Source organism: Phoenix dactylifera, unplaced genomic scaffold, assembly GCF_009389715.1.
Source record: "Phoenix dactylifera cultivar Barhee BC4 unplaced genomic scaffold, palm_55x_up_171113_PBpolish2nd_filt_p 000723F, whole genome shotgun sequence".
Lineage (NCBI taxonomy): Eukaryota > Viridiplantae > Streptophyta > Magnoliopsida > Arecales > Arecaceae > Phoenix > Phoenix dactylifera.
Window position 1 is genome coordinate 109,490 of NW_024068101.1, and position 141,467 is coordinate 250,956.

The following is a 141,467-nucleotide window of genomic DNA, read 5'->3' on the forward strand; positions in this document are numbered from 1 at the left end:
TACCTCGAAGTTTTTTCCACCAGATGGGCCTTGCAGAGTTGCAGTGGGACCAAGCACAAAGAATAAGGCCCTAGCCAACTATTAGCTCATAAGGATGACTGCTTTACAACAAGTGCAGCTACTCTTGATTGACCCCTTTCATTGTTCATCTGATAAAATGATGTTTTTCAAATTCAAATATCCAGCTATTTGTTTAATGAAAATTTTAGATCTTCATATCAGTTCAAAGGAGTAATATATTATTAAGTGATGAGATCATATTACATCATATTTTACCACATGGCCTATCGTTCCTGTCAAATGATGTTTTCCAAATCCAAATATCCACATTTTTCTATTTCACCACACTGCACCGTAACAGGTAGTGTTTGCCCAAAAGAAAATTCAACCAAACGCTAAATTGGGAAAACAACAAGAACAAGTATATGCAATATAATAAAAATTAGCAGATTGTTGGGGTCATTAATATTGGCTCTCAGCACTTTTTATGGGACACTCTTAGTTGTGTCTTGGCCAATGAAAAACAGATGCATTCTAAGGCATTAGCTAATAATGCCATTCAGAATTTTATAGCATCTTAATAGGAGTTTTTTATGACTAAATTTAAAAATCAATGCATCATACAATAATCATGCTTCTAATAGCCAACAACCGAATATCTGGGGTCCCTTTTTATGAACATACCATCAGGCGGCCTCAAAATTTTGGCGAACCCGAGGTAAATGATTTCTACATCAGTAGCTTTCAAAGCAGCCCATGTTTCCATAATGATATGGATCAGTACTTTAGAGATTTAATGCATCCATACCTCTTCAACTTTGTAACATTTTGTTCTCAAATGTCCATGATCCCACATTTTTTTCATATTGATTACTTTTTCATGATTTTTTAAATTTTAGTATATACTTTCCAGGCATTGACAATATATCCATATTGTCTTCAAATTCCAAATTTGAGCCCTTGGCCAAGTTACTCTTGCTTACCTAAATCACATCTAATAAGTAAGAATTCATTATGCTTGCAAACAAATGGTCCAGGTCTATGGATGATAACCAGCACTGCATCGATTATAATAAAATAATCATGTTAAAACTTCAAAAATTCAGGAAAATGTGAGAAACTACGTTATCAAAAACAACTATATACCTTTTTCTTCTTTTTTTTTTGATAAAAACGGCATTTCATATAGCTCTAACGTGAGTACATCCAGCCATATCGGAAGCAAAAAAAGAGTACAGAGTAGGGGGTATCCCTCCTACCGATGTCCAAAGGATCTCTCCGGAGTGTCGGGCTACATAGAAGGCCACCCAATCAGCTGCACTGTTTGTCTCCCGAAAAACGTGTAGAGCCTGAAAATCGCTCAACTCCTGAGCCAACCTACGAATATCACGGATAAGAGGATGGCCATCACCATATCTATCCAATCCTCGAGCCCAGTCAATCACCACAGAGGAGTCCCCCTCAAGGCATAGCCGCTCAGCACCCAGTATCTGCCTGGCAAAGGATATCCCTTCCCAAGCTGCCCGCAACTCCGTCCCAACAGCAGTAGGTCCGGGCGTACGACGACCACCAGCGGATATCATCCTCCCGAGATGATCCCTGATCACAAAACCGACGCCTCCGGCCACTCCATCCACCGACATACTACCATCGAAATTCACTTTGAGATAACCAGGGGGTGGGGGTACCCAAGAAATAAGGACGAACCTGGGCGCTGTGACAGCGGAAGAAGTACCCGAGATGTCCCCGGCCATCCCAGAAGAGAACTCGCGGTAGCTGTGGTGATCTCCCTCGCATGACGAATCGCTCTGTCCACCACCATCCTCGGCGGTAATCTCCTACCTTCAAACAAGCCAGAATTTCTGTCCAACCAAATATGATAAGCCAAGTATGCCCAACGAATCCCCGCATCAACAGTACTAGGCCTCCGCATGGAAACCCTCAACCAATGAATCAAATCCTGTACCGACTCAACTGAGTGGGGCAATAGGTCCGGTGACCTCCTCCAAATCTCCCTGGCTCTGGGATACTGCAATAAAACATGATCAATAGTCTCCTCCGTATCTATGCACACCTCGCACCCCTGAGTGATCCTCATCCCACGCCGTGCTAATAAACTCCTGGTCGGTAAGCAGCCCCATGCCACCTTCCAGATAAAAAGCGCCACCCGCGGATGAGTCCGCATCCTCCAAATCCATCCCCCCTCTATCTGCCGGCCTGGCTCACTGCTCATCAGCTGATGAATATCCCTGGCACGCACCTGCGACCTCCCTGTCGGCACCCAGACTAGTCTGTCTGGCCTCTCCCTGGCAGGAACTGGTAGGGCCAGGACCATCTCTGCCAGCTGCGCCCCAAACACCTCCTGAATCAACTCCTCGCTCCATCGACCACCCTCCAGCTCCATCAGGTCTCTGACCCTGAGACCAGCTATCCTCGTCGTGTCCACCATCACCGACAACCTACTAATCGGCTGCTCTGTCACCCAGCTGTCCTCCAGCACATCTATGGACCGCCCATCCCCAATGGCCCACCTGATCGCCGGTAGCACCATCCCTGCTCTAGCACAAATCTCCCTCCATATCGGTGAATGGCGGCGGCCGCCACGAATCCCAGGCGCTAGAGCACCGTACTTGGCCCTCATCAAGGCAGACCACATACCATCCGGCTCTAGCACTACTCTAGCAGCCTGTCGTGCCAGCAAGACCTCCCGTCTCATCACTAGGGACTGAACCCCTAACCCTCCACACCTGGTCGGCTGACATACAACCTCCCACGCCATCAGATGAATACCCCCTCTACCTCCATTCCTTCCCCAGATAAAATTCCTGAAGATCCGCTCAAGATTCCGCACAGTCGCTACTGGGATGAGGGAATTGGATAGTAAGTAAATAGGGATCGAAGAGAGAACTGACCGCACCAAGGTAACCCTGCCCATCATGGATAGTGAATGTATCTGCCAACCCTCCAATCTGTGCCTAATACTGAGCTCGAGAAAGGAACAATCCCTGCTGCGTAACCGCTGACCAGAGAGTGGCACACCCAAGTACCTCAGCATGCCCTCCTGCTCCCCCACTCCCAAAATCTCCAATATAGAAGTCTTCGTCGCCACTCTGATCTTCGGGCTAAAGCATATTGCTGATTTGGATAAGTTGACCCGTTGACCAGATACAGAACAATAGTCCCGGAGAATCCTCTGAATGACCCGTGCATCCTGCCTCGTAGCCCGGGCTAGAAGTAGACAATCATCGGCAAAAAGCAAATGGGAAGTCGGTGAAGCGTCTGGCATGGGCCTATAAACATCCAGCTCCTGGGTGCTCACTGCCTGCCTAAGAGCTCTAGAGAGAGCATCTGCACATATAATAAAGAGTAAAGGAGATAGAGGACAACCCTGACGTAATCCCCCGGAAGACTCGAAAAATCGGAAAGGCGTCCCATTCACCAATATGGCAAAGGAAGGAGCTCTGACACACCCCATCACCCATCTAATCCATGTCTCATGAAAGCCAAATTCCTGCAAAGACTGCTGTACAAAGTCCCATCTCATCCTATCATAGGCCCTCTCCATATCAAGTTTGATCCCCATCAAACTCCTCCTACTCGATGCCCTACGAAGATCAAACATAAACTCCTGAGCAATAAGCACATTATCAGAAATGCTCCGTCCTCCCACAAACGCCTCCTGCTCCGGGCTGATAATCCTCGGAAGAATGTCCCTCAGTCTGACTGCTAGTAACTTCGCCGTCACCTTGTACATGATAGTACATAAGCTGATCGGGCGAAAGTGACTAGGCTCAAAAGCATCCTGTCGTTTCGGTATAAGAGTGATCAAGGTCCTCTGCCAATCTATAGACATAACAGCGGTGCTAAAATACTGCTGTATGGCTGCCGTCACATCCTATCCTACTATCATCCAGTACCTCCGAAAAAACAACGGTAGAAAACCATCCGGCCCAGCGCCTTGTCCCCTCTAGAGACCACACAACCTCCCGAACCTCCCTCTCCGATACCGGCCTGATCAGTGCCGCAGTGTCCTCCTCTGCCACACGTGCCGAGGGCGGCATAAAACCCTCCTCTCCCACAACTATATATCTTCAATTAGAAAGTTTTAAGGCACTTTGGTCATCTTCTATTGCTTAAGGCAATTATTTTGCTATCGCAGTAAAATGCCCAGAGTTCAAAATATGAACAGGGTTGGTGATATATCACTACCATTTTGGATTATAGTTTTTAACCAGTTTATAATCCAAGAATTACAATGCCACCAATCGAAAGCAGAGCAGAAAAGTTGGCAAATCCTCTTTTTTTGGGGTGAAGGCAAAACTTGTAGCATTTAACCAACGTCCCAAGAGACAGACACCCTATAATGTATGCACAAGCTTTTGTACATAAGTTAACGATTTTTGAAAAGCAAAACCTTTTCTCAGTCCTCACCTCCTTGAGTTCGATCTGAACCTGCAGAATAAAGGCCAAAAAAAATGGTTTAAGTGGAGATGCACGAGCAGGAAAACACCTTGCTTACCAGCAATGCAATGCGAGTTAAAAAATCACTCATATTGAACCTCGAGGTGCGCCTCCTTGTGACCCGGGCTGCGGTGAAAACATCTCCATCATAGACCTCAACACATCTGATACCTGTTCTGGTGAATCTCCGACATCCAGGTTGATATTTGCATCGAGTCTTATACCAGGTTCATTTGAGCCCTCTACATTTCCATTGGGCATTCTCTCATGAACCTGGTGACCCTGGGTAGCTGCGGCTATGTTCCCTATTATGTTAGCAAATTCGGGAGGAATGTTGACAGGGAAAGACGTGAATGGGACACTGCTGTTGGCTGAGCCTGCAGATTGCGAAGTTGATTGTTGGCCATGACCTGATGTCATGTTCCTCAAAATGTTAGCCACAAGATCTGGAGAGGCACCAACTGGAAATGACGGGAATGAAAAGCTGCTGTTTGTTGACCCTGAATGTGAAGAAGATTCCTGGCCATGACTTGATCGTGTGTTCTGAAGAAACAAAGCACAAAATAACAAAATCATAATTAATCAAAATGTGGAGGCAGGTTTGCTAAAAGAGCATCAAACCATTTTGCATATACACGGTCTGAGAGCATATGTAATACGGATGAAACCACAATAGAACTAAAGGACCACAAGTGGTTTCTAGGAAATTGTCTCTACTCCAGGATACATTGCCTGATAGATTTAACACCTGAAGGCCTGCAAAACCCTTCAGGTGGAATTATGAAATTTTGCGAATTATGAAATCTGTTCACCCTCCTTTATCCAAATTGATAAAGGTTTAATAGAGATTTAATGCCTTTTACAATCGAAATTGGTCTTTATGATACAAATCAATCCTCCGCAATTGACATAGTTTTATAAAGTACATCAGCAAACATTTATAGGACACAACATTAGCAAACGATCATTCCGCATGCTTTACCAGCAACAACTACTGATTAGGAAACGATAATGCTGCGCAAACAACGAGGAAGAATTGCAGAAAAAGTATTGTGATGCTGGTTATAGAATAGCTTCAATTCAATATAATTGTGACCAGAAGGCATTCTAATTTCAAGAGTTATGGCCACAAAGATTAAAGCAAGGAAATTAAGTCTACAGCTATGTAAATTTACGTATGGCACAATTTCTTATTGCATGGTGAACTGAAATTACCTGATCTGGATCTGCCTGTGCACGTTGTTCCATCAATTTCTGTACTGTTACCTGAGATTTTTTTATGCATATATTATAAATAGTACAAGAAATTTACGCTGAGAAAAGATCTTGCAAAGAAAATCATCCAAGTGTTATGAAATTTTTACATATAAAAGCATACCTGAATATTCTCTCGAACAGTGTTGTTACCTGGATCCAACTGCAGGGCTGCATGTGTGAAAACAGGCAAAAGGTTGGATCAATGCATTAAGGATTTCAAATATTGCACAAGTTGATGCTCGCAGGAAAGCGCTTGGCTCCATCAGAGCAGACTGAGTTTTTACATATAATTTAGAACTAGTGCTGCATAAGTTCTTCAATATAGAAATACATGAAGTGCATAAAACTCATTGACTACATTTAATTTAGAACTTGGAAACACCAATTATACATAGATTCCAACATATAAATTGTTTCCAACTAGAGGGCGATTTAACACTAAACTATAGTTCTAGGAATATCATGATAAGAATTTTAAATACGACACAGAAGTAGGGGGTACCGAACTAACTGATGAATACATATGCTAGAGTAATAATTTATACAACAGAATGGTTTCAAGAAGTCTTCTGCAGTTAGAGAGATACATACAGGTTATTGCTACCACACATTAGCATGGGACTTCAGCAATTAGTTAACATCCTACGAGACATGATTGAAATTTTAGCATCCACATGATTTCACTAATCATCATAAGTAGAAATGTAGAAGCATCTAAAGTATTGACTTCCATTTTCCTGCTTATGTAATTCAAAAGGCAAATGAAACATTAGCATATTGCCAAAGAATTGTAGGCCAATTTAAGCAGGATGTGCTGTATTGCTGATCATCATCTCAAGATGCTGAGTAGACTGCAATGAGGTCATAATATTGTAGATGTTAGAATGTCAATAAGAAGATGCAAACACATAAAATGAGCATCGTGAAGCAAGGATGTTGAAGTGAATGCATGATTAAGTTTCAGGAGAAATTTGGGAGGTGTACAAAAAGAACGGGAAAGGAAAAATTAATAAAGATGGCATGGTTTGTCGGACAAAAGACTAGATGGTGCTTCATCGAGGAATAAGGTTTCTTTTTGCATGAACAGGTTTAAAGGAGGTGGATACAATAACAAAATCATATATTTTTTAAAAAAAATAAACAGAGTAAGAAAGGATTTAGGAAGACTTGCTTTGACAGGGAACTTAAAATGGAGGTGTGGATGACCAAATATAACCAATACCAATCCTGTAATAATTAGATAGTGCTTCTGAGCTAGCAGTCTGTTCACATTGATGACGGTCATTCAGGAAACCCAAGGGTGACAATCATTGGTTAAATTACATTACACGCTAAGAATGATAAACTATTTCATCACGTTACGTGACTGAACGCATTGGAGATGAAGGTAGAAGATATGGGAGGTAGATATGGGGTAAAAATTAGGTGAACATAATATATATATATATATATATATATATATTAAAAAAAGAAAAACTCGAGACTCTCTACAAAAGGAGAATAAGGATCCAGAGAATCAGTTAATGGAACATTAAATGCAACATAAGCCCCACAATTAGTCCTGTTTTATGCTGTAAAATTTGTATGGAACAGTCTAAAATAAGATTTGAGTTATAAAAACCTGAACAGGGGACATGCAAAAGGATTTCAAAAAAGGTATGTTTACACAGCATATGGCCCCTATTTTACATAAAAAGAATGAATAAAAAGATTGAACCCAAACAACTAGAATGAAACATGTTTGCGACAGCTATTGTCTATAAATAGAAAATAAAAAAATAAATTGAAATAAAAGACAAAAGTATCTGAAATTAAATTTTAAAAATAAAATTAATACATAGCTATTTTTGATATAATTATGATAGCAATGGACAGTAACTGATGGTAAATGGAGACATAAGCATCAAGAAATGCATGCATAAATTCAGCAACTTAAAGCAACATATGGCACCAATGCAGCCCATCATCAGTTCAATTATCAGCAGTTCAATATCCATGGATGGGAGACATTTTTAATCCTTGCAGTTTACAGTGTTTCTAATTAAATGAAGAATGTTTAGGGTTTACTCAAAGAGATCAATAATATTCTATGTTTCGATTCCTTTAGTGATATTGACAGTTCAAATTTCAAGAGGTCCCCCTTATGAAGGGCTATAAAGGAGTTTCAAACATACCAAAGATATTCTAATTATAGAGAGTTTTATATGGACATTAAGATTGATGGTGCATTGTTGCTAAGAGTAAGACTAGGTGAAGTGGATATTCACTTAAATAACAGTCACGATAGATATAGACCATGTTGGGAGTACCCACTTAAATAAGAAAATAAATGAATATTCAGAAGCTTTATTATTTGTTTTAAACTTCCATATTGTAGGTTTCATTTGACCAAATGTTTTAGCAGTGTTATATTTTTCTGCTGCTTTCATCTTCAAATGTGATCAAGCACTTCAATGAGAAAGTTGAGACCTTTCAGTTCAGCGCAAAGCCCAACCAGGGGAATAAACACTCACGTAATATAATTAAGCTAACATGAAACCAATAAAGCATCTAAACAACAAATAGCCTGATGTCTTGGAAGACTGGTAAAATTTTTTGGCCAGCCACTGACAAAATAAAAAATAAAGAAGTACATAAAAGGGTCCTAAGAATATAGTAGGTGTAGAATGACAAACCTCGGATTAAAAACATGGTACAGTAATGACAAAATGTTAATAGTTTTGCTTTGTATTGAAGAAGTTTCTGAGCTTACAAACAATCATATAAAAGATGGAAAAATAGAAAGAGGGAGAGTGATACACTCAGGAAAAAACAAATATACAATGCATGAAGAACCACGATGCAACTGCAGACATTAAGAGTTTTGCAATAGTCTGGAGTTCACATGATAAATCTTACTTTGCAAATATAAATCATCATAACAAAATTTGATCTGGAGGTCACAAAATAAGTCTGACTTTGCATATGCAATCCATGATGTCAAACTCTTAATTTTTCATTTAACCCCACAAATTCAAGTTCCTGCAGCAACAGAAACATAGTTACCTTTCAAGTAACCCTTATTTAAAGCATCATTGTAATTCCCTTTAGCAAAATAAGCTGATCCAAGACGGCTATATGCTTTGCTGTAATTAGGATCAATTTCAATGCACTTTAAGCAGTCTTCAATTGCTTCATCATATCCATGAATCTGAGTGTAAGCAGCAGCCCTGCAAGTATATATTGCATGTTAACTTCTTAATAGGTTACCTGCGTGATCAAAAATTTTACCAGTACACTGTACAATTATAGTTCAGAACACTGAAAAAAAACGACAAGAAAAAATAAATGATCTATTCTGAGTTGGAGTAAAAGCTTGAAGCTGCCACTATTCTTGTCAACAGAAAGCTTTGCTTCAATTCTATCCAATGTATCTTTTCTTAAAAACCTTCACAGTTCTTTGATGATAAGATAAAACTTTTCAACAATCAGATAGAGAAAAAGGGAGCAAAGTTGATTACAGACATTTGATCCAGATGAATTCCATCAAGAAAATTGAGCTCTCAAACTAAAACTGAAAAATCTATTTTTTACTTCACATTCTATATGTCATATCTTTTCTTTTATCCATTCCATTCTTCAACAAGACTGGATCACTTGTCCAAATTCATAGAAAAGAAAGAAAGGAGGAATATGAAGATTTTTTATGAAAAAGTATATTAAAACATTAAAGTACTTAGTTGCTGTTTCTTTACTCTCTCTTTTTCTTAAGTGATTATTCACTGTTCTTGTTAACTAAAATCCCCACTCCAGTTTCTTCACCTACCTATTATATCTTTTCATTACACCTTCCCATTTCTTCAACAACAAGATATCACCTTTCAACACTCTTCAGCTAGAAAGAGAGGGTACAACTATGACTAAGAACATTTTCTATGATAACACATGCTGAAAATTTAAATTATTTAACAATTATTTCTTTAATATTCTCTCTATCAGGGTAGTTTTGATCTCGTGCATTCTTTCAAAATTCCTCGGTTGAAGTTTACCATTGGTGGAATTGTTTATTAGACTCTATATATTTGCATTTTATTAAAAAAAGGGTAGAAATCAGTGGTATGCATATTCTTGCTAAATGAGTAACTTGAGGAAAATTCTAAGGATATAAGAAAGTTCTTCCTAGGAGAGACATCCTTATGAATGGAAAACTCAATACAACATATCCCAAAAATTTTAAACTAACATTTACAAAAGATAATCCAATCCCACATATAACTGCTAAAAAATTCCAAACCACTTTTTACCAAATATTCAAAAGTAAAAGAGCACTAGAACCAAGAGGAAACTTTTCTCTTTTTTTTTAAGGAAAGCATTAGAGCAATGTTAGTTATTAGATATCTCAATAAGATAATCCTGACACAATGTTGACCACATAAAAGAAGCTCATTTCACTATTTAGCAACATTATCAGCACATCAAAGGAAATAAATAGGATTCAGTCCTCCACTCCTAATATTTTGTTCACGATTTTTTTATTGATTGGTAGTTTTAAGAATACATCAAAAACCTGTGCAATATTTAGGAGTAATTTACAATTAATTTAAATGGAACAGTAACCTCCTCTGACTTCTACAGGAACATGTGCTAGTAAGGATCAGCAGAAGGCTTGCAAGACATTCAAAACTGTACACAAGCCAGAAAAGAAACAGATGAAAAAAAGAAGAGGCACAGGGAATTCTTCCATCTACAAAATACTAAATCTTTAGAGATCCTAATAAATGTATCAACATTACTATAACCATCAAGGCCTGCCCCAACTATTCAGGCTCTGCTCCCAATGAATGCATCCAAAAAATATACAGATTGGCATGTGCATATACAAATACTCAACAGCATGTAAGACATGATGGTTCATTTATAACTCAGTTGACGTTTGCCAAGTACATGCACAGAGCAATCGAAATGTACTATATTACGCTTGAGCGAAATTTCATTACTCTCAGATGCTTAGTTATGAAATGGAACACGAGAAGTTGTTCTTATTGTGATGAGGGTTCTCAACACAAAATGGTATGGCAAGTAGTTGTTGATCTCTATTGAATAGAGTACATCATGATGCCCCCACAGCTTATGCACGGATCTACGATAATAATCAGTAATTAAAAGTTGAGGATAGATAGAGGATCCTAAACAATGTCTCTTATCTCTATGAATTTATAAGACTAGAAAGTTGTTTGATCTCTAAATTAAGCCTAGGAATTTATTATTTTGTGACTGGTAAAATGTCACCTTGTTTCAGGTAATACAATCTCTTATAGTTTCATTCTTGGATACATAGCGTGGGCTTGCAGTCAGATTTTTGTAAGGCTACTACAGCTATATTTAAGAATTAAATCCCATCTAGTCACCGGTGGCATGGTTTTGTGTAAGCTCAAAAACCCAATAATACACTCCAGATATTACATGACAGTAACTCACTTTACCATCCATCATTGTTGCTTTCTCCAGTTCAGGGTGTTTTTAAATTCAATAGGGAAAATGTAGTTTCAACTATCTAATTCTCCCCAAAATCAAAGAAATTATTGGCTTCTCAAACTAAATGGCATAACCAATACAACTGAGAGTACAATTAGCCTAGCAAAGTTAGCATATCCATAGGATAAATGTTGACGGTGTATGATTTCAACAGAAATACTGAGAAAAGAGTGTACTATTAGCATTTCTTAAGGTATAGACTTCAACAAATTGTAATAAAAATTGAATTGTAATCAAAATCTGAAATAAAGTTGGAAGCACCAACCAAAGAAACACAATTATGGGCATATTGGCAACAGCTTGGAGCATATAGAAGAATGAAATTTGAACATGCATATTAAACAAATTCGGGCACCAATTCTATGAGAACAGATCTAGGAATAATAAGAGGGCCCCACAAATCAGCATTCCAGAACATTTAGTGCATATATACAAAAATACTAACAGAGTTGTATAGATGTCCAATTAGTTTATCCCATGACAACACTCGCAGGAGAAGGAATTGGCCAAAAACGAGATGGAGAGGGAGAGAGAATTATGCAGCTTTGAGAGATGGAGAAGAAGTAGGGAGATCTAGAAGATCGATAGAAATTGTAATCCCAAGATTCAGCGGCACCAAATCCACCTAAAATGGTGATATTCTGCATCCTGAGAATCTCTGGGAGTCTAGGATCCATCATCATCCCTAATACTTCCCAATATGCTGCCCTATGCCCCTATGTACTCAGGGAGATATCAAGAAGATAGGCAGCAGGCTCCCAAACAGGTCTTGATAGATAGTTTCCAACATAGGATACATCAGAAATATCAGTATAAGCAGGTTTTGATTGTCAATTAAATTATACTGACTTGATTAGCATAATGGTTCCACACCTGTTACAATAGTAAACAGCGTTCTTCTCACAGAGTGCTATGGCACAGGTATATAGTTCAATAGCTTCAGAGTATAACTTCAACTGCATGGATTGATTACCTGATGACCATAATAAATTAGTGAAAAAAATTTAATCTATTGTCCATAAAAGATTTTTGCTGTATGAGTACCTTTTGACTTAAAGGCTTCAGCAAGGCTGCCCAAGTTCATTATTTGTCCCTGAGAATTCCCAATTTCCTGCCAATATTTAGACGCTTTTCAATATTTTTGAAAATCAAAACAGCCAAATATCAACAAAATCTTTCACATGAACCCCAAAATGGAAGATGAGCTCAAGTGCATTGCTCCAGTGCATGTAAGGTTCCCTTGATGCAATTGGCTAAAGAGTTAACTTTTTAAAGTATGGCAGTGGCACCACCAAGGACCAAAGTGGTATGAGGAAGTTATCAGAACAAGAGATACATTAGGTATTGCTTTCCTCATGCTGAATAAAATAACTGTCAGCAGATATTAGATGGCAGTTTTACTGTTGAAAAGGAAGTAACTTGGTCATGGGCGCTACCCATTCTTTGGCGTTGTTAATGCCAAGGCTTCCAAAATCCCCAAATAATCATGCCATGCCAAGGATTGACAACATTTATATATGCAAGCTTCTCAAAAGATAACTGTCAGCAGATATTAGATGGCAGTTTTACTGTTGAAAAGGAAGTAACTTGGTCATGGGCGCTACTCATTCTTGGCATGGTTAATGCCAAGGCTTCCAAAATCACCAAATAATCATACCATGCCAAGAATTCACAACATTTATATATACAAGCTTCTCACAAGATACATCTGTGAAATCTCTCTCTTTTTAATCAACATTTTTCTAGAGTTAATCACCAAAGAAAAAAAGGCATGTACTAAATATCGAAACCACAACTTTCACTGGTTAAGACATCTTAAATCTAAACACATTATACTTACATAAGCTGAAAATAAACTAAAAATACTGTATTCCTGTGATGCTTGCTACCACAAAATACATAAGAAAGTTGATAAATAAACCATTTCTTAGAGAGAGTCAAGCTGCACTGACACTATAGGTAATCAAATTTTGTATTAAACAAATCACGATAATGAATGCTACCCTCCAGATCTAAAATCTCATTGAACGATGGTGACATGGCAATAAATTCTATTAATATTTTATTAGTTTATAGTGTTAGAAGGGATCAGTAAACCAATAGATCTGAAAATCTTCTTGTGTCATGCCTAACTCTGTTTATAGCATTAGCATTCTTGCACCAGAACTACACATGCTCTGTGCCTAATAACCCTTGTCCATACTTTCCATGGTCTCTTGGAAAATGCTCTATGCCATATTGTCATCCTCCTGAATGGAAACAGGATGAGCTTGGCTTATTTTCGCATGTAGCCAATAACAATTTGTAGTGCAACATGCTCGATCACCAACTCAGATACACAAAGCTTCCTTTCAAACATGAGCAAAGAAATTTCATGCACTCCAGACGTGCCATCCACACTAACCCTACTGTCCGATTAATTGATGTGTGGTGCTCTTCTGCGCATTACTTTATTTTCAGTTGAGACATCGTAGGCACAAGAACTGGGGGCAGCTTCAAAACTAGGGGTGGCAATCAAGTCAGGATGAACCAGGTACGGGTCGGATTGCATACATGTTATGTCAGAAAACCTGTCAACCCGAACCTGACCCGTTTACTAAACAGGTCAAAAATCCAGACTAGAACCTTACCATTTTATTAAACAGGTAACTCAAATTACGGGTTGAATCAACCTACAAATTACGGGTTGAATCAAGTTAAACAGGTTAAGCATTGTCACCCCTATTGAAAAGGGCAACACAAACAGCAGGTTCAGATCTTGGTAGCTGGAATCTTCTACCTTATAACACACCCACTTTGGAATCTTCCTGGATTCTTGAACCTGCACCAGCTTCATAAGCACTTCATTACTAAAAGTGTTTCTAAGATATCCGCTTTTCACGCCTGCACCTGCTCCCAATCTCAGCAACTAAGGTTCGGATCCTATACAGAAATTTCTGGACAATTGCCTGAAAAATAGCATTATCCTCCATAGTTACCTGGACATGTGATACGGGTGTGAAGTGTCCAAGTGTCCATAAGCATCAGATACAGGAACTTTCAAATATCCGGCATGAGGACATGCCTATATTATATAGATGTATCCTTAGATATGTAAAACTATATGTATATGATAAATGGTGTATTGGATTAATTGCTTTGTTTTTACATAGAATTCATAAAGTCTTTGCTAAATGTTTTGTTAGACTTTCAGTTCCATACATACCTGTCAATACTGATACCATACCATTCCAATGGAAAACTAGTACGGGGTTCAATATCGATATTTAAACTTGTTTTGAAGTGTTCAGGTAATATGTATTCCTCTCTTTAGAACTAGTCTTTGCTATTAGTAAAATATCTCCTTTAGAACCACATTGAGTTTCTCGAGACATGCCTTAGTGTTCCCGCCACTCGTGCAAGGTGCGCCTCATGTAGGTACCTTAAGCAAAATTTGAATTATACCTATTTATCCAAAGGCTCCAAACTTGAAAGTGAAAACATACTATCATAAAGGATCACCAAACCAGCAACCACTAAAGGACAAAAGTACTATATATCTACTCAGACAAATACCAAAAGTTACAGAAGAACAAACGACCAGACGCAATAGTGCAATACAAATTGAAACTGTAAACTTTATATGGGCACTTACATATACCGGATATAGTAATATGTGGTTGAAAAAACACAAGTAAATAGAAAAACTGAACAGAGTTACCAAAATTTTATTTTTTTTCACATATTGATCTTGTTTAAGATGATCATTTTTTTTATAAAAAAAAGTCTGCATATAAATCTACTCAGTGCGACTTTTTTTCCCCAAAAGTGACTTCTTATTTGTTGCATTTCTGAAAAAAGTAATAAAATATTCCAAAAATAATGATAACCCCCCTGCAAAGGACGACACCTCATATCTAATGAAATGAGATCATCACAACCATAATATAAAGATATAATTTCACTTTTTGGGAATATTAGTATGACATGCCCTATAACCAAGCTTGGAATAGCATCTCAAAGTCTTCACTGCACCACTTTCTCACAGATATTATTGTGATTATGCAGGCAATATGGGATCTTGCACAGGACCATGCTCCAGAAGTGTGTGTGAGGTGCATGTGTGTGTGTTTCTTGTTGCAGAAGAAACAGATCATTTTCCCATGACCAGTTCAGTTCATTATTAGCCAGTAAAACAAAGTCAGACACTAACGGAATATCAAGCAAGCAAAAAAGTTTACAACATACATAAAAGATATAGTATTCAAGCTATTCACGCATGTGTAATACAAATGTGTAACGAGACAAAAAATGAGAAAATGATCATACTGCTACAGCTTCATTAAAGAACCGTGTTGCTTTGGCAATTTGATCAGGGTCTTCAACTGCACCAGGTGAGCTCATAAAAAAATTGATTTTGTCAAGTGCAGCATAGAATCTTCCAAATAGTTCATCTCTTGGCATGCCTCCTGTGACATGAAATAAATTACAAATATAACATAAATTAAGCAGCCTGACATGCATATCAAACATGGACGATCAAAGACACATTCATTGAGAGAAACCTAAGAATCAAAACAAAAAAGTATAATAAGCATGCAAAGACATAAGAAATTTTTTCTATAACAATAATTAAATGTCTACATACTTCAAACAGGGAGAATCATGTCAACACTGATTAAAATCTGTTTTCAATTCCGTCGAACAAAAGTCTATGAAGGAACATTCTTTTGAAAAAAGTCATCAGTAAAAACAAATTTCAGACAGATATATGATGCAATCAAATTTTGAACAGATACTATGGAACAACTTGATTCCATTAGGTACCCTGATGGTGCAATCTACTTCACAAGATAGGGTTCATAAGTCTTCCGGACGGCATGTGAAAGGTACAAGAGCAACAACTGCTATAAAAGAGAAATTAGCCATAACCATGGAAAAGGGAAGAGCCACATACAGGCTGGGGGGTGCAGGGCCCCAAACCCCGATTTTGTAAATTTAATGTCGTACATATATGCCTTTCTGATTTTTTGATTTCATCATGCATGCCCGCCCCTACAACCCTTGATTTTTTTCCTTGTTTGTGCGTGGCCCCTTCCCCCACCAGAGTGGTTTTGCATGCAATATATATATAGAGAGAGAGAAGGGGGGGGAGGGAGGGAGTCGGAATTAAGGGGTGTGGGCATGTAATAAAAAAAATAAAGAGGGTATATAAGGTAGTTAAAGATGGGAGCTATTTAGAAATTTGGATAAAGGAAAAGGTTGGACGTAGGAAGATTTCTCTCTCTCCAAATTTTTTCCAATGTTTCCATTAAAAAATGCCAAAAATGCCTGTCATTGCCTTCTTAATAATGAAAGATTGTAGGTAAATAGTTGTTGAAATTTTAACACCAACAATTAATCAGGAATGCTTCTTAAACATCTGCAGTTCTTTTATTGCATTTTTTCAAGAAAACGGTGCACAAAAGCAGTATTATCTCACTAAGATTTTTTAAAAAAATTGGGTTGTTTCTGTTTAGACTTTAACTTTTGTTTCTGAAAAACATTGTTTCTTTTATCATTTTAGATTTCTTTTCTATTGGTCCTCTTTCCTGTTCAAAAGTTTTCTTTGATAAATTTTCTATTCATATGTATCTTGGTAAGGTACTTAAGAAATACTTGTATACTTAATAATTTTTTATATTTTCAGCAGTAAGTTCTTTTAGTTTTATACCATATGTTCTAACTTAATACATTCTTTTGTATAAGCATTGATATAAGAAATTAGAAAATAAAGAAAAATAAACAAATAAATGACAACTCATTGACATGGCTTGCTCATTGTTTGGTTCTATTTGTAGTTCACCCTAAGACATTTTTTTCTCTTCATTGGTAAAAACAAGCAAAAATCTAAGGGTTGAGGTCACATGGTGCAGGTCCAACATACAGCACATGCAACAAGCCCCTGGCACAGCACAGACTGGCACGCCATGGCGCGGACTGGCTGGCATTCAATCCTAGCGATGATCTTATCAGTTTCAGCAGCAAAATGATCGATCAACTATCCTGATTCAATCCACATGTCAAATGTTCATCTGCAACAGACAAATGGAAAGATCGTATATATACACAAGAAATTTGCAAAACTAAGAATTTAGAAGGTAGTTCATGCAAAAAAGTTAGCCCCTTTCAGTAATCCATAGACATTTACTAGTTCTAGAACCAAGAAGAAACAGATAAGATGTCCTTATTAGTCCAAAAAGTATCTAGAATAGTCATGAGTTTGGACTAAACTTGTGACCCAGGCACTATCAAATTTGTATTCCATTTATAGTTCATAAACATTTGACAATTTATAGTTCCAGACCACATTTCAACCTAGGAACCGTTAAAGCTGTATTTTCTTTAGACATCACACCACATATGAGCTACTTGGTTTGGAAATTAGTCATAATATGTTTCAAACAAGGGACAGTCAATTTTTATTCTGTTACTATCCCGTACGATATATGGATTACAAGAAAATTTGAACCAGTGCAATATCCAACTTTCAAAGCTAGGTACCATTAAAATCAATTACACAGGAAAGGACAATTTGTTATCGCCCATTCACATGGTACAATAAAACCTGGAGCATACTCTTTAATCTGATGTCCACCATTAAAGTGCACACCACCAAAATCAAATAGGAGGAAAAGAAAAGGCAATATATGTTAAGCAATCTATCTATAAAGTAAGCATGAATTACCCAGCTTTAAAGAAACTATCTTTTCATTGGTGTCACATTCATAAGAAAAGCTATAATAGGGGCTAACCTACAGAATATGGAAAACAGGGCCATCAAGGTAAGAGGCATTGCCATTATCATTTTGCCATTTCTTCTTGTACAGTAAGCAAGGACACTTCAAATTGCATGTTATGTCTGTATCCACTAGGTACCAAAAAAGACTCTTGAAACGTTCATACAGCCAAGATACTTTAAATACTTTTGACAATGAGGGAGGGTCCTTTCTTCTTTCTTTAATGAATGCTGCCCTTTTAAAAATGGATGTAAATTTAGAGTGTGTGATTTTGATGTTATTGTGGAGTATAGATTGTGGTCGACAGATTTGAATGATGATTAAATGGTAGAGTTTTCTGATGTTGATGGTAGTATGGTACTATTTAGACTATGGGCTACGTGTTGTCATAATCTACTATGTTCTATGGATGTTTCTTTATATTACGTAAAGAATATACTTATTTATTTAATTTCCAGATCACAGCCGTATAATATCCTTTTTTTCATATCGGCAAATTCGTATCTTGTGATATACATACTATATCCACTAATCAAATATCCATGTCCATGCTCCATAGCTCTCATATAATTATGAGTTTGCTTGATTGAGGCACGCATATTGCCTGTCTTGTAATGCCATATGATACTTGACACGATCAACAAAATCACAAAAGGAAAGAGAGTAAGCCAATATAAATGATTATTAGGAACAACAGCCCGCTAATATCCTAAAACTATAAAGTAATCAGAATCATATACATACCTAAGTCTTCGGAATCTCTAGCACAATCTTCTCTCTGATTAAGAAAGTAGAGATGTAAGGAAATGAAGTTACTAAGTTAATAGCATAAAGTAGAGGAGAATGTTCATTATGTAACTCAGAATCTCAAATTCATACAAATGGAAGCATATCAGCAATGAACAAGCAGAAACCTCAAAAAGTGTGTATATTCTACAATTTATATGTCCCTCGTGAAATGCAAGAAACTGGAAAGTAGAAAGGTTATATAAATTTCAATGTAGTCTATTAGCAAACTGATGATTCATTTCAACTTGAGCAACAGACTTCATTATTCTCCACAGTTGAATGTTAAGAACATATACGGCATCCCAAATTTAGAAGGTTTCAGACATTCATGTACACTAGGTAATGCTAAAACATATTTATCAGGCTAGTGTTCAAAAAATCAAAAAATGAGGTCACAAAAATACTTCACAACTAGACATGATCCCCATGTCACAAAACCATTATTTACAGTTATAACAAATATAATGGCTATTATTTGCAAAGTCTAGCCTTGGACTAGGTTTATTTTGGACCAGATTAATTGCTGTTATAGTGGCTAGTTGGCTATCATTAGTGATAGCCGTAAAACAGCAGCTTTACACTATTTACAAAATAAAAAACTGTTTTTGTATTGATATAAAAATTAGAATTTATATATATGTCTTACTGACAGTAATTATGTCCGGATAACAGCTAAATTATAGTGATTAATTAAATACCCATGATATATAGGTAATAACATAACAACTATTTCAATGTGCTCCTCAGGGATGGACAAGTAATTCAAGGTTAACATCAATATAAAAGTGCAGGTTTTGGAGAGATGCCAAGTCTTTCAACTTATGACTCACCTTAGGATGAAATATCATTCTTAAGGTATGAAATTATCGATATGAAATATAGAATGATAGAAAAAGAAATACAGAAAAGGATAAATAAATACTCATTTAAAAAAGGGCGGCCAAATGCACGAGACTCCCACCACTGTGGAGTCTGGGAAGGTTTAAAAGTACACAGCCTTACTCCTGAGTGCGGAGAGGCTATTTCCGTATATTGAACCCATAACACCCAAGTCACAACTAAGCAACTATACCATTGTACCAATGCTCCCATCTATAAATAAGTAGCCATTTATATAGTGAAAAACAAGTATTACAACTTCTAGTTGAGTATTAGGATTCAAACTCATTTAAGAACATGAAACACCATCTATAAATAAGCAGTCATTTATATAGTGAAAAACAAGTATTACAACTTCTAGTTGAGTATTAGGATTCAAACTCATTTAAGAACATGAAACACAAAGATTACTATTGTGACGTTCACCTTCATACTTTAAAGCATCTCTATCTCTCTATTCCTTCCTCCTAGCTATAGTAATATGGACCTCTAGAGGCAAATGATGGTAATATGGACCTCTAGAGGCAAATGGTTCACCTTCATACTTTTGAACATCTTTGTCTCTCTATCTCTTCCTCCTAGCTATAGTAATATGGACCACTATTGACCCGTCCAGCTTATTCACAATCATTCTATCAAGAAAGTGTATTCTTTGGATTGTTTACCCCCTTATGCCTGACTTATATGATGAACACCTAGGACAAATTTCCACCTAAAGCACCTAAAGCATTGGGGGCCTCCAATACCCTTATAATGGTTTCTATGTTATCAAGTGCTTCCTAAACAATGTAGTTAAAAATCTGATTTAACTTGTATCCCAAACAAGTGGGAAAGTGAGTCTAAAATGGGCATCCTAGTGCATGAGGCTCCTGCTATTGCAGGGTCTTTGGAGGGTTAGACGTATGCAGCCTTACCCCTGCATGTATAGAGGCTATTTCAATGTCTCCAACTCGTGACACCCAGGTCACAATGGAACAACCTTAATGCGCCAAGGCCCGCCCTCAAACTTGAGTCTGGAAGCTGAAAATAAAATGTGCATGCACAACCTGGAAAGAGCTGGAAAATGTTTTTGACTATAGCAATATTAATTGCTTAACGACGCCAGAGGAAGTAGGTGCAGTAGTTACAACCTTGACTACATATAATAGCAGTTCCATGTCTAGTGTTGTTCCCCTTTTTTTCTTCTTTTTGTGAATATAAAATATAAATGGTCCTGTGCAGGATCACCCTATATGGTGTCTGGCCAATTGGGCATATTGATAACTCAAAAATGTCGCTAATTCAAATAACAGCACTCAAAAGATATGTAATATCTTCTTGCTTGCAGTGTAGCAGAAAGACCAGGGTGAGAAGACGAGAAATTTTTAAATGTCAAACTTGTAACTGAAAAATAATAGGTTTTTAAATTTGTACAGTTTCTTTCTACAAAAGAGAGCTCAAAATGCAGATTTTCATGGTTCCTAGATAGAATTTTCTACAGCTGCATCTATTTTGCTTATCTTTTTAGATAAAAATTGTTATTGTAATCCCTTTCTTGGTAAGCTTAATTACGTTTCATCGCCTTGCCAAAAAGGCAAGCTTTTCTTCTCTTCACCACTCCTATTTACGTCTTCTTATACTATACCAATACCCAAAAAAGATAGAGAAAAATGTATAACTTATTATAAACCACAGTCAATGAATATATTTAACTTTCAAAATAAAGTCAGTAGATAAGGTAAGCAGCACTTTAAACTTATATTAATATCAAACGGTAAAGAGGAAACAAGTTAGTGACAAAAGTAACAAAACATAAAATAGGTAAAAAAATAACTTATAATTAACTGATAACAAGACATACTTTAGCATATATTCATCAAAGATATGCAGGAGATGGTGAAGGAGAGTAGAAAACTGACATTTGAGGCCTTTAAAGTTTTGGAATCTTCAACTCTTTGGGAAGATGAGGTGGCATTGGATTTTGCAAGAGAGTCCCAATCTGGTGTCAGACTACACTGTTCACCAGCTCCCTGTGAAGCGAATAGGTCCAATAATAAACCAGGCTGTATCCCATCAGCAGGGGTCGATGAATTGAGCTTAAACACTTCTTGCAAACACTCTTTAACAACATCAAGTGCTTCAGAATCAGCTCCAGGAGCCAGTTCGACTGTCTCGGAGAAACATTTCACTGTTAGAACAAGTAAAGGAAGACAACTGCAGGATCGAATTCAAAAAAAAGGCATTATGAGCTCCTTTTTCAAATTTCAAGTCATAAAAATTTGATGAATTTAAATCAATTAGTCATCAAGGTCATTACAAATGTTGCAAGAACATACACTGCCAGAACCAGATTGAGAAATGTATCCAAGTTTCTGAGTAAGTGGAAGGATAGAAAAAGGGCACACGCAGACACAAACAAATATTTTTTATACAATATTCTGTGAAGATGTTTCAGTATAGATGTTCATTATCCAAACTGCAAAAGAAGCTCATGGGTAAAAAAACATGATATTTCAAACATTCATTATAGTGCTTACATACTCAGTCAAGACTCTGAAAATTAAAAAAGAAATCATGATGTCACTATGGTGGGTCAAACTTATTGTCAGAAAGGTCAACCCTTCGCCGATCTCTAAAATCTGCAAACAAACTTCCATCCAAGGTACGCCGTACTAGCCCAAACCGAGCAGTGCGGAGCGTACTGTACCATACCATGCCGGTTTGGTATCAGTAACCGATATGGATGGCCAAAAAAACTCTATACTGTATCGTATGGACATTGTGCTGGTGTGGCACCAGTACGAGGTCCGGTACCGAGACGGCGAACCTTGCGCTTCCATCAGTACGTATTATTCTAAAGTGTATCCAACTCACAAGTACATATCCTACATGGATTCTTGAATTGGATGCAGATGTCGAGGAAACACAGAGAAGTTAGTGGAAAAGAAAGTTACGAAATTGAAAGGATAATTTTTTTGTTCCAGTGTTTCCAATGTAATCAACAGAATTTATAGTGTAGCTGCTTTTGGAACAAATTTTTGACTCATAAGTGATATCCAATTGAAATGATATATGAACTTCTAGGCATCATACAAACACATCTACTAGAAACTTTTAATAGCGTCGATGCTTAAAAATAGCGTGATAGAATTACTTATCTCATCAATTTCTTAATGGCTATAACAATCCTATTCAGCTTCAGATTCCTATTCATGTCTAAGTTTTTAAAAATGTAAGGTGTCCGGAGATTATCTTTTATCTCCGACTCGGTCTTCTTTGGTCCCACCCGTCATGATATATTCAAGAAATCCTTGCGCTGTTCACTAGAGACATCCTTCCCAATTTCTCATTCCTTAAAGCATAGATGCAAGGTAACAAAGAAACTTTTTTCAAGTACAACTTCAGAACTCCCACATTCCTATTATAGTTGCAATCTAGGTGCTAATTTGCACTCACTTAATATTAACCCTTTCCTAGTCTTAAAAACAACAAACTAACAACTGCAAATAGCATTCACTGGGGGTAATTTTTTAAGCTATTAGCTGTCAACGCATCTAAAACAAGCATAAATATGTAGAGGCTTAAAGCTAACCCAAGAGAAAGCCTGTAATCATTTGGAACTTTCTGTTCTCACGAATGTAGTTTCTTTTGCATGCATGTTATTAACATTTCTAATCTATCTGACCTTTCTTTCTCATCACCCACCAAATAACTCCTCCATCAAATTTGCTGAAATCATTTCCCAATCAATAATAATCATGCAAAGTATCTTTTCTTTTGATCAAAAATGTTTTCCAGTCATTACCTATTTAAGAAGATCATCTTAATGTTGACCCAATGAGATGTAGTTATGTTGTTTTTCAGACTGACAGATCCACTCATATTGCTCCATGGAATAACTCATAATTTAACTCGAGAATGATCTTTATGTCTATATATCTTCAGAGCCAGCATTTTGTGTTTATTTAGCATTTTCCTAAAGTTCAAGGTCCCAACTTTGTTCAATTGTTAACATGCTTCTGTGGGTATCCAATTTCATTCAAATTCTGGCATCCTTTATCTTTGATAAAGCATCCTCTATTCATTAATCAAATTATGCAGAATCTCAAAATTTAACACATGGACACATTTATTTCCAACTTACCCAGCATTACTAACATTATCTTCACCAATTTTTCAAGATACCCTCCTCTCGATCTTTAAATTTGTTTTCATCCACAAGTATGCTGACATACTCGACAAAGCGCATCCAGTATGATCTATCTTGCCCTTTCTATTGTTTAGCTTGTTGTAGTTACCACTTAAAGCCACATATCACTAGATTTCATCCTCCCTTTTGGAATTATTCTACCATTCAAATTCTCTTGGTCTTTAACATTTGTCATAATTGCACAATCCTCTGACATAAATTGCATCATGGGCCCCATTTTTAAAATTTTTGATACTCCAACAGCTTCTCATCACAATCTTAGAAACTTGAAAATATGTGCCAAAACTAAATCTGGTAATTCGTTCAGATTCCACTTTAATGGCAACCAACTGATGATCAATGAAGATCTAACTGCTTCACTAGTCTTCATGTTGTTATGATGACCTAGCCACTAACTCAGTTACTTGGTCAAATTCTTTCATCTCATTACTTAACGCTCCTTTTATTTTTGTCAGTTGTTCCTTACCTCCTTCAAAAAACTAAGAAATCTGATTATGAACTTATCATTCTCATAAAGTTTGTGACTCTTCTTCTTCATCATCTCTCTCTCTCTCTCTCTCTCTCTCTCTCTCTCTCTCTCTTGTGTTACTTGGTCAAATTCTTTCATCTAATTACTTAACACTCCTTGTATTTTTCAGTTGCTCCTTACCTTCTTCAAAAAACTAAGAAATGTATTGACTAGGAACTTATCATTCTTGTTAAGCTTGTGCCTCCTCTTCTTCTTCTTCAGATCTCTCTATCTCTTTTGCGCATGAGTTTCTTTTTGGGGGGAATGGGAAGTTCTACTCATGCACAACTACATTTGTGTCACTCATCTCACTCCTAACTCTGAAGCCACTAATATATTCCTATGTGTCCATTTAATCGCCAAGAAAAAACATTTCCTCCAAGAAATATTCTGTGACGAACATGTCCATCTCTTTTTTTTCTTGTGTGTGGCAAACATCCATTTTATTTGAAGAATACTTTTTTTAGTTATTTTTTTCTCCATGGTGCCAATATATGGCACCTAATAGCTAATCATTCTCATCCGGCATTTGCTAGCCTATCAAACCCTAAATGCCAGTACGATCTTATTAGCTTTTTTTTTTATGCTACTCTACAGCGTTTATCTAACATTTCATTATCTAACAGGAGACTACTGAACATAAAACATGTCAATGTGACTATCCAAAATTTCTTATTTCCACAAATATGGGTTGCTTCATGACACACTTGAAATTGCTTATCAAAAAGGATAGCAAGATGGTTCATAAGGCGGCACTTGCCATCCCAAACTCTTGTTCAAATGCATCAAGAAGTGATTTCCTTGGGGCTAGTGATGATTTCCCCTTCAGCCCTTTCAGCGATCAAGTTTAGCAACAAGAATTAGGGTGAGGCATGCATTATTTCGTTTAACAGAAGAAAGAGAATTTGGTCTTATTAATTTAAGTTTATGCATTATGTATGTAACTAAAGCAAGGATTAGGGACCGTCATGAAACTTCAATAAACTTCAATGAACCATACTTCGATCCATGAAGCAGACATTGCAGAAGAGATAAAATCTTGTAACATGAGGTTAAGGTTAGACATTTAAGAATGAAGGTCAAAAGATATCTAATATCAAATGATCAGTCCAATTTAAAGAAAACTTTATCATCATGGTAGCAAGAATCAAGAAATCATCTCCTCTTCTTAGTAGGTTCTTGTCTTAGAAATTAAGTTGCTTCATATCCAATCAAGCTACTGACATTCGGACTGAGGTCTCAAACATTAGATGCTCTATGAGTGACTAGAAAACCTATTATCAAAATATGCCTCATAAGAAGTCATTTCTAGAATCATGCAACAGGATCCTTATAATGTCTGCGCAAGAATTTGACCTGCCAATTTGTCCTAACAAGGTCACAAGATATCTGATATCAAATGATCAGTCCCATTTAAAGAAAATTTATTGTCATGGCAGCAAGAATCAAGAAACCATCCCCTCTTCCTAGCAGGTTCTTGTAATATGAATTAAGTTGTGTCATACCAAATCAATCTTCTGACATTCCGTCTGACTGAGGTCTCAAGATTAGATGCTCTATGAGTGGACAGAAAGCCTATTATCAAAATATGCCTCATAAAGAAGTCATTTCTAGAATCAAACAAGAGGGTCCTTATAATGTCTGTGCAAGAATTTGACCTGCCAATTTGTCCTAATAAGGTCAAAAGATATCTGATATCAAATGATCACTCCAATTTAAATAAAACTTTATCGTCATGGTAGCAACAATCAAGAAACCATCCCCTCTTCTTAGCAGGTTCTTGTCATAGAAGTTGTGTCGTATCCAATCAAACTACTGACATTCCATTTGACTAAGGTCTCAAGATTAGATGCTCTATGAGTGGACAGAAAACCTATTATCAGAAATATGCCTCATAAAGAAATCATTTCTACAATGCCCTTATAATGTCTGTGCAAGAATTTGACCTGCCAATTTGTCCTAATAAGGTCAAAAGATATCTGATGTCAAATGATCAATCCTATTTAAATAAAACTTTATTGTCGCGGTAGCAAGAATCAAGAAACCATCCCTTCTTCTTAGTAGGTTCTTGTCTTAGAAATTAAGTTGTGTCATATCCAATCAAGCTACTGGCATTCCGTCTGACCGACGTCTCAAGATTAAATGCCCTATGAGTGAACAGAAAACCTATTATCAAAATATGCCTCATAAAGAAGTCATTTCTAGAATCAAGCAAGATGATCGTAATAATGTCTGCAAGATTTTGACCTACCACCAGTTCAGGACAGCAGAAGGGAAGTACCATATGCCTTCCAATAGTGTTTCTTGGATTATTAGGAGTTCTAACCAATAGATAGGTAGGAATTTTACAAACCCTAACAAAACCACCATGGCATACTGAGAGATCCAAGATTAAAACTTGAAAGAAAGAAATCAATTGCCCTTCCTCTACTATAATGTACCCAAAAAAAAAAAGATAAAGAAGAACAATAAGGGACAAACAAAAGAAAACCGATTGGGGAACAAATTCAGGAGATCGAGCAAGAGAAAGCGCACCGGAATTGAGGAAATCCAAGAATGCGAGAACGATTCGACGGGCGGCGGGAGAGTCGGACCTCAGGTTCCCCATCTTCGCCCCCTTCGTCTTAGCTCTTCGTCTTCTTCCCTATCGAGTGGGAAGAGGAGAGGGAGAAGGCGTGCTCGCTTGGCGCCGCGATTCGTTTCGTCTTCGCAAAGGGAAGGGACGGGAGCCGCCGGTCCAAGAAGGGGGCAGAAGAGCCAGGAATCAAGGGAGCGCACCGGTCAAGCGCCAGACATGCTCACAGCTCAAACCAGTTCGGGCTGTTGAGGGAAAATATTGCAGATATACCCCTCTTTTGTGGAGCAACCCGGGTGGCGTTTAAACGTGGCCGCGTCCAATAGGACACGATGGCACGCTGGAGGCACGTGTCTCGGATGCTGGGAGGAAGCCCTAAGAAGCGTGAACATTGTCGGTAGGGTGTCATGCAAGAGATGTGCCAAAAGTTATTATTCATAATAATTTCAAAATATATTTTTTATTTTTAAATATGTTCAAAAATTATGAACTTCAAATGTATTTATAAAAATTAACACAATCTAGTATTTAATAAATTAAATAATTAATATGAACTTTTCATGTGTTTTTTCGATCAACTTGGTAAATCTTGCATATTGCTTCTTTTCCTAAGTTATTTTTTTTTTTATTGAGAGAAAGGAATTTGTTCTGCGGTAGAAAAAAAAGAGATTGCCTCCCAATTTTATAATAGAAAGGAGTATAATAGGTTCACTCGGCTAAGAAATAGGAGTTAGAAGACTTTAATGATTCACGTATAAGAATGCTATGACTTTCTTTGATGTGTAACGTAGAGTATGTGATGAAATAATGAAGAATTGGTATAATTGAAGAAAACTCTAGTGAAAACTCTAGGAATCAAGAAGTAAACATGGGCAACCGATCCAAGAGTCTGTGATCTATAGGTTATATGTCCATCAATCACTAATCTCACACGATGGATATGAATATATTTCCATATTTTCTTGGACCACTAAAATATCTAATAAAAATTTGGAGCATCTCATGAGAAAACAAAAATCTTATATCCACATCAATTTAAATTTCTTGATATATAGGAATAAGTGGCAAGTTAGAAAGGGAGATCGAGCTCCTGTTGATATAAAAGATAGTCCATGTATTAAGCTCCTCATCGTTCTCTATTATGTATTTAGTCTATGTAGTACTTAGTAGAAGAATTAGTTTAAAGTACATACTTTAAAAGTCAAGCATGGGATTTAAGAGAATCCTCATATATTGAGCTATTTTAACACGGCGATAGAAACATCACATGGCTTCATATATGATTTTTTTTCTAGGATTTTTATATGAACTTTATGGTTTTCTATGAACCTCTGTATAATATCTGCAATGTAAAAATATTGGCCCCTATAATTTTGGCCAAGATAAATCAATGAAGTTTGAGACATCGACTGGTAGGCCAATATTTATGTCAACAAATATTTTTTACTATTAATTTTTTGCTTCCGAAATTGCATCATTAATAAATCTCAAAATCAATATTGAATATAGTTTCAGTCTAATGGTTGGCTAAGTCTCGAGAGAATCTTGGTTCACTCAAAAGTTCTTTATTAATGATATTAACTAAGATAAACTAAGATCTTGGTTCAACTCGATCTCGACAACCACTGAGATAACTAATATATCAAGATTAAAAAACCTTGTGTAATTAGGACTGCAAACCTGCTGGCCTAACCTAAGTCCAACCCAAAGTTATGAATGTAGGTCACACGTTAGACAAGCGGACAAACAAACAAACAAATAGAAGATGGAAATAAAATTATATAAAAAATAATGAAAATATCCACTTTACATGTTGGGTCACTACTCACTATAAGCAGTAGTGCTTTTGTCTATAGAGCTTTTAGCAGTAAAGCTTTCACTTTTAATAAAAATTTATTTGCTATTTGATAACTACATTTCCAAAATTCTATAAAACTTTAATATCTATTTGATGACCAAATTGAGAAAGTACTTCTAGTATCATATAATAATTAATGATATTGCATTGTGCTTTCAATTATCAAACCATTTAAAATATTAATACCCATTATTAGAAAGCATTATTAATTTATAAATTACTTGTTTTGATATTTTAATCTAAATAATATAATAGATGATGTAATTATTTTCTTTAAAACTTCAAATTCACAGCAGCAATGGTGGTAGCGAGCTCTTAGCGGATAGAGAGAATGTGAAGGTGCTCGCCAAACTTGGCCTTCCTCTTTTTACAGCAGAGACGATATGATCAAAACCTCCATGTAATTAACCTTCACGAATTGATTGACAGCCATCGGCCAAGTTAGCACCGCCTAAACTCGAGGGTGCCTCGAATCATTCTGATGGTGGTTTGGGTAGACCCTTTTTGGGATGGTTATGGTGTTGAAGACGAATCCCCAGCTCATTGTGTTATTTAAAAATCCCTCCTTTATGAACATAGAGATTGGTTCTCATTCTTTATGGTTCTTGTAAAGCCAGGAGAGCTAACACAAAGGGGAACAAGGGAATTGGGTTTTCTCAGGAAGGAGATGCGGTGGTTAGGGTCATCAAGAATGGATCTTTGGAGCATTCAAGGCTGGAGGAAATGGACAATGACAATGATGATGGCTTTGGCGAGGGAGAAGATGAGGTGGAGATGCCCATCTCAATAGTGAGGTCGATAATCTAGCTAATGAAGATGTTAGATATTTACGTGCCCACGATCTCTTTAGGTTTAGGATATTGCCTTGGCTCATCGGCAGAGATTTACTTCTTCGGAGACATTTTCAGGCTGATTGCAGCAGGAGGACGGCGTACCTTTGATGAGTCCGTCCCAGTAGCGGAGTTGCGAGCGGCATGGGAGGGTTTCATTTAGATCAGAGTGCACCTAGATACTCGGCGGGTCCTACTTAAGGGAGACTGGACTATAGTGGTCGACTTGATTTGGAGCGGGTGTGTCAGGCTAGATTCGCACTCTCTTGTCTATGATATCTGCCATCTTATGGGAGAGCTGGATTCCTTCCGAGCTACGCATGTCTTTTGAAGGGCGAATAGTGCGGCGGCCTGGGTTGCTTCATTCGTAGCATACCACTCTAGAGCCATCCTATGGGAAGTTTAGAGCGAGTGCCGATGGCACTAGAGCGTGTTTTGCTTTGTGGTTTTTTTAGGTGTACTCATAGGACGCCGATGCATAAAAAATAAAAAGAATAAATAATAAATAAATATATAATAATAATAATAATAATAAAGATGTCAGAAATAATAGTGGAGGGTGGAGTGTAGAGAAGAGGGTCTGGGAGTCCGACAAGGGCATGGATTGGGGGGGGGGGGCGAAGAAGGCGAGGCCCATAAAGAGGGCACGGTAGTCAAAGAAGGGGAGGACAATCGCAAGTACTTATGCATCTTCAAGTCTTCCAACTCTATCTATATGGAATTTTTTTATGAGCATTTTCATTTATCCAGATTTTCATCAAGATAAAAATATTTTTATTTTGTCGAGTAAAAAATCGGCTCAAAAGCTTCAAATTTTTTTAGTTTTTCCATGATATCTTTCTATGTGGAAAAATGGAAAAAATCTTATACCTATCATTAGCTCTTCTTGCATCTTTCTTATTTAATAGTTATGCTATAAAAAAGCATCAATTTTCATTTAACTTTTCATTGTTCTCCATAATAAAGTAATGTTTTTTAAATAATATTCAAAAAATATCACAATAATTCAATAAATTGAATTTTTAGTAAATATCCAGTAGCATATATTACACTGCAGTAACAAAAGTTTAAATTTTTTTGTTATTGGTTATTTTGTCTAAAATTTCATTAATCAATGAATAATAATTTCCAGAATGAGTTAATTTTTTAGGGACATTTGACATCTATTAATAGTTTTGTACCTTGAAGAAATTTTGGGAGATCTTTTCTGCTAATATAAATATCAATTGAAATTTATTTAAGCCTTCATTATCCTCCATATCGAAATACTAGTTTTCAAATAATATTTGAAAAATAGTTTTTAATTCTAACTTATAACAAATTGTTGCAGCTTAATTAGGCTTGGCCTAATAGGGATTAAATATATTCTTTCACACACATGCTTGCGCGCGCGCGCGTATATATATATATATATGTGTGTGTGTGTGTGTGTGTGTGTGTGTGTGTGTGTGTTTTTTGATGTATGGCTGGATCAAGGCATTAATTTTCTTCTTTGAAGAAAGGATTAAGGCATTAATCAATGTATTTCATTTATTTTTAGAGCCAACTAACTTAATTACTTGAAACAAGTTTGAAATCAAGCTTGAATTAAGTTATAATTTAAGCTTGAATCAAGATTCAAGTTTGTATTATTTTTATTCCAATTTAGGATTCTCAAATTGATTAATTGGGTTCATATTCAACATGGTTTGAAATTAAGCACGATTCTAGCTTGAAATAATGATAAACAAATTAGCATGGTTTGAAATTAAGCTCGATTTGAGCTTGAAATAGGGATGAACAAATCAGGCTCGGTCTCATAGTTTAAGATCAAAATTAGTTTGTACCTATTATTGACTAGATCGAAACTTGACTTAGCTCGATAATGGAAAAAATATTGGACACCTCGACCTCGGAACGGACCGACCTTTCCAATCTCGGTATAAACGGAGGTGGACAACTTTGGACCTACCGAGGAACCATTCAACACATGTTGACGAAGACTGAAAGTATCTTGAACCGGATGACTTCGGCTTTAGTTGAGGAGCCAACCAGCCGAAGAGCTATTTGTCACGTTCCAAAAACAACCGACAGTTCCAGCAGCCTATAGTTGTGGCAGCACTGCAATTGGTGCGCGATCAAGGCCATACGCTGCCCATACGGAGCGACGCCCATGCCATAGATGTATATCTGACCACTAGTACACGTCACATTATATTAGGTAACTACAAAAATAAACTCTCCTATATAAAGGGGCAGTCCGAAGGACCTCAAGTATGTAATATTATTCATAGAGAACTAAATTCTTTTGAAATTTCATTATTCCACTATTATTTCTCTATTCTGATTTAGGCATCGAGGGTGCTCCGTCGGAAACTCTCCAACAAGTAGAATTCTTACAGGTCGTCTCCACAGAAGATTAGGGCCCCGTTTGAGGGAGCTTTTGGAGGGCCAAAAAGCACTATCTGGCCCTCCAAAAGTACTTTTGGATGAAAAAAGGTATTTAGTAAAAATTTTGAAAGGTTATTTTAACTTTCCCAGAAAGCTAAAAATAGCTTTTTGGGAGAAGCTCCATTATGTAGCATTCTAAAAAAGCTGTTTGAGCTTTGTCGCAAAGTTATTTTTTTACCAATATACTCATAATAAAATATAACAATTACATACTTTGTTCATTTATAAATCTAAAAATCCGCTGGAGTCCTAACAAAGAACCCTAGCCGTGGATTAGGCTCCCTTCCGTGCAAGAAAAGATATTTTTGTTTCCTATTATTGTATTATACTACAAATATAATACCATATTACATTATATTATAATACATTAATATATTATGTTAAATAATTTAATATTATATTATATTATGGAAAATTAACGTATGCTAATAATTATAGTATTTTGTACCTTTATTATTGTATTATACTATATATAATATTATATTACATTATATCATAATACATTGACATGTTATGTTAAATAATTTAATATTATATTAAATTATTATGCTATAGTATACAATGCTATATTACTATATTATAATAATATTATATTATATTACAGTAATATTATATTATATTATATATTTATGTATTAATATACATTATACTATATTATAATAATATTATATTATATTACAGTAATATTATATTATATTATATATTTATGTATTAATATACATTATATTTTATTATGCTCTATTGTATAATACTATGTAATATCCTTAATGCTAATTTTGCCATACAAAAGTATTTTCTCAGTTTGTTTACCAAACACATGTTAAAGTGTCACAGCACTTTAAAAATGTAACTAAACAGTAAATATTTTTTTATAAAAACTTTACTTCAGAAGGCTCTACTTCCAACAGTTCTACTTCTAAAAGCTCTATTGCCAAGAACTCCTTCAAACAAGGCCTAGTTATCCCATCTCAGCGAGTCGGTCCAGCTTGATTTCTATCAACCTCCAAGTCATCTAAGTTGGGCTTCAATTTCGATTTGGATTCAGGAACAATACTCATCACGATTAGACACCTCATAGTTCAAAATTAATTTCGGCGAATATCAGCCATCGCCAGAAGGAAAAATTTCGCCGGCAAAATCCGTCGAAAAGCCCCACGTTCTCTCGCGTCGCGCTCGGCTCCCCTCTCACGTGCCACTTCACTTCGTCACGTGCCCCGGAGTCCTAGCAAAGGCGGGAGAGCCCGCCTGCCGAAACTCGCACGAATCCAGTGTCCCACCATACGCATTTAGAAAATCCTAATCCATCCTCCGCGGCATCTTATTATTATCACAAGGAAATCTCTTTCCGCCCAAATGATGCCGCTTAACCGGTTCCCAGTATACAGCTTAAAACCTACCTACATAAAGTTTGGGAAGGGCTTCTCGTCGCCGGAGATCCGAGCTCGAGAGGTCCCAAAACCCTAATCCTGAGTCTCCGATCCATTTCACGCGCCATCGTTCGCCCCTATGGGGATCTAGGGCTCCACTTAGAGCCATCGTCATGGCCATTCCTCCAGAGAGAGCCATCGCGGAGGTCGGCAAGCGCCTCTCCCAGCCTCGCCTTAACAAGGACGCTCTCGTAAAGCTCCTTAAGGTACGCATCGACTTCCCGAACTCTAGACTCAAGAAAAACCTAGCCATTTCTATAGTTCGATGCTCTTTTCTTGTTTTGTTTGGATATTTGTCTAATACTAATGTTCGTTTTCTTGATCGCTTTTATGATTTGTTTTGAAGTGAAATGAATTTATTCCAGTGCTTTATACGCTATTCTGGAGACACTCAATGGGGTTGGATTTAGAATGAAAACTTAGTATTAATTGGACTGGGCGTGAGGGAATTGGGTGGTGATTTGTTGATAGAATAGAGGAAATATAGTGAGAGAACGACCATCAGGTGTATGCGCGATAAGCTGTAATGTAAGTGGGTAAGAGTAACTGGATTTCGCTCCAATATCCGTTATTTCTTCATTTTGCTGTAATGTGAAGTGAATTGGCGAAGAAAGGCAAGTAGTTTCAAAACAGTATGGTCCATAACATAAAGTGGTAGCAAGATGTGCTATGCCTCATTATGAACGGTAGCTGGTGTTGCTGGGAGATAATAATGAGGAAGATAGCTTATCTCGTGGTAAGGAATCCAGAAGACTGAAGCACAGTAAAGGCATTCTTGATGCCATGTTTGTTTCCAAGAAAGAATGACAAAAATCATTTAGATTATTGAATGCCTGACAAATGCATGACCAAAGAATCGATGACAGTGCTTGGGTTTCGTGATGATTTATGGTCCCAGAGACAGCTGGTGGAGTTAAGTTCTCCAAACATGAGGAGTGAGAGTAGGCCGAGTAGTATCACAACCTGGGTTTCTAACAAGGAAGCTAGATGAAGAAAATACCAAGATCAGATATACGGAATTGATGCATAATGTAGGAGACCTATCTAGTACTACTGCTTTGTATTTATTGTTTTCCTTTAAATCTTAGTCAAATCAAGCCATGCTAGTTAGTAGGGCACCTTTGCCTTCTGTAATAATATTTGCATTTTTTCTAGTGTTATATTTGGACTTCTTTTGAAAAATAAGGTGGGGATGCCAGCACCAGTTTTTGAAACTTGGACCTCGCCTCAGTGGAGAGGGATTCCGTCGAGCTGAGCTAAGGCTGGCTGGCTTGCGAATTTTGATTATCTGTATAATTTCCTGTATAAATTAGTGATAATGGGTGCTTATGTTAGTTATTAGTTATTGCTTGAAGTTTTTGAAGTAATGTTTCACCAGGACAGGTCTAACATTCCTCATTTTCCTAAATCTTTTTTATGCAGCAAGCTGAAAGCGCACTATCAGAGTTAAGCCAGTCTGCTTCTCTACAGATTGCTTTGGAGCCCATAATTAATTCTGTAGTTCAAAACAACTTGCTTCAACATAAAGATAAAGATGTCAGACTATTGGTTGTGGCTTGCCTTACCGAAGTTATCCGGGTCCTGGCACCTGATCCACCTTTCAGCGATGAAATATTTAAGGTGAAAAATCCTTCTGCTAATGGTCCTACTGCCAACAATTTATATTGTTTTCTTCACTTTACTTTTACATATAAGGTCTCCCTTTAGTATGGCCTATGATGGCTATCATGCAAAATTTGTGTCTCGTCCATGATACAATGCTCTGAAAACTAGAACCAGCAGTTGTCTGGATGGATTGTTTTATCTAACTTTCTCTTGCTGCACCTAATTTGCAGGATATTTTTAGACTTATTATTAGTACATTTGTGGATCTAGCTGATACCTCCAGTCCATATTTTACGAGGAGGCTAAAGATATTGGAGACTGTTGCTGCCCTCAAATGCTGTGTTATAATGCTGGAGATCGGTTGCGATGATTTAGTCCTGGATTTGTTCGAAGTTTTTTTCTCTGCTGTGAAGTAAGGTTTCTAAATTACTGAACTTTTCTTGATATAGCATCTATTCATTTTTTTTCCTTTAAACTAATTTTTTAGTTTTTGGTTTTGCATTTTATTCCCTGGAATTACAACTTAAAATGCAAAATGTCCTGGTAATGATTTGTAAAAGTCAATCCAAGTTTGTTTGGTGCGCCTTTTGCATGCCAAGGACTTGAGAGCTATGTGCTATTATGGAGCAGGCCTGCAGATTTTAGCTCTTCAAACAAAAAGTTCCCCGACCGAATTCCTAGTGGGAAACATCTTTTTCTTGTGGAACTAGAATTTCAGAAAAAATGTTTTAGCCTTTTAGGTTTCTTTTCTTAGGACATAATAAGAATAACTTAAGGATCGGGCATTGCAAATTTGATGCTCTTAAGAAGTATCTCAGGAAACATGAAAAATTAAGAAAAACTATGGTTTGGTTCTTAGTCTTTATCTTGGTGCCAAAATAGTTGTTGGCTGCTAGAGGTGCCTTCTGAAGAAGGCTCATTCAGGTTAACAGCCTCTGCCTGTATTATTTTAGGAAGGCTCGTAATTATCCCCATTAAACCTTACATTTGTTTCTGCATATTTTACCAGATAAAGTCACAATGTCATAACATTCATCATCCCAGTAACTTTTGTTTGGTTTCTAACTGAGGTCATTTTTTGTTTAGACTGATTTTCCATGAAAATGGAGAAAAACTACTTGATTTACTTTTCTCCTTGTGGACATTTCTAAAGCAAGTTCTTAAAAAACTCTAGGGCCCCGTGATCTAGCTTCTTTCAAATTCTCACTTTTCTGGATTGAAATTTTCCTCTTAATCAAAAGATAAGGTAACAGCTGTTTCTTTCTTCTTCAATACAAATCTGTGTCTCTCATCTCTTTTATATGTTTTCTTGCTAATAGTCAAATGTTACATGCATATTTAATAAGCGTTTCATCCTCAGTGGCTTACTGATACATGATTTGGTTGTTCAGAGATGGTCACCATCAAAGCTTATTTCAGGCTATGCTGTCCATTATGACAGTTATTCTAGAGGAAAAAGCTTCTCAACCTCTTCTTGATGTGATCCTGCAAAACTTGTTAAAGGAAGAAAAGGTAAAGATCTCTAATGGTGCAGAATTACCGCATGAAGAATCTTCGGACATGTTCTGTTCTCTTCATAGCAAACTAATTAATTAGAAATTGTTAAATTTGCTTTTATGATGGAGATGCTGGATGCTAAGCCCTACATCAACAGAAAGTGTGGTGTCTGGACTTGATGCTGGAATATACATGTATTCATGTATATTTGAAACTGTACTAGATCAATAATTTTTCTGTTTTCTTCTTTCTTATCTAATGTAATAAGTACTTATGTCTCTTTATATGCTGTTTTATGTAAATGAAATGATATTTGCGTTGATTTGGATATGGATGTGTGGGAAGCAAGTATACTATACATTGATTTTCCAGAGAAGAACTTCATTTACTTTCTTTCACTTTATTTGTGATTCAAAGCTTAAAGAGTGCTCATATGAGTTGAGTAATAAATTGTAAGTGGCCGAGTTGAAGAGGGCAATAGTGATAATTATGAAATATAAAACTAGTGCTAAGAACTTAAAAAATCTATTTGATTTTAATTCCCTTTGCTTTTGTTTTGTGTATGTGGCTAAGCATCACTCACATGAGGTTATGACGAAAAAAGAACTATTGCCTTTCAATCTCAATCCTTTAGGTAGTTCTAAGGTCTCTCATCTGTCAGATCAAATTATTATTATTTTGGTTTTTCTCTAGTATCAAAAACTTGGATGATTCTCATATGATAAGTACTACTGTGTTTTATTGATTGGCAATTCAACATTCTACTCCTTTAATGCAAGGATGCAAAATATGTGAAAAAATATAATATCTTAGAAGGCTAATTATAGGAATATCTCCAAAAATGCCCTTTGAGTAAATATTGCCTTGTGTACTTCTGTTAATATGCTAAATAAACATCTCTTTAGCATTTCTGTCCTTTGAGCAAATCTGGCCTTATGTACCTCTGCTTGTTCTAGGCAAATCTGGCCTTATGTACCTCTGCTTGTTCTAGGCCAATTGAACATCGCTTTAGCACTTGGGGTGCATGAATGAAAATGATGCCTCCATATCCAGCCCTATCTCTGACAGGTTGCTTATTTTCTTTTTTAATTTTAAATAAGACATTGTCAAGTCAAATAACACCAAATTGTTTATGCTCAATGTGAGAATAGTTACCCAGTTTATTTTGAGCATGTATATTAGGAACATACATCTCCATTAACTTCTATAAACCTTGTATTTGTTCATGCCTTTGCTTGCATGCTTTGAATTGGCTTTAGCAGGGAGAAGGATGCACCAACAATGATCATCAATTCCTCAATCTTCACATTGATTAGCAAATACCTTGTCATGTCTACTTGCAAGCAAGCTTATGTGTCAATATATTATTTATCATATGGGCTCTCAAACTTAGGTCAGCGGTCTGTAGCTAGGTGCCTAATTACCATATAGAGTAGCTTTGAGCGAGTGAGAGCCTTCATCATGTACTGTTTAGAGTTTTCAGATTCATTTAAAGGCTATAGATCTTGATGGGTCACTCCCTAGTTTCATGAGATTAGAAATCTATGCTCATAGCTAGACATTATTCACCACTAAATGATGCGAAAGAGCTGTATTTGAGGCTAATCCTGAAAATTAACCTGATTATTGTATATATCACTTAGTTTCTTTATTTTGTGTCTATTATGTTTCTTCTTTTTTCCCTGGGATGATTCGGTATCAAATGGTGGTAGCTGCCAGTCTATCAGTTGGAAATGAAATTCTTTCATATTTATCAAGCTCACATCTCAAAGATTAATAAATTAAGAAGTCTTAACCCATCACTATGGGTCAGTTTCATGGGTAATTCATTGCAAGAATCAGAGAGACATGAGAAAATTCTAAATGGGATGGGATTCAGTTACACAACTTTAACCCTCCAATATTTTCATGCTCAGAAATTTTAGCTGAAACGTTTGGTTGCTTTAATCATCTGATATCAAATGCGACACCGAAACCCTTTTTTAGGCTTAATTTGTTTGTCCGAAATGTTTGGTTGCTTTAATCGTCTGATATCAAATGCGGCACCGTAACCCTGTTTTCGGCTTATTTTTTTTGTCCTGGTCAAACTATTTATCTAAAATGCAATGATTATGGGAAAGCAAAAGTAAGGGTGAATTTGGTGTCGCTTAAAGGGAGTCCTTTTGTGACTTTTTAAATTAAGTGCTTTCTAAAACGTAAATGTTTGGTAAACATCATCTAAGAAGTGCTTTTCAAATAAGGACAAGCCAAAACTGGCTTTTAAGAGAAGCTAGAAAATTAGCTGCTAGCTTCTGCTCTTGCAAGCTTGTTCCTTATGTTTCATATATGGTAAATTTAATTCTATATTCTATGATTGTGAAACACTAAATATATAAAAACAAACATTTTATTTGAGAACTTAAATGAAGTATTTTTTTGAGAATGACTTTTTGAAAACCTAAAAGCAATGCCAAACATGTCCTAAAACTAAAATCTTACAGTTAACATGGTGAAATCAGAATAAAAAAAAAGTTTTTATTTTCTTCACCAAAAATCAAGCATTGGTTGTGTTAGGTAACTTATATTAAAGCTGGATGAAGAAACAAATATGCACGCATTAAGTTTTAGGCTAGGCATATAACAAAATAAAAGAGTTTAAATTTCTATGGCAATTGTACTATTCACAATTTGATTCGCCTTTCATTCCCTCCTGCCTCGAGAAAAGAAAGGGAACTGCTTGCTGCCAATGGAGATTTAATTGTTTGTCTGGCCCAGCATGAGAACTCCAGGCTGAGGACAAAGCATAGCCAAAGGCAATGATGGATCTGCTGAAATGGAAGTTGGAGGTCCGGCCTTGAACCAAGTGAGAGCAAGAGCGGGATTGTCATATTCTTTCATAGGACCCTTTTTTTTTTGAGGTCCAATTTGGTTCGTGAATAAACAGGACCAAACCAGAATAGTGTCCTTGTAATTCACTTTATCAGCCAAACTACTCTTTTGACCCCACTAATAAAGCAGGAATATAGTATGGATGTGCTGATCCCAAATTTACTACTTGGCTTGGCTTGTTTGCACCCCTAATGGTAGGCTTGGTAGCTCCGGAAAGGTATGACCAGACTTTTCATATCAAAGTCATGAAACTTTTGAAAACACAATGAGCTAATCAGATCCATGTGTTACATATTTTTCTTAGGGTTTTGCTATAGCATTTTTTTAATATTTTTTTTTAATTTTTTACAATGTGTTGCTCTTCTAATTTTTTAACATTCTATGATCAACTTCATATTGGTTAAAGTGTAAATTGCATTTTTACCCTTAAGTTTAAGAGCATGAATTGTTATGTTATTTAAAATTTAAAATCCTTATATTTCACAAAGGAAAGGCGGTTTGTTGCATATCTGGGAAAAACTGCTTAAATGAACTGTTTATTTACACTGATTGCTTATTTGCAGGGAATGTCCTTCAGGCTTGCTGTTTCTATCATTCAGAATTGTGCTGGGAAGTTGGAGCCCTTGATTCGGTGTTTTTTAACATCATCTATTTTGAACAGGGATGCTTCGACATATGAGCTTAATAAATACTACCATAAAATTATATTGGAAATATTCCAGTGTGCTCCCCAGATTCTTATTGCTGTCATCCCGAACTTGACTCAGGAACTAATAGTATGTAATCCACTTACTAAACTTGAACCAGAAATTGTTCTCATTTGTGGGTTGCATCTTGGAAGCAAGTCCTTCGTTCTAGTCTCTTCCCTCAAATCCTAATATAATCTGTGTTTTTGGCAGACTGATCAGGTGGATGTCCGCCTAGAGGCTGTTCATTTGATTGGGAAACTTCTTGTCCTCTCAAATCTTCATTTTGGTAACGAATACCGGTCAGTTTTCGTAGAATTCTTGAAAAGATTTTCTGACAAATCTGCAGAAATTAGAATTGCAGCTATAGAGTGTGCTAAAACATGCTATATGGCTGATACATCTAGGAGTGAAGCACGTGATATTCTCAGTGAGTATTTGGCTGTTGATTTTTCACTTTAAATGCTGTCTTACAATGTTTTTAAATCTGTTTTGCAACCATTGGCAGCCGCACTTGAGGGAAGGCTATTAGATTTTGATGATAAAGTGAGAACACAAGCTGTAGTTGCAGTCTGTGATCTGGCTAAAGCTAACTTAACTTGCTTTCCATCTGAACTATTATTGAAAGCCCTAGAACGACTTCGTGACAAGAAGGTGACTATACATTCAAATAATTCAGTTATCATTTCTTTACAAGGAACTAACTTTTATGGTGCCTGTCCAAATATTTCTCACAGGTTTCTGTTAGAAAGAGTGTGATGCAAAAGCTATTGGAGTTGTATCGGGCTTACTGTATTAAGTGTTCCAAGGGGCATCTCATGCTTAATGATAAGTATGAACAAATTCCATGCAAAATATTACTTCTCTGCTTCGACAAAGATTGTAAGGAGTTCAGGTCTGGTGGCTATTTCCTTTCTAATTTTAACCTCTATCCGGTTTGCATTGCCCTAACGTGAGATGTACAATGTTACAGGCCACAAAACATCGAGATCATATTTGCAGAGGATTTATTCCCATCATCACTTCCTATAAAGGATAGGACAGAACATTGGATTGCTTTTTCCTCACTCTTCAAGCTGCCTCATATCAAGGCTTTAAACTCCATTCTATATCAAAAACGAAGGTATTTATACCTGTGTGCTGTTCAACCTCAATGCTATTATTATTTATCTATTTATTTTTGACAAAGCATGACTGCCATCAGGTTGCAGATGGAATTGCAAGAATATTTGTCTCTTCGAGAGAAGAAGAAGGTGCACTGAAATCTCTTCATGGGAATAAGATGCAAATGATTGAATGCATTGAGATAACACTAACCCACATTCTTATATATTATTCTTTCTTTTCTCTTTCGATTTGATGTTATGACTTGTATAAGCACTTAAATTAGTTTCTTTGTTCTTTTGTACTGTTGTTATGTTTAATCATGTACACCTCACTATTGTATTTATTAATATATCTGGCAAAAATTTAAAATTTGTTCTTTGATTCTTAAGTATATGTTTCAGGCTATCATTCTCATCTTACATACTAAAGCACATTGCCTTAGCTCCTTTGGCCCTGTATCTCAAAATACATGTTATTGTTGAATGTAAATTGGCATTTCCTTTTTTTCCTGCTTCTGCTTTTGAGTTTGAAGCACATCTTAGTATTAAGTTATTCATCCTCTTCTCTTTTATTGTTGTTGTATTCGACTAATTTTTAGCCTCGCTTGATTAGATTCATGTATGTTTCTGCTAGCCTTCTTTTCACTGACCTAGTGATGTGTTCTTTGTTAGTGTTTAGCACAAGGGCTAGCAAAATCTTTTTCTTTGTCTTAGGCATCTTAGAATCAGTCCTAATCTGATATGCTTTAATCTGACCTATAAATTATTTTAGTCCATGAGATGTGATATTCATGTCTATCCCTAGAAATCTAGAACAATGTAAACGATGTCTTTGCATAAGAACTGTCATGACTCACTTCTTGTTGACTTCATGATGTTTTCAGTTCTGTTCTTTGTTCTCTTCAAACTGCCACTAACTAATGAAAGTGGATTCTTGTTGCTGCTTTAATTCTTTATTACTCCTTTTAGTTCTTTCTTGCTGCCATCCAATTTATATTACATCCACATTTAAAGTGCCCTGTTGCACCATCTTGCTCTATATGCACTGTTCTTATAGATACTGCCAAAGTAGAAGCTTTATGAGCTAAGTTCTGGTGTTTGAAATTATTTTACCTTGGCTCATCTAGTGGTGTATTTGTCTAGTACAGATAGGAGTGCATGGCACACAACTAAACCAGCTGAGCCTTTTTTTTTAATTTTTTGAATCACAAAAGTTGGTTTCCACTTTTCTTCTCCCTAGAAACCTTAATAACATATTTATTTATTTGAGCTTGCATATTGCAACCAGAGGCAGAAAATAGCTTGAATGAAGGACCATTCCATTATTTGAAGAGTTGAGAAAGAGTTTGCTCTTTTCCTTACTTGATTCCATCATGTAAAAACTCATTTTGCTCGCAAAATTTTTTATGATTTGTTTTTACAATGAATGATAGATAAATGAATTCTATCATAGTTTTTTTTTTATCCATGAATTAATTAGAGCAACTGAGCAAGTGTAAGTGCATTGTAATTGATATACCGTCAAATGAGGGACAAAGTAGGCTCTTCTACTAAGTAAATTGTTATTTTTGGAAAAATATAGAATTTTATTTTATTTTGAATTTTTATTCTGATGATGATGCTTTTTTACAAACACTCACTACTTACTAAGACTCGCATATTGTTTAGATGCAAAAAATGGCATTGGCTAGCAGATGGTTTCAGGTGCTAAGCAAGCATTGTGTTGGGCTAGTATCAACACCCGATATGGGTCGGCACCAATCTGTCAAATCTTTTGCAAAAATTTTATGGTTAAAAAGGAATTTCTAATGTTTTTTCATTTTTCTCTTTTTGCTTGTCATGGAAAAACAAATTTCTTGGCATGGCACAACTTGATAGGGCAATGTCCAGCATGCCTCATGGCACTAGCACTTCAATCCTTGGTCTAGCGACTCTTAGCATTGTTGTTATGCATGAAAATGGAATGCATGTATCTTGCTGTATTGGTGCAAGTCGAGTGTAGTTATATATGGTAGACGAAACATGTTTGATTTTGATCATCTCTAATACTATAATGCAAACTACTTTAGTCATCATGCATATTCTCCAGGCCTTGTCCATGCTGAAGTGCTGGCATTTTTTTTCTTCTAGGCATTTTATATGTTTTTACTTTAATAATAGTATACTCCCATTCAAGGTTTGCTGGATTGTATAGGGCTCGTACTAGCTGGTGATCGGTTCGGTATGGTACGGGTCTGTATCTTATCGTGCAAGTATACCAAAATAGAGAAAGGGAGGGGGAGAGGAAAAAAAGAGGGAGGAAGAGAGAGAGAGGGAGGGAGGCAGGAAGATAGAGGGACTCGCCTGGCTGGGATGCTGTCAGATGTTCGGATCCAGAGGCCTTCGAGAGAGAGAGAGGGCTTTAAAGCGGCTTTCAGGGCTTCGTGACAAGGGAGAGAGGCTAGATTAAGTGACAAGAGCTTCGAGCAAACCCTGAGAGAGAGAGAGACTGGAGGAGTTGGGAGGGGGAGAGAGAGGGGAGGCGATTGTTCGAAGTGTCAGGAGAGCCAGAGGGGAGGGGGTTATCGTCTTGTTCGTGCCATTGAATCATGCCGGTAACTGACTGGTTTGGTTCAGTACGCATCGAATGCCTCGATAAAAATGGGAGTGCATTATCAATGTTTCATCAAATGACCATGACCATCTGCGTTTACCTTTTTGTGCATTGCATGTGCTCAATACTAGTGAGCCCGTAAGCATGATTATGTTGTTGGTAGCTTGGTTCGCCGTACAGGGCCGAACCGGACGATACACCCCATATTGTATTGTACCAATACCCGGTATGGAAGGCCTATCGACTCTCAGTATACTGAAAAGATCTCGTATCATACTGTATCAACATAGTTGCAGTGTGGCACCGATACGGGGTCTGGTACTGAGACGGCGAACCTCGGTTGGTAGGAGGTAATCATTGAGAACTGTATTGCCCTCTAGTTCTATCACACATGGATATTGCACTTGTTCAACTTGCAAAACTTCTTATTTGTTTTAATGGACAATTATTCTTCATTTATCGTGAAGACTTTTATAGTCCAGTTAAATTGCTGAAAGAATGTATAAGTAGCTCATACCTATATTCTTAATGTTTGATAGTACAATATCAATGCAATTGTGGATCATGGTCAACAAAATTCAGAATACATAGAAAGAAAATATAATGGGCTTAAGAGGTCTTTTACAATTGTAACTAGACAACATGTACATTTCCAATAGAACAATGTGTTAAAATAATTTTAGGCCATCAAGGTATGCTAAACCAACCTGAATTCGGGGTGCACGGACCCAAACAAGTGCAATATCAGGTTGGTAAGGGGTCAAAACCGGCCCGAACTGAATGGAACTACCTAGTTCTACTTGCTTCGAAGTGGTTTGTTGTGGTTAGGCGATCTGGCCTAATTCTGCTCGCTTTGGAGCGGTTTGTGGCGTTGAGCCACCCTAATGCCAATATTAGAGAAGAAGGCCATCTTCGGGCCTTCTTTTTTTTCTTGAAATAGTGAGTGGTTTTTACGAGGAAAATTCAAGGAAGAGAAAACATCTTCTTATTTTGAGCCTAAATCCAAGGCAAATCTAGTATAATCCCATTCCTTTTTTCATTATTCTTTTCTTTTCTTTTTTTGTTTCAATGCCCATAATAGGCTGAGCATTGGTAAATAAGGAAAAATCATGCCAAAATTTTACAGCACCCATAAGTAGGGTTCTACATTAATCAGAATTAAAATTTAGGTTTTTTTAATAACTTGGAATGTATATTTAAGACATGACCCCTAACTTTGGTATTAGACCTAGTATAAAATCATACTAGAAATATGACCGAATAATAAAGAAACATGTTAGAAGTATTCAAGTACAAATTATAGAACTAGGCTAAAATTTGATATTGTCTTCAATAGAAAATTTTGGAAATAAACTTCTGAATCCACTGGTTGAAATCTTCACCTTGAATTTGCTGGTTTGTTGAGACCAATGCCTGTCTAGTTGATGTTGATTGTAAATCGAGTAGCAACAATTAGAGAGACAGAGATATAGAGAGGTGCAGCCATAACTCTTGGAGTAGGACAATAACTTGACCTTTGGGTGTCATGTTCACCTATATATCGAGATAATGTAGCCTATGTAAATTTATAAAATGAAGGCAAAAACAATTTAGTTAAAAGTATGGGGTGGGTGACAAAAATCAAAACCAAAAGTTCAAGAAGAAGGTAATGATTGAAAGAAAGACACAGATAACAAAAATTAGGACATACAATGATATGCATAGGCACGCTGAATTTCACGTCTATATTTAATGATTACAATTGTATCCATTAAGCAATCTTACAATATTTGGGATCAATATGAAATAAAATAACATTAAAACACACTTAAAATCTTAATTTAGAGATATAGAATCTTAAAATAATCATCAAAATCAAAAAACAATGAAAAGAGGTAAAAAAAAAAAAGACTGAACCGGTACCGAATATATGTGCATATCGAGTGTCTATACAATTCATTTTGGTACCGTACTGGGATAATACCCGGTACGAAGATTACGGACCTTGTAGGCCATATTACTTGCGAATCAAGATCATCGATTTTGATATATAAAAACAAAACTTTGAGAGTTTGGATGTGTCTATCACCAAACACTATATCATGTTGAACCATCCTAGGATTACTTCATAGAAATGAGATGTTCAGGAACATTTGTTTTCTAGGCATTTTGGATGTAGAATCATATTTGAAGGTGTGACATGCAATTTAGATATTCCATCATGATTTTGAGCACACTATCTTATCTAACTCCACCGCCCCCTCTCATGCATGCATGTGCACATGCATGTGTCTGCAGGTGCATGCGTTTTTGAACTTTGAGTTTATACCAGTGCCTCATCTGTAGTACCTTGATTCAGCTCTTTAGTAAATTTTATTTGTAAAATGAAATTTAAAGATCTTTTATTAGATTAAAATTCTCTATTTTAATTTCATCTTTTTTTTTTGTTTAAATTATATGATCATGGATTTGCTGACCTTTCTAGTATTTACTAACATTAATGTATGATCATCAGAATGTTGGCGTCCCAAATTTTTCATCATAAGATTGTTGACACAAGTATTTGCTGATCTTCAGAGGAACTACTTTACAAACAAGTCAGAATACTATCAGTCTATCACTAAACCTAAGCTTTAATTTTTATCAATATAATCACGAGCTAAGAACGTTCATCCTTCAAGGTTAAAGTAATAAGCAAAATCTAGCTTTGACATATTGTGGTCACTTTTTAGTTCACTAAAATTATCTCCATTCTTAGCATTCTTTTCTCATTTTTCAGCTCATTGCATAATGGCATAATTGAAGATGTTATGTGTCTAACATACATTTATGTTTTAGCATGGCCTCCTGAAAATTTACTTGAATCCATAATGCAGGAGAATGCTTCGGAAGAAATGCACAAGAGAATCCAAGCATCTTTTATGAAGATGTGCACCGCTTTCATAGACTCGTCTAAAGCCGCGGAGTGTTTTCAAAAATTGCACCAAATGAAAGATAAAAATATTTTTAAAGCATTGCTTGAATTGGTTGATGAACAAACTACTCTTGCAACTGCTCAATCCATCCGGGCAAGTACATGATGCTTTTCCAGTATTTGGAGTTGATATTTCCCTTATTCGTTGTTTCTTGAGTCATTATATATTGGAAGGCTTTTTGTCTTGACTATTGTTATTAGAGATAGTTGGTTATATATTTCATTCAAGGCTTATTATCAAGTTAGGAAGTAATATTGGCTTCTCAGGGAGAAAACCAAAAACATGCTTACTATCAAGTCGGAAGTTTTGGCCAAACCAAGCTTAAAATGACACCTGAAACTTGGTTTTGAGCATTATCAGCAGTTTTGATCAATTTTTGTGGCTTTCAACCGGTTTTGAATGAAACTTTAGGCCAAACCAAAATTTTTAAACAACTGGAGTTCATCAATACATATAGTAGCGTACTTTATGAATTTCACTTATTTGCAATATTAACTTCATATACAGGACCTATGTGAAACAAAAAAAATAATGTGCAATAATACCTTTTATTGACTTCTTTTCTTTTGTTTTGTTTTCTTTCTTTCTTTCTTTAATTAAATCTTTCCTGATATTTCGATGAGAACTTTGAAACTTGGAGTCTAGCTGCTAAAACTGCTGAAACTGAGGCTCCATATGCTCTACCAAAATTGAAACCCTAAACAATTTTCCTGGTGCTTATCATCAAAAAAACTGTGAGCTAGATATTGGGCTTTTTTTGAAATGTAAAAATCTAAGGATATATAGTCATTTCAAATATATATTGGAAACAGAAACAATCACGGAGATTACTACTACTATTATTATTATTCTCAAGATCTGCAGTATTAGAACCGATGCTCATGCCGATTGGCCAGTGTTACAGTACGGTATGGTACTGTGCTGCACTGTTTCGGCATGTACTGACAAAGGAGAACCAGCATGGGAGAGGGAGAGGGAGGGGAAGAGGAAAAAGAGAGAGGGAGAGGGAGGGAGGGAGAGAGAGGGAGAGGTGGAGGGAGGGAGGGAGAGGAGAGGTGGAGGGAGAGTTGAAGGCAGGAAGGAGAGGGCTTTCGAAGCCCCCTCTCCTCCATGGCATCGGAACAAGGGTGGAGCCTCTGTTTCGAAATGAAACAGGGGCTTCAGCCCCATTTTGTGATTATTTTTAGAGTGAAGTCGGCCCCCTCTGTTGATATTCTGTGATGTAACTTAAAGTAATGTGACATTTATTAACATAAAAAAAGATACAGTGTTTAAATCAGAAATGCTTGCATGCAATAGCAAATAAAATTTAAGCATAGATCTGGTCCTAGCAAATATTAAGTGCATTCGGACTAACCTTTGAATAATGTAACTAGTGTCTTTCAAACTGATACAATTATGTACGAGCCAAAACCATCTTTACATACAATATGTTCCTATAAAATGTATGGTGTTGTTATTACCTCAAGTAAAAATTTTGGGTTATCAAAAAACAACTGACTGATCACTTGTTGATGTAGTAGGAGGATATGTGCTTTGAGATGGCTACTAGGGTGTCAAAGGAGAAAGATATTGCTCATTTACTAATGAGGCAGTCATGTAGGTAAGTTCAAATGAAATTTCTAGGATTTTTGTTGGGGTTTGGTGGGCAGTATGGTTTATGGAGTGACCCTTCAGGAGTTGTTAAGGGTTTCCCAATGATGGTTGGGACAATAATGAGATCTGTGCTGGTCTAATCAGCTAGCTAAATCTACATCAGTAAAAGAATGGAATAGAGTGGAAGGGATGAAGAAATAGAAAAAAAATGAGGGAGAGAAGATTAGAGATCATAAAGGGAGATCAGCTGTGGAAGGCCTTTTCTTTTTTTTTTCTTCTTCATGCTCCAAATTCCACCATGCTTGAAGGGAAGGATGGACGTGCGGGCATCCAGTGTCATGCTAAACCATGTACATGCCTTGGAATGTGCTATGCTAGCTGATGACTGGCATTAGCACCTAAATATTTGGTCGAAGGAGGCTGGTACATTCCAAGGAGGCAGGTTAAAGGGTACTTGAACGGAATTCGCAGTATGTTGAGGATAAATGCATCATGATTTCAAGCTATATGACTAAGCACTTCTTTTGGTAGATTGCTTGATATACAAGGGTAGTTAAAGGGTTGTTACAAATATTTGTGGCCAGCATTGTGTCATTTTAGTTGCCTCCTACCTTGGTTTCCCCACCACTCAGCAAATCTGTTCCTAATTTTGGATGCTTGAACTTTTTATTGCTCGTACTACTATCTGCTAAAACTTAGAAATATGTCTCATGGGTACTTTTAAATTACTAACTTCATTCTTCCCACTTTTCGAATCTAGATAATGATAATCAGTTAACAGGTCATTAGGTTATCTTTAGATCTTTTTCTAGCTTACTGCATGATCTACATGGATCTGTAGCTGAAAAACCATTTGCATTCAATGTTTGCCCCATAGATACCTTTATTTTCATCCAAGATTCCATTGAGTGGCAGTAGGGTCCATATGACAAAGGGTATGTGACAGGCTGTGTGTAGGTTCAGCATTATTCTTTATCTGAAAGCTCCGTAAGCCATGGATTGTTACTATCATTTTCTATATCCCTGGCCTCCCTGCTTCCTCTCCCAGATCTGCTCCCGTTCCCTCTCATCCCACAATTTTAATGGTAAACCATCAATCTGATGAGATATGGCAGATTCAGTTGTCAGGAGTCAGTCTATCCAATCAGCATTAAGTGGTTGGACTGTAAGAGAGCTTTTCTATTGCCATTTCTCTTTGGTAAAATGTCATGTGTACTACTGAAATGCTACATTTTCTTTTTAGAATTTTTGGCATTATTTCGTTGGCAGCTTGTCTTGTTCATTGTCAATTTACCTAACTCTTTAGGAACATATCCACCATCTGGGCCTTTGTATCGGTCGTATACCTTTTTAAAGGTAGAATAACTCATCTGAACAGATAGCAAGGTATAGTAAGTCAGTCATTCCATCTTGATTGGACTTGCTACTGGAATGATGGCAAGTGAAATTTCTCGGACTTAATATTTTCATGGTAATGTGAACCTTCATTAGTGCTATTTTCTTCTGTTGCTTATCATACTGATATACCTGAAAATAATCAGTTAACTTTTCATAATTATATTCATGGACAAACATGTACATTCACATATTATCGGAAAAATTGTATGGTCCATATCTATTATGCTGTATGCTTATTTCTGTTTCTACTTCATTGTAGTGGGACATAGTATTTAAAAATAGCTAAATTTTATTGTAATTAATATCTCTATTTTTATCATCTCAGTCAAACTCATTCCTGATGTTGAATTCATCTAACATTTTTGCTGCTTACTGAATTCTTTATGTTCCTCTTTTAGCTTGTATTTTCTCTGATTGTATTCTGGTCATGTTTTCAGGATTCATTTCTTAAGAGGATTGGGGAGAAAAATTCAAATTACGATTTTTTTAAGACACTCTCCTCAAAATGTTCATATTTAATATTCAATGCAGAGCACGTTCGTTATATTTTGGAGTATGTTATATCCAGGAAAAATGGTGGAAATAAATATGTGCAGCATTGCATTGATCTTCTGCTTGTAAGTACTTATTTTCAATAATCACTTGTAGCAAGTTAACAGACTGTGGTGATGTATGTTTCTAATTTATCACTACTCAGGGCATGTTCATTTGATTCCCTAGTTTGGTCGAGCTGTCTTGTTTTTTCGATTTTTGGAGCAAAGAAAAGAGTTTGGGTCCCACATGAATTAAGTGCAATTCAAAAGCTCTATGTGAGTCTTTGGTTGCTCCCGATGTATCAAGAGCATGCCTTGAATACTTACACCTTTCATTGATCCCTCTAATTACTATCGTTATCTAGCTTGAGTGAAAGGTTTCATTTTTTCCCTTTCATGCTGCAACCTTAACTCATATCTTGTCCTTGTAATATCATTTTCATATGGTTGACTCTTGGCCTTTGTAATTCTTATTCTTACTTGCAGTCCTCAATACTGAACAATTACCTCAATCTTCTAAAAAAACACTTAACAGTAGGGTAGCAATCCACTGTAAATATGAAATTTCAAGTCCATTAATAGATCCACGCTTGGCAGGATCTATTAAATATTGGCGGGATCTATTAAATATCTATCAAGTTCATTAATAGTCCAATGAAAAAGGTTAATGGCGGGGAACCACTAAATTTGTCTTATTTAGTTGCTTAAGGGTATGACATCGATAAATATTGCTTATAAGTGAATGACGAATTGGATATTAATATATTTATATCTGCAATTTGGATTTGTTTTATGAATATGCATATATACCTGGATTTAATTTGGATGCTAAAATTTGTATGCATATTTGATTTAAATAGCAACAGATTCAAATCAGATGTTAACAGTACAGATATAAATTCGGATCAAGATCAGGTAGTATAAATGAGGATATTATTCCAATATGTTTTATTGACTTGAATTAAATATAGAAGCCCCTCCAACTTTCTTTTATTATCTTCCTAAAATAAACAAATGATTGTACAAAAAACAAGAAAGAAATAACTGCAGTTGCTTACTTCGAGTAGGTCCTAGTAACTCTACAGCGTTGCACACTTGGTTAAAGACCAATTGTTAAGGATTCGATCCACCAAAGTAAAAATGCTACATTTTGGAAAGAAAATTAAATTGAAAATTTATTGATGTTATCACTTTTTTGCCTTTGATATCCTTGAGGTCTATATGATACTTAATATGGCTGAAAATGGTTTCAGATATGAGTTAAATATTTGTGTATCCATGTCCATATTCTTTGACTGATGCAAATACAAATACCGATATTTGTTGGATGCTATAATTTTCCATATATATGTTTGCCCAGTGCAGAAAATGAATCCAGACAGATATTAACTGATCTATTTTCACCCCAAAAAAATGAGCATATATTTGAACTCAAGGGGAAGATGATCATTGCTTCATGCTTTGATAAGGCTATGAAACATAACATATCCTTATGATTTCTTCTGCTTTAAGGAAGTGAAGTTGCACACTTTTATGACTCAGGTGATATTTTATGGTTGGCCTCTATTTTCTTTAAGGTGGTCTATAGGTAATGGCATTAGAGCCTTTTAGTTTGTCTTCTTCGTCAACTGCTATCATCTCAGATAGGCTTTCAAGTTTCATGTGTTATTATAGACTATAAATTTATTGAGAGCTGTCATGCTTCTGCCCTCTCCATAATGCTCTATGAGACAATGATGGCATCATTAAATCTTCTGCTCTTTGTCAATGGCATAATGATTTCTGGTGGTGATGTTTTGATCAATGACCATTTCTCATGCAAGGCAACCTTTCATGTGTCAAGTCAGATAGAGATCAGGCCCCTTCACTACTTACATGACCACAGATTGCCCTCTCCATCAAGTTACTTATTACTTACTGCAACTGAAGTTTACCTTCAGCTTGATTAATAATTTGTTTTTGTAAAATGTGCAACTTTGGTTTTTGAAGCTTATCCAATGATGATGAGCCTTTCAATGATCCTTCTTAGTTTATTAGCTTGTGATGATTTTCTCTGCAATACTATTTCCTGGTCTTAAATGGTGAATGCAGTTTACTTAAAGCCATTTTGTTGGTGCATCTTGCTCTATCTATTACGCCCTGTTTTTGTATTCTTCACTATATTAAAATGGAGTGAAGGAAGATGAATCAGTTCCTTTTGATCTCTTTCAGTGAAATGCTTGGGCTGAAAGCTAATGTTGGCGCGACAATCATGCCAATCAACCATTTGCTACCAAAATTTATTTCTATTTTTGAAACTAAGGTCTAGTAATGAAGAAGCCATTATTCATCTAACATTGACTTGCTTGTTTCCTTCACTGACACAAGTTCCAACTTCTAAGACCACCACCACATGATCCCTTGAATCTTGCCTATGGCCCAGCTCCTTTTGTGAATATAATGGCTAGATCTAGCTTGGCCTCATTAAGTTACGCCTTTCTTGTGTTACTTCATCAAATGCTGATTCCTCCTCTATTATCTATTGTACAGAATTTTGAGCTCCTGTCTTTATCAGACCTTTGCTTTATTACTCATAATTATACCAAGTTGCTTTTCTTTTCTTTTACTCTGTAGGTCACATATTTGAAAATATCGCTGTTTCAGATTTTAGTATTCCTAGTTCAATATATATGCATGATATGTTTCTGAATTAACTGCATGGTTAAATAGTTATGCATGTGAAGCTTGTGAAGTTTTCTATAGGAAATGAACTTGCACAATAAGGTAAAAACTTGGCACCTCATACATGACAAGGAATGTACTATGAAAAAGCAAAAAAAATGTTTGGATTTGCTCTTGCAGATTTAGAACGTGTAATATCAATATATACTAGTAAATCCTGTCGAAACATATTAATATAGTCTACAGTTTGTTTTCAACTGAACATGTGGCTCTATCTTTCTGGGGAGTTGATGTAAAGAGATGATCTTTTGATTGAAACTTACAATGTTCTCTCTTGTCATCAGATATGGTGAGCTTGTTTGGTATCTAGGTTTCATTCCAATTTCCAAATAATCTTAATTTTGGCTTGTGTTTTTCATGTTGTGCATTGTTTCGGTATATGTTTACACAACACTGGTATCTCATGTATGTATTTTCAATGGTAAATCTTTCTTATTTTAATGTTTTTACTTGTTCTGATTTAGATTATTATAACAATATTCCCGTCACTGCTAAGGGGATCCGAAGAATACTTGCTGAAGTTGTTCTCGGAGGGGGCCACCTTATCAAGTGAAAAAAGTCTTCAGATTTTAGCCAGGGCTGGTCGTTATGTTCTCCTAAACCTCAGGTAAAAGGTATTAGAGGATTTGCACTACACAAATGTTGGTTTCGTTATTTATCCCAAATGATCTGCTAACTATTTCCCATCTCACATTTATACCCAAATTTAGTGAAAGTTATTGATATTAATGACATCAATGTGAAAATAAAACTCCTAGAATTATGGAGAAGTGAAGATTTGGAGAAGCCGCCATTATTACTTCTTCATTTTATTTTTTTTCCTTTATAGGTGTGTATAAGCTCTGACACTTGCAAAAATGTTCTTCCAGAGAATTTTCATTTTTAAATGCAAGCAACGTTCTAAAAAATAGCTGCTTGAGCGAATGTTCTTTATACCATGATGTTGTGTCTGCTTCTTCTATCTGCTGTCTGCACACAGATGAAAATTATTGTTAAAGTGCATCAACTATGTCAACATGTATGTTTCCTTTTATTTAGTTGTAACGTGCATGTGATGTCTGTCCTCTCATCTTACATTATTTCTTTGCACTTTGTGCTCGTCTTCAATGTCTAAGGCAGCATTTTTCTTGCTGGGCAGAAAAAAGTGGGTTAGCTATTTATATTCGTCAGTATTCTTCCAAGATTCTGTTTTTCCTGTGCTGTTTGGTTCGAGGTTTGTCATTCCTGTCCCCACTGCGGGATAGTTGGAAATGCTGAAGGGTAAAATGGGGATTAAGTGATAAAAAAGGGTAAAGGTGAAAGAAGAACTCCAACATGAGTCCCTGGGTTAAATCTATTTGACCTTCCCAGTGAAATATCTTGAAGCCAGTTAAGTGAGTCAAGAACTTTAACTTGTCAAAAGCTTAGGTTGTTTGGTTGCATAACAAGACAACCACCCTTTCGGGGGTTGTCCTGCAATCAGATGCTGCCTAAGTATGTGCCATTTCTATCTGTGAATGCTATTTGCTTGTAGAGATACACACCTATCATTCCTAATCTTTCTAATGTTGTTTCTTAAATACAAATGAAATTTAATGTGCTTTTCTTCTTCTTAACGACTATTTTCAATGAGTATGAATAAGGTGACATTCATTTTTTGCCAATTATTTTTCATTATGTTCTCTGTTTATGCTCTATAATAGTACTGCCTTATGGATGCCATTTGATAAAATTATCATAGTAAGTTTGATATTGACCATATAGATTTTAAAATTGGGAATGTCTATCTGAAAATTTTGTTATATGCTTGCATATTTCTTCTTAGATATATTTATCGGACAAATTCCTGTCCTGATTTCGTAATAATATCATTCTGATAGTTTGTTTGATTTCTTTTTTTTTTTCAGTGATATATACCCATTCTTAGAGAAAAGATGTCTTGAAGGAACTCGTGTTGAATCCAAATATGCTGTTTCTGCAATTGCTTCGCTATTCCATGCTTCTATTGATCCTATCTTTTCCACTTTATGCGAGGTATCTTGCCATTTTAAGCCAACTGCATCTTTGCTACTAATTGCCATATAGATGTTTATGTTGTACATATGCAATTATTGTCTCATATTTTCAAGTTCAGTTTGCAGTTTGGCAAGCTATTCTTTAATACTGATATTGGTTTAATGATAAGTGATGTGAAAGATAGGTTTATAGTTGCTATGATTTCATTCATTGTTAAAGCAAATTTTTAAAGTAATTGTTATGTTTTTTCTGTACTCATTAGACAATCCAAAGATTCCAAACACAAAAAGTTAATTTATTTCTTGTTACTTATGGTCTTGGCTGACAATCAATAGAAAATTGGTCAGGGAAAGTTTTCGGGAATGAAAAAAAGACCTTCACTGATCTGCAACATTTGGTTATAGTTCGTTAAACCATCATGAAGCACTTTATGGTTTTCAATTTCACCTTACAGTGGTAATATGACTGTATTTAATAAACTTATCCTTTTTTTATCTTTACGATGGTTGTCTATCAAATTATTTATTAGAATGGCTTTTCTGTCAACAAACTTACAGAACTTCAAAAGCATGAATTTCCCTAGTTTTGTATATTTAACTGAAAAAAGGCCACTATTGAAAAAATATTGAACCATGATTGTGTAGTTCTTGCTTGTATATGCTTGTTGAAGCGAATATGCAGTCAATGCTGTGCACTATCTTGGTCAAGATATTTAAAATGGCAGAATATCTTTTGCTATGTGGAATTTAGCATAGTTGCATTAGTATCTCCATCATAGAGTTTTGTTGGGATAGTGGAAACTCTGATGATGGAGAATTGGAGATACTAATGCAAGGTAAGGTAGATTTTTTTTTTTTGTTGCAGTTGCAGGACATTGGCCTTTCTCTATGTTCTTACTTCATTGTTGATGCCTGAGAAACTTTTTGATTTCTTACCTTGTTCCTTGGTGAGATTAACTTTCTTTTGATATTGACATGCAAACAACACTTAAAATTCTTCTTGGGATGCAAATCTGTGTATTTTAATTCTACTATTTGCATGCAGAAAGTCATGAAATCTCTGCATGATGGTCGCAATATCTCGACTCTGTTGCAGTCTTTGGGCTGTATTTCACAATATTCTTCATCAACTTATGAGTTATATGAAGAACAAATTATGTATTTCATTGTTCATGATATTCTTTGCTCCTCGGAGGTAAGCTGTGTCTCAATCTGTACGATATTCTTAGGCAACATTTTATTTAAGAATGGCAGTAGGATCATTATTCTTGTTCAACCACCTGAATCCTTGAAAAATGTTTGAGATTTTACCATTTGTTACTTGTGTAGGTGTTTTCATCATCTATGCAGATATCCAACAACAGTGATTCTGTTTGCAGCTCATTGTGCAAATTGAAGGTGAGTGTTAGATAAGTTATGTCATCTTTATTCATTACTAGCATTTGGCATGTGCGATGCACATGGATAACTTATGGATGACTAATTCTATCATATGCATGAAATGAAAGAGCATTTCATGGACACTTCCGATTCCATGATTTACCATCATATGAACAAATCGGCAAATGAGTCCATGGATGATTGTTTTTCTGTCAATGCTTTGGACATGGTACTTTAAATTAGGCTAATGTTCGAGATTTGATACATAGTGGGTTTTAATCTTATGATTCAATTAGACACATTTAGTTAGATTCTCATCAAACCATGATTTGGAGAGACAGACTAGAGTCTAGAGAAAATAATTAGTGTTTCTATTAGTCTCCACATTTAAATTGTTTAAGATTGAGAAAATAAAGGACCTAAGGATAAATTTGGAAGAGGAAAAGCAGAGCATGCTTGTCATAGTGGAGTCCAAGAGCCAAAGAGGTGCACAGAACTTCCCCTTTCATATTTACTATACGTTGAAGAATTATTGTGCTTGCTTTTGGTAGTGTTTTGGAGTGCGTACAAGTTCAACGTGCTTCTCATATGTAATTTTTCATCTCTGTATTATTGTACCCAGGGTTGGCAGAATCGCTTGCCCAGCGGGACGAGTCGGTACAGGCCCATGTCGTATCGTGCTGAGCTTGTACCGACATAGTAGAAGAGGCAGGGAAGGGGGAGAACAAGAGAAGAAAAAAGAGAGAAAGGGAAGGCCGACAGAGGGCCGGGGAGCTGCTGCGCAGAGGAAGCGGAGGCCGGAGAGCCGCTGCGTGGAGGAGGCCGGAGAGCCTCTAGGAAGCCGTGGAAGAAGGGCTTCCTCTGGTCCTTTGTTTCGTTCGAAACAGGGACCAGAGGGGGCCCTTTGATTTTTGAGATTTTTAAGTAAAAGTCGGCAAACCAATTGCCGACTTCACTTTTTTTTTATTTAGAAAAAATTAAGTGAAGTCGGCAATGGGTTTGCCGATTTTTACTTAAAATCTCCAAAAATAAAAGGGGCCTCTCCGACCCTTGTTTCGAACGAAAGAGGGGACCAGAGCGAGCCCCTCTTCTGCGGCTCCTCCTTCGTGCGGTGGCTCCCCAGCCTCCGTCGGCCGGCCTCGACCTTCCTCTCTCTTCCTTCCTCTCCCTCTTCCTCCCTCCCTCGCTCTCTCTTTTCCTCTTTTTCCTTCGTCTTCTCCCCATTCGGCGTTGGTCTCGTTTTTGTCACCGGAACTGTCTCGTTCCGCGGCCAGTACGGCTCGGGATGCTCCGAACCGGACGGTTTGAGACGGTCTTGCCGACCTTGACTGTGCCTTTCTCTTATGTTTAGCGTTTAGTAATTTCATATTTTTGATCTAGACTGCTTGAGCTCAAAATGACCATTTGAGGCTATTTTGAAAACCATGGGACTTACAATTTGAGATCCGTCAATCTATTGCCTATCTGGTTGATGGTTCACTTCTTACCGTTGAGACATCACCATTAGAAGATGCTTTGCTGTCTGGTCAACCAAAAGTTTTTCAGAATTGTATGGGAACAAACAATAAAATTTCTTGTCATATATGGTGCATCAAGGTCTAATTATTTGCCAATCATGGTTTATAATGTCTTGAAAGGTGAAAAATCCGGCAGCAATTTATACTTTGCCTACGAACTTTCCGAATTTTTCTGTATTTGCTTATTTATTCATCATTGTCTTGTGTTTCTTGTTGCATGATGGTGTTTTCTCTCTTTTTTCTATATTTATTTACTTTTTAGTTAAAAACCTTTAATAAGCTTAGTGTTCTTAATGCATTTTTGATCCATGATTCAAACATTCCAAAATTTATGCCATTTTTTTAATTTAAATCTGAAGTGGTATCTTATCGCTTGTTCTCTGTCACATCTTTCTTGAGTTGCAACCAACCATCTGTTTTAATAATAAAAAAATACTGGGGTGTACCAGAAACTTTTTTTTTTAAGAAAAATTTCTTTTGTCACTCATTAGCTCAATGTCTGCAAAGCATGTTGTTTTCAAATTTTATTGTTGACCTGGAAAGCCTTTGCATGTGCCAGATGATTTTTTCTTGAGTCCACGAATTTAGTAATTCTTTCCTACTGTTCTTCATTAGCTGCTCTTTTGTTTGATATATATCTAAATATTTGACATGTTGTACCTTAATTCTCTAAGTAGTGATCTATTTTGCATCTTTCTAGACTTGACCGTATAGTTACAGCATTTGGTTTGACCTTGTATGATTTACTCCAGATTTATGGACTGAAGGCATTGGTCAGAAGTTTATTGCCACATCAAGTAACACATGTGCGGCATCAGATAAAGGGATTCTTAAATATCTTATCAGACATAATTCTCAGAAATGGCATCATGAGTGGTATCATCTTAAAGTATGTTGACAATCTGTATGATCGATGTATATGTTGTCAGATTACTTATCATGCTTATCACAAGTTTTAAAGTTTCATGTGCTGTGTGGCACTAGCTGTGGGCACTTTGCTATTTCTTTTTGCATGCATAGGTATAAAAAAGATACACATTTTCTTGTATTCACTTTTAATCAAAAAAATTTTAAATTTCTATGCTGCTAAGTGAAAAAAATGAAAAAATGATTTGGATCAACAAATAGTATCCTATGTCAAAGATCAAGATATGCGTGTGATTAGTGGTAATATGACGTGTGTATCATGTTTTCAGCTTATATTATAATGTTTTGAATGCAATGCATAAACAAATTTTCTTTTTCCTAAGTAAACACAATTTCCTAATTTAGTTATTATTTGTAGTGATAATTAAAAATCTTAATGTAAAATTGAGTTTATGCTACAAAGACCGGTAGATAAACCACTCCTCAAACAAATGAAAAAAGTGAAGGAAAGAAAGGAGGAAAGGTGTTTGAGGGGTCTTCATCCCAGGCGGATACTAGTTTGAGCATTTCATATGAACCCTCATGATATTATACAAGCTAACATGGTTTCCGACCTATTTACTCCTTACCAGGGTACTTCGTACTGGTTCTGGTAGGCGTACCAGTTGCTTACCGGATCCGTACGGTTTCGGTTTGGGTCGGTTTAAACTAGTACTGAACCGGAAGAGAGGTAAAAGCATGCACAGATTTTGTCCGTGCACACGTTCCACGTTAAATGCCACAAAGTGGCATTAACTACCACTCTATGGCATTAAATATCCTCCCGCGCTAACTCGTGCGTGCCTGCGTGGGTGCGGGGAACCGCGCGGGCGCCCTGCCTCGCGCGAGGACCGGTTCGCACCGGTATGCAGTGGCAACCGCTCGATTTCAGCTCCATAGGGGCCGGAACTGTTTTCTACGGCCGAACCGGACTGGTCCGGTATGAACTAAACTAACAGGTATGGGCCGATTCAATATACCATGCTCTTTACCTCCGCAATCACCTGTTCCTTGCGTTGCCCTTGCCTTGGCATGATGGATGATGTATAACATGCACCGGCAAGGGTTTACATGCCAGTCCTTGGTTTACACACTGCAAGTCTTGATTGACTTATGTTCTTAATCTTGTTGGTACAATTTTTGTATTCTTATATATCTGCTGTTGGTATAGACTTACTCACATTCCCTGTGGCTTATGTTCTTGGAACCTTCAATTTAGGCTAAAATACCCACACTAGATGCTTAAACATGGACATTGGTATGACACGTGAGAACAGCTCTGTAAGAATAAATTCTTAGATGTTGAGTGGATCCAACACTTAGTGCGTGCACACACACACACACACCAGAGAAAAGAAAAGAACATTCGGCGTATTCACTATTAACTTATATTCTTTTATTTATAATCAAGGCATCTTGTTTTGCCATAACTTTTGAATGGGGCATTACTTTAGTTGCCTTGTCATCGTAGTATTGTTTGTTCTCAAATTTTCTCTATATGGTACATGTATCAGTGGAATAATACCAGGGGAACTGACATTGATTTATTTCATTCTGACAGCATAATAAACTGGTACCATGCCTTAATCAATTTTATGTTGGACACCCTGTCAGCATCATAATCTAAACTTAATCTTATGATTATCGATTCTATAGAGCTTCCCAGATGACTGAAAGTTATATTTGTACCACTCTCCATTTCACCTTTTCGGAGACAAACTCTCAGATGGATTATGCTTCTTCACTTTTCTGATCGATATTCTATTTGGTACAGTGAAAATGACGAGGCTCAACTGAGATTGGCTGCTGCAAAATCTGTTCTTCGGCTTGCAACAAGATGGGATTTGCACATTTCACCAAACAATTTTCATTCAACAATTTTGAGGGCTAAGGTATGGATGGATGATTTTACAAACTATGTTTTTTTGTTACTGATTAATAAATAGGGATCACTATAACATTCATGTTAGACAAGAATTCTAGTACGTGCCATACTTTATGCTTAATATTTAGCATCATAGTTACATGTTGTTTCTTACTCGATCTTTCCTAGTTTTATCACGAATCCAATTGAACCTCTCATTCTAGCTACACTCAACTTATTTTTTCAGGCCCTTTTATTGTCCAACATTTTAGATTATTTTGTACCCAAGGCTGCAAACGAATCCTTTTACTCATAAATATCTAGTCCTAGCTCAGTAATAGGCTTATTTGAGCTTGAGTTGGCTAAGAAATGAGCCAACCTAACCATATAGACTTTGGTGCTATGTTTTGCTCGTCTATGCGAAATATCTTTAGGAAATGATAGGCAACAATGTCTGGTTTGTGCAGTCAAAATAGTTTCCCACTTCTTTCAAAAAATGTTTTTCAAATACTTTTAAAACTTGGGCTGAGCTTCAACACCTTAGGCTTGCAAAAAACAAATAGGAGCTTGGTTTGGCTTGATAAGGAGCTTGTTTACGCTTGAATCAAATGATAAATGACCCACGCTTGAATGCTGATTATGAAGCTTGGTTCAAGTTCGATTTCTTCATTTATATAATGACCCAACCCTAAGCAACTTTCCACTTTACTGGCTTCTTGAACTAGGAGTTTTATTCATATGCAGTATATCTGCATCAAGGTTTCAAAAACTAGAACAGACCTGCTGGAGGATCGATTAAACTATCAACGAAGTCTCTGGTTCGAACACATACATAAAAACCAAGGTCTGCGTACCATACCGTACCGACCCATACTACCTAGTTTTGGATGGTATCATGATAAAAAGTGAGAAAAAAAGTGTTGGAAGCTGCCTCGGTTTGAGGTGCATACTGTACCGACCGTGCTGTATTGAATCGGTGAAATATCAGTACAATATATGGTATTGAGGTTGTGAAGTATCCTTTCTTGCTTGAAGCTTATTTTATTGAAGTTATAAAAATTGCTGGTTAAGCTGGCAATTAGTTCGAACCATCGGGGTTTAGACTATATGATAAGTACATCAAATTAAGCGATGGAGCAGGCATTAGGGATCGCTTCCTCAATTTGATCCTAATCCATCTCCACAATCTCTTCCTCCTTGATTCTAGCAACGAACAATGGATGGTAGCAGTGAGTGGTTGTTGGGAGGTGGCGAATGATGGGATTGCGTACATCCATCTTTTCTCTGTCTCTCTTTTTATCAGCCATTCTTATGTTGTATTAGCAGTTGACATCTCTCTCTCTCTCTCTCTCGCTCTCTCTTAACTTTTAATCGCAGCTAGTCGTGCCCATCTTTAACTCTCAATCGCGGCTAGTCGTGCCCATAAAGATGATGTTATTACCACCAGAACCGTCCCCCCCCCCTCTCCTTGTCATGGTGCACCTTAACCATTCTCCCAAATTTTCTCTCTTCCCTTCCCCAGATTGAAAACAATGAAGCCGCACCCTTGACCTCTAACAGTGGGAAGCATACTTTCTCCCTCCCCTCCTCTAGTTCAATGGTTTGAGCTTTTTGACAATTCGTAATTCCTCCCCTCTATTTCCTTGGTTTTGATGCCACCTGATAATGAGGTGCTAAAGTGTTAATGAATTTCCAACTATTATCTTTTTTAAGTTATATCTGAAATTTCAAACTAATTTGTTAATATAATTAACTAGTAACTGATTCTGGTCAATCCAATGGTTGAATACCTGACATATGACCCCAGTCCTTATTTTAGTTAGGTCAATGGTCTCAGTTTTAAAACATAGTTTTGCATTTAGTTATTGGATTGTAGTTGCATTATGCTAATTTAGCAGTTATTTTCATCTCGTTTTATTTTGTCTAAGTAGATTTATTATATTTTTGCAGAGTACCATTTATATGGAGCAATTGTCAGGTTGGAATTTTTTATGCCCATTGTTTTAGAATTCATGTTTTAAAAGGATTTTTAAGGCTCACACGAACTAGGGATTCTAATTTAGCGCATGACTTGATAAAGCCCTTGGGTTAGATATGCACAACCGAGGATTCAGATGCCCTTTGGATGGAAACTATTAAGGTTTCCAGTGAAATTCAGAGTGCTGCCCTGATTTTTCAATGAGCGGTAAAGCTGAATTTGTATACTGAAATTGCTAGATTATGAGTTTGCAGGTTTTAATAGTACACAATCATAATGGAAAGATGGATTAACACCATTTTCCACAACTTCCAGCATGAACATAATTTGACTTAACATGCAATACATCTTAAATAAAGCCTCAGTTATGTATTATCCATCAAAAGATAGCAAACTTGGCCTAGAAAAGGAGAAATTTTAAGATTTGAATGCCAATTAATAGCAGCACATCAGATTTAAAGGAAATTTCAGCAAGTTTCACTGAAAAACAGGATATAATATAGAATGCGAAAGAAACATGGTAGAAGGGAAAGAAAGAGGGGCGGAGAAGAGAAAAGTGGAGGGCACTGGGCTACTAGCAAGGTGGAAAAAAGCCTTTTCTTTTTATAAACCTTTTCTTTTGGTAGAAGATTTTTATCAACCTTTTATTTTTATCAACCTTCAAAATTCTCTATTTAACGAAAAGAAGCTAATTAAACTTTCTTACTCGCTAAAGTACCCTCCACAATGCAGCAATTACTGTAACACGAATTGTTCCATAAGCAGTAATCACTACCACTTTTCTCACCAACTTATTAATGGTTTATGTGGCTTTCAATATTAAGGTAGCTTCATGCCACATCATAACCTAACCATCTAGTATGGCTTGGTGAACATTTAATCTTAGCTATTCACTCATAGAGACCCACTAAAGCTAAATTAAACAAAAATGGAAAAAGATATGAATGTTGGAAACTAAAAGCTAAATTAAACAAAATTGAAAAAAAGGATATGAAAGTTGAAAACTAAACTAAAACTAGATGTGCTTTTGTAATCGACAATCCACAACTCTTCATTGCATCATGAATGGGTGTATATGAAGTTCTTGTGTATCATGTAGATAAATTCATGCTAAGTGCTTTATTTTTCGACTAGCTTACAACTTTTATGGAAATTATACACACTATAATTTGACTCCTTCCACAATCATTTGAAGAGATAAATGTTTATTCTAGCAATATTTTGCGTTTGCACAAATGTCAAGGCTTAACATGATTGTATATTTTGATGCCAGCAAACATTAAAATTCTGTGCACATTCGACATTGGAATTCGCGATCCTTAGCAAAAGTTGTACTATAATTATGATAATAACCATCAAGTGTTATGGCATCTGTTGGGTTCTGCTTTATGGATCCTCATTTGCCCAGAATTCCTATTTAGGGCCATCTCTATTGTTATTTCAATTTTTTTTTCATTTTTTCACAACCTCCATTCATGTTAACTTAGGCCTTTTTCTCCTCCATCTTTTTTTCACAATCTCTTGTTTTCATGTGATTCTTCTTATATTACTAAATCTTTCAGAAGAATTCATGAGGTTTATCCTTTATTTCTCATGCTTATATCTTGCCTTCAAGAGACTTTGAATGACTTGCCTTACAGTTCCGCTTTTCCTAATGTAGTTTAGTGCATCTAATAAGCCAAACATCATTAATGTTTGCTCACTTGTTTGTTGGCAAGAAAGGGTTCTTTCATAACATAAATGAGTTAATTGCTATGTTGTTTTGGTCATTTGATAAACAGGATTAATCAAGTTTGTGTTTTTTTTTTTTTTAATATAAGAATGCAGAACCTGTTAGCCATCTGACTTATCTGGGAAATTATTCTTTTCTTCTAAATGAACTTCACTTCCTCAGAAACACTCTTCCTATGCTTTTGCATATCATTTATTTTCTTAAGGTTCTGTGTCTTTGATGGTCTCCAGGATCCTTCACCTGCAGTTCGCAAGTCATTCCTGTTCAAAATACATAATCTTTTAAAGGAACATGCAATCCCAAATAGATATGCTTGTGCTTTTGCATTGGCTTCAACGGATTGTGTTGGAGAGATCCGAACTGATGTAGGTTTCTTCTTTTAGATAAAATCCAATTTTTATTCATTGTTTTGCTGACTTTGTCAGTGAGAGCTTTATGGCTTATCTTCTGTTAATCCTTGTAGTCCCTGAAATACCTCACTGAATTTCTAAAAAACAATGGTGGAAAACTTCGGAAGCATCAGAAAATCTTAAAAAAGGATACAGCTGGAGGAACAATGACAAGCTATCCAGAATATATTGTGGTTTTCTTAATCCACATTCTTGCTCATGATCATGACTTTCCTTCAGAAAATTGTCATGATGAAGATGCTTATGCTGAGTTTTGCAGGTAAGATATTGTTCTGTATCTTTGTTCTGTGGAGGAATAGTTTGCCAAATGCGAAGTTGGAGACTTTAAGTGCTGGATCTCTGATGATGTTAAATTTCTTATCTATTTCTTCTTTTCTTGGCAGTCCTTTGATTGTTATTTTGCGAATGTTGGTTAATTTAGACTTTGCCAACGGCAATAAGAATGATGCCTGTGAAATCATATCAAATTTGCTGGCCATTTTTCGTGCCATTCAGAATGCTGAGGATGCTGTTGATGCTCAAACTACTTCAGTAACGTCTCCCATCTTTCTTCCAGAAATTCGCTTAACTTTTATGTTTACCTTTATTTTGATAAGTAACTTGAATTTGTTCCCTGTCACAGAAATTGCATATCATTTCTAAAATTGGTCTAGTCACAGTAAAAGCACTTGGTCGACGTTGCAAGGTTTCATCAGGTACACCATGTCAAGTTTTGCTTCCATCATCATATTACAGAAAAACTTGTAGAGAGGTAAGCAGTAAACATATTTTTTTTCTGCATATTTAAACTTCTGTTTATATTATTTCTAAGTCTCTTTTTTCTTTTTTTTTTCTTTTTCATTTTGTTTGTAATGTGCCATTTAGGTGTCTTCTCCTACTGACGAATTTATCAATGAAGGTTTTGTGAGGAGGATCCTTGATACTGTTGAGTCTTATATTACTCAGGTAGCATTTTAGTACTGTTACATGTTTCTTTTATATCTTATTAAATTGATGAACCAAAGATTCCAAGCTTCTGACCGATGTGTTTTTTGCCACATTACAGCTTCCTAGTTCTGATTTTAAGCAATGTAGATCTCAGGAAGATGCTCGGCATTTGGATATTAAGAAGTGCTTCTCAAATGATATACCTCGGGAAAGGAAATTTGATTCTTTACCAAGTAAATTAAATGAGGAGACTGGAAATGTTTATGCTACTGGAAAAGGACTTAAGAATATAGTCCCACCGAAAGTTTGCTCTAAAGCAAAACACAAGAATTTGCTCTCAGCTACTTCTTTAATATCAACAGAGTTGCTTCATGAGAATTCTGCTATTTATGAGAGCACAAGTTTATCTCCTGAATTTGCTAATCCTGCCGGGGGAAATGAGCAATTGTCTTCATGTGATTCTGTTAGCACGAAACCATCATTTCCAGATTCACAAATTTTGTCCGGTGAAGATGAGCTTAGAGATTGCAACCCTCTCCTGACAAACCAGAGAGATAATACCAATATAAGAATTTCCACCGAGCCAACTGAAGCTTCAAAAACAAATGTAGAATGCTGTATGGATTCAATGGTATGACATTTGCTCTTTGCATATGTCCAGAGCTCAATAGTTTATCTTGTTGTTCGTGTCCTGATTTTATGATGCTGTAAAGGAAATTGGCGGTTCAAGGGAAATGCTTGTTGGACACCGGATCAGAGTATGGTCTCCAATTGATATGTGGTGAGAATATAAAATAACTGAAAATAAATGAATTCCACATTAAATTCATGCATATTTAATCAACCTCCTAACATCTCTAACATCACTTCCTGCAGTTATAATTCTGGAATGATTGATTCATATGATTCTCAAAACAGTAACCACAAGGTAATGAGTGAACTGAATTTGCACTTTCTAATTTGCACAGTACATTGCTGTATTCACTAGTGATCATGCTTTAGTCTACCAAATATAGGGATCTAGTTCTAGGATTGTAGTGAAAGTGACAGCCAGGTAGTGTTTTCTAATTTTTTTTTTTTGGTTTTTCTATATGTTCTCCCTGCTAACTATTTGATTTACCAGGAGAAAACGCTTGCATCTCATTCTGCTTACCTCCATATTTGCGCTAACTTGAGGCATCAAAATATTCCAAATTTAGTTTAGAGTCTTTAGACTAATTTGCTTTCATTCTTCTTGGAATTTTGTGTTGGTAAAAATGGGCTCAGATGAAAATTTATCCTCCTCAAGCCTTAAAACATCTTTATATATGATATCTTTGTAGATTATATGCAATGTTATAATCTGACAGTACAGAAGACATCAACCATTTATTAGCAGGGCAAGAAGTCCTGCATTTGTGTATGGCAAGAAGTCCTGCATTGATGAGTTGCTGAAAAGGGGCTAGGAAGGCAGTATTATGTAGGCTGTCTCTTGGCAGATCTGTTATGAACTGTGTGAAGCATTTTATTGCCAAAATTGAAATGTTGATTCTGTAATAATTTACTTCTTATAGTTGAGCTTTGTTATTGGGCCTTGCATTGTAAGTGATAGGAGGAGACTAGGTTTTTCCAGTTGGTCACTTAGACCTCAATAGACTATGCAACTTCTCTTTAAATGTCCATTAGTTTATTGATCAAAATTTCACTGTGCTTCAGTGTTGCAGCTGACTACATGGCTTCTCGTTCCCCCCAATGATATTGATTTGGCCTCTCTCAAATGAAGGACATGTAATTTGTTGGATTAGATTGTCCAGTCTAGCCATCTCTGTATGCCTGTAGAAATCTAAATGGCCGTGACTTGTAAGATAATTTCACTTAGATCTAGGCCTGCTTCTCTTGTGACAACTGATGCAACTTTATTTATTTCTGGATTTTACTCTTGTATATCAGTCTTAATGAAGTTCAATTCATTTCACTTATTTTGTCATGTCTTGTTATAGACTTGCATTTTCAATGTTTATGTAGCAAAAGTTGTGGGTTTTGTCCACCATTATTTGGAGGAAGGAACTTAAAGTAACATTGTTATTGCTTGCATAAATCTGATGGAATTGCCGTGGTCTTTAAGATTTTAATTACTGAATAGCCACATCATCAAAGAATTACACTTTCTCCTTGATTTACAATTTATTCTATTTCTTAAGAAAATATTGATATGTTAAGGTACGGTTAATTTTAAGTAAATGTTTAACTCATTTATAAAGTAATCCTGTATGAGCTGATCTGGTGTACACAATGTCTTATGCTTTCAAGATCACCTATGATAACGGGGATGTGGAACTCGTGCACTTGGAAGATGAGAGGTGGGAAGCCATTGATGATGCAACTTTGCTAGAGAAGGTCTGCCTGGAATTGTCTGCATGTTGATTTTTCTATTTGTAGCAGTTGGCTAATATGAGTCCATTGGGTTATGCAGGATACATGCAACTTTCAGCCTAGAGATTGGTGAGCAAATATAGCTCCTTTTTCCTGTATGACTATTGTTTCATATATTTCTTTTTTGTTGTTGTGTTTTTTAAGGATTTTGTCAGAGAATGAGCAGTCTTACATACCTTATGGAATGCTTGACATGTTTTTTCCTAGTTTAGGATAGTACAATTTGTTATGTACTTATCTTTGTTTAAAAGTTGATTTTGATTGTTGCTAACTAATTGTTTGAGTGACTAATGCATCCAAGCAGATACACATATAATAGTTGTCCCTGTGTAGACAAACTGGTAATAGCAGTAGTGCATCATCTTTATTTACCATTGCTATTGCCACTCCTTTCAGTAGCTTCATTGCCTGACAACTGGCCTTAGAAATTTTTTGGCATAAACTGTTGGTCCATTAACTCAGGATAATGTGAGATGTTAATTCTTTCTTAATATTCTCTAGGGCCACCTTCATTTAATTCATGTTTTTTAGCCAACCCCATCTTTAATGGATGATGCTTGCGGTGGTGGATGTATTACATCTTCATCAATGGTACTTTCTTGAATAACCTTTCAGCATCTGCATCGAAAATTTGAAATCAAGATGTCATGTTCCAGATAATTAGGGTTAATCTTCTTGGTGGCATACCCAGTTAATACCCTATAGTTGTAGCCTCCAGCTTGTACAGCTAGCGGTTGGATTTAAAAGATAACGTTCTGTCTAATTGACAATATGGATGCATTATAAAGCACGGATTGAATTGCCTCTATTCAGCAGCCTAAGGTATGGATCAACCTAGTGGAAAAATTTAATATCATCTTTACTGCAGTATTTGCATCTCACTTAATTTTAGATCTTAATTTCCATCAAAGTTGGCAGTTTGATTTGTCATTCTGTAGTGTTTTTTTTAGGAAAGGTCATAAAAAAAAAGTCATCTGATGTTGGTAAGCCTGCACCATTTCTACGAGCAACACTTTTGACTGTTTCTGTTTAATAAAGTTGTGTCTTATTTTCTATTGTAACTTTATTGATCACCTTATCTTTTTTTTTTTTTTTAATTTCAAATGTTTATAGGTCTGGTTTGTCTAGCAGTAGCCTTGAGGATGTGACTTGTGTTATTCGAGATGATGCTAATGAAGAAAGACCAACCACTCAGGGTGAAAGAACAGGAAATTCAGACAGAATAGCCTCCTCTTCTACTGGTAATGCACCATTTAGCTTATCTTGTTAGTTCATTTATTAAAAAGGTTTCCAACAGTAAATGGTACATTTTTCATGTGAGGTTGATGGACCTATATTTTAAGCACATTTTTTGTTCATTCCTTTGGTAAAAGTTAGCTTATTCATCTTAACTAGATTGATGATTAGGGTGATATTTGACCAGGAATGAGGTTTGCCTAGGAGACAAGATTTTACAAAGTCAAAATTATTTTGACTTTTGAGAAATATATCCATTTCAAAGTTTCCATAGTTACTGTCTGCCTGCCTGTCTGTCCATCTTCATTTGTTTTTATATTTTATGCAATGATTCCTACGGTCGCAAAGGCCTCCACAAGGAAGGCCTATGGGGGAAAGACTGCTTGTCTGTCTGTTTCTGTTTTCTTTTGTTTTTTATTTTTTATGAGATGACTCCTATAGTCACTAGGGCTTCTGTGAAGAAGGTCCATGGGCAAAAGAAATAGTGCTTATGTGGTTCATGCCCCACTTGGAATTGAAGGCTTTGTTGAACTGGTGGAGAATAGGGTATTTGCTTGCTAGAAGCAATTTAAGAGACAACCTTAGCTCATCATGTGCCCTATGTGCAGGGAGGATGGTAAATACAGTGAATCTTTGGTTTTACAATATGAGGAGAGCCTATGAATATCTGAAATTACTTTTTTGATTTGGTGTATTTATTTTGGTTTCCTGACGCATGTAATTTAGAATATCTTTGTTAGTATAAAAGGTCGTGAGGGTAAAGAGTTGAGATGGAAAAAGTAGTGGTAGATGCTGTTTGCCTATTTGGAGAAAATGATGTCAAAGTTTTGAAGAAATATGTTTTATTTAAACTGCTAATTTGATATAAAAAAATCAGCCTACTGAAAGAGTATCATGTAGAGCATACTGTCACAATTCAGGACCTCATCCAAAAAGGCTAGCCGGAAGGTATTATTTTGATTCCTTAGTCCTGTATAAGTACCTAAGATCTTCTCGACGAATAACTGATGTGGGACTAAACACACGCCCGCACTGAGTCCTTACACATACTCACAAATAGGCACTTAATCCTCCTCTGAAATTGAGTACTTGCAGGGGTTGGCAAAGGGAAGAGCAAAAGACCAGTGCCAGCAGTTGCAGTAAAGAAGAACGCTGTATCAGATGTTGTGGATGAAAGCATTTGCATTGTAAGTCTTGTAGACTGGTACCTTCCATGGATTACCTTTTCTCCAGTCTGTCCCTCTTATAGGTTGATGCTGAACTTTCTCTACTCGCAGGCCCGGAGGACTCGAGCACGAAGAGCAGTCATGCAATAGTTTGTTTTTCTTGTAAGTGGTGATAGAATATTCACCGTTCCAATGTATGTAATTCATTCTCTTTGGACTGGTATATGCATGTATCTCAGTGCATAACTTTTGATGCATAGCGTGAAAGCATTCGCCAGTTCTCTTGGCTTGCATAGTCTGTTTGTTGTAGATAAAATTTATCAGTTGCCAGGGAAATCATGTGCAAACATGATCAAAGATTTTTCTGGGATACCTGAAAGCATTTTGCATGCTTTTCCATTTGATATATAGAATTGCAAGAAAAATTCCTGTTTGGATATATGATATCTCAAGTTGGTGACTTCTGGGCTTTCAAGTACGACCATGTAACTCCTCATGGTCCTTTAGCCAGTCACCACAGCCCCATAATATCCCACCATTAATCAGTTTAGTGCTGCTGTTGGCTAGAGTTTCTTATTCCTTAAAGGCAATGGTATATGACGACATGGATGATACTACTCATAAAGTTCTTTCATATCGCAAAATCTATTCAAACTTATCCGAGGAACAACCCTTGTTGGTAATTTGAATAGCAGGGAAGATACGCTTTGTGCTGCTGTGCCAAATGCCTCAGCTACGGTGTACTAGTTGGGACGGTAAAACAATCTGGCTGCTTGCGTATGAAATATCGTTGTAATGTGTAGAATCTTCAGCGGACTAGAAGAGGTTTAAGTTCCATTTGTGCAAGGATGGTCAGCTCATCCACAAAGAGGGCATGCATCAGCTGTTCCTAGGATATTTTTCTTGTGGATTATTGGAAGATCCAAAGCATTTTCCTGGAACTTATTGCATCAATCCAAACAAAATCGTTCTTATTAAGTTTCATTTCCGTAAGATACATATGCGATGTGGTCTCCTACTCTCGTTGGTTGGTATTTATTTTAAACAAATAGAAGGGAAAATGAACCGAGGAGTTCATTCTTCTGAGGACGGCAGAGAGAGCTATTTCCTCCACAGCTTGAGCTCGCTCAGCAATGGCTAGTCTATCTTTCTTCGGTTAAAAATACGGCCCAAGCTACTGCGAGACAACTTTGAACATATTTTGCGAAGCTTGGCTGGGCCTCAACAACCAACCTTTCGACATAACGGGGTAAGGTTGGGTCACCTCCACTAGTAGGCTTGGCTTGGCTCCTCTGCACCTGCAGTTGCTAATTTTCTGTATTTTGGATTAAATTGTTTCATCCTTTGGGGTAGGATATTTTACCCTATAACAAAAGGAAAACTTGGTCCTCTTTACACTTTTTAAATGCCTATTTTGCTTTTGGATTAGAATTAATTTTCCAGAGTCTTGAGCAAGAGTAGCTAAAGCAGGCAGGCTAAAGAGGTTGCTTGACTTGCTGTTTTGACTGATATATGATGTCAAAGATTGAATCTCCATGGGTTCTCCTTACAATCTCAAGGTGATCAGCGGATGATTCCTTAGAGGATGATTGGCTTGCTGACTAGTTGATCGGCAAACGGAGGAATGAGAAAGATGTTATGAAATATAATATGATTCTACTTCTGCTGCCCCAATAAATAATCAAATTTATGTGAAAACAAGAAATGAATTTATATATGTCAAAAATCTTATATTTACAATTTATAGAAAAGAAGAATAATTCTCTTGACATAAAAAAAAACATAGAAACCATACTCTATTCATGATGTAAAATTGCATTGTGTTACATAATCATTATACATCATATACAGACAATTTTATTTTGGACCAGATCTCAAATAGTATTAAGGAATGTAATGTATCTACACTAGTCATAGTAATATGTGGAAACGAATATAACGCATGCATGGTCATTGAGTTTTTAGATGTGGAAAAAATATCTTGAAATATAGCCCGCACCATATTAGTTGAAATCTTGATTTGATTTGGATATTGATCGTAGGCATCATCACATGATGGAGTGCATGGATGTACAGAACTACATGCACCGAAATCTCGGGCAAAGATAAACATCAAGTTTTTTAATGAAACAAGATGAAACCTGATCCAGGTTACATAAATTATTGTGAATTTATACAATACGAATCGATTTGTAACACATTACTGTATAATTCAAAAGTTTAATTATAATTACAAGGCCAGCTTATTGATGCATTCCTCTTGTTTTACATTAAGAAGTATGTTAAATTCCATCTTTACCATTGTAACACCAATTACAGGTCATCATCAATATGTTTGCTCCATTTTTGCTAGAACATTTTTTTTATTTGTTCAAAAACATTTAAGATACGAACTTAATTTTTTTTAAAAAAGAGGGCACACATCTGACTCACCGATCAAATACATCCATCATATTATCAATCACCCCATATTCCACATGCCAAATTGCCAAGCTAGCAATCACACACTGGACGGTCCTGATTATTCAACTCCCGGAGATGATGTAACGGTAGCACTTACAAAAGTGGCGGGTTCCTGCAAAATTCGTCCAGAGGCCCCAAACTACCCCCGCCTAAACAAGCTAATCCCATCTCTCTATAGCCTACTCGCCCGCGCCTCCTGGGGGTAATTTCGTAATTCATTACATCGAGAGGAGGTCGGCGAAACCGCATTCTTCTCTTTTATTCGAAGTTGGGCGCCACCGCTGCCTACTTCATTTCCCTCCTCTCCTCGCTTCGGGTCGCCTTCTTCGACGAATCTCCAGCGAATTAAGGTTTCGCAATCCTAATTTTGGGCTTTGGAATCGTACTACCGAGCTCTTCGATCCGAGATCTGAAGGTTTAGAGCTCGTTTTCGGGGTGATTTCCAATGTCGGCAGCTAAAGTTAGCGGCAAGAGAAGGGGATCGGGCTCCGAATCGCTTAGATCCAAGAAGAAAAACGAGCTAGAAGACGTTGATTTCGACCAAGATCTCGATCTCTCCAGGTCCGATCTCGTACTTCTCATGCTTATTTTTTTCTTCTTTTTTTGTTTTTTTCAACTATAGAGCTGAATCCTTGGAGGGTTGTGATAGCAATCGTTTTGGTTTATTTATGACTTCAGTGATATCAAAGAGATTCTCACGGCATTGCAGCAGATCAGAGAGAAAGCCCAGAAGGATGGGCAGAAGAAGAACGAGGAGACGATTGGGAGGTAACCATTGCTGTCTTGATGAGATCTGAGGCTTTTCATTGTATTTCAATGAAAAAATTGTGTTATTGTCAGATTTTATTTCTGAAATTACGTATTTATTCGTGATCATTTCTATTTTAAATGTTTACTTGGGATCTGAGTGCAGAGCTATCTGGGTCATGTGATTTGCATCTTATTGGGCAGCTATACCTTGGCATTAGTAAAATTTGCTGAATATAGTGAAAACTATTAGATTTTGGTTCACTTCATTGGATTCAGTTTGAAGTTTTCGTCAGTTCTGTTTAATTACATAAAGATGGCTGGAGATTGTAATGCTAGATTATCTGAATAATTACGTGCAATAATATAGACTGACTACACGATAAATGTATATACCTTGTTGGACTAGGAAGACAAGAAAAGGTGGCACTTAGCATTATCTTTTACCTCTTTTTGATGGTAAAGTCAGAAAGTGGTTGGATGTGCTGTTAGCTACCGGGTTAAAAAGAAGCTGCAGAGTCTATGCTAGCCAAACAAAATAGACAATTCTGGTTAACTTTGATTTCTTTTGCTTGATTTATCTATTATGTGTGCCCAAAAACTAGATATTTGAGTGATGTGTTGAAAGAAATAGTTAAAACTGCTTACATCTTGAGCTATTAAATTAGATTGCAGGAAAAGAAACTGGTTGCATCTGAACTGCAATTTAGTGATTTTATGGCTTAATTCTGTATGTCAATAATAACTATTTCTAATCATTTACATGTCACTAATATTTCTTTTCAAACAGTGTAGCTTCGGAGATTCGATCTATCATTGATGATGAAAAGATGAAAATTGAGAAGGACAGGTAAGAAAGAAGCACTTTACACATATTCTTTAGCGTTACTTTTGAAAATTATTAGTTTTACGATGTCTTTTGTCCGGATAACTGTAGATCAATGATAATGCGATTCTTGAAGTATGCCGAAGTGTGCTGTTATGGGCATGTTAGTATAGTTTTTGGTGCATGCCTTATTTACTTGATAATGACTCTTTGCTTAACTGCTATAATATGCACAAGTTACACATTTTGATCGTACTGATTTGCTTTTTCCATGAGAGCAGGCATGGTATTCTGAAGGCTCTTTCAAAGATTTCTAAAGAGGTGCTTAAACAATAGTTTGATCAACTATAACATGGATATTAGAAGATTATTTTCAGGAATGATGCCGTTAAGCTTTAGTTAGCAATGATCTACTAACATGCAAGAAATGCAGTGTGAGAGCTCTCTGAAGAATGAATATGCCAAGTTTCAAGCAGCTTATGAGAACTTTTGCAAGGAAAAAGTGGCACATATGCAGAATTTGAAAGGCAAGTACAAATTCTTCCGTTCAAATATGCATAACTTCTATGTTTGCTATCAGCACTTTATCACTTTGTCTTGAACACTCCCAGCAAATGAAATGCTCATGCGACCTTTCATTGTCTGTCTATTATGCCAAATATTTTAACCACCAAATATGCAGTAGTCTGCATTTATCAGGAGGTAAGAAAAGTGGTGACATCAAAAGCATTACAAGGCATAAAGTCAAAGCATCTGATACAACGCTTGTCATTTTCTGCTAAATGACTCTGCCAATGCAGTCGAATCCCCTCATTGATGAGGCACTTGAACCTCTTTCATTGTGATGTGGATTATTAGATTAACTATATTTGGAGTGTGTGCAACATTATTCTCTGGCCAACTGTGTCTGGATCTGCTGGTTGGCACCCCTCTCCTCAGCAGACGCAGTGGGGAGAGGTCCCAGTTTCAAATCTGAATGGTGGCATTCTCACTGTATTTCTCCCAAAAAGAAAAAAAAAATCTGAAAGCTTCCATTGAACACTTTTGGAAGTTCTATGCAAACTTCAATATTCTCGTTAGCAAATGAACAACTATTACGATGTTGTCCTTTTCAAAGTTTTGTCTCTTGCAAAAGAGTAGAAAGTGTTCCATGGAAAAAGTGTTCTGTAAACCCAAGGAGAAGCTTTTGGCAGAGAACGATTGGCTTTTTGCTGTCTCCTTTGTTTTCATTATCAGAATTTTGCTTTTGGATCCTGTAGCTTCCCTGACCTTCATTTGGAGGCACTGTTGTCTCTCTTTCAGTAAATGGTGGCCTCTGCCCTCCTTTCCCTCAAAAAAAAAAAAAAAGAAAAAAGAAAAAATAATGGGAACACCTATAGTTCTAAATCCATTAGACTATAAAATTGCCTATTAACTTTGAAGATAAAATTCTTTTAAAGTTAAAACCTTATAGCTTAATAAACGTACCTTTTGTAAGCCCCAGAGCTCTCCGAGGACATATTTGTCTGTCCCATAATAGGACACATATCACTCTCATCTATGTTAATCTTCTACAATTACTTTAATCTGTTTTTTGAATTTTCATGCATCTTTGGGGATCCATGCAGTCCTCAAGTATTGAATCAAAATGACATCAGTAAAATGATATGCTTGCCTTCAAAATGAGTTGGTATTTGTCTCCTGATCCTGTTTTCTGTAAGAGGCAGTACCTTTCTTGACAGAAATCTAGCAACAAAGTTAAGATATTATATTGTGGTGCCTGGAATTATTATTATTATCATTATTATTTTAGCAATGCATTATCTACCATCTGATGTGTTGGTTAAGATTTCTCTCTCTCCCTGATCATTCAATAAAACTCAAGTTACATACCTGTCTTCTATTTCAAAGTCTTATTAGTTTGGTGTATTCTGCAGAATTATTTTCCAAATATGAAGATGAAAAGGATAAACTATATGCCCGTTACGAACAACAGCGTGAGTAAAACAGTGTTTGTTTCCAGTTACTTGGAATCCATCCATTCCTACTTTCAGCAGATGTTCAATGCTTTATATTTCTTCTCGAGTTTTCAGGGAAGAAGGAAAAAGCTAATCTGTCAGAACTTGAGAAGGCCTGTGCTCAGAAGATTGCCAGAGCAGAAGAATCTCTAAAAAGGAAGAAGCAGGTATATGAATGAGGGATGTTTAAGTTAGCAGACTGTCATTTATGATTTTTAACTGTTCTCTAATTGTTTTATCTGCTTTTATTTGCAAAATTATCTTGATGTATTATAATTTTCATCCTAAGAGTGAGCCATGGTGCAATAGTAAGGTTGTTTTATTATGACCTGGAGTTTGTAACATAGCCTTTCTACATGTAGGAGTAAGGCTGCAATACATTTGACCCCTCCCAGACCCTGTAATGGCCGGAGTCTCGTGCATTGCGCCGTTGTTTTTATCATAACTTTTGCCCCAAGATCTGCATTGTTATACCACTTTTTTTATACATTATGCCTAGGTGTTTAACAGTCACTTGTGCATGCTATACAAGATATATGAATGTGGTTTCTATATAAAGCTTGTGTATAAAGATATATCAATTTGAAAGAGAAAAAAAAATGCGAAAAGATTTAACTGTACATTTTTAATCTAATATATTATTTTCAGAAAGAATCTGCCCAATATATTTGATTTTCTATTTTGGAAATATAGACGAATTGAAATGATTTCATATTCTTTTCCCTAGTGATGTAATTTCAAAGTTTATGCATGTATTCCACTTTCCCACAATCTACTTTCCAATGATGCTACTTTATGTCAATGTGATCCAGGATGACAAATCTTTCAGCATATTGCGCAAGTCTCTTGGCTCATTTCTGGAAGGCGCATCTGATGATGATTTTGGGCCTGATGAATGAGCCTTGATTACCGGTAACTGCTCTTGGATATGGGGAAGCATAAAATTCTGTATATAAACCTTATTCCCTTTGACATCATCTATCTTCTTTAACTGAAGATTTTGCCCAATTATTGGACAGTGAATTGGGATTAAAATTTGTCAATGGTTCCTAGGCCCTAGAATCTGTTTTGTTAATATAAGAAATGGGGTATCTACAGTAATCATCACATTGCCTGTTTCTAGTTTTCCAGGACCTGGACTACTGAAACACTGTTGGTAAAGCAGATGATGTTAAATCTTTTGACAAGGAGATACCGGGAATTGCACCAACCATTGACTTGTGTGAACCACAAGACATTGCACTTATCTTCAATATCTTACATGAATGATTTCATCATCTCAAGCAAAATTATTCCTGTTACCAGAAGATTATACATGTTCTCAAAGAGGTTTTCTATCATCAGTTGGCGATACATTATGGACTACTCCATTGGCTAGAACAAAGGTAATTGAATGTCAATGACTGGATAATATCTCTCATAGTTTTAAGATTTAGAGGATATGGTTTCTCAGAACAAGGTTTTAGATTTTTAAGGAAGATTTAAGTGCCAAATTAGTACTCTTTTCACTACAACTTTAATATTTTCTTTACAGAACGTGATCTTATGGTACTGTTTCTCTCTGACCAAAATATTCAACTATGCTTCTCTTGCATTTGGCTTCTGTAATGGCATGTATGTTTTCTTGAAAGTTATGCAGTGTACCTTTCTGTTGCTCACCACTGTGTTGGGCTGCATTAATCAGAGTTCACATGGTATCGTAGTTTCAGAATTATCTAAATTTTTATTTATGATTTGAGTAAATAAAAGCAAGACACTATCAGCTTTTCAAATCAACTGAACTTCAAAGAGCTCACTGAAGAAAAATCACTGGATTTAATCAAGCTTGAGAGGCCTAATGATCTGTAATAAGATACCAAGAGCTCAGATCCTATTGTGAATTGGGGTTGCCTAAGTAGTCACACCTGTCAATTTAGCTTAGAGGTTCGGGCTTCAAGTCTTGGGTGGTGCATCAGCATCTTCAAGTATTTGAACTTGGATGATCGTAATGTGTGCAGCCTTTCTTCCTTTCTCTTATAAGAAGGGCAAATTCTAATTTATCTGTCATCAGTCAGGTGAATAGTGATGCTCATAAACGACATAAATACAAATATTTGAAAAAGAAACTTTACATTCTTCCGGGATGGAGCGTCATCTAGATCGTTAGCAGTCTGAACTCCAAACCACACAGCATGGTGCACTTACATCTAAATCTAACGTGCACAACAAAATTTCAACATAATGATTTGGCTGGCTAAGAGCCCCCTAAATGACCCATTATTGATCGAGGGCTTATCAATCTGCACCATCTTTCATGCCTCACATTGCCCACATGGGAGAGGCTCAGGTTTGAAAGCTCATCGGACGAGCAGCTGGTCCGATACAGAAGGGACAGTTGGATCACCATCGTGATCCATGATCGGCGAGCTTTGAGATTGCTGATATCAGGGAGCCCCAGATACAGCTTCAAAGCACATGCCAGTTACGTATCACGATGGTAATCCAATGGTCGATAAAAGTGCTGCATCGGACCCCCAACAGACCTAAACCACTCCCATTAATCTAAAAGCATTCCACTGACTCGCTTGTATTAGGACCATCCAGTCGCGTGACATCTCAAATTTTACCAGCATGCTCCACAGAGAACATGCACCAGTAAAACTTCATCATAAGAAACAGTAAGTGTACCTGTATTGACGATAGATAGATTACAACCTGATCATGGCATGCAACATATTACGGAAATAACAAAACGAATGCCTGACATATAACTACAAAAATATCTTAAAGTTTCTGTTGCTCAAGTTCCTGCCGCAATGGACGGCTTGGCTTGTTTGATCGGCCATTTGCTGAACTCGAACCCAGTGGAGGAAAATCATCTGAACCCAATTTAAAGGGGCTGCTAGAAGCCAGCCCAGCAATTTCTACTTGCTCCTGGGCCTTCGAATTATGGCTCCAGTGGCAGTGCATATGTTTACCCAGAACTTGAGCTTCTGGAGTAATTTGCTGCTGATTTGGAGAAAGTGTGTTAGCTACTTGTTGCACTGGGGATTTTATTGGTGGATATGCAAGAGGATGAAGATTCTGCAGAGCCGGGTCAGGTGAGAACTTGTAAGGAAGCTTACTGTCATCCATCTTTCTGAACGTAATAGAAATCCTGTGCAATAGGTAATGTGATAGAAGCGGTTAGAATGGCAGTAAGTTGCAGATATAATAACTCAATCACATGAATAAACTGCATGGAAGAAACTTCAAGTATAGACACTACCTTTCAGTGGGGACAGCTGGCACACAATGCTTTGCCACATCAGCACCATTGCCATTTAAGACAAGCACAGAACTGCGAAGTGAAAAAAGATATGAAAAAAAAGCAAAATCCTATTTTAAACTGTTTAGAACCTATTATAGTTAAGCTTGTCCAGAGGTATGTGTACTACCAATAGCAGTTAACATAAGTAGCATCATAGTGATAAACAAAGGAGATAATAAGCATACCCAACAGGTAGAGGTATTGCGGTAGATCCTGAGAATTCCCCTGGTCCCATTATTTTAAGTTCTCTGCCAAATAAAATATTACACTTCGATAGCAAGGAGACAGTGCAAAAAGGCCGGAGGAAGTCATGATGATCTATGTGAGGAGGAATGCAGTCATCTTTATCATATATGTTGATGATGCAACTATCAGGGACACAAGTGGGAGGAAGGACATGCCATGCAACCATTCTCTTGATCATTGTTTTTAATAAGGGCGGCATAGGATCTACTTCCTCATCCTGTATTATGCCTGGAGGATTCCCATAATTGTCCTGCAAAGTACATAACTTGTGGTAAGAATCACATCGGCCAACATAGCTATAAAGGTGGAAATGCTGCGAGTTATGGCAAGCAATACACATACCACTGCATAGTTGTAGCAGCATCCAAATTGTATCGTTACACGCCCCTTCCCACGCATCCATTTTCGTGGTTCCGAATATGTGCGTCCTAGGGCCAAAAAATCAAAGTTTAAATAAGAGAATCAAAAGTTAATTACCCATGCAATTTTACATTAAAAATATGAAAAAAATATAAGATATAGTTCGATGCATAACTTTCCATATTTTAATACTGAAATACAAGTGACAGAACAACAAATTCCATAAAATTTAGTACATAAAATCAAGTATTGAGATTCAAATAGCAGTAGCTTGTATATTTGTTACTTATGTGTAACACAGTAACCATTCATTGCAATGTAAGTCCTGAACAAAACTTATGGTAATTGCTAATGTTCTTAACAAGTTGATCTAACAGTCTGTTAACTCTTATTTTAGATAAGTCAAAATGAAATTAATGAACAAGTTTTCCATGGAGTGTGGAAGTTATCTGATGCATGTGCATCAACAGGGCATCCTGACATAGTTTCTCCACACTCAACTGACATGCAAGTAAAAAATTTGCTGCAACTCTTCTCCCCCCTGTTACCCAACATTACACAAGAGAATAAAGATTGCACAAAACAGTGAGCGTTTTGATGGATATAACATTTCGTTCTTCCATGCACCATATGTTCTGCAAGTCTGGGCAGAAGGATAACATATTGATGATAGCATCCTTAAAAATGAAAATGAATTTCAGAAAAAGAGCTTTGATTACATTCTATATCAGTCAGAATATTTGCAAGGAATAAAGATAGTTAACACTAGAAACTGTCAATGGCAGCTCTAAAGCTACTTAAATACCAGAACCAGTCAATGTCAGTGAAGTGTTTTTTCAAGAAAGTATTGAACTCGTGATTGATAAATGAACATCAGGTGTATGTCCGTCATCCTTCATGCAGTAAATGAGCAAAGCGGGGAGAGAATATTATACTGTTTACCATGGGATGTTAATTCCCCTCAATGGTGCAGTCTAGTTAATAAACGGGACCACAATTTTAATCAAGGTGATCAAAAGAGTCTGGCTATAAATATATAAGGACAGGAGATCACCCCAGATCACAAAGGATTTCTTTTACAGGCTTCAAAAAAAAAATGTTTCATCAAATAAACCATATATCAAATCTTCAGAGAAGGTTGTATAAAAGCTTTTGAATGATCTCTTCAGAGACATCTGACAGAGAACAAAAAAAAAGGAAGACTTTGAATAAATCTCTTGTTGAATTTCTTTTTTCATCACTCCAACTTTTATCCTATAACTAAAAAGCTTATAACATTAATATATTGAACATATTTTCTAACTGGTAGTTCACATGCAAGATAAAGGCCTTGATTACATCTCATGCTACTGTTCTCTTCGTGCCAGCAAGAAGCTTATATATTGAGAGCTCTTAACATTAAAGTTAACAAAATTCCCAAGTGGCAGTCTGCATACAGGATATTTATTTATCAAAGAGTTTATGATTGTTCTACACTATGCCATGATTTTTTCCTATAATAGCACAATTTTGCCTCAATCTACACTTTCCATGTAATTAAAAAAATTTCTATACTACAACAGCAAATTTTTGCATTGATCTATGCATATCAGAACCATAACTAGATTTGCACGTAGCACAAAATCAAGATTATATTTTATAACGATAAAGCAAAAAACATTTTCATGGCGATTCTAGTATGACACAATGCAGTGCAAGAACATAAAAAACTCTTGGCAATTGGCATAGCAGTAACCAGCGCCTGTATGTTCTTATCACCACAAATAAAAGTGCAAGAAGGGTAACCAAGATCATACTTCTGAGTTGCCGATTCCTCCCCTTCTCCTGAACATCGTAGACGCAAGCCACAATCCTCTTCTGCTCCGCTGCACTAAAAACTCCAGTATGAAGCTCGAGCCCCTCGAGCACATTGATCCACCGGCCATCGACCCTCTCCATGTGCTTGAAGTCCTTCTTCCTCCCTACCATCGAGAACCTTATCGCCTCCCTCTGATCCCTCGACAACGGAGTCCCTCCACTGGCCCTAGCCTTCTCCGCCGCCCCCGCCAAATCATCTCCATCTCCTTCCTCCAGCGACCTCGAACTCGAATTGTTGAATTGCCGGTTGTGCTGCCCAGGCGTCCGGGCCCAATCGGAAGCCGGCGAGCTCCCGGTCGACCTCGCCGACGAAGAGTTGGATCGATACCCGCCATTAATCGAAGCAGGGGATCTTCCTTTTCCGCCACGCCTGATCGAAACCTTATCAAGTTTTCCTGAAAGATAAAGGCAAGATTTGTGATCTTGGATCCAACAAAGAAAAAAAAAAAGAATCGCAAGAGGTGGAAGATTTCGCAACTGGATCAAAATAGACATGAAAATTAGAAATTAATCCCTAACATGGGAGAGAATTTTGAACAACTAACCGTCAAGGTTGTCGACGGCGGGAGGGGATGCGCCTTCAGCCATGGCGCCGCTCGGGAAGAAGAGTAGAATCGGTTCAACAGAGAGATTGGGTTATGGAGTTTGTGAGGCTTCGGAATTAGGGTTTTGTAATTTATGCAGGAAAGGGGAGAGCGAGAGAGAGAGAGTTTCTGAGTTTCGGAATAAGGGTTTTGCACTTTATAGAAGAAAGGAGAGAGAGAGAGAGTAGATTAGCTGTTGGAGTTGGACGCGGATTGGGATTAGCAGCGCTTTATGCGCTTTCCGGTTGTCCGACGTGGCAAAGGCCGCCAAAGCGGTAGCGACGGATCTCGCCTCGGGAGATGGGCTGGTGGGGGCCCACTAGATTGGTCAAGAGGAGAGCTTTTAACATGTTGGATTTATTTATTTATTAAGAACATGGAGGGAAAACCCAGTAGGATTCATGATCTTGCGGCCTTATAAAGTCTGCGTTGTTGTTGTTGTCTCATACCTTCCTGTTTTCAGGCCAACCAATACTCCACATCAAGAGCCATGGAAAACTAGGATTCTTATATGGTGATTAGCTTCACATTAGACCCCCACTCCAGGGAACTCTTTAAGATAAATTTTGGTAACAATATTAGAAAACGATTGATGTGGAGGGAAAAGAATCTTTACTACAAATGTTTCTATTGCCAAATTTATTGCTACTTGGGATGGGCTAGTATGTGCAGTTAATTACTCATCTTTATGCAAGATATGTATGGTTCGAGGGCGATTCTGGATAGATAAACTACTTTTACCTCGATGTTTACTGAATGTGTCGCTAGTTGATTCATTCTTATGCATCTCATATTTTTGAAGAGGGGGATGGCATTGCCGACCGGTAGCACCTCATATGGCTCATAATACAACTAGCTTTCCATGGACTTTTACTGTTAATTATTATTTAGAACTTAGATTGTTATTGGATATTGCCGGATGTATTCATATTCGATGCATTTGAGTTGTATCTCAATTTGCTATGCCAAAGAAGGTTGGATTTGAGTTAGATCTATGTTGCATATGCATCCACCAAATCCACTTGCATAGTGGAATAATAATTATCTTTAAACTGTCGGGGAACTTCACATAACCAAAAAAAACTGTAAAAATAGAAACAAATAATTAGGTTATAATACTAGTAGTTGGAATTTAATGATCTTCAAATTTTCTTTGTTCCCTGTATTCTTCAAGGAAATAAGTCCTTTCAGTTCATGTTACAATATTGGATTCCACACTACGTCAAGTTATTTGTTGCAATTTCATGTTGTTGTTGGCTATTAAAAGGATCCAGAAGCCGAAATGGACTCTGATACTGAATCCTTGACTGCAATTCAGATGTTCTCATTATATATTTCTTACCAAGTTTACCAAATTTTTTGGTTTAGTGATACCTTTTTTTGCCCCCAACTCACACGTCAATATTCTAAACTTATGCTGAAATTTATGCAGGAGAAGGACTGGAGTTTTCAGTACAAGGAGATATGGAACTTCAGCCATTTTACCGGCAATGCAACAAAAACTATGTCAGGAATTTTCCGCTTCTCCTGTCACCGCACTAAGTATATGCTACTTTGTAGTAGATAAAATCAAAGCTTAACCTTTTGTGTCAAGTTTTCAGATGCAGCTGGAAATGAAACTTGCTGCAGGATTTTCTCCAAAGAATATTACGGTAGAAGCAGCACAGACAACAACACCCGTTCCATTGAATTAGATAGGTAATTGTATTACTTATGATGTCCGAGAAAATGGTTTCGCATTGCTTATGAAATATTCATTCTCTTACAAAAGATAGAACATGAATGAATCCTCTCAAGGGAAACCTTAACCAATTCAACTCTATCTAAGATGTGCTTGATGGGCAATTCTTTTAATAACACAGTACGAGGCCAGATCCTTATGTAGACTTGGAAATCCTAACCCACACAAATTCCTAATAGGGTTAAGTTAATGGCGGCATGCATCAAATCATATGGAGAGAAATTTAAACTTATTTTCTTATGAAAAAAAAATCATCACATCACAAAGATCTCGACGAAATATTAAAGCATTCAAGGAGAAGTTTTTAATATACTTGCTAAAAGCTCAGTCCTCATTGATCATAGTTTAGCAGTCAGTTGAAAGACAAGGAGTTGATACAAGCACAAATAGGCTGCAACAATGAAAGGAAATAAGGTTGCCACCATACTGCCGTCAGTAGCTATTGGAAAAGGAGACCTGGTTAAAAAGCACTGGCATTTATGCAACAAGCCCAGTAGTTCAGTGTGAGAACAAAGAATATGATGATAGAGAAGCTCTCAAGGAAGCAGTGTTGCTCTTGCCGACATCACCAAATGTTTGCTCGTTCCCACTTTCATGTAGACCTGGTTTTCCTCAAAACGTTTTCCATGAAATCTAGCAGGGAATTCATCAAGGAACAGCAGTGTGAAAACCAGAGGGATTTTTTGCCACCGAAACAATCGTCTTCCTGACATGATCAGAGGGATTTTTAATAATTTTCACCACCATTTGTACAACAATGCATGTCAAGATCTCTAGGATTTTTTTATACCCAGACAACCTTGATCTTTGGATTTGCAGACCATATCTTAGTTAGGTAGGAAGAATCCTCCTTTCACCAACTGAGACCCTTTCCAAAAGAATACCCGTTCTAATCTGATCTGTTGTCTTAATCATCCAATCAGGTGCCAAAAAAAAGTAATAGATGGGTAGATTAGATAATACTGCCTCCAAACAAAAATGTTTTTGAAGCCCAAACTAGCTAACTTTTTCTCCATTTTATCAAGTGGAGATATCGAATCACTTCTCTTAAGTATCCCCTACCGGAGGAAGACATTTTTTTCAAAGTATTTATGAAGTTTGCCTTCAAGGATAGCAGCTAGAGACTTGCTCCTCCCAATATAAACCCAAACTAGATCATATCTAAAAAAAAGGTAGCCTACCTGCCATTATAGGATCTGGAGAGGGTGGCCAAATATATGCAGCCTTGCAACTATGTTCAAAGAGGCTATTTTTGTATTTCGAATCTATAATTCTTCATGTCACAATGGAGCAACCTTATCATTGCACCAAGGCTCACCCTCTCCAAACTAGATTATAGTTTTGATTAGAATAATCAAACTTTTCAATCCACAAGCTAAGTTAAAGAGGTATAAAGTTCATTTGAAAATGCACACAAGTTGTATCTTAGCATCCAAAAATAATAGAGTATCATTAGCAAATCATAAAAAGATGATCATAATTTCATTAATTTTTTGAAATTGAACCCTCAGTCATAAAGCTGAGATAAAGAGCACCATCAAAATGGGATTCAAAAAATACAGCAGAAAACATCATTATCCCGCCATGTTTTTTCACTTTAACATACTACCACAATGTCAAAAGTGGTCTCAAGTTTGCAAGTGTAAAGCACCTTCCATGTCAGCTCTATATGCTTATAACTCAGAATTGTGATCATTGCAGCAGTCCACTTCTCATGCCCAATCCAATGGCTAAAACATATAGGACGATACAGCCGCCTATGGTGCCAAAAGTGGTCTCCCAGAATTGGAAAAAAGTTGGAACATCAAATAGCGAAATACCTATATTCATACCAAATATGCTCACAACCACAATGCCAGCAGTGACTACAACAGTTGCGGTGGTGATCATGACTCCCGTCTGTAGCAGCTAATTCTGTTTCTCATCTAGCATGATGTTGATGTAATCTTCTGTATCGTCCACATACTCTTTCAACTATGTGCAGATAGGAGAGACATTAGAGTCAGAAACCCAAAAGAAAGCTATAAAAATTACTGGTAAAACCAACGTCTGCTGTGCTGGTACCGAGCCCCGGACCGGTTGCCCAGCGGCATGGGTCGGTACGGCCGTGAGCCGTGCCGTGCTGGCCTTGTACCGACGCAGTAAGAGGCGGGAGAGAGGGAGAACGGGAGAGAGGAAAAGAGAGAAAAAAGAGGGAGGCCAGCAGAGAGCCAACAAAGGGCCGAGGAGCCGCCGCGCGAAGGAGGTAGAGGTCGAGGAGGAGGGGCTCCGCCTCCTCCGTGCGGCAGCTCCTCGGCCTCCGCCGGCCGGCCTTTCTCTTCTTTCCTCTCCCTCTCCCTCCCTCCTTCGTTCTCCATCTCGGTCCACCGTCGGTACGGCTCGAGACACCCCAAACCGGGTGGTTCGGGACGATTTCGACAACCATGGGTAAAACTGTTAATTTAGCAATGGAGAATGTGATTTATTAACAAAACTACAAGAAGTTACAGTGTTACTACAATCTGGAGCATCAATGGTGTTCATAGTTGTTGTGGTCTACATGAAGAAAAACCTCAGCAGTATATCAAACTCGATGTATTAGAAGGACAAAAACATGAATCTATGAAATCTACTTGATTTTTGAGCTCAGCAAAAAATCTTCCAACTAATAATTATTTTCAGAATGAGAAATATTTTTTTAAAAGAAACTATTAAGCTGGAATGAATAGAGGCAGACAAATTATGTGCAGGATATAGCCTCTTTTACTTAGTAGATTAATGCATGGCCACGTGCAATGCACATGAGAGTATGCATAGAACATCTGATGAATGTCTGGAGTTTTGACTATATATTAGTCTAGATATAGATAACAATATTAGTTCTGTAACAACTATTCTAGCACTAGTACTTTTTCAGGGGCAAATTGGCCTTTACAGTGTCTATTTGGAACATAAAAATTTCACGTATTTAAAATTTCAGTTATTTAGCCTAAGGTAGAATACCAATAATAGTTCTTGCAAGTTGCCTTCTATATTTCCTCTTAAAGCTCGGCAATAGTGATACTAGTTGTATCAACCACTCATAAAAGAATAAAAGTAGATCAAGGTACTGAAAGATTGCAAGAGAAAAAACAGGCTACATACATGGGATAAATTGTTTAGAGTGCCATCAATCTGCACAAAGTAAGCCTCTAGAAGCATCTCCAACTCCTGAATGTTAGGCTTAAAAGCAGCTAAGCTTCCATGGCTGCTGTCTGTCTCATCTTTAAAAACTTCATCCCTGAATACACAGATAATTTGATGCAAGAAACTTCCTTAACATGGTGAAAGGCATATATTAAGACATTAAATACAAGAACTATCATAAATAGTTAAAGAAGTCTTTATAAGAATTGTTAAATCCATAGCCAACAATTCCAATAAAATCACACAGATCAGACTAAATTCAGGCAAAGTAGTTGTTACTATGGCTACAATTACTAGTTCTAATGATCTACTGTAGAAAATGTTTGCTCACAATGAATTCGGTCAAAAGAGAAGCAAAGCTGCTATCCTTGTAGAGGAACAAAAAATATCAATATGGAAAATGCAATATTCAACCGTCAGGTCATCAATATTTGTCCTATCTGCAATTCAAGTGGTCTTGTCCAGGCATAGAGTCCTCTGGCTTGCTCCAGCAGCCAAAAAGGTGGACCCAAACGTACAGCTAGCCATATCAGGCATTACTTCCCGTTTTTTGCCAATTTTTGTCCACCCTTGTTTCATGGTTCACCTAACAAGTTCAAAATTGTGATCGAAATGGCAAAATGACCTAACCAATATATGTAATTATAGTAGATAAATAATAGTCACTCTTCTATGACCTACTTAGTGTGAACAGGCTCGGACAGGCTGGTGGTCATCTAGGTCCTTAAAAAGCTATCATATTTTCAAAAGAGGAAATGGTGTGCCAGCATATCCAGACTAATCAGATACATTAAATCCATACCCATTATGGACCCAACTCACCAACCATGTCCGCATTCTACTTTGCTCTGCACATATAAAATAAAGCTTGAGACTTCTCTACTTAAATTTATGCTTCATAGCTTATCCAATGTGGACAAGAAGAGGCTAGGATAATGATGATGAATGGTTCGGATATTCGTTGATGTTTGTTATGCCAGTTTTACCTGTCTTGGTTCACTGTGCTTAGTTAGATTGTTACTTTGATCAGAGAAGGTGACCTACATACTGAGTGAACCAAGGCTTAGTGAAATAGAAATGGTACCCTAGTATATAGGGGGAAAAGGTGCCGGATAATCCTCTCTGGGCGCTCTCTAAGTTTCAAGTTACTGTGGCTCTAACAATGTTTGAGTTCAAGTTGTTGTCAGTGGGATTCTATTGGACAGATTTGTCCCATGAAGCACATTGCATGGAGGCACATGGAGTTCGATTTATGTTCGATCGAGTGCTAGGGTCTGTAGGCCCAAGATAAGTTATACTAGTATGCCGACATCCACAACGCCCATTACATATAAAAAGAATAGATAAGTATTAAATGAAGAAGAGAAAATTAAAAACTAATATAGAATATGAACATCAATATAGAAGACTATATCAAGAAATTTCTTGTTAAAAGCCTTATTAGTTTTCCCCTTCTTAATATAATTTTAAATAGAAATATAAGAACAAACCAAGATATCATCAACTAACTTTCTTAATATAGAATCAGACATGAGGTGGGAGAAGCCCATCTCAAGCATTAATTTTGGTCCTTTAAGACATTATTTCAACTTTTTTCTGTAACTTTGAGAGTAGGAAACTATTTTTGCACTTATACATGCCCTATTTATAAGTTCATTCTCTTAATTCATAATTTATTTTCTTATTTCATTTATTTTAAGAAGAAAATAGTTCTAGTACTGGTTTCATGTTTTCTTTGTCAGCTTTTATTAAAAGGAGTCAATAGAAGAGATCAAAGAAATCTTGAATTTTGTTCCTTTTTCCTTCTTAATTCTTAGCATTGTTTCCATATGAACATTAAATTCTGTTATAATTTTCCATAAAAAAGGGCTAATCTGAGAGCTTTGGAAATAGTAATTTCATTCAACATTGTTTTTCTTCTAACTACTCATTACTTATTCCACCATCTTTAAGTTATTTGTAAAAAATAAGATTGGCTATGATTGTGATGATGACATGGGTGTAAAGGAAGAAAATAAACTACATCCTAAAGCATTATCTTTCAATATTTTCTTGTTTTCTCATTAATTTGATCTTGAATTTATTTCTCGTTAGTGATTCTCCTCCACAAATTACTGCACAAGAATAAAAACTAGTTACCGATTGACATATCGTTCAGTGTTATTCCTTTTCTTTTGACATGCATTTTGCATGCGCATATGCTAGTATCAGTGAAAGAGGATAAGTCATACAATGAACTAAAGGCAGTCGACTAAAAGCAATCCACAACTTAACAGATAATCAGAGACAAAAGCACTACTGTTATTTGGTAAAATCAATCAACTGAAATAAGTAGATGCTAGCCAATCATGCTACCATTTTACTTTGGATTTCTATGAATTATTAGAAAGTAACAAAAATATGGGCAGGTCATATAACATATTCACAAGGTTGATGTGCAATTAACCTTGATGACATCACAATGGATAATGAACAAACCTTGTTTACATATGTATACATTAGAACCGTTATTTCATGACATTCTATCAACATTTATTCACATCAATATGGTCCAGATATTAGACTTCATTCAAAGAAACAATTCAAACCGTTTTGTTCATAGCAATAATTGACATTTTCTCAGTGGTGCCATGTGGGACAAGCTTATGACTTGCAGCATGTAATAGTTATTTTCAGGTTTGTTTTGATTGACTTAGCCATTGAAAAAGCATCTCAAATAATCACTTTGATTGTTGTTCATTGCTTTATCACTTTGTCTTGAACACTCCCAGCAAATGAAATGCTCATGCGACCTTTCATTGTCTGTCTATTATGCCAAATATTTTAACCACCAAATATGCAGTAGTCTGCATTTATCAGGAGGTAAGAAAAGTGGCGACATCAAAAGCATTACAAGGCATAAAGTCAAAGCATCTGATACAACGCTTGTCATTTTCTACTAAATGACTCTGCCAATGCAGTCGAATCCCCTCATTGATGAGGCACTTGAACCTCTTTTATTGCGATGTGGATTATTAGATTAACTATATTTGGAGTGTGTGCAACATTATTCTCTGGCCAACTGTGTCTGGATCTGCTGGTTGGCACCCCTCTCCTCAGCACACGCAGTGGGGAGAGGTCCCAGTTTCAAATCTGAATGGTGGCATTCTCACTGTATTTCTCCCAAAAAGAAAAAAAAAAAATCTGAAAGCTTCCATTGAACACTTTTGGAAGTTCTATGCAAACTTCAATATTCTCGTTAGCAAATGAACAACTATTACGATATTGTCCTTTTCAAAGTTTTGTCTCTTGCAAAAGAGTAGAAAGTGTTCCATGGAAAAAGTGTTCTGTAAACCCAAGGAGAAGCTTTTGGCAGAGAACGATTGGCTTTTGCTGTCTCCTTTGTTTTCATTATCAGAATTTTGCTTTTGATCCTGTAGCTTCCCTGACCTTCATTTGGAGGCACTGTTGTCTCTCTTTCAGTAAATGGTGGCCTCTGCCCTCCTTTCCCTCAACAAAAAAAGAAAAAGAAAAAATAATGGGAACACTTATAGTTCTAAATCCATTAGACTATAAAATTGCCTATTAACTTTGAAGATAAAATTCTTTTAAAGTTAAAACCTTATAGCTTAATAAACGTACCTTTTGTAAGCCCCAGAGCTCTCCGAGGACATATTTGTCTGTCCCATAATAGGACACATATTGCTCTCATCTATGTTCATCTTCTACAATTTCTTTAATCTGTTTTTTGAATTTTCATGCATCTTTGGGATCCATGCAGTCCTCAAGTATTGAATCAAAATGACATCAGTAAAATGATATGCTTGCCTTCAAAGTCCTCTTTTCTGTAGGAGGCAGTACCTTTCTTGACAGAAATCTAGTAACAAAGTTAAGGATATTATATTGTGGTGCCTGGAATTATTATTATTATTATCATTATTATTTTAGCAATGTATTATCTACTATCTGATGTGTTGGTTAAGATTTCTCTCTCTCCCTGATCATTCAATAAAACTCAAGTTACATACCTTTCTTTCTATTTCAAAGTCTTATTAGTTTGGTGTATTCTGCAGAATTATTTTCCAAATATGAAGATGAAAAGGATAAACTATATGCCCGTTACGAACAACAGCGTGAGTAACAGTGTTTGTTTCCAGTTACTTGGAATCCATCCAGCCTACTTTCAGCAGATGTTCAATGTTTTACATTTCTTCTCGAGTTTTCAGGGAAGAAGGAAAAAGCTAATCTGTCGAAACTTGAGAAGGCTTGTGCTCTGAAGATTGCCAGAGCAGAAGAATCTCTAAAAAAGAAGAAGCAGGTATATGAATGAGGGATGTTTAAGTTAGCAGACTGTCATTTATGATTTTCTACTGTTCTCTAATTGTTTTATCTGCTTTTATTTGCAAAATTATCTTGATGTATTATAATTTTCATCCTAAGAGTGAGCCATGGTGCAATAGTAAGGTTGTTTTATTATGATCTGGAGTTCGTAACATAGCCTTTCTACATGTAGGAGTAAGGCTCAATACATTTGACCCCTCCCAGACCCTGCAATGGCCGGAGTCTCGTGCATTGCGCCGCTGTTTTTATCATAACTTTCGCCCCAAGATCTGCATTGTTATACCACTTTTTTTATACATTATGCCTAGGTGTTTAACAATCACTTGTGCATACAAGATATATGAATGTGGTTTCTATATAAAGCTTGTGTATAAAGATATATCAATTTGAAAGAGAAAAAAAAATGCGAAAAGATTTAACTGTACATTTTTAATCTAATATATTATTTTCAGAAAGAATCTGCCCAATATATTTGATTTTCTATTTTGGAAATATAGACGAATTGAAATGATTTCATATTCTTTTCCCTAGTGATGTAATTTCAAAGTTTATGCATGTATTCCACTTTCCCACAATCTACTTTCCAATGATGCTACTTTATGTCAATGTGATCCAGGATGACAAATCTTTCAGCATATTGCGCAAGTCTCTTGGCTCATTTCTGGAAGGCGCATCTGATGATGATTTTGGGCCTGATGAATGAGCCTTGATTACCGGTAACTGCTCTTGGATATGGGGAAGCATAAAATTCTGTATATAAACCTTATTCCCTTTGACATCATCTATCTTCTTTAACTGAAGATTTTGCCCAATTATTGGACAGTGAATTGGGATTAAAATTTGTCAATGGTTCCTAGGCCCTAGAATCTGTTTTGTTAATATAAGAAATGGGGTATCTACAGTAATCATCACATTGTCTGTTTCTAGTTTTCCAGGACCTTGACTTCTGAAACACTGTTGGTAAAGCAGATGATGTTAAATCTTTTGACAAGGAGATACCGGGAATTGCACCAACCATTGACTTGTGTGAACCACAAGACATTGCGCTTATATTCAATATCTTACATGAATGATTTCATCATCTCAAGCAAAATTATTCCTGTTACCAGAAGATTATATATGTTCTCAAAGAGGTTTTCTATCATCAGTTGGCGATACATTATGGACTACTCCATTGGCTAGAACAAAGGTAATTGAATGTCAATGACTGGATAATATCTCTCATAGTTTTAAGATTTAGAGGATATGGTTTTCTCAGAACAAGGTTTTAGATTTTTAAGGAAGATTTAAGTACCAAATTAGTACTCTTTTCACTACAACTTTAATATTTTCTTTACAGAACGTGATCTTATGGTACTGTTTCTCTCTGACCAAAACATTCAACTATGCTTCTCTTGCATTTGGCTTCTGTAATGGCATGATTGTTTTCTTGAAAGTTATGCAGTGTACCTTTCTGTTGCTCACCACTGTGTTGGGCTGCATTAAACAGAGTTCACATGGTATCGTAGTTTCAGAATTATCTAAATTTTTATTTATGATTTGAGTAAATAAAAGCAAGACACTATCAGCTTTTCAAATCAACTGAACTTCAAAGAGCTCACTGAAGAAAAATCACTGGATTTAATCAAGCTTGAGAGGCCTAATGATCTGTAATAAGATACCAAGAGCTCAGATCCTATTGTGAATTGGGGTTGCCTAAGTAGTCACACCTGTCAATTTAGCTTAGAGGTTCGGGCTTCAAGTCTTGGGTGGTGCATCAGCATCTTCAAGTATTTGAACTTGGATGATCGTAATGTGTGCAGCCTTTCTTCCTTTCTCTTATAAGAAGGGCAAATTCTAATTTATCTGTCATCAGTCAGGTGAATAGTGATGCTCATAAATGCATAAATACAAATATTTGAAAAAGAAACTTTACATTCTTCCGGGATGGAGCGTCATCTAGATCGTTAGCAGTCTGAACTCCAAACCACACAGCATGGTGCACTTACATCTAAATCTAACGTGCACAACAAAATTTCAACATAATGATTTGGCTGGCTAAGAGCCCCCTAAATGACCCATTATTGATCGAGGGCTTATCAATCTGCACCATCTTTCATGCCTCACATTGCCCACATGGGAGAGGCTCAGGTTTGAAAGCTCATCGGACGAGCAGCTGGTCCGATACAGAAGGGACAGTTGGATCACCATCGTGATCCATGATCGGCGAGCTTTGAGATTGCTGATATCAGGGAGCCCCAGATACAGCTTCAAAGCGCATGCCAGTTACGTATCACGATGGTAATCCAATGGTCGATAAAAGTGCTGCATCGGACCCCCAACAGACCTAAACCACTCCCATTAATCTAAAAGCATTCCACTGACTCGCTTGTATTAGGACCATCCAGTTGCATGACATCTCAAAATTTACCAGCATGCTCCACAGAGAACATGCACCAGTAAAACTTCATCATAAGAAACAGTAAGTGTACCTGCATTGACGATAGATAGATTACAACCTGATCATGGCATGCAACATATTACGGAAATAACAAAACGAATGCCTGACATATAACTACAAAAATATCTTAAAGTTTCTGTTGCTCAAGTTCCTGCCGCAATGGACGGCTTGGCTTGTTTGATCGGCCATTTGCTGAACTCGAACCCAGTGGAGGAAAATCATCTGAACCCAATTTAAAGGGGCTGCTAGAAGCCAGCCCAGCAATTTCTACTTGCTCCTGGGCCTTCGAATTATGGCTCCAGTGGCAGTGCATATGTTTACCCAGAACTTGAGCTTCTGGAGTAATTTGCTGCTGATTTGGAGAAAGTGTGTTAGCTACTTGTTGCACTGGGGATTTTATTGGTGGATATGCAAGAGGATGAAGATTCTGCAGAGCCGGGTCAGGTGAGAACTTGTAAGGAAGCTTACTGTCATCCATCTTTCTGAACGTAATAGAAATCCTGTGCAATAGGTAATGTGATAGAAGCGGTTAGAAATGGCAGTAAGTTGCAGATATAATAACTCAATCACATGAATAAACTGCATGGAAGAAACTTCAAGTATAGACACTACCTTTCAGTGGGGACAGCTGGCACACAATGCTTTGCCACATCAGCACCATTGCCATTTAAGACAAGCACAGAACTGCGAAGTGAAAAAAGATATGAAAAAAAAGCAAAATCCTATTTTAAACTGTTTAGAACCTATTATAGTTAAGCTTGTCCAGAGGTATGTGTACTACCAATAGCAGTTAACATAAGTAGCATCATAGTGATAAACAAAGGAGATAATAAGCATACCCAACAGGTAGAGGTATTGCGGTAGATCCTGAGAATTCTCCTGGTCCCATTATTTTAAGTTCTCTGCCAAATAAAATATTACACTTCGATAGCAAGGAGACAGTGCAAAAAGGCCGGAGGAAGTCATGATGATCTATGTGAGGAGGAATGCAGTCATCTTTATCATATATGTTGATGATGCAACTATCAGGGACACAAGTGGGAGGAAGGACATGCCATGCAACCATTCTCTTGATCATTGTTTTTAATAAGGGCGGAATAGGATCTACTTCCTCATCCTGTATTATGCCTGGAGGATTCCCATAATTGTCCTGCAAAGTACATAACTTGTGGTAAGAATCACAACGGCCAACATAGCTATAAAGGTGGAAATGCTGCGAGTTATGGCAAGCAATACACATACCACTGCATAGTTGTAGCAGCATCCAAATTGTATCGTTACACGCCCCTTCCCACGCATCCATTTTCGTGGTTCCGAATATGTGCGTCCTAGGGCCAAAAAATCAAAGTTTAAATAAGAGAATCAAAAGTTAATTACCCATGCAATTTTACATTAAAAATATGAAAAAAATATAAGATATAGTTCGATGCATAACTTTCCATATTTTAATACTGAAATACAAGTGACAGAACAACAAATTCCATAAAATTTAGTACATAAAATCAAGTATTGAGATTCAAATAGCAGTAGCTTGAATATTTGTTACTTATGTGTAACACAGTAACCATTCATTGCAATGTAAGTCCTGAACAAAACTTATGGTAATTGCTAATGTTCTTAACAAGTTGATCTAACAGTCTGTTAACTCTTATTTTAGATAAGTCAAAATGAAATTAATGAACAAGTTTTCCATGGAGTGTGGAAGTTATCTGATGCATGTGCATCAACAGGGCATCCTGACATAGTTTCTCCACACTCAACTGACATGCAAGTAAAAAATTTGCTGCAACTCTTCTCCCCCCTGTTACCCAACATTACACAAGAGAATAAAGATTGCACAAAACAGTGAGCGTTTTGATGGATATAACATTTCGTTCTTCCATGCACCATATGTTCTGCAAGTCTGGGCAGAAGGATAACATATTGATGATAGCATCCTTAAAAATGAAAATGAATTTCAGAAAAAGAGCTTTGATTACATTCTATATCAGTCAGAATATTTGCAAGGAATAAAGATAGCTAACACTAGAAACTGTCAATGGCAGCTCTAAAGCTACTTAAATACCAGAACCAGTCAATGTCAGTGAAGTGTTTTTTCAAGAAAGTATTGAACTCGTGATTGATAAATGAACATCAGGTGTATGTCCGTCATCCTTCATGCAGTAAATGAGCAAAGCGGGGAGAGAATATTATACTGTTTACCATGGGATGTTAATTCCCCTCAATGGTGCAGTCTAGTTAATAAACGGGACCACAATTTTAATCAAGGTGATCAAAAGAGTCTGGCTATAAATATATAAGGACAGGAGATCACCCCAGACCACAAAGGATTTCTTTTACAGGCTTCAAAAAAAAATGTTTCATCAAATAAACCATATATCAAATCTTCAGAGAAGGTTGTATAAAAGCTTTTGAATGATCTCTTCAGAGACATCTGACAGAGAACAAAAAAAAGGAAGACTTTGAATAAATCTCTTGTTGAATTTCTTTTTTCATCACTCCAACTTTTATCCTATAACTAAAAAGCTTATAACATTAATATATTGAACATATTTTCTAACTGGTAGTTCACATGCAAGATAAAGGCCTTGATTACATCTCATGCTACTGTTCTCTTCGTGCCAGCAAGAAGCTTATATATTGACAGCTCTTAACATTAAAGTTAACAAAATTCCCAAGTGGCAGTCTGCATACAGGATATTTATTTATCAAAGAGTTTATGATTGTTCTACACTATGCCATGATTTTTTCCTATAATAGCACAATTTTGCCTCAATCTACACTTTCCATGTAATTAAAAAAAATTTCTATACTACAACAGCAAATTTTTGCATTGATCTATGCATATCAGAACCATAACTAGATTTGCACGTAGCACAAAATCAAGATTATATTTTATAACGATAAAGCAAAAAACATTTTCATGGCGATTCTAGTATGACACAATGCAGTGCAAGAACATAAAAAACTCTTGGCAATTGGCATAGCAGTAACCAGCGCCTGTATGTTCTTATCACCACAAATAAAAGTGCAAGAAGGGTAACCAAGATCATACTTCTGAGTTGCCGATTCCTCCCCTTCTCCTGAACATCGTAGACGCAAGCCACAATCCTCTTCTGCTCCGCTGCACTAAAAACTCCAGTATGAAGCTCGAGCCCCTCGAGCACATTGATCCACCGGCCATCGACCCTCTCCATGTGCTTGAAGTCCTTCTTCCTCCCTACCATCGAGAACCTTATCGCCTCCCTCTGATCCCTCGACAACGGAGTCCCTCCACTGGCCCTAGCCTTCTCCGCCGCCCCCGCCAAATCATCTCCATCATCTCCTTCCTCCAGCGACCTCGAACTCGAATTGTTGAATTGCCGGTTGTGCTGCCCAGGCGTCCGGGCCCAATCGGAAGCCGGCGAGCTCCCGGTCGACCTCGCCGACGAAGAGTTGGATCGATACCCGCCATTAATCGAAGCAGGGGATCTTCCTTTTCCGCCACGCCTGATCGAAACCTTATCAAGTTTTCCTGAAAGATAAAGGCAAGATTTGTGATCTTGGATCCAACAAAGAAAAAAAAAAAGAATCGCAAGAGGTGGAAGATTTCGCAACTGGATCAAAATAGACATGAAAATTAGAAATTAATCCCTAACATGGGAGAGAATTTTGAACAACTAACCGTCAAGGTTGTCGACGGCGGGAGGGGATGCGCCTTCAGCCATGGCGCCGCTCGGGAAGAAGAGTAGAATCGGTTCAACAGAGAGATTGGGTTATGGAGTTTGTGAGGCTTCGGAATTAGGGTTTTGTAATTTATGCAGGAAAGGGGAGAGCGAGAGAGAGAGAGTTTCTGAGTTTCGGAATAAGGGTTTTGCACTTTATAGAAGAAAGGAGAGAGAGAGAGAGTAGATTAGCTGTTGGAGTTGGACGCGGATTGGGATTAGCAGCGCTTTATGCGCTTTCCGGTTGTCCGACGTGGCAAAGGCCGCCAAAGCGGTAGCGACGGATCTCGCCTCGGGAGATGGGCTGGTGGGGGCCCACTAGATTGGTCAAGAGGAGAGCTTTTAACATGTTGGATTTATTTATTTATTAAGAACATGGAGGGAAAACCCAGTAGGATTCATGATCTTGCGGCCTTATAAAGTCTGCGTTGTTGTTGTTGTCTCATACCTCCCTGTTTTCAGGCCAACCAATACTCCACATCAAGAGCCATGGAAAACTAGGATTCTTATATGGTGATTAGCTTCACATTAGACCCCCACTCCAGGGAACTCTTTAAGATAAATTTTGGTAACAATATTAGAAAACGATTGATGTGGAGGGAAAAGAATCTTTACTACAAATGTTTCTATTGCCAAATTTATTGCTACTTGGGATGGGCTAGTATGTGCAGTTAATTACTCATCTTTATGCAAGATATGTATGGTTCGAGGGCGATTCTGGATAGATAAACTACTTTTACCTCGATGTTTACTGAATGTGTCGCTAGTTGATTCATTCTTATGCATCTCATATTTTTGAAGAGGGGGATGGCATTGCCGGCCGGTAGCACCTCATATGGCTCATAATACAATTAGCTTTTCATGGACTTTTACTGTTAATTATTATTTAGAACTTAGATTGTTTTTGGATATTGCCGGATGTATTTATATTCGATGCATTTGAGTTGTATCTCAATTTGCTATGCCAAAGAAGGTTGGATTTGAGTTAGATCTATGTTGCATATGCATCCACCAAATCCACTTGCATAGTGGAATAATAATTATCTTTAAACTGTCGGGGAACTTCACATAACCAAAAAAAAACTGTAAAAATAGAAACAAATAATTAGGTTATAATACTAGTAGTTGGAATTTAATGATCTTCAAATTTTCTTTGTTCCCTGTATTCTTCAAGGAAATAAGTCCTTTCAGTTCATGTTACAATATTGGATTCCACACTACGTCAAGTTATTTGTTGCAATTTCATGTTGTTGTTGGCTATTAAAAGGATCCAGAAGCTGAAATGGACTCTGATACTGAATCCTTTACTGCAATTCAGATGTTCTCATTATATATTTCTTACCAAGTTTACCAAATTTTTTGGTTTAGTGATACCTTTTTTTGCCCCCAACTCACACGTCAATATTCTAAACTAATGCTGAAATTTATGCAGGAGAAGGACTGGAGTTTTCAGTACAAGGAGATATGGAACTTCAGCCATTTTACCGGCAATGCAACAAAAACTATGTCAGGAATTTTCCGCTTCTCCTGTCACCGCACTAAGTATATGCTACTTTGTAGTAGATAAAATCAAAGCTCAACCTTTTGTGTCAAGTTTTCAGATGCAGCTGGAAATGAAACTTGCTGCAGGATTTTCTCCAAAGAATATAACGGTAGAAGCAGCACAGACAACAACACCCGTTCCATTGAATTAGATAGGTAATTGTATTACTTATGATGTCCGAGAAAATGGTTTCGAATTGCTTATGAAATATTCATTCTCTTACAAAAGATAGAACATGAATGAATCCTCTCAAGGGAAACCTTAACCAATTCAACTCTATCTAAGATGTGCTTGACGGGCAATTCTTTTAATAACACAGTACGAGGCCAGATCCTTATGTAGACTTGGAAATCCTAACCCACACAAATTCCTAATAGGGTTAAGTTAATGGCAGCATGCATCAAATCATATGGAGAGAAATTTAAACTTATTTTCTTATGAAAAAAAAATCATCACATCACAAAGATCTCGACGAAATATTAAAGCATTCAAGGAGAAGTTTTTAATATACTTGCTAAAGGCTCAGTCCTCATTGATCATAGTTTAGCAGTCAGTTGAAAGACAAGGAGTTGATACAAGCACAAATAGGCCGCAACAATGAAAGGAAATAAGGTTGCCACCATACTGCCGTCAGTAGCTATTGGAAAAGGAGACCTGGTTAAAAAGCACTGGCATTTATGCAACAAGCCCAGTAGTTCAGTGTGAGAACAAAGAATATGATGATAGAGAAGCTCTCAAGGAAGCAGTGTTGCTCTTGCCGACATCACCAAATGTTTGCTCGTTCCCACTTTCATGTAGACCTGGTTTTCCTCAAAACGTTTTCCATGAAATCTAGCAGGGAATTCATCAAGGAACAGCAGTGTGAAAACCAGAGGGATTTTTTGCCACCGAAACAATCTTCTTCCTGACATGATCAGAGGGATTTTAAATAATTTCCACCACCATTTGTACAACAATGCATGTCAAGATCTCTAGGATTTTTTTATACCCAGACAACCTTGATCTTTGGATTTGCAGACCATATCTTAGTTAGGTTGGAAGAATCCTCCTTTCACCAACTGAGACCCTTTCCAAAAGAATACCCGTTCTAATCTGATCTGTTGTCTTAATCATCCAATCAGGTGCCAAAAAAAAGTAATAGATGGGTAGAGTAGATAATACTGCCTCCAAACAAAAATGTTTTTGAAGCCCAAACTAGCTAACTTTTTCTCCATTTTATCAAGTGGAGATATCGAATCACTTCTCTTAATTATCCCCTACCGGAGGAAGACATTTTTTTCAAAGTATTTATGAAGTTTGCCTTCAAGGATAGCAGCTAGAGACTTGCTCCTCCCAATATAAACCCAAACTAGTTCATATCTAAAAAAAAGGTAGCCTACCTGCCATTATAGGATCTGGAGAGGGCGGTCAAATATATGCAGCCTTGCAACTATGTTCAAAGAGGCTATTTTTGTATTTCGAATCTATAATTCTTCATGTCCCAATGGAGCAACCTTATCATTGCACCAAGGCTCACCCTCTCCAAACTAGATCATAGTTTTGATTAGAATAATCAAACTTTTCAATCCACAAGCTAACTTAAAGAGGTATAAAGTTCATTTGAAAATGCACACAAGTTGTATCTTAGCATCCAAAAATAATAGAGTATCATTAGCAAATCATAAAAAGATGATCATAATTTCATTAATTTTTTGAAATTGAACCCTCAGTCATAAAGCTGAGATAAAGAGCACCATCAAAATGGGATTCAAAAAATACAGCAGAAAACATCATTATCCCGCCATGTTTTTTCACTTTAACATACTACCACAATGTCAAAAGTGGTCTCAAGTTTGCAAGTGTAAAGCACCTTCCATGTCAGCTCTATATGCTTATAACTCAGAATTGTGATCATTGCAGCAGTCCACTTCTCATGCCCAATCCAATGGCTAAAACATATAGGACGATACAGCCGCCTATGGTGCCAAAAGTGGTCTCCCAGAATTGGGAAAAATTTGGAACATCAAATAGCGAAATACCTATATTCATACCAAATATGCTCACAACCACAATGTCAGCAGTGACTACAACAGTTGCGGTGGTGATCATGACTCCCGTCTGTAGCAGCTGATTCTGTTTCTCATCTAGCATGATGTTGATGTAATCTTCTGTATTGTCCACATACTCTTTCAACTATGTGCAGATAGGAGAGACATTAGAGTCAGAAACCCAAAAGAAAGCTATAAAAATTACTGGTAAAACCAACGTCTGCTGTGCTGGTACCGAGCCCCGGACCGGTTGCCCAGCGGCACGGGTCGGTACGGCCCTGCGCCGTGCCGTGCCGGCCTTGTACCGACGTAGTAAGAGGCGAGAGAGAGGGAGAACGGGAGAGAGGAAAAGAGAGAAAAAAGAGGGAGGCCAGCAGAGAGCCAACAAAGGGCCGAGGAGCCGCCGCGCGAAGGAGGTAGAGGCCGAGGAGGAGGGGCTCCGCGTCCTCCGTGCGGCAGCTCCTCGGCCTCCGCCGGCCGGCCTTTCTCTTCTTTCCTCTCCCTCTCCCTCCCTCCTTCGTTCTCCGTCCCGGTCCACCGTCGGTACGGCTCGGGACACCCCAAATCGGGTGGTTCGGGACGGTTTCGACGACCATGGGTAAAACTGTTAATTTAGTAATGGAGAATGTGATTTATTAACAAAACTACAAGAAGTTACAGTGTTACTGCAATCTGGAGCATCAATGGTGTTCATAGTTGTTGTGGTCTACATGAAGAAAAACCTCAGCAGTATATCAAACTCGATATATTAGAAGGACAAAAACACGAATCTATGAAATCTACTTGATTTTTGAGCTCAGCAAAAAATCTTCCAAATAATAATTATTTTCAGAATGAGAAATATTTTTTTCAAAGAAACTATTAAGCTGGAATGAATAGAGGCAGACAAATTATGTGCAGGATATAGCCTCTTTTACTTAGTAGATCGATGCATGGCCACGTGCAATGCACATGAGAGTATGCATAGAACATCTGATGAATGTCTGGAGTTTTGACTATATATTAGTCTAGATATAGATAACAATATTAGTTCTGTAACAACTATTTTAGCACTAGTACTTTTTCAGGGGCAAATTGGCCTTTACAGTGTCTATTTGGAACATAAAAATTTTAGGTATTTAAAATTTCAGTTATTTAGCCTAAGGTAGAATACCAATAATAGTTCTTGCAAGTTGCCTTCTATATTTCCTCTTAAAGCTCGGCAATAGTGATACTAGTTGTATCAACCACTCATAAAAGAATAAAAGTAGATCAAGGTACTGAAAGATTGCAAGAGAAAAAACAGGCTACATACATGGGATAATTTGTTTAGAGTGCCATCAATCTGCACAAAGTAAGCCTCTAGAAGCATCTCCAACTCCTGAACGTTAGGCTTAAAAGCAGCTAAGCTTCCATGGCTGCTGTCTGTCTCATCTTTAAAAACTTCATCCCTGAATACACAGATAATTTGACGCAAGAAACTTCCTTAACATGGTGAAAGGCATATATTAAGACATTAAATACAAGAACTATCATAAATAGTTAAAGAAGTCTTTATAAGAATTGTTAAATCCATTGCCAACAATTCCAATAAAATCACACAGATCAGACTGAATTCAGGCAAAGTAGTTGTTACTATGGCTACAATTACTAGTTCTAATGATCTACTGTAGAAAATGTTTGCTCACAATGAATTCGGTCAAAAGAGAAGCAAAGCTGCTATCCTTGTAGAGGAACAAAAAATATCAATATGGAAAATGCAATATTCAACCGTCAGGTCATCAATATTTGTCCTATCTGCAATTCAAGTGGTCTTGTCCAGGCTTAGAGTCCTCTGGCTTGCTCCAGCAGCCAAAAAGGTGGACCCAAACGTACAGCTAGCCATATCAGGCATTACTTCCTGTTCTTTGCCAATTTTTGTCCACCCTTGTTTCATGGTTCGCCTAACAAGTTCAAAATTGTGTCGAAATGGCAAAATGACCTAACCAATATATGTAATTATAGTAGATAAATAATAGTCACTCTTCTATGACCTACTTAGTGTGAACAGGCTCGGCCAGGCTGGTGGTCATCTAGGTCCTTAAAAAGCTATCATATTTCCAAAAGAGGAAATGGTGTGCCAGCATATCCAGACTAATCAGATACATTAAATCCATACCCATTATGGACCCAACTCACCAACCATGTCTGCATTCTACTTTGCTCTGCACATATAAAATAAAGCTTGAGACTTCTCTACTTAAATTTATGCTTCATAGCTTATCCAATGTGGACAAGAAGAGGCTAGGATAATGATGATGAATGGTTCGGATATTCGTTGATGTTTGTTATGCCAGTTTTACCTGTCTTGGTTCACTGTGTTTAGTTAGATTGTTACTTTGATCAGAGAAGGTGACTTACATATGAGTGAACCAAGGCTTAGTGAAATAGAAATGGTACCCTAGTATATAGGGGAAAAGGTGCCGGATAATCCTCTCTGGGCGCTCTCTAAGTTTCAAGTTACTGTGGCTCTAACAATGTTTGAGTTCAAGTTGTTGTCAGTGGGATTCTATTGGACAGATTTGTCCCATGAAGCACATTGCATGGAGGCACATGGAGTTCGATTTATGTTCGATCGAGTGCTAGGGTCTGTAGGCCCAAGATAAGTTATACTAGTATGCCGACATCCACAACGCCCATTACATATAAAAAGAATAGATAAGTATTAAATGAAGAAGAGAAAATTAAAAACTAATATAGAATATGAACATCAATATAGAAGACTATATCAAGAAATTTCTTGTTAAAAGCCTTATTAGTTTTCCCCTTCTTAATATAATTTTAAATAGAAATATAAGAACAAACCAAGATATCATCAACTAACTTTCTTAATATAGAATCAGACATGAGGTGGGAGAAGCCGATCTCAAGCATTAATTTTGGTCCTTTAAGACATTATTTCAACTTTTTTCTGTAACTTTGAGAGTAGGAAACTATTTTTGCACTTATACATGCCCTATTTATAAGTTCATTCTCTTAATTCATAATTTATTTTCTTATTTCATTTATTTTAAGAAGAAAATAGTTCTAGTATTGGTTTCATGTTTTCTTTGTCAGCTTTTATTAAAAGGAGTCAATAGAAGAGATCAAAGAAATCTTGAATTTTGTTCCTTTTTCCTTCTTAATTCTTAGCATTGTTTCCATATGAACATTAAATTCTGTTATAATTTTCCATAAAAAAGGGCTAATCTGAGAGCTTTGGAAATAGTAATTTCATTCAACATTGTTTTTCTTCTAACTACTCATTACTTATTCTACCATCTTTAAGTTATTTGTAAAAAATAAGATTGGCTATGATTGTGATGATGACATGGGTGTAAAGGAAGAAAATAAACTACATCCTAAAGCATTATCTTTCAATATTTTCTTGTTTTCTCATTAATTTGATCTTGAATTTATTTCTCGTCAGTGATTCTCCTCCACAAATTACTGCACAAGAATAAAAACTAGTTACCGATTGACATATCGTTCAGTGTTATTCCTTTTCTTTTGACATGCATTTTGCATGCGCATATGCTAGTATCAGTGAAAGAGGATAAGTCATACAATGAACTAAAGGCAGTCGACTAAAAGCAATCCACAACTTAACAGATAATCAGAGACAAAAGCACTACTGTTATTTGGTAAAATCAATCAACTGAAATAAGTAGATGCTAACCAATCATGCTACCATTTTACTTTGGATTTCTATGAATTATTAGAAAGTAACAAAAATATGGACAGGTCATATAACATATTCACAAGGTTGATGTGCAATTAACCTTGATGACATCACAATGGATAATGAACAAACCTTGTTTACATATGTATACATTAGAACAGTTATTTCATGACATTCTATCAACATTTATTCACATCAATATGGTCCAGATATTAGACTTCATTCAAAGAAACAATTCAAACCGTTTTGTTCATAGCAATAATTGACATTTTCTCAGTGGTGCCATGTGGGACAAGCTTATGACTTGCAGCATGTAATAGTTATTTTCAGGTTTGTTTTGATTGACTTAGTCATTGAAAAAGCATCTCAAATAATCACTTTGATTGTTGTTCATTGCTTTATCACTTTGTCTTGAACACTCCCAGCAAATGAAATGCTCATGCGACCTTTCATTGTCTGTCTATTATGCCAAATATTTTAACCACCAAATATGCAGTAGTCTGCATTTATCAGGAGGTAAGAAAAGTGGCGACATCAAAAGCATTACAAGGCATAAAGTCAAAGCATCTGATACAACGCTTGTCATTTTCTACTAAATGACTCTGCCAATGCAGTCGAATCCCCTCATTGATGAGGCACTTGAACCTCTTTTATTGCGATGTGGATTATTAGATTAACTATATTTGGAGTGTGTGCAACATTATTCTCTGGCCAACTGTGTCTGGATCTGCTGGTTGGCACCCTCTCCTCAGCACACGCAGTGGGGAGAGGTCCCAGTTTCAAATCTGAATGGTGGCATTCTCACTGTATTTCTCCCAAAAAGAAAAAAAAAAATCTGAAAGCTTCCATTGAACACTTTTGGAAGTTCTATGCAAACTTCAATATTCTCGTTAGCAAATGAACAACTATTACGATGTTGTCCTTTTCAAAGTTTTGTCTCTTGCAAAAGAGTAGAAAGTGTTCCATGGAAAAAGTGTTCTGTAAACCCAAGGAGAAGCTTTTGGCAGAGAACGATTGGCTTTTGCTGTCTCCTTTGTTTTCATTATCAGAAATTTGCTTTTGATCCTGTAGCTTCCCTGACCTTCATTTGGAGGCACTGTTGTCTCTTTTTCAGTAAATGGTGGCCTCTGCCCTCCTTTCCCTCAACAAAAAAAAAAAAAAGAAAAAGAAAAAATAATGGGAACACCTATAGTTCTAAATCCATTAGACTATAAAATTGCCTATTAACTTTGAAGATAAAATTCTTTTAAAGTTAAAACCTTATAGCTTAATAAACGTACCTTTTGTAAGCCCCAGAGCTCTCCGAGGACATATTTGTCTGTCCCATAATATGACACATATCGCTCTCATCTATGTTCATCTTCTACAATTTCTTTAATCTGTTTTTTGAATTTTCATGCATCTTTGGTGATCCATGCGGTCCTCAAGTATTGAATAAAAATGACATCAATAAAATGATATGCTTGCCTTCAAAATGAGTTGGTATTTGTCTCCCGGTCCTCTTTCCTGTAGGAGGCAGTACCTTTCTTGACAGAAATCTGGCAACAAAGTTAAGGATATTATATTGTGGTGCCTGGAATTATTATTATTATTATCATTATTATTTTAGCAATGTATTATCTACTATCTGATGTGTTGGTTAAGATTTCTCTCTCTCCCTGATCATTCAATAAAACTCAAGTTACATACCTTTCTTTCTATTTCAAAGTCTTATTAGTTTGGTGTATTCTGCAGAATTATTTTCCAAATATGAAGATGAAAAGGATAAACTATATGTCCGTTACGAACAACAGCGTGAGTAACAGTGTTTGTTTCCAGTTACTTGGAATCCATCCAGCCTACTTTCAGCAGATGTTCAATGTTTTATATTTCTTCTCAAGTTTTCAGGGAAGAAGGAAAAGCTAATCCGTCGGAACTTGAGAAGGCTTGTGTTCTGAAGATTGCCAGAGCAGAAGAATCTCTAAAAAAGAAGAAGCAGGTATATGAATGAGGGATGTTTAAGTTAGCAGACTGTCATTTATGATTTTCTACTGTTCTCTAATTGTTTTATCTGCTTTTATTTACAAAATTATCTTGATGTATTATAATTTTCATCCTAAGAGTGAGCCATGGGGCAATAGTAAGGTTGTTTTATTATGATCTGGAGTTCGTAACATAGCCTTTCTACATGTAGGAGTAAGGCTCAATACATTTGACCCCTCCCAGACCCTGCAATGGCCGGAGTCTCGTGCATTGCGCCGCTGTTTTTATCATAACTTTCGCCCCAAGATCTGCATTGTTATACCACTTTTTTTATACATTATGCCTAGGTGTTTAACAATCACTTGTGCATGCTATACAAGATATATGAATGTGGTTTCTATATAAAGCTTGTGTATAAAGATATATCAATTTGAAAGAGAAAAAAAATGCGAAAAGATTTAACTGTACATTTTTAATCTAATATATTATTTTCAGAAAGAATCTGCCCAATATATTTGATTTTCTATTTTGGAAATATAGACGAATTGAAATGATTTCATATTCTTTTCCCTAGTGATGTAATTTCAAAGTTTATGCATGTATTCCACTTTCCCACAATCTACTTTCCAATGATGCTACTTTATGTCAATGTGATCCAGGATGACAAATCTTTCAGCATATTGCGCAAGTCTCTTGGCTCATTTCTGGAAGGCGCATCTGATGATGATTTTGGGCCTGATGAATGAGCCTTGATTACCAGTAACTGCTCTTGGATATGGGGAAGCATAAAATTCTGTATATAAACCTTATTCCCTTTGACATCATCTATCTTCTTTAACTGAAGATTTTGCCCAATTATTGGACAGTGAATTGGGATTAAAATTTGTCAATGGTTCCTAGGCCCTAGAATCTGTTTTGTTAATATAAGAAATGGGGTATCTACAGTAATCATCACATTGCCTGTTTCTAGTTTTCCAGGACCTTGACTACTGAAACACTGTTGGTAAAGCAGATGATGTTAAATCTTTTGACAAGGAGATACCGGGAATTGCACCAACCATTGACTTGTGTGAACCACAAGACATTGCACTTATATTCAATATCTTACATGAATGATTTCATCATCTCAAGCAAAATTATTCCTGTACCAGAAGATTATACATGTTCTCAAAGAAGGTTTTCTATCATCAGTTGGCGATACATTATGGACTACTCCATTGGCTAGAACAAAGGTAATTGAATGTCAATGACTGGATAATATCTCTCATAGTTTTAAGATTTAGAGGATATGGTTTTCTCAGAACAAGGTTTTATATTTTTAAGGAAGATTTAAGTGCCAAATTAGTACTCTTTTCACTACAACTTTAATATTTTCTTTACAGAACGTGATCTTATGGTACTGTTTCTCTCTGACCAAAACATTCAACTATGCTTCTCTTGCATTTGGCTTCTGTAATGGCAATGATTGTTTTCTTGAAAGTTATGCAGTGTACCTTTCTGTTGCTCACCACTGTGTTGGGCTGCATTAAACAGAGTTCACATGGTATCGTAGTTTCAGAATTATCTAAATTTTTATTTATGATTTGAGTAAATAAAAGCAAGACACTATCAGCTTTTCAAATCAACTGAACTTCAAAGAGCTCACTGAAGAAAAATCACTGGATTTAATCAAGCTTGAGAGGCCTAATGATCTGTAATAAGATACCAAGAGCTCAGATCCTATTGTGAATTGGGGGGTTGCCTAAGTAGTCACACCTGTCAATTTAGCTTAGAGGTTCGGGCTTCAAGTCTTGGGTGGTGCATCAGCATCTTCAAGTATTTGAACTTGGATGATCGTAATGTGTGCAGCCTTTCTTCCTTTCTCTTATAAGAAGGGCAAATTCTAATTTATCTGTCATCAGTCAGGTGAATAGTGATGCTCATAAATGACATAAATACAAATATTTGAAAAAGAAACTTTACATTCTTCCGGGATGGAGCGTCATCTAGATCGTTAGCAGTCTGAACTCCAAACCACACAGCATGGTGCACTTACATCTAAATCTAACGTGCACAACAAAATTTCAACATAATGATTTGGCTGGCTAAGAGCCCCCTAAATGACCCATTATTGATCGAGGGCTTATCAATCTGCACCATCTTTCATGCCTCACATTGCCCACATGGGAGAGGCTCAGGTTTGAAAGCTCATCGGACGAGCAGCTGGTCCGATACAGAAGGGACAGTTGGATCACCATCGTGATCCATGATCGGCGAGCTTTGAGATTGCTGATATCAGGGAGCCCCAGATACAGCTTCAAAGCGCATGCCAGTTACGTATCACGATGGTAATCCAATGGTCGATAAAAGTGCTGCATCGGACCCCCAACAGACCTAAACCACTCCCATTAATCTAAAAGCATTCCACTGACTCGCTTGTATTAGGACCATCCAGTTGCATGACATCTCAAATTTTACCAGCATGCTCCACAGAGAACATGCACCAGTAAAACTTCATCATAAGAAACAGTAAGTGTACCTGCATTGACGATAGATAGATTACAACCTGATCATGGCATGCAACATATTACGGAAATAACAAAACGAATGCCTGACATATAACTACAAAAATATCTTAAAGTTTCTGTTGCTCAAGTTCCTGCCGCAATGGACGGCTTGGCTTGTTTGATCGGCCATTTGCTGAACTCGAACCCAGTGGAGGAAAATCATCTGAACCCAATTTAAAGGGGCTGCTAGAAGCCAGCCCAGCAATTTCTACTTGCTCCTGGGCCTTCGAATTATGGCTCCAGTGGCAGTGCATATGTTTACCCAGAACTTGAGCTTCTGGAGTAATTTGCTGCTGATTTGGAGAAAGTGTGTTAGCTACTTGTTGCACTGGGGATTTTATTGGTGGATATGCAAGAGGATGAAGATTCTGCAGAGCCGGGTCAGGTGAGAACTTGTAAGGAAGCTTACTGTCATCCATCTTTCTGAACGTAATAGAAATCCTGTGCAATAGGTAATGTGATAGAAGCGGTTAGAAATGGCAGTAAGTTGCAGATATAATAACTCAATCACATGAATAAACTGCATGGAAGAAACTTCAAGTATAGACACTACCTTTCAGTGGGGACAGCTGGCACACAATGCTTTGCCACATCAGCACCATTGCCATTTAAGACAAGCACAGAACTGCGAAGTGAAAAAAGATATGAAAAAAAAGCAAAATCCTATTTTAAACTGTTTAGAACCTATTATAGTTAAGCTTGTCCAGAGGTATGTGTACTACCAATAGCAGTTAACATAAGTAGCATCATAGTGATAAACAAAGGAGATAATAAGCATACCCAACAGGTAGAGGTATTGCGGTAGATCCTGAGAATTCTCCTGGTCCCATTATTTTAAGTTCTCTGCCAAATAAAATATTACACTTCGATAGCAAGGAGACAGTGCAAAAAGGCCGGAGGAAGTCATGATGATCTATGTGAGGAGGAATGCAGTCATCTTTATCATATATGTTGATGATGCAACTATCAGGGACACAAGTGGGAGGAAGGACATGCCATGCAACCATTCTCTTGATCATTGTTTTTAATAAGGGCGGCATAGGATCTACTTCCTCATCCTGTATTATGCCTGGAGGATTCCCATAATTGTCCTGCAAAGTACACAACTTGTGGTAAGAATCACATCGGCCAACATAGCTATAAAGGTGGAAATGCTGCGAGTTATGGCAAGCAATACACATACCACTGCATAGTTGTAGCAGCATCCAAATTGTATCGTTACACGCCCCTTCCCACGCATCCATTTTCGTGGTTCCGAATATGTGCGTCCTAGGGCCAAAAAATCAAAGTTTAAATAAGAGAATCAAAAGTTAATTACCCATGCAATTTTACATTAAAAATATGAAAAAAATATAAGATATAGTTCGATGCATAACTTTCCATATTTTAATACTGAAACACAAGTGACAGAACAACAAATTCCATAAAATTTAGTACATAAAATCAAGTATTGAGATTCAAATAGCAGTAGCTTGTATATTTGTTACTTATGTGTAACACAGTAACCATTCATTGCAATGTAAGTCCTGAACAAAACTTATGGTAATTGCTAATGTTCTTAACAAGTTGATCTAACAGTCTGTTAACTCTTATTTTAGATAAGTCAAAATGAAATTAATGAATAAGTTTTTCATGGAGTGTGGAAGTTATCTGATGCATGTGCATCAACAGGGCACCCTGACATAGTTTCTCCACACTCAACTGACATGCAAGTAAAAAATTTGCTGCAACTCTTCTCCCTCCTGTTACCCAACATTACACAAGAGAATAAAGATTGCACAAAACAGTGAGTGTTTTGATGGATATAACATTTCCTTCTTCCATGCACCATATGTTCTGCAAGTCCGGGCAGAAGGATAGCATACTGATGATAGCATCCTTAAAAATGAAAATGAATTTCAGAAAAAGAGCTTTGATTACATTCTATATCAGTCAGAATATTTGCAAGGAATAAAGATAGCTAACACTAGAAACTGTCAATGGCAGCTCTAAAGCTACTTAAATACCAGAACCAGTCAATGTCAGTGAAGTGTTTTTTCAAGAAAGTATTGAACTCGTGATTGATAAATGAACATCAGGTGTATGTCCGTCATCCTTCATGCAGTAAATGAGCAAAGCGGGGAGAGAATATTATACTGTTTGCCATGGGATGTTAATTCCCCTCAATGATGCAGTCTAGTTAATAAACGGGGCCCCAATTTTAATCAAGGTGATCAAAAGAGTCTGACTATAAATATAGAAGGACAGGAGATCTCCCCAGACCACGAAGGATTTCTTTTACAGGCTTCAAAAAAAAAAATGTTTCATCAAATAAACCATATATCAAATCTTCAGAGAAGGTTGTATAAAAGCTTTTGGATGATCTCTTCAGAGACATCTGATAGAGAACAAAATAAAAAGGAAGACTTTGAATAAATCTCTTGTTGAATTCTTTTTTCATCACTCCAAGTTTTATCCTATAACTAAAAAGCTTATAACATTAATATATTGAACATATTTTCTAACTGGTAGTTCACATGCAAGATAAAGGCCTTGATTACATCTCATGCTACTGTTCTCTTCGTGCCAGCAAGAAGCTTATATATTGAGAGCTCTTAACATTAAAGTTAACAAAATTCCCAAGTGGCAGTCTGCATACAGGATATTTATTTATCAAAGAGTTTATGATTGTTCTACACCATGCCATGATTTTTCCTATAATAGCAAAATTGTGCCTCAATCTACACTTTCATGTAATTAATAAATTTTTCTATACTACAATAGCAAATTTTGCATTGATCTATGCATATCAGAATCGTAACTAGATTTGCATGTAGCACAAAATCAAGATTATATTTTATAACGATAAAGCCAAATAATATTTTCATGGCGATTCTAGTATGACACAATGCAGTGCAAGACCATAAAAAACTCTTGGCAATTGGCATAGCAGTAACCAGCGCCTGTATGTTCTTATCACCACAAATAAAAGTGCAAGAAGGGTAACCAAGATCATACTTCTGAGTTGCCGATTCCTCCCCTTCTCCTGAACATCGTAGACGCAAGCCACAATCCTCTTCTGCTCCGCTGCACTAAAAACTCCAGTATGAAGCTCGAGCCCCTCGAGCACATTGATCCACCGGCCATCGACCCTCTCCATGTGCTTGAAGTCCTTCTTCCTCCCTACCATCGAGAACCTTATCGCCTCCCTCTGATCCCTCGACAACGGAGTCCCTCCACTGGCCCTAGCCTTCTCCGCCGCCCCCGCCAAATCATCTCCATCATCTCCTTCCTCCAGCGACCTCGAACTCGAATTGTTGAATTGCCGGTTGTGCTGCCCAGGCGTCCGGGCCCAATCGGAAGCCGGCGAGCTCCCGGTCGACCTCGCCGACGAAGAGTTGGATCGATACCCGCCATTAATCGAAGCAGGGGATCTTCCTTTTCCGCCACGCCTGATCGAAACCTTATCAAGTTTTCCTGAAAGATAAAGGCAAGATTTGTGATCTTGGATCCAATAAAGAAAAAAAAAAAAGAATCGCAAGAGGTGGAAGATTTCGCAACTGGATCAAAATAGAGATGAAAATTAGAAATTAATCCCTAACATAGGAGAGAATTTGGAACAACTAACCGTCAAGGTTGTCGACGGCGGGAGGGGATGCGCCTTCAGCCATGGCGCCGCTCGGGAAGAAGAGTAGAATCGGTTCAACAGAGAGATTGGGTTATGGAGTTTGTGAGGCTTCGGAATTAGGGTTTTGTAATTTATGCAGGAAAGGGGAGAGCGAGAGAGAGAGAGTTTCTGAGTTTCGGAATAAGGGTTTTGCACTTAATAGAAGAAAGGAGAGAGAGAGAGAGAGGGTAGATGAGCTGTTGGAATTGGACGCGGATTGGGATTAGCAGCGCTTTATGCGCTTTCCGGTTGTCCGACGTGGCAAAGGCCGCCAAAGCGGTAGCGACGGATCTCGCCTCGGGAGATGGGCTGGTGGGGGCCCACTAGATTGGTCAAGAGGAGAGCTTTTAACATGTTGGATTTATTTATTTATTAAGAACATGGAGGGAAAACCCAGTAGGATTCATGATCTTGCGGCCTTATTAAGTCTGCGTTGTTGTTGTTGTCTCATAGCTCCCTGTTTTCAGGCCAACCAATACTCCACATCAAGAGCCATGGAAAACTAGGATTCTTATATGGTGATTAACTTCACATTAGACCCCCACTCCAGGGAACTCTTTAAGATAAATCTTGGTAACAATATTAGAAAATGATTGATGTGGACGAGAAAAAAGAATCTTTACTACAAATGTTTCTATAGTCAAATTTATTGCTACATGGGATGGGCTAGTATGTGCGGTTAATTACTCATCTTTATGCAAGATATGTATGGTTCAAAGGCGATTCTGGATAGATAAACTACTTTTACCTCGATGTTTATTGAATGTGTCGCTAGTTGATTCATTTTTATGCATCTCATATTTTTGAAGAGGGGGATGGCATTGCCGACCGGTAGCACCTCATATGGCTCATAATACAATTAGCTTTCATGGACTTTTACTGTTAATTATTATTTAGAACTTAGATTGTTTTTGGATATTGCTGGATTTATTTATATTCGATGCATTTGAGTTGTATCTCAATTTGCTATGCCAAAGAAGGTTGGAATTGAGTTAGATCTATGTTGCATATGCATCCACCAAATCCACTTGCATAGTGGAATAATAATTATCTTTAAACTGTCAGGGAACTTCACATAACCAAAAAAAAACTGTAAAAATAGAAACAAATAATTAGGTTATAATACTAGTAGTTGGAATTTAATGATCTTCAAATTTTCTTTGTTCCCTGTATTCTTCAAGGAAATAAGTCCTTTCAGTTCATGTTACAATATTGGATTCCACACTACGTCAAGTTATTTGTTGCAATTTCATGTTGTTGTTGGCTATTAAAAGGATCCAGAAGCTGAAATGGACTCTGATACTGAATCCTTTACTGCAATTCAGATGTTCTCATTATATATTTCTTACCAAGTTTACCAAATTTTTTGGTTTAGTGATACCTTTTTTTGCCCCCAACTCACACGTCAATATTCTAAACTTAGGCTGAAATTTATGCAGGAGAAGGACTGGAGTTTCAGTACAAGGAGATATGGAACTTCAGCCATTTTACCGGCAATGCAACAAAAACTATGTCAAGGAATTTTCCGCTTCTCCTGTCACCGCACTAAGTATATGCTACTTTGTAGTAGATAAAATCAAAGCTTAACCTTTTGTGTCAAGTTTTCAGATGCAGCTGGAAATGAAACTTGCTGCAGGATTTTCTCCAAACCTTTTGTGTCAAGTTTTCAGATGCAGCTGGAAATGAAACTTGCTGCAGGATTTTCTCCAAAGAATATAACGGTAGAAGCAGCACAGACAACAACACCCGTTCCATTGAATTAGATAGGTAATTGTATTACTTATGATGTCCGAGAAAATGGTTTCGAATTGCTTATGAAATATTCATTCTCTTACAAAAGATAGAACATGAATGAATCCTCTCAAGGGAAACCTTAACCAATTCAACTCTATCTAAGATGTGCTTGATGGGCAATTCTTTTAATAACACAGTAGGAGGCCAGATCCTTATGTAGACTTGGAAATCCTAACCCACACAAATTCCTAATAGGGTTAAGTTAATGGCGGCATGCATCAAATCATATGGAGAGAAATTTAAACTTATTTTCTTATGAAAAAAAAATCATCACATCACAAAGATCTCGACGAAATATTAAAGCATTCAAGGAGAAGTTTTTAATATACTTGCTAAAAGCTCAGTCCTCATTGATCATAGTTTAGCAGTCAGTTGAAAGACAAGGAGTTGATACAAGCACAAATAGGCTGCAACAATGAAAGGAAATAAGGTTGCCACCATACTGCCGTCAGTAGCTATTGGAAAAGGAGACCTGGTTAAAAAGCACAGGCATTTATGCAGCAAGCCCAGTAGTTCAGTGTGAGAACAAAGAATATGATGATAGAGAAGCTCTCAAGGAAGCAGTGTTGCTCTTGCCGACATCACCAAATGTTTGCTCGTTCCCACTTTCATGTAGACCTGGTTTTCCTCAAAACGTTTTCCATGAAATCTAGCAGGGAATTCATCAAGGAACAGCAGTGTGAAAACCAGAGGGATTTTTTGCCACCGAAACAATCTTCTTCCTGACATGATCAGAGGGATTTTTAATAATTTCCACCACCATTTGTACAACAATGCATGTCAAGATCTCTAGGATTTTTTTATACCCAGACAACCTTGATCTTTGGATTTGCAGACCATATCTTAGTTAGGTAGGAAGAATCCTCCTTTCACCAACTGAGACCCTTTCCAAAAGAATACCCGTTCTAATCTGATCTGTTGTCTTAATCATCCAATCAGGTGGCAAAAAAAAGTAATAGATGGGTAGATTAGATAATACTGCCTCCAAACAAAAATGTTTTTGAAGCCCAAACTAGCTAACTTTTTCTCCATTTTATCAAGTGGAGATATCGAATCACTTCTCTTAAGTATCCCCTACCGGAGGAAGACATTTTTTTCAAAGTATTTATGAAGTTTGCCTTCAAGGATAGCAGCTAGAGACTTGCTCCTCCCAATATAAACCCAAACTAGATCATATCTAAAAAAAAGGTAGCCTACCTGCCATTATAGGATCTGGAGAGGGTGGCCAAATATATGCAGCCTTGCAACTATGTTCAAAGAGGCTATTTTTGTATTTCGAATCTATAATTCTTCATGTCACAATGGAGCAACCTTATCATTGCACCAAGGCTCACCCTCTCCAAACTAGATCATAGTTTTGATTAGAATAATCAAACTTTTCAATCCACAAGCTAACTTAAAGAGGTATAAAGTTCATTTGAAAATGCACACAAGTTGTATCTTAGCATCCAAAAATAATAGAGTATCATTAGCAAATCATAAAAAGATGATCATAATTTCATTAATTTTTTAAAATTGAACCCTCAGTCATAAAGCTGAGATAAAGAGCACCATCAAAATAGGATTCAAAAAATACAGCAGAAAACATCATTATCCCGCCATGTTTTTTCACCTTAACATACTACCACAATGTCAAAAGTGGTCCAAGTTTGCAAGTGTAAAGCACCTTCCATGTCAGCTCTATATGCTTATAACTCAGAATTGTGATCATTGCAGCAGTCCACTTCTCATGCCCAATCCAATGGCTAAAACATATAGGACGATACAGCCGCCTATGGTGCCAAAAGTGGTCTCCCAGAATTGGGAAAAAGTTGGAACATCAAATAGCGAAATACCTATATTCATACCAAATATGCTCACAACCACAATGCCAGCAGTGACTACAACAGTTGCGGTGGTGAGCATGACTCCCGTCTGTAGCAGCTGATTCTCTTTCTCATCTAGCATGATGTTGATGTAATCTTCTGTATCGTCCACATACTCTTTCAACTATGTGCAGATAGGAGAGACATTAGAGTCAGAAACCCAAAAGAAAGCTATAAAAATTACTGGTAAAACCAACGTCTGCTGTGCTGGTACCGAGCCCCGGACCAGTTGCCCAGCGGCATGGGTCGGTACGGCCGTGCGCCGCGCCGTGCCGGCCTTGTACCGACGCAGTAAGAGGCGGGAGAGAGGGAGAACGGGAGAGAGGAAAAGAGAGAAAAAAGAGGGAGGCCAGCAGAGAGCCAACAAAGGGCCGAGGAGCCGCCGCGCGAAGGAGGTAGAGGCCGAGGAGGAGGGGCTCCGCCTCCTCCGTGCGGCAGCTCCTCGGCCTCCGCCGGCCGGCCTTTCTCTTCTTTCCACTCCCTCTCCCTCCCCCCTTCGTTCTCCATCTCGGTCCACCGTCGGTACGGCTCGGGACACCCCAAACCGGATGGTTCGGGACGGTTTCGACAATCATGGGTAAAACTGTTAATTTAGTAATGGAGAATGTGATTTATTAACAAAACTACAAGAAGTTACAGTGTTACTATAATTTGGAGCATCAATGGTATTCATAGTTGTTGTGGTCTACATGAAGAAAAACCTCAGCAGCATATCAAACTCGATGTATTAGAAGGGCAAAAACATGAATCTATGAAATCTACTTGATTTTTGAGCTCAGCAAAAAATCTTCCAACTAATAATTATTTTCAGAATGAGAAATATTTTTTTAAAAGAAACTATTAAGCTGGAATGAATAGAGGCAGACAAATTATGTGCAGGATATAGCCTCTTTTACTTAGTAGATCAATGCATGGCCACGTGCAATGCACATGAGAGTATGCATAGAACATCTGATGAATGTCTGGAGTTTTGATTATATATTAGTCTAGATATAGATAACAATATTAGTTCTGTAACAACTATTCTAGCACTAGTACTTTTTCAGGGGCAAATTGGCCTTTACAGTGTCTATTTGGAACATAAAAATTTCAGGTATTTAAAATTTCAGTTATTTAGCCTAAGGTAGAATACCAATAATAGTTCTTGCAAGTTGCCTTCTATATTTCCTCTTAAAGCTCGGCAATAGTGATACTAGTTGTATCAACCACTCATAAAAGAATAAAAGTAGATCAAGGTACTGAAAGATTGCAAGAGAAAAAACAGGCTACATACATGGGATAATTTGTTTAGAGTGCCATCAATCTGCACAAAGTAAGCCTCTAGAAGCATCTCCAACTCCTGAATGTTAGGCTTAAAAGCAGCTAAGCTTCCATGGCTGCTGTCTGTCTCATCTTTAAAAACTTCATCCCTGAATACACAGATAATTTGATGCAAGAAACTTCCTTAACATGGTGAAAGGCATATATTAAGACATTAAATACAAGAACTATCATAAATAGTTAAAGAAGTCTTTATAAGAATTGTTAAATCCATAGCCAACAATTCCAATAAAATCACACAGATCAGACTGAATTCAGGCAAAGTAGTTGTTACTATGGCTACAATTACTTGTTCTAATGATCTACTGTAGAAAATGTTTGCTCACAATGAATTCGGTCAAAAGAGAAGCAAAGCTGCTATCCTTGTAGAGGAACAAAAAATATCAATATGGAAAATGCAATATTCAACCGTCAGGTCATCAATATTTGTCCTATCTGCAATTCAAGTGGTCTTGTCCAGGCTTAGAGTCCTCTGGCTTGCTCCAGCAGCCAAAAAGGTGGACCCAAACGTACAGCTAGCCATATCAGGCATTACTTCCTGTTCTTTGCCAATTTTTGTCCACCCTTGTTTCATGGTTCGCCTAACAAGTTCAAAATTGTGTCGAAATGGCAAAATGACCTAACCAATATATGTAATTATAGTAGATAAATAATAGTCACTCTTCTATGACCTACTTAGTGTGAACAGGCTCGGACAGGCTGGTGGTCATCTAGGTCCTTAAAAAGCTATCATCTTTCCAAAAGAGGAAATGGTGTGCCAGCATATCCAGACTAATCAGATACATTAAATCCATACCCATTATGGACCCAACTCACCAACCATGTCCGCATTCTACTTTGCTCTGCACATATAAAATAAAGCTTGAGACTTCTCTACTTAAATTTATGCTTCATAGCTTATCCAATGTGGACAAGAAGAGGCTAGGATAATGATGATGAATGGTTCGGATATTCGTTGATGTTTGTTATGCCAGTTTTACCTGTCTTGGTTCACTGTGCTTAGTTAGATTGTTACTTTGATCAGAGAAGGTGACCTACATACTGAGTGAACCAAGGCTTGGTGAAATAGAAATGGTACCCTAGTATATAGGGGGAAAAGGTGCCGGATAATCCTCTCTGGGCGCTCTCTAAGTTTCAAGTTACTGTGGCTCTAACAATGTTTGAGTTCAAGTTGTTGTCAGTGGGATTCTATTGGACAGATTTGTCCCATGAAGCACATTGCATGGAGGCACATGGAGTTCGATTTATGTTCGATCGAGTGCTAGGGTCTGTAGGCCCAAGATAAGTTATACTAGTATGCCGACATCCACAACGCCCATTACATATAAAAAGAATAGATAAGTATTAAATGAAGAAGAGAAAATTAAAAACTAATATAGAATATGAACATCAATATAGAAGACTATATCAAGAAATTTCTTGTTAAAAGCCTTATTAGTTTTCCCCTTCTTAATATAATTTTAAATAGAAATATAAGAACAAACCAAGATATCATCAACTAACTTTCTTAATATAGAATCAGACATGAGGTGGGAGAAGCCCATCTCAAGCATTAATTTTGGTCCTTTAAGACATTATTTCAACTTTTTTCTGTAACTTTGAGAGTAGGAAACTATTTTTGCACTTATACATGCCCTATTTATAAGTTCATTCTCTTAATTCATAATTTATTTTCTTATTTCATTTATTTTAAGAAGAAAATAGTTCTAGTACTGGTTTCATGTTTTCTTTGTCAGCTTTTATTAAAAGGAGTCAATAGAAGAGATCAAAGAAATCTTGAATTTTGTTCCTTTTTCCTTCTTAATTCTTAGCATTGTTTCCATATGAACATTAAATTCTGTTATAATTTTCCATAAAAAAGGGCTAATCTGAGAGCTTTGGAAATAGTAATTTCATTCAACATTGTTTTTCTTCTAACTACTCATTACTTATTCCACCATCTTTAAGTTATTTGTAAAAAATAAGATTGGCTATGATTGTGATGATGACATGGGTGTAAAGGAAGAAAATAAACTACATCCTAAAGCATTATCTTTCAATATTTTCTTGTTTTCTCATTAATTTGATCTTGAATTTATTTCTCGTTAGTGATTCTCCTCCACAAATTACTGCACAAGAATAAAAACTAGTTACCGATTGACATATCGTTCAGTGTTATTCCTTTTCTTTTGACATGCATTTTGCATGCGCATATGCTAGTATCAGTGAAAGAGGATAAGTCATACAATGAACTAAAGGCAGTCGACTAAAAGCAATCCACAACTTAACAGATAATCAGAGACAAAAGCACTACTGTTATTTGGTAAAATCAATCAACTGAAATAAGTAGATGCTAGCCAATCATGCTACCATTTTACTTTGGATTTCTATGAATTATTAGAAAGTAACAAAAATATGGGCAGGTCATATAACATATTCACAAGGTTGATGTGCAATTAACCTTGATGACATCACAATGGATAATGAACAAACCTTGTTTACATATGTATACATTAGAACCGTTATTTCATGACATTCTATCAACATTTATTCACATCAATATGGTCCAGATATTAGACTTCATTCAAAGAAACAATTCAAACCGTTTTGTTCATAGCAATAATTGACATTTTCTCAGTGGTGCCATGTGGGACAAGCTTATGACTTGCAGCATGTAATAGTTATTTTCAGGTTTGTTTTGATTGACTTAGCCATTGAAAAAGCATCTCAAATAATCACTTTGATTGTTGTTCATTGCTTTATCACTTTGTCTTGAACACTCCCAGCAAATGAAATGCTCATGCGACCTTTCATTGTCTGTCTATTATGCCAAATATTTTAACCACCAAATATGCAGTAGTCTGCATTTATCAGGAGGTAAGAAAAGTGGCGACATCAAAAGCATTACAAGGCATAAAGTCAAAGCATCTGATACAACGCTTGTCATTTTCTACTAAATGACTCTGCCAAATCCCCTCATTGATGAGGCACTTGAACCTCTTTTATTGCGATGTGGATTATTAGATTAACTATATTTGGAGTGTGTGCAACATTATTCTCTGGCCAACTGTGTCTGGATCTGCTGGTTGGCACCCCTCTCCTCAGCACACGCAGTGGGGAGAGGTCCCAGTTTCAAATCTGAATGGTGGCATTCTCACTGTATTTCTCCCAAAAAGAAAAAAAAAATCTGAAAGCTTCCATTGAACACTTTTGGAAGTTCTATGCAAACTTCAATATTCTCGTTAGCAAATGAACAACTATTACGATGTTGTCCTTTTCAAAGTTTTGTCTCTTGCAAAAGAGTAGAAAGTGTTCCATGGAAAAAGTGTTCTATAAACCCAAGGAGAAGCTTTTGGCAGAGAACGATTGGCTTTTGCTGTCTCCTTTGTTTTCATTATCAGAATTTTGCTTTTGATCCTGTAGCTTCCCTGACCTTCATTTGGAGGCACTGTTGTCTCTCTTTCAGTAAATGGTGGCCTCTGCCCTCCTTTCCCTCAACAAAAAAAAAAAAAAGAAAAAGAAAAAATAATGGGAACACCTATAGTTCTAAATCCATTAGACTATAAAATTGCCTATTAACTTTGAAGATAAAATTCTTTTAAAGTTAAAACCTTATAGCTTAATAAACGTACCTTTTGTAAGCCCCAGAGCTCTCCGAGGACATATTTGTCTGTCCCATAATAGGACACATATCGCTCTCATCTATGTTCATCTTCTACAATTTCTTTAATCTGTTTTTTGAATTTTCATGCATCTTTGGTGATCCATGCAGTCCTCAAGTATTGAATCAAAATGACATCAGTAAAATGATATGCTTGCCTTCAAAATGAGTTGGTATTTGTCTCCCGGTCCTCTTTTCTGTAGGAGGCAGTACCTTTCTTGACAGAAATCTAGCAACAAAGTTAAGGATATTATATTGTGGTGCCTGGAATTATTATTATTATCATTATTATTTTAGCAATGCATTATCTACCATCTGATGTGTTGGTTAAGATTTCTCTCTCTCCCTGATCATTCAATAAAACTCAAGTTACATACCTTTCTTTCTATTTCAAAGTCTTATTAGTTTGGTGTATTCTGCAGAATTATTTTCCAAATATGAAGATGAAAAGGATAAACTATATGCCCGTTACGAACAAAAGCGTGAGTAACAGTGTTTGTTTCCAGTTACTTGGAATCCATCCATCCTACTTTCAGCAGATGTTCAATGTTTTATATTTCTGCTCGAGTTTTCAGGGAAGAAGGAAAAAGCTAATCTGTCGGAACTTGAGAAGGCTTGTGCTCTGAAGATTGCCAGAGCAGAAGAATCTCTAAAAAAGAAGAAGCAGGTATATGAATGAGGGATGTTTAAGTTAGCAGACTGTCATTTATGATTTTCTACTGTTCTCTAATTGTTTTATCTGCTTTTATTTGCAAAATTATCTTGATGTATTATAATTTTCATCCTAAGAGTGAGCCATGGTGCAATAGTAAGGTTGTTTTATTATGATCTGGAGTTCGTAACATAGCCTTTCTACATGTAGGAGTAAGGCTGCATACATTTGACCCCTTCCAGACCCTGCAATGGCCGGAGTCTCGTGCATTGCGCCGCTGTTTTTATCATAACTTTCGCCCCAAGACCTGCATTGTTATACCACTTTTTTTATACATTATGCCTGGGTGTTTAACAATCACTTGTGCATGCTATACAAGATATATGAATGTGGTTTCTATATAAAGCTTGTGTATAAAGATATATCAATTTGAAAGAGAAAAAAAATGCGAAAAGATTTAACTGTACATTTTTAATCTAATATATTATTTTCAGAAAGAATCTGCCCAATATATTTGATTTTCTATTTTGGAAATATAGACGAATTGAAATGATTTCATATTCTTTTCCCTAGTGATGTAATTTCAAAGTTTATGCATGTATTCCACTTTCCCACGATCTACTTTCCAATGATGCTACTTTATGTCAATGTGATCCAGGATGACAAATCTTTCAGTATATTGCGCAAGTCTCTTGGCTCATTTCTGGAAGGCGCATCTGATGATGATTTTGGGCCTGATGAATGAGCCTTGATTACCGGCAACTGCTCTTGGATATGGGGAAGCATAAAATTCTGTATATAAACCTTATTCCCTTTGACATCATCTATCTTCTTTAACTGAAGATTTTGCCCAATTATTGGACAGTGAATTGGGATTAAAATTTGTCAATGGTTCCTAGGCCCTAGAATCTGTTTTGTTATAAGAAATGGGGTATCTACAGTAATCATCACATTGCCTGTTTCTAGTTTTCCAGGACCTGGACTACTGAAACACTGTTGGTAAAGCAGATGATGTTAAATCTTTTGACAAGGAGATACCGGGAATTGCACCAACCATTGACTTGTGTGAACCACAAGACATTGCACTTATCCTCAATATCTTACATGAATGATTTCATCATCTCAAGCAAAATTATTCCTGTTACCAGAAGATTATACATGTTCTCAAAGAGGTTTTCTATCATCAGTTGGCGATACATTATGGACTACTCCATTGGCTAGAACAAAGGTAATTGAATGTCAATGACTGGATAATATCTCTCATAGTTTTAAGATTTAGAGGATATGGTTTTCTCAGAACAAGGTTTTAGATTTTTAAGGAAGATTTAAGTACCAGATTAGTACTCTTTTCACTACAACTTTAATATTTTCTTTACAGAACGTGATCTTATGGTACTGTTTCTCTCTGACCAAAACATTCAACTATGCTTCTCTTGCATTTGGCTTCTGTAATGGCAAGATTGTTTTCTTGAAAGTTATGCAGTGTACCTTTCTGTTGCTCACCACTGTGTTGGGCTGCATTAAACAGAGTTCACATGGTATCGTAGTTTCAGAATTATCTAAATTTTTATTTATGATTTGAGTAAATAAAAGCAAGACACTATCAGCTTTTCAAATCAACTGAACTTCAAAGAGCTCACTGAAGAAAAATCACTGGATTTAATCAAGCTTGAGAGGCCTAATGATCTGTAATAAGATACCGAGAGCTCAGATCCTATTGTGAATTGGGGCTGGGGCTGCCTAAGTAGTCACACCTGTCAATTTAGCTTAGAGGTTCGGGCTTCAAGTCTTGGGTGGTGCATCAGCATCTTCAAGTATTTGAACTTGGATGATCGTAATGTGTGCAGCTTTTCTTCCTTTCTCTTATAAGAAGGGCAAATTCTAATTTATCTGTCATCAGTCAGGTGAATAGTGATGCTCATAAATGACATAAATACAAATATTTGAAAAAGAAACTTTACATTCTTCCGGGATGGAGCGTCATCTAGATCGTTAGCAGTCTGAACTCCAAACCACACAGCATGGTGCACTTACATCTAAATCTAACGTGCACAACAAAATTTCAACATAATGATTTGGCTGGCTAAGAGCCCCCTAAATGACCCATTATTGATCGAGGGCTTATCAATCTGCACCATCTTTCATGCCTCACATTGCCCACATGGGAGAGGCTCAGGTTTGAAAGCTCATCGGACGAGCAGCTGGTCCGATACAGAAGGGACAGTTGGATCACCATCGTGATCCATGATCGGCGAGCTTTGAGATTGCTGATATCAGGGAGCCCCAGATACAGCTTCAAAGCGCATGCCAGTTACGTATCACGATGGTAATCCAATGGTCGATAAAAGTGCTGCATCGGACCCCCAACAGACCTAAACCACTCCCATTAATCTAAAAGCATTCCACTGACTCGCTTGTATTAGGACCATCCAGTTGCATGACATCTCAAATTTTACCAGCATGCTCCACAGAGAACATGCACCAGTAAAACTTCATCATAAGAAACAGTAAGTGTACCTGCATTGACGATAGATTACAACCTGATCATGGCATGCAACATATTACGGAAATAACAAAACGAATGCCTGACATATAACTACAAAAATATCTTAAAGTTTCTGTTGCTCAAGTTCCTGCCGCAATGGACGGCTTGGCTTGTTTGATCGGCCATTTGCTGAACTCGAACCCAGTGGAGGAAAATCATCTGAACCCAATTTAAAGGGGCTGCTAGAAGCCAGCCCAGCAATTTCTACTTGCTCCTGGGCCTTCGAATTATGGCTCCAGTGGCAGTGCATATGTTTACCCAGAACTTGAGCTTCTGGAGTAATTTGCTGCTGATTTGGAGAAAGTGTGTTAGCTACTTGTTGCACTGGGGATTTTATTGGTGGATATGCAAGAGGATGAAGATTCTGCAGAGCCGGGTCAGGTGAGAACTTGTAAGGAAGCTTACTGTCATCCATCTTTCTGAACGTAATAGAAATCCTGTGCAATAGGTAATGTGATAGAAGCGGTTAGAAATGGCAGTAAGTTGCAGATATAATAACTCAATCACATGAATAAACTGCATGGAAGAAACTTCAAGTATAGACACTACCTTTCAGTGGGGACAGCTGGCACACAATGCTTTGCCACATCAGCACCATTGCCATTTAAGACAAGCACAGAACTGCGAAGTGAAAAAAGATATGAAAAAAAAGCAAAATCCTATTTTAAACTGTTTAGAACCTATTATAGTTAAGCTTGTCCAGAGGTATGTGTACTACCAATAGCAGTTAACATAAGTAGCATCATAGTGATAAACAAAGGAGATAATAAGCATACCCAACAGGTAGAGGTATTGCGGTAGATCCTGAGAATTCTCCTGGTCCCATTATTTTAAGTTCTCTGCCAAATAAAATATTACACTTCGATAGCAAGGAGACAGTGCAAAAAGGCCGGAGGAAGTCATGATGATCTATGTGAGGAGGAATGCAGTCATCTTTATCATATATGTTGATGATGCAACTATCAGGGACACAAGTGGGAGGAAGGACATGCCATGCAACCATTCTCTTGATCATTGTTTTTAATAAGGGCGGCATAGGATCTACTTCCTCATCCTGTATTATGCCTGGAGGATTCCCATAATTGTCCTGCAAAGTACACAACTTGTGGTAAGAATCACATCGGCCAACATAGCTATAAAGGTGGAAATGCTGCGAGTTATGGCAAGCAATACACATACCACTGCATAGTTGTAGCAGCATCCAAATTGTATCGTTACACGCCCCTTCCCACGCATCCATTTTCGTGGTTCCGAATATGTGCGTCCTAGGGCCAAAAAATCAAAGTTTAAATAAGAGAATCAAAAGTTAATTACCCATGCAATTTTACATTAAAAATATGAAAAAAATATAAGATATAGTTCGATGCATAACTTTCCATATTTTAATACTGAAACACAAGTGACAGAACAACAAATTCCATAAAATTTAGTACATAAAATCAAGTATTGAGATTCAAATAGCAGTAGCTTGTATATTTGTTACTTATGTGTAACACAGTAACCATTCATTGCAATGTAAGTCCTGAACAAAACTTATGGTAATTGCTAATGTTCTTAACAAGTTGATCTAACAGTCTGTTAACTCTTATTTTAGATAAGTCAAAATGAAATTAATGAATAAGTTTTTCATGGAGTGTGGAAGTTATCTGATGCATGTGCATCAACAGGGCACCCTGACATAGTTTCTCCACACTCAACTGACATGCAAGTAAAAAATTTGCTGCAACTCTTCTCCCTCCTGTTACCCAACATTACACAAGAGAATAAAGATTGCACAAAACAGTGAGTGTTTTGATGGATATAACATTTCCTTCTTCCATGCACCATATGTTCTGCAAGTCCGGGCAGAAGGATAGCATACTGATGATAGCATCCTTAAAAATGAAAATGAATTTCAGAAAAAGAGCTTTGATTACATTCTATATCAGTCAGAATATTTGCAAGGAATAAAGATAGCTAACACTAGAAACTGTCAATGGCAGCTCTAAAGCTACTTAAATACCAGAACCAGTCAATGTCAGTGAAGTGTTTTTTCAAGAAAGTATTGAACTCGTGATTGATAAATGAACATCAGGTGTATGTCCGTCATCCTTCATGCAGTAAATGAGCAAAGCGGGGAGAGAATATTATACTGTTTGCCATGGGATGTTAATTCCCCTCAATGATGCAGTCTAGTTAATAAACGGGGCCCCAATTTTAATCAAGGTGATCAAAAGAGTCTGACTATAAATATAGAAGGACAGGAGATCTCCCCAGACCACGAAGGATTTCTTTTACAGGCTTCAAAAAAAAAAATGTTTCATCAAATAAACCATATATCAAATCTTCAGAGAAGGTTGTATAAAAGCTTTTGGATGATCTCTTCAGAGACATCTGATAGAGAACAAAATAAAAAGGAAGACTTTGAATAAATCTCTTGTTGAATTTCTTTTTTCATCACTCCAAGTTTTATCCTATAACTAAAAAGCTTATAACATTAATATATTGAACATATTTTCTAACTGGTAGTTCACATGCAAGATAAAGGCCTTGATTACATCTCATGCTACTGTTCTCTTCGTGCCAGCAAGAAGCTTATATATTGAGAGCTCTTAACATTAAAGTTAACAAAATTCCCAAGTGGCAGTCTGCATACAGGATATTTATTTATCAAAGAGTTTATGATTGTTCTACACCATGCCATGATTTTTTCCTATAATAGCAAAATTGTGCCTCAATCTACACTTTCATGTAATTAATAAATTTTTCTATACTACAATAGCAAATTTTTGCATTGATCTATGCATATCAGAATCGTAACTAGATTTGCATGTAGCACAAAATCAAGATTATATTTTATAACGATAAAGCAAATAATATTTTCATGGCGATTCTAGTATGACACAATGCAGTGCAAGACCATAAAAAACTCTTGGCAATTGGCATAGCAGTAACCAGCGCCTGTATGTTCTTATCACCACAAATAAAAGTGCAAGAAGGGTAACCAAGATCATACTTCTGAGTTGCCGATTCCTCCCCTTCTCCTGAACATCGTAGACGCAAGCCACAATCCTCTTCTGCTCCGCTGCACTAAAAACTCCAGTATGAAGCTCGAGCCCCTCGAGCACATTGATCCACCGGCCATCGACCCTCTCCATGTGCTTGAAGTCCTTCTTCCTCCCTACCATCGAGAACCTTATCGCCTCCCTCTGATCCCTCGACAACGGAGTCCCTCCACTGGCCCTAGCCTTCTCCGCCGCCCCCGCCAAATCATCTCCATCATCTCCTTCCTCCAGCGACCTCGAACTCGAATTGTTGAATTGCCGGTTGTGCTGCCCAGGCGTCCGGGCCCAATCGGAAGCCGGCGAGCTCCCGGTCGACCTCGCCGACGAAGAGTTGGATCGATACCCGCCATTAATCGAAGCAGGGGATCTTCCTTTTCCGCCACGCCTGATCGAAACCTTATCAAGTTTTCCTGAAAGATAAAGGCAAGATTTGTGATCTTGGATCCAATAAAGAAAAAAAAAAAAGAATCGCAAGAGGTGGAAGATTTCGCAACTGGATCAAAATAGAGATGAAAATTAGAAATTAATCCCTAACATAGGAGAGAATTTGGAACAACTAACCGTCAAGGTTGTCGACGGCGGGAGGGGATGCGCCTTCAGCCATGGCGCCGCTCGGGAAGAAGAGTAGAATCGGTTCAACAGAGAGATTGGGTTATGGAGTTTGTGAGGCTTCGGAATTAGGGTTTTGTAATTTATGCAGGAAAGGGGAGAGCGAGAGAGAGAGAGTTTCTGAGTTTCGGAATAAGGGTTTTGCACTTAATAGAAGAAAGGAGAGAGAGAGAGAGAGGGTAGATGAGCTGTTGGAATTGGACGCGGATTGGGATTAGCAGCGCTTTATGCGCTTTCCGGTTGTCCGACGTGGCAAAGGCCGCCAAAGCGGTAGCGACGGATCTCGCCTCGGGAGATGGGCTGGTGGGGGCCCACTAGATTGGTCAAGAGGAGAGCTTTTAACATGTTGGATTTATTTATTTATTAAGAACATGGAGGGAAAACCCAGTAGGATTCATGATCTTGCGGCCTTATTAAGTCTGCGTTGTTGTTGTTGTCTCATAGCTCCCTGTTTTCAGGCCAACCAATACTCCACATCAAGAGCCATGGAAAACTAGGATTCTTATATGGTGATTAACTTCACATTAGACCCCCACTCCAGGGAACTCTTTAAGATAAATCTTGGTAACAATATTAGAAAATGATTGATGTGGACGAGAAAAAAGAATCTTTACTACAAATGTTTCTATAGTCAAATTTATTGCTACATGGGATGGGCTAGTATGTGCGGTTAATTACTCATCTTTATGCAAGATATGTATGGTTCAAAGGCGATTCTGGATAGATAAACTACTTTTACCTCGATGTTTATTGAATGTGTCGCTAGTTGATTCATTTTTATGCATCTCATATTTTTGAAGAGGGGGATGGCATTGCCGACCGGTAGCACCTCATATGGCTCATAATACAATTAGCTTTTCATGGACTTTTACTGTTAATTATTATTTAGAACTTAGATTGTTTTTGGATATTGCTGGATTTATTTATATTCGATGCATTTGAGTTGTATCTCAATTTGCTATGCCAAAGAAGGTTGGAATTGAGTTAGATCTATGTTGCATATGCATCCACCAAATCCACTTGCATAGTGGAATAATAATTATCTTTAAACTGTCAGGGAACTTCACATAACCAAAAAAAAACTGTAAAAATAGAAACAAATAATTAGGTTATAATACTAGTAGTTGGAATTTAATGATCTTCAAATTTTCTTTGTTCCCTGTATTCTTCAAGGAAATAAGTCCTTTCAGTTCATGTTACAATATTGGATTCCACACTACGTCAAGTTATTTGTTGCAATTTCATGTTGTTGTTGGCTATTAAAAGGATCCAGAAGCTGAAATGGACTCTGATACTGAATCCTTTACTGCAATTCAGATGTTCTCATTATATATTTCTTACCAAGTTTACCAAATTTTTTGGTTTAGTGATACCTTTTTTTGCCCCCAACTCACACGTCAATATTCTAAACTTAGGCTGAAATTTATGCAGGAGAAGGACTGGAGTTTTCAGTACAAGGAGATATGGAACTTCAGCCATTTTACCGGCAATGCAACAAAAACTATGTCAAGGAATTTTCCGCTTCTCCTGTCACCGCACTAAGTATATGCTACTTTGTAGTAGATAAAATCAAAGCTTAACCTTTTGTGTCAAGTTTTCAGATGCAGCTGGAAATGAAACTTGCTGCAGGATTTTCTCCAAACCTTTTGTGTCAAGTTTTCAGATGCAGCTGGAAATGAAACTTGCTGCAGGATTTTCTCCAAAGAATATAACGGTAGAAGCAGCACAGACAACAACACCCGTTCCATTGAATTAGATAGGTAATTGTATTACTTATGATGTCCGAGAAAATGGTTTCGAATTGCTTATGAAATATTCATTCTCTTACAAAAGATAGAACATGAATGAATCCTCTCAAGGGAAACCTTAACCAATTCAACTCTATCTAAGATGTGCTTGATGGGCAATTCTTTTAATAACACAGTAGGAGGCCAGATCCTTATGTAGACTTGGAAATCCTAACCCACACAAATTCCTAATAGGGTTAAGTTAATGGCGGCATGCATCAAATCATATGGAGAGAAATTTAAACTTATTTTCTTATGAAAAAAAAATCATCACATCACAAAGATCTCGACGAAATATTAAAGCATTCAAGGAGAAGTTTTTAATATACTTGCTAAAAGCTCAGTCCTCATTGATCATAGTTTAGCAGTCAGTTGAAAGACAAGGAGTTGATACAAGCACAAATAGGCTGCAACAATGAAAGGAAATAAGGTTGCCACCATACTGCCGTCAGTAGCTATTGGAAAAGGAGACCTGGTTAAAAAGCACAGGCATTTATGCAGCAAGCCCAGTAGTTCAGTGTGAGAACAAAGAATATGATGATAGAGAAGCTCTCAAGGAAGCAGTGTTGCTCTTGCCGACATCACCAAATGTTTGCTCGTTCCCACTTTCATGTAGACCTGGTTTTCCTCAAAACGTTTTCCATGAAATCTAGCAGGGAATTCATCAAGGAACAGCAGTGTGAAAACCAGAGGGATTTTTTGCCACCGAAACAATCTTCTTCCTGACATGATCAGAGGGATTTTTAATAATTTCCACCACCATTTGTACAACAATGCATGTCAAGATCTCTAGGATTTTTTTATACCCAGACAACCTTGATCTTTGGATTTGCAGACCATATCTTAGTTAGGTAGGAAGAATCCTCCTTTCACCAACTGAGACCCTTTCCAAAAGAATACCCGTTCTAATCTGATCTGTTGTCTTAATCATCCAATCAGGTGGCAAAAAAAAGTAATAGATGGGTAGATTAGATAATACTGCCTCCAAACAAAAATGTTTTTGAAGCCCAAACTAGCTAACTTTTTCTCCATTTTATCAAGTGGAGATATCGAATCACTTCTCTTAAGTATCCCCTACCGGAGGAAGACATTTTTTTTCAAAGTATTTATGAAGTTTGCCTTCAAGGATAGCAGCTAGAGACTTGCTCCTCCCAATATAAACCCAAACTAGATCATATCTAAAAAAAAGGTAGCCTACCTGCCATTATAGGATCTGGAGAGGGTGGCCAAATATATGCAGCCTTGCAACTATGTTCAAAGAGGCTATTTTTGTATTTCGAATCTATAATTCTTCATGTCACAATGGAGCAACCTTATCATTGCACCAAGGCTCACCCTCTCCAAACTAGATCATAGTTTTGATTAGAATAATCAAACTTTTCAATCCACAAGCTAACTTAAAGAGGTATAAAGTTCATTTGAAAATGCACACAAGTTGTATCTTAGCATCCAAAAATAATAGAGTATCATTAGCAAATCATAAAAAGATGATCATAATTTCATTAATTTTTTAAAATTGAACCCTCAGTCATAAAGCTGAGATAAAGAGCACCATCAAAATAGGATTCAAAAAATACAGCAGAAAACATCATTATCCCGCCATGTTTTTTCACCTTAACATACTACCACAATGTCAAAAGTGGTCCAAGTTTGCAAGTGTAAAGCACCTTCCATGTCAGCTCTATATGCTTATAACTCAGAATTGTGATCATTGCAGCAGTCCACTTCTCATGCCCAATCCAATGGCTAAAACATATAGGACGATACAGCCGCCTATGGTGCCAAAAGTGGTCTCCCAGAATTGGGAAAAAGTTGGAACATCAAATAGCGAAATACCTATATTCATACCAAATATGCTCACAACCACAATGCCAGCAGTGACTACAACAGTTGCGGTGGTGAGCATGACTCCCGTCTGTAGCAGCTGATTCTCTTTCTCATCTAGCATGATGTTGATGTAATCTTCTGTATCGTCCACATACTCTTTCAACTATGTGCAGATAGGAGAGACATTAGAGTCAGAAACCCAAAAGAAAGCTATAAAAATTACTGGTAAAACCAACGTCTGCTGTGCTGGTACCGAGCCCCGGACCAGTTGCCCAGCGGCATGGGTCGGTACGGCCGTGCGCCGCGCCGTGCCGGCCTTGTACCGACGCAGTAAGAGGCGGGAGAGAGGGAGAACGGGAGAGAGGAAAGAGAGAAAAAAGAGGGAGGCCAGCAGAGAGCCAACAAAGGGCCGAGGAGCCGCCGCGCGAAGGAGGTAGAGGCCGAGGAGGAGGGGCTCCGCCTCCTCCGTGCGGCAGCTCCTCGGCCTCCGCCGGCCGGCCTTTCTCTTCTTTCCACTCCCTCTCCCTCCCCCCTTCGTTCTCCATCTCGGTCCACCGTCGGTACGGCTCGGGACACCCCAAACCGGATGGTTCGGGACGGTTTCGACAATCATGGGTAAAACTGTTAATTTAGTAATGGAGAATGTGATTTATTAACAAAACTACAAGAAGTTACAGTGTTACTATAATTTGGAGCATCAATGGTATTCATAGTTGTTGTGGTCTACATGAAGAAAAACCTCAGCAGCATATCAAACTCGATGTATTAGAAGGGCAAAACATGAATCTATGAAATCTACTTGATTTTTGAGCTCAGCAAAAATCTTCCAACTAATAATTATTTTCAGAATGAGAAATATTTTTTTAAAAGAAACTATTAAGCTGGAATGAATAGAGGCAGACAAATTATGTGCAGGATATAGCCTCTTTTACTTAGTAGATCAATGCATGGCCACGTGCAATGCACATGAGAGTATGCATAGAACATCTGATGAATGTCTGGGAGTTTTGATTATATATTAGTCTAGATATAGATAACAATATTAGTTCTGTAACAACTATTCTAGCACTAGTACTTTTTCAGGGGCAAATTGGCCTTTACAGTGTCTATTTGGAACATAAAAATTTCAGGTATTTAAAATTTCAGTTATTTAGCCTAAGGTAGAATACCAATAATAGTTCTTGCAAGTTGCCTTCTATATTCCTCTTAAAGCTCGGCAATAGTGATACTAGTTGTATCAACCACTCATAAAAGAATAAAAGTAGATCAAGGTACTGAAAGATTGCAAGAGAAAAAACAGGCTACATACATGGGATAATTTGTTTAGAGTGCCATCAATCTGCACAAAGTAAGCCTCTAGAAGCATCTCCAACTCCTGAATGTTAGGCTTAAAAGCAGCTAAGCTTCCATGGCTGCTGTCTGTCTCATCTTTAAAAACTTCATCCCTGAATACACAGATAATTTGATGCAAGAAACTTCCTTAACATGGTGAAAGGCATATATTAAGACATTAAATACAAGAACTATCATAAATAGTTAAAGAAGTCTTTATAAGAATTGTTAAATCCATAGCCAACAATTCCAATAAAATCACACAGATCAGACTGGAATTCAGGCAAAGTAGTTGTTACTATGGCTACAATTACTTGTTCTAATGATCTACTGTAGAAAATGTTTGCTCACAATGAATTCGGTCAAAGAGAAGCAAAGCTGCTATCCTTGTAGAGGAACAAAAAATATCAATATGGAAAATGCAATATTCAACCGTCAGGTCATCAATATTTGTCCTATCTGCAATTCAAGTGGTCTTGTCCAGGCTTAGAGTCCTCTGGCTTGCTCCAGCAGCCAAAAAGGTGGACCCAAACGTACAGCTAGCCATATCAGGCATTACTTCCTGTTCTTTGCCAATTTTTGTCCACCCTTGTTTCATGGTTCGCCTAACAAGTTCAAATTGTGTCGAAATGGCAAAATGACCTAACCAATATATGTAATTATAGTAGATAAATAATAGTCACTCTTCTATGACCTACTTAGTGTGAACAGGCTCGGACAGGCTGGTGGTCATCTAGGTCCTTAAAAAGCTATCATCTTTCCAAAAGAGGAAAATGGTGTGCCAGCATATCCAGACTAATCAGATACATTAAATCCATACCCATTATGGACCCAACTCACCAACCATGGTCCGCATTCTACTTTGCTCTGCACATATAAAATAAAGCTTGAGACTTCTCTACTTAAATTTATGCTTCATAGCTTATCCAATGTGGACAAGAAGAGGCTAGGATAATGATGATGAATGGTTCGGATATTCGTTGATGTTTGTTATGCCAGTTTTACCTGTCTTGGTTCACTGTGCTTAGTTAGATTGTTACTTTGATCAGAGAAGGTGACCTACATACTGAGTGAACCAAGGCTTGGTGAAATAGAAATGGTACCCTAGTATATAGGGGGAAAAGGTGCCGGATAATCCTCTCTGGGCGCTCTCTAAGTTTCAAGTTACTGTGGCTCTAACAATGTTTGAGTTCAAGTTGTTGTCAGTGGGATTCTATTGGACAGATTTGTCCCATGAAGCACATTGCATGGAGGCACATGGAGTTCGATTTATGTCGATCGAGTGCTAGGGTCTGTAGGCCCAAGATAAGTTATACTAGTATGCCGACATCCACAACGCCCATTACATATAAAAAGAATAGATAAGTATTAAATGAAGAAGAGAAAATTAAAAACTAATATAGAATATGAACATCAATATAGAAGACTATATCAAGAAATTTCTTGTTAAAAGCCTTATTAGTTTTCCCCTTCTTAATATAATTTTAAAATAGAAATATAAGAACAAACCAAGATATCATCAACTAACTTTCTTAATATAGAATCAGACCATGAGGTGGGAGAAGCCCATCTCAAGCATATAATTTTGGTCCTTTAAGACATTATTTTCAACTTTTTTCTGTACTTTGAGAGTAGGAAACTATTTTTGCACTTATACATGCCCTATTTATAAGTTCATTCTCTTAATTCATAATTTATTTTCTTATTTCATTTATTTTAAGAAGAAAATAGTTCCTAGTACTGGTTTCATGTTTTCTTTGTCAGCTTTTATTAAAAGGAGTCAATAGAAGAGATCAAAGAAATCTTGAATTTTGTTCCTTTTCCTTCTTAATTCTTAGCATTGTTTCCATATGAACATTAAATTCTGTTATAATTTTCCAATAAAAAAGGGCTAATCTGAGAGCTTTGGAAATAGTAATTTCATTCACATTGTTTTTCTTCTAAACTACTCATTACTTATTCCACCATCTTTAAGTTATTTGTAAAAAATAAGATTGGCTATGATTGTGATGATGACATGGGTGTAAAGGAAGAAAATAAACTACATCCTAAAAGCATTATCTTTCAATATTTTCTTTGTTTTCTCATTAATTTGATCTTGAATTTATTTCTCGTTAGTGATTCTCCTCCACAAATTACTGCACAAGAATAAAAACTAGTTACCGATTGACATATCGTTCAGTGTTATTCCTTTTCTTTTGACATGCATTTTGCATGCGCATATGCTAGTATCAGTGAAAGAGGATAAGTCATACAATGAACTAAAGGCAGTCGACTAAAAGCAATCCACAACTTAACAGATAATCAGAGACCAAAAGCACTACTGTTATTTGGTAAAATCAATCAACTGAAATAAGTAGATGCTAGCCAATCATGCTACCATTTTACTTTGGATTTCTATGAATTATTAGAAAGTAACAAAAAATATGGGCAGGTCATATAACATATTCACAAGGTTGATTGTGCAATTAACCTTGATGACATCACAATGGATAATGAACAAACCTTGTTACATATGTATACATTAGAACCGTTATTTCATGACATTCTATCAACATTTATTCACATCAATAGGTCCAGATATTAGACTTCATTCAAAGAAACAATTCAAACCGTTTTGTTCATAGCAATAATGACATTTTCTCAGTGGTGCCATGTGGGACAAGCTTATGACTTGCAGCATGTCATAGTTATTTTCAGGTTTGTTTTGATTGACTTAGCCATTGAAAAAGCATCTCAAATAATCACTTTGCATTGTTGTTCATTGCTTTATCACTTTGTCTTGAACACTCCCAGCAAATGAAATGCTCATGCGACCTTTCATTGTCTGTCTATTATGCCAAATATTTTAACCACCAACTATGCAGTAGTCTGCATTTATCAGGAGGTAAGAAAAGTGGCGACATCAAAAGCATTACAAGGCATAAAGTCAAAGCATCTGATACAACGCTTGTCATTTTTCTACTCAAATGACTCTGCCAAATCCCCTCATTGATGAGGCACTTGAAACCTCTTTTATTGCGATGTGGATTATTAGATTAACTATATTTGGGAGTGTGTGCAACATTATTCTCTGGCCAACTGTGTCTGGATCTGCTGGTTGGCACCCCTCTCCTCAGCACACGCAGTGGGGAGAGGTCCCAGTTTCAAATCTGAATGGTGGCATTCTCACTGTATTTCTCCCAAAAGGAAAAAAAAAAATCTGAAAGCTTCCATTGAACACTTTTGGAAGTTCTATGCAAACTTCAATATTCTCGTTAGCAAATGAACAACTATTACGATGTTGTCCTTTCAAAGTTTTGTCTCTTGCAAAAGAAGTAGAAAGTGTTCCATGGAAAAAGTGTTCTATAAACCCAGGAGAAGCTTTTGGCAGAGAACGATTGGCTTTTGCTGTCTCCTTTGTTTTCATTATCAGAATTTTCTTTTGATCCGTAGCTTCCTGACCTTCATTTGGAGGCACTGTTGTCTCTCTTTCAGTAAAATGTGGCCTCCTGCCTCCTTTCCCTCAACAAAAAAAAAAAAGAAAAGAAAAAATAATGGAACACCTATAGTTCTAAATCCATTAGACTATAAAATTGCTATTAACTTTGAAGATAAAATTCTTTTAAAGTTAAAACCTTATAGCTTAATAAAACGTACCTTTTGTAAGCCCCAGAGCCTCCGAGGGACATATTTGTCTGTCCCATAATAGGACACATATCGCTCTCATCTATGTTCATCTTCTACAATTTCTTTAATCTGTTTTTGAATTTCATGCATCTTTGGTGATCCATGCAGTCCTCAAGTATTGAATCAAAATGACATCAGTAAAATGATATGCTTGCCTTCAAAATGAGTTGGTATTTGTCTCCCGGTCCTCTTTCTGTAGGAGGCAGTACCTTTCTTGACAGAAATCTAGCCACAAAGTTAAGGATATTTATTGTGGTGCCTGGAATTAATTATTATTACATTATTATTTTAGCAATGCATTATCTACCCATCTGATGTGTTGGTTAAGATTTCTCTCTCTCCCTGATCATTCAATAAAACTCAAGTTACATACCTTTCTTTCTATTTCAAAGTCTTATTAGTTTGGTGTATTCTGCCAGAATTATTTTCCAAATATGAAGATGAAAAGGATAACTATATGCCGTTACGAACAACAGCGTGAGTAACATGTTTGTTTCCAGTTACTTGGAATCCATCCATCCTACTTTCAGCAGATGTTCAATGTTTTATATTTCTGCTCGAGTTTCAGGGAAGAAGGAAAAGCTAATCTGTCGGACTGAGAAGGCTGTGCTCTGAAGATTGCCAGAGCAGAAGAATCTCTAAAAAGAAGAAGCAGGTATATGAATGAGGGATGTTTAAGTTAGCAGACTGTCATTTATGATTTTCTACTGTTCTCTAATTGTTTTATCTGCTTTTATTTGCAAAATTATCTTATGTATTATAAATTTTCATCCTAAGAGTGAGCCATGCGTGCAATAGTAAGGTTGTTTATTATGATCTGGAGTTCGTAACATAGCCTTTCTACATGTAGGAGTAAGGCTTGCATACATTGACCCCTTCCAGACCCTGCAATGGCCGGAGTCTCGTGCATTGCGCCGCTGTTTTATCATAACTTTCGCCCCAAGACTGCATGTTATACCCACTTTTTTTATACATTATGCCTAGGTGTTTAACAATCACTTGTGCATGCTATACAAGATATATGAATGTGGTTTCTATATAAAGCTTGTGTATAAAGATATATCAATTTGAAAGAGAAAAAAAAAATGCGAAAAGATTTAACTGTACATTTTTAATCTAATATATTATTTTCAGAAAGAATCTGCCCAATATATTTGATTTTCTATTTTGGAAATATAGACGAATTGAAATGATTTCATATTCTTTTCCCTAGTGATGTAATTTCAAAGTTTATGCATGTATTCCACTTTCCCACAATCTACTTTCCAATGATGCTACTTTATGTCAATGTGATCCAGGATGACAAATCTTTCAGCATATTGCGCAAGTCTCTTGGCTCATTTCTGGAAGGCGCATCTGATGATGATTTTGGGCCTGATGAATGAGCCTTGATTACCGGTAACTGCTCTTGGATATGGGGAAGCATAAAATTCTGTATATAAACCTTATTCCCTTTGACATCATCTATCTTCTTTAACTGAAGATTTTGCCCAATTATTGGACAGTGAATTGGGATTAAAATTTGTCAATGGTTCCTAGGCCCTAGAATCTGTTTTGTTTATAAGAAATGGGGTATCTACAGTAATCATCACATTGCCTGTTTCTAGTTTTCCAGGACCTGACTACTGAAACACTGTTGGTAAAGCAGATGATGTTAAATCTTTTGACAAGGAGATACCGGGAATTGCACCAACCATTGACTTGTGTGAACCACAAGACATTGCACTTATTCAATATCTTACATGAATGATTTCATCATCTCAAGCAAAATTATTCCTGTTACCAGAAGATTATACATGTTCTCAAAAGAGGTTTTCTATCATCAGTTGGCGATACATTATGGACTACTCCATTGGCTAGAACAAAGGTAATTGAATGTCAATGACTGGATAATATCTCTCATAGTTTTAAGATTTAGAGGATATGGTTTTCTCAGAACAAGGTTTTAGATTTTTAAGGAAGATTTAAGCCAAATTAGTACTCTTTTCACTACAACTTTAATATTTTCTTTACAGAACGTGATCTTATGGTACTGTTTCTCTCTGACCAAAACATTCAACTATGCTTCTCTTGCATTTGGCTTCTGTAATGGCAGATTGTTTTCTTGAAAGTTATGCAGTGTACCTTTCTGTTGCTCACCACTGTGTTGGGCTGCATTAAACAGAGTTCACATGGTATCGTAGTTTCAGAATTATCTAAATTTTTATTTATGATTTGAGTAAATAAAAGCAAGACACTATCAGCTTTTCAAATCAACTGAACTTCAAAGAGCTCACTGAAGAAAAATCACTGGATTTAATCAAGCTTGAGAGGCCTAATGATCTGTAATAAGATACCAAGAGCTCAGATCCTATTGTGAATTGGGGTGGGCTGCCTAAGTAGTCACACCTGTCAATTTAGCTTAGAGGTTCGGGCTTCAAGTCTTGGGTGGTGCATCAGCATCTTCAAGTATTTGAACTTGGATGATCGTAATGTGTGCAGCCTTTCTTCCTTTCTCTTATAAGAAGGGCAAATTCTAATTTATCTGTCATCAGTCAGGTGAATAGTGATGCTCATAAATGACATAAATACAAATATTTGAAAAAGAAACTTTACATTCTTCCGGGATGGAGCGTCATCTAGATCGTTAGCAGTCTGAACTCCAAACCACACAGCATGGTGCACTTACATCTAAATCTAACGTGCACAACAAAATTTCAACATAATGATTTGGCTGGCTAAGAGCCCCCTAAATGACCCATTATTGATCGAGGGCTTATCAATCTGCACCATCTTTCATGCCTCACATTGCCCACATGGGAGAGGCTCAGGTTTGAAAGCTCATCGGACGAGCAGCTGGTCCGATACAGAAGGGACAGTTGGATCACCATCGTGATCCATGATCGGCGAGCTTTGAGATTGCTGATATCAGGGAGCCCCAGATACAGCTTCAAAGCGCATGCCAGTTACGTATCACGATGGTAATCCAATGGTCGATAAAAGTGCTGCATCGGACCCCCAACAGACCTAAACCACTCCCATTAATCTAAAAGCATTCCACTGACTCGCTTGTATTAGGACCATCCAGTTGCATGACATCTCAAATTTTACCAGCATGCTCCACAGAGAACATGCACCAGTAAAACTTCATCATAAGAAACAGTAAGTGTACCTGCATTGACGATAGATTACAACCTGATCATGGCATGCAACATATTACGGAAATAACAAAACGAATGCCTGACATATAACTACAAAAATATCTTAAAGTTTCTGTTGCTCAAGTTCCTGCCGCAATGGACGGCTTGGCTTTTTGATCGGCCATTTGCTGAACTCGAACCCAGTGGAGGAAAATCATCTGAACCCAATTTAAAGGGCTGCTAGAAGCCAGCCCAGCAATTTCTACTTGCTCCTGGGCCTTCGAATTATGGCTCCAGTGGCAGTGCATATGTTTACCCAGAACTTGAGCTTCTGGAGTAATTTGCTGCTGATTTGGAGAAAGTGTGTTAGCTACTTGTTGCACTGGGGATTTTATTGGTGGATATGCAAGAGGATGAAGATTCTGCAGAGCCGGGTCAGGTGAGAACTTGTAAGGAAGCTTACTGTCATCCATCTTTCTGAACGTAATAGAAATCCTGTGCAATAGGTAATGTGATAGAAGCGGTTAGAAATGGCAGTAAGTTGCAGAATAATAACTCAATCACATGA

At 37.0% G+C, this 141,467-nt stretch overlaps 9 protein-coding genes and 1 long non-coding RNA gene across 10 annotated transcripts; 3 read left to right on the plus strand and 7 right to left on the minus strand.

Moving 5' to 3' along the window:
* Positions 1-4,173: 4,173 nt before the first annotated feature.
* LOC103704390 (small glutamine-rich tetratricopeptide repeat-containing protein) lies at positions 4,174-27,186 on the minus strand. The gene is made up of 11 exons (XM_008787656.4): positions 26,891-27,186; positions 21,557-21,804; positions 18,735-18,768; positions 15,541-15,680; positions 12,277-12,343; positions 12,106-12,205; positions 8,764-8,927; positions 5,840-5,886; positions 5,677-5,727; positions 4,560-5,004; positions 4,174-4,452 (listed from the first exon to the last, which is right to left on the minus strand). The coding sequence occupies exons 1-11, from the start codon at positions 26,961-26,963 to the stop codon at positions 4,421-4,423; spliced, it is 1,401 nt and encodes a 466-aa protein (XP_008785878.2). The 5' UTR covers positions 26,964-27,186; the 3' UTR covers positions 4,174-4,420.
* A 6,250-nt stretch (positions 27,187-33,436) lies between these two features.
* LOC103704389 (sister chromatid cohesion protein PDS5 homolog A) lies at positions 33,437-70,991 on the plus strand. Its single transcript, XM_008787655.3, has 31 exons — positions 33,437-33,681; positions 34,898-35,095; positions 35,311-35,492; positions 36,472-36,592; positions 40,009-40,221; positions 40,345-40,561; positions 40,640-40,785; positions 40,869-41,026; positions 41,105-41,254; positions 41,336-41,384; positions 46,686-46,877; positions 50,216-50,395; positions 53,497-53,639; positions 54,919-55,045; positions 56,072-56,221; positions 56,356-56,424; positions 58,676-58,812; positions 60,604-60,721; positions 64,634-64,768; positions 64,867-65,072; positions 65,197-65,344; positions 65,436-65,564; positions 65,678-65,758; positions 65,859-66,371; positions 66,454-66,521; positions 66,617-66,668; positions 68,030-68,116; positions 68,193-68,221; positions 69,266-69,393; positions 70,484-70,575; positions 70,666-70,991. The coding sequence occupies exons 1-31, from the start codon at positions 33,589-33,591 to the stop codon at positions 70,702-70,704; spliced, it is 4,350 nt and encodes a 1,449-aa protein (XP_008785877.2). The 5' UTR covers positions 33,437-33,588; the 3' UTR covers positions 70,705-70,991.
* A 2,320-nt stretch (positions 70,992-73,311) lies between these two features.
* LOC103704434 lies at positions 73,312-77,774 on the plus strand. Its single transcript, XM_039120153.1, has 8 exons — positions 73,312-73,578; positions 73,696-73,785; positions 74,555-74,614; positions 74,872-74,911; positions 75,024-75,117; positions 76,507-76,566; positions 76,663-76,754; positions 77,400-77,774. The coding sequence occupies exons 1-8, from the start codon at positions 73,463-73,465 to the stop codon at positions 77,484-77,486; spliced, it is 639 nt and encodes a 212-aa protein (XP_038976081.1). The 5' UTR covers positions 73,312-73,462; the 3' UTR covers positions 77,487-77,774.
* A 1,460-nt stretch (positions 77,775-79,234) lies between these two features.
* On the minus strand, positions 79,235-83,097 carry LOC120107007 (RNA demethylase ALKBH9B-like). Its single transcript, XM_039120150.1, has 6 exons — positions 82,885-83,097; positions 82,279-82,734; positions 80,465-80,550; positions 80,062-80,372; positions 79,835-79,906; positions 79,235-79,723 (listed from the first exon to the last, which is right to left on the minus strand). Exons 1-6 carry the CDS (start codon positions 82,925-82,927, stop codon positions 79,351-79,353), a joined length of 1,341 nt encoding a protein of 446 aa, XP_038976078.1. The 5' UTR covers positions 82,928-83,097; the 3' UTR covers positions 79,235-79,350.
* Positions 83,098-91,879: 8,782 nt separating this feature from the next.
* LOC120107010 lies at positions 91,880-93,039 on the plus strand. The gene is made up of 3 exons (XR_005508993.1): positions 91,880-91,941; positions 92,035-92,126; positions 92,766-93,039. It is a non-coding gene; the product is annotated as an uncharacterized LOC120107010 (long non-coding RNA).
* Positions 93,040-94,594: 1,555 nt separating this feature from the next.
* Positions 94,595-98,464, minus strand: LOC120107004 (RNA demethylase ALKBH9B-like). The gene is made up of 6 exons (XM_039120147.1): positions 98,254-98,464; positions 97,645-98,103; positions 95,832-95,917; positions 95,429-95,739; positions 95,202-95,273; positions 94,595-95,089 (listed from the first exon to the last, which is right to left on the minus strand). The coding sequence occupies exons 1-6, from the start codon at positions 98,294-98,296 to the stop codon at positions 94,717-94,719; spliced, it is 1,344 nt and encodes a 447-aa protein (XP_038976075.1). The 5' UTR covers positions 98,297-98,464; the 3' UTR covers positions 94,595-94,716.
* Positions 98,465-109,996: 11,532 nt separating this feature from the next.
* LOC120107005 (RNA demethylase ALKBH9B-like) lies at positions 109,997-113,863 on the minus strand. Its single transcript, XM_039120148.1, has 6 exons — positions 113,658-113,863; positions 113,048-113,506; positions 111,234-111,319; positions 110,831-111,141; positions 110,604-110,675; positions 109,997-110,491 (listed from the first exon to the last, which is right to left on the minus strand). Exons 1-6 carry the CDS (start codon positions 113,698-113,700, stop codon positions 110,119-110,121), a joined length of 1,344 nt encoding a protein of 447 aa, XP_038976076.1. The 5' UTR covers positions 113,701-113,863; the 3' UTR covers positions 109,997-110,118.
* A 3,282-nt stretch (positions 113,864-117,145) lies between these two features.
* On the minus strand, positions 117,146-118,837 carry LOC120107006 (magnesium transporter MRS2-F-like). Its single transcript, XM_039120149.1, has 2 exons — positions 118,629-118,837; positions 117,146-117,479 (listed from the first exon to the last, which is right to left on the minus strand). Exons 1-2 carry the CDS (start codon positions 118,683-118,685, stop codon positions 117,198-117,200), a joined length of 339 nt encoding a protein of 112 aa, XP_038976077.1. The 5' UTR covers positions 118,686-118,837; the 3' UTR covers positions 117,146-117,197.
* Positions 118,838-125,465: 6,628 nt separating this feature from the next.
* On the minus strand, positions 125,466-129,323 carry LOC120107001 (RNA demethylase ALKBH9B-like). The gene is made up of 6 exons (XM_039120144.1): positions 129,118-129,323; positions 128,508-128,966; positions 126,692-126,777; positions 126,289-126,599; positions 126,062-126,133; positions 125,466-125,949 (listed from the first exon to the last, which is right to left on the minus strand). Exons 1-6 carry the CDS (start codon positions 129,158-129,160, stop codon positions 125,577-125,579), a joined length of 1,344 nt encoding a protein of 447 aa, XP_038976072.1. The 5' UTR covers positions 129,161-129,323; the 3' UTR covers positions 125,466-125,576.
* Positions 129,324-132,608: 3,285 nt separating this feature from the next.
* On the minus strand, positions 132,609-134,293 carry LOC120107002 (magnesium transporter MRS2-F-like). The gene is made up of 2 exons (XM_039120145.1): positions 134,089-134,293; positions 132,609-132,942 (listed from the first exon to the last, which is right to left on the minus strand). Exons 1-2 carry the CDS (start codon positions 134,143-134,145, stop codon positions 132,661-132,663), a joined length of 339 nt encoding a protein of 112 aa, XP_038976073.1. The 5' UTR covers positions 134,146-134,293; the 3' UTR covers positions 132,609-132,660.
* Between the last annotated feature and the right edge of the window lie 7,174 nt (positions 134,294-141,467).

Excerpts from the sequence above, each read along its gene's own strand:
- LOC120107001 (XM_039120144.1), bottom strand. The coding sequence starts at position 129,160 with ATGGCTGAAGGCGCATCCCCTCCCGCCGTCGACAACCTTGACG. Across the intron at positions 126,600-126,691 it reads GCTGCTACAACTATGCAGTG|GACAATTATGGGAATCCTCC; the intron begins GTATGTGTATTG and ends TGTACTTTGCAG. Across the intron at positions 125,950-126,061 it reads CCAGCTGTCCCCACTGAAAG|GATTTCTATTACGTTCAGAA; the intron begins GTAGTGTCTATA and ends CCTATTGCACAG.
- LOC103704434 (XM_039120153.1), top strand. The coding sequence starts at position 73,463 with ATGTCGGCAGCTAAAGTTAGCGGCAAGAGAAGGGGATCGGGCTCCGAA. Across the intron at positions 74,615-74,871 it reads ATGAAAATTGAGAAGGACAG|GCATGGTATTCTGAAGGCTC; the intron begins GTAAGAAAGAAG and ends CCATGAGAGCAG. Across the intron at positions 74,912-75,023 it reads TTTCAAAGATTTCTAAAGAG|TGTGAGAGCTCTCTGAAGAA; the intron begins GTGCTTAAACAA and ends CAAGAAATGCAG.
- LOC120107006 (XM_039120149.1), bottom strand. The coding sequence starts at position 118,685 with ATGCTTCTAGAGGCTTACTTTGTGCAGATTGATGGCACTCTAAACAAA. Across the intron at positions 117,480-118,628 it reads CTCTAAACAAATTATCCCAT|TTGAAAGAGTATGTGGACGA; the intron begins GTATGTAGCCTG and ends ATCTGCACATAG.
- LOC120107004 (XM_039120147.1), bottom strand. The coding sequence starts at position 98,296 with ATGGCTGAAGGCGCATCCCCTCCCGCCGTCGACAACCTTGACG. Across the intron at positions 95,918-97,644 it reads GAGGAATCGGCAACTCAGAA|GACGCACATATTCGGAACCA; the intron begins GTATGATCTTGG and ends TTTTGGCCCTAG. Across the intron at positions 95,740-95,831 it reads GCTGCTACAACTATGCAGTG|GACAATTATGGGAATCCTCC; the intron begins GTATGTGTATTG and ends TGTACTTTGCAG.
- LOC103704389 (XM_008787655.3), top strand. The coding sequence starts at position 33,589 with ATGGCCATTCCTCCAGAGAGAGCCATCGCGGAGGTCGGCAAGCGCCTC. Across the intron at positions 53,640-54,918 it reads TATGTTCTCCTAAACCTCAG|TGATATATACCCATTCTTAG; the intron begins GTAAAAGGTATT and ends TTTTTTTTTCAG. Across the intron at positions 58,813-60,603 it reads ATGAGTGGTATCATCTTAAA|TGAAAATGACGAGGCTCAAC; the intron begins GTATGTTGACAA and ends TATTTGGTACAG.
- LOC120107005 (XM_039120148.1), bottom strand. The coding sequence starts at position 113,700 with ATGGCTGAAGGCGCATCCCCTCCCGCCGTCGACAACCTTGACG. Across the intron at positions 111,142-111,233 it reads GCTGCTACAACTATGCAGTG|GACAATTATGGGAATCCTCC; the intron begins GTATGTGTATTG and ends TGTACTTTGCAG. Across the intron at positions 110,676-110,830 it reads GCAATACCTCTACCTGTTGG|TTCTGTGCTTGTCTTAAATG; the intron begins GTATGCTTATTA and ends TTCACTTCGCAG.
- LOC120107002 (XM_039120145.1), bottom strand. The coding sequence starts at position 134,145 with ATGCTTCTAGAGGCTTACTTTGTGCAGATTGATGGCACTCTAAACAAA. Across the intron at positions 132,943-134,088 it reads CTCTAAACAAATTATCCCAT|TTGAAAGAGTATGTGGACGA; the intron begins GTATGTAGCCTG and ends ATCTGCACATAG.
- LOC120107007 (XM_039120150.1), bottom strand. The coding sequence starts at position 82,927 with ATGGCTGAAGGCGCATCCCCTCCCGCCGTCGACAACCTTGACG. Across the intron at positions 82,735-82,884 it reads CGCCGTCGACAACCTTGACG|GAAAACTTGATAAGGTTTCG; the intron begins GTTAGTTGTTCA and ends TTTATCTTTCAG. Across the intron at positions 80,551-82,278 it reads GAGGAATCGGCAACTCAGAA|GACGCACATATTCGGAACCA; the intron begins GTATGATCTTGG and ends TTTTGGCCCTAG.
- LOC103704390 (XM_008787656.4), bottom strand. The coding sequence starts at position 26,963 with ATGGGGAACCTGAGGTCCGACTCTCCCGCCGCCCGTCGAATCGTTCTC. Across the intron at positions 5,728-5,839 it reads CTGTTCGAGAGAATATTCAG|GTAACAGTACAGAAATTGAT; the intron begins GTATGCTTTTAT and ends AAAAAATCTCAG. Across the intron at positions 4,453-4,559 it reads ACAAGGAGGCGCACCTCGAG|GTTCAGATCGAACTCAAGGA; the intron begins GTTCAATATGAG and ends TTTATTCTGCAG.